Below are 144179 nucleotides of genomic sequence, written 5' to 3'. Positions count from 1 at the left end.
ACGAGGACCTCTAAGAGCGGGTCGTCTTCCCCTTCTCCCAGACAAAGGGACGCAGCTATTTCTTAAAATGTCTTAAAAAAGGCAAGCGCAAAGGGCTGTTGCTATTTTTAAACACATCTCTCGTTTGTTGGAAAATGGCACTAAAAGCATTAAACAACCTCTCCGCTCCCGGGGCCGGAATCAAACACACATGCGAGCACCGAGGGAAAGCCAAGGTTTAGGGGGAGCATCTCTTTCCCAGGTGAGTATTTAGAGCCCTGGTACACTCTTCCCACCATCAACCCACTTCACACCTTCTGTGAGTGAGAAGCAAAATGCCGGGGCAATCAAGAAGCCAGTAAGTTATTTACTGTCTAATCTGTATACACACATTCTTTATTTATTAACTCAGTTAATTATTATCAACTTCTTTTGCAGACAATGAATTTCCTAATGTCAATAAACTGCAATCAATGAGGTAACGCTGTTTCTCCCTCTCTCTCTTTTAGCCAGACAATACCATTGCCAACTACGGCTACTGATACAGCATCACTGGGGAGGGGGGAAGGAATCACACATCTGTATGAGATCACATCATAGGCACTGCCATCAGGGAGATAGATTTGGCATTTAAAATAACTGCATGCACTCTCTGTTAGGAGCGATCAGACGCATTGTCATTCACACATCTCCGCACACCCCAGCCACGATTCTGTCTCTCCAGGACTGGGAGAAATGTTACATTTCAGACCTAGAAGAGAAACCCAGCTTAACCCATGTTTTCACCATATACATATGAAAAGACGGCCTTCACAGCAGCAGTAGCCCAGAAACCAGGACACCAAGAGACACAACAACAGGGAAAGTCCTCATACTGAGGACAGATCTCATCACCTCAAGACCCCAAACAAACAGCCAGCCATAAAACATACCTTCTCCAAGGAGCTGCAACGAAGCTCATCCTGGACAAATAAAAATGTTAGGCTAAACAGGAGTTTAAGGATGAAAGTGTACACACCTAAACTATCTTTTGCCACCCAGACCAGAGAGTTTTCAGACAATCAGACTTCTGTGCATGTGAACAGAGGAAAGTGGTTCAGCTTTAGCTCCTCACTATTGCAGAGACGGGGTATCAACCTAGCCATGCACAGGGATGATCTCGGCAGCAGATCAGGAGTGGGCACACTGCCAAACCGTGCTGCTCCCGGGCCTCGGCCCTCCCTGGCAGGGGTGACATGCAAATTCCTCTCCCTGCTTCCCACCTCCTGAACATCTCTTTGCCTTGATCTGAGTGTTTTGCTTTTTAAACTCTCTCAAATTAGAGAAAGAATGAATGAACCTTCTTACCAAAGGGTTTGACATGTCCTTCTGGAAGCTATATACCATCCTTCAGCCTCTATTTCACAAAAATGGCCTTCCTCCTTTGCTCCCCTCTCTTTCTCTACCCAAATACATCATTTCCATCTCAACAGGACCATCTCCTACCTTGCCTATCTGCTGCTAAAGGCTGGATGAAAGTAAAGTCCAGTGCCCAGGGAATCTCTGGCTTAAGATGAAGTGGAAACCATCCAAACTGGAAAGAACATTTGGCAGGCAATCATGTACCAAACAGCACTTCCCACTTCTCCTGACCATTAGAAGCATTAAAAGGAAAATTTATCTTCTATCTTGATATTTTAGTTATCAGCAATCTCCTTGTTTCCAAATAATTAAGCCTCCCTACCAATGAAGTCTTAGTGAAAGCAATGGAAACTGCACTTTTTCCTCCACTTACCAAAAGTAAGTACCAGCAGTGCTGGATGAAGCAGCAGAGTGCCCATCAGCTGTGGATATGCTGCCTTTCACCTGGGCTAATGGAGATGCTAAAGGGGCCAGCCCAATCTCTAACACATACTATCTGCAAATCAGACTGTCCTCACGCTCAGAAATTTCCCTTCCACAATGTTCCCTAATGGACAATGACACACATGGGGATACTACTATTATTATTATTAGTAAAATATTAGCCTGAAAAAAAAAAAAGATGCACAAAACAGCCATGATCTGCCAATCACAGAGTAGTTTAGTAAACCTATCTTTGCGGTGTTAATTACGTGTTTGGGTATTTCTGCTGAGAGAAGAGCAGGATGGAAGAAATCCTGTCCTCTCTTGCCTTTTGATCCAGCAAGTTGAAGGCCCTATCTCTTTATTGTTTTGCAGAGGAAGGTGGTCTTCACTTTTGCTCTTCAAGACAAGGATCAGCCAGAGGGAGCACAGTAAAATGAGGGGAAAGCAGCCTAACAATTTCCTGTCATAGTTCAAGCGTTACCTCCTCAGAGCCTTGAGCTCTGCAGACCTATGAGCCAGGAATCAAATCATTAATATAATTTTAAGTATTCTCCTAACCCACACCTACTCCCACCAATAGTGGGAGTCTGTTCTTGGGTTCCACCCAGGCAGCTGAATGACATTTGATGTTTTCCCAACATAAAGACAGCATGAGATGACCAGAAATAAAGAATGAAGTGCCACAAAGATATACCAGAAGCCCACAGAGAACTCAGATTTCTGAACACAATTCACCTTGTATCAGGAAAATCAACAACTTACAGTAGTTAATTCTCACTACAAAAAAATACAGCACCCAGAAATTCCAGAGGAAAGAACAATCACATTGACACAGATCTGGATAAATTAGAGAAACAATCTATTCAATCACCTCTTGTCTATTGTAGGTGGCAAAGTGTAAGCCAGTGAAAGGACCTACAGAAGAGTAGTTACTAACTAAGGCAGGGGATTGGGATCTAGATATTCCTCTTCTAGTCACAAATTTGCTGCAAGGAGAGTTGATCTGAAATTTCTATTGGAAGGATTTTCCCAGGAATATTTCTGAGGTTCTCCTAAAACTTCAGGTGAAGAACCCATCGCTCTGTGCTTGGTTTATCCACCTATAAAACGAAGATAAGACGATACCTACTTACCTAACCAGGCTGTTCTTGAGGATATCTATAGCATTGAGATAATCAATACAGTCATCAATAAGAAGACAGCAATATTATAAATAATCAGAGAGATCAGAGCATACAAGGAAGCATGACAAGGAAAAGCGTGCTTTTCCTCCCACATTAGAATGAGAGGCTGTGCAATATGTTAGTAAAGAAAATCTCACCTGTATCAGAAGATCAAGGACTTATTAAGACTTGTGACTTCAATTTATGGAATTTTTGGAGAATCTGGATGCACAGACCAGGTAACCAACAAAATAGACAACTCACATGCTAATGTCATCTCACACAGATTGCACTAATAATCACTTTGAACAGTTTTGGACTGAAATGCCAATATAACTGAGTTGCTTTGTTATCTTTAGTTGTTCTGTTTACATTATAAATAAACACAATGGCTATAACATGGAAACAGGTAAAAACTGTATCTTCCTCCAATGGCTGCAAAATCAGACCTTAGAGACATACTTCTGTGTAACAGGGATGAAAAGAAGAAAACCATTAGCATAATGAAGCTGGTGGAAAAGAGGACAAAGGTCTCAATATTGAGAATGATATCAAAAGAAAATAACATCATTCCTTAATAAAAGCTGAGCCTATGGAAGAAATATAACGAATGGACATCATACTTCAGATACATGAAGCATAACCACTGAGGAAAACCCCTATGAATTTGATGAGCCTTTTCATTAAGATTTGACTTTCATTAGCCAATAAAATGGAACTTTTCATGAATGAGACCCACAAACTTTAACATAATGTGCACACATATCTGGCAACCATCTTAAAGAAAGAGTTATAAACAAGAACAAAAGAATAAGACAGTGATGTGAGATGCATTATATAGGATGTTGTGCTGGTAGAAAAAGGAGAAGGCAGTGATGAAGAAATGCCAAAAATCTGTGCCAATCTTTAATTCAAAGCTAGCCAGTATCATAGCCAGTGGGAGAGAATGGGATATGGAGTCAGATGGTATTAAAGTAATTTAGGAAGAATTTCTTTACTCAGATAGTTGAACATGAAGCCAAAAGATCCAGTCAAAGAAAAAAATCAAGTTCTCTCAAGGAAGAAGATAGTTGGGAGAAAAAGAAATACCTTCTTTTAGCTGAATTTCACAGATGATGAAGTAAAGGACAAAGTGAGATGCCTAGGGTTATGAAGATAGGCTTTGTCAGCTCTTATCCTGACCTATGAGGCTCCTGTAACAAGGCACACTGTTCCTAGCTGGGTTTTTTTTTGCCTCTGATTTGTTCTTCTTTGTAATCTAATGTGATCTGGCTATCAAAAATTACAACATAAAATTGCTACACAGCCAGAAAGCCCAATGTATATTCAAACCAGGACAGGATGGTGATTTTATCAGTCACTTCCCTACTTTGCTTTTCAGGTGAGAAAATTTAAAGTTTACACCACTCAGTAATCCTGGCATTGCTATCTAGATAGAGCCCAAACTTCTAGAAATCTCTATCCAGAAGGGCAGAAACGCCTGGCAAAGTGAAGCCATCCAATAACACCAGGGAGAATTAAAACATGAATGAAGCATAAGATCTAGATCACATATGACTTTTTGTCTGAACATCTATTTTTATCACCAGTTAACATTTATGCACTGCATACTAATAGCAAGTTCAGCCCTATAAATGGCACCAAGATCCGAGCTGTTTCTGCATGGATCCAAGCTGTCTCTGCAATGCACAGTTTACAAATTAAACCCCTGGTTCTCTGACTGTGACTGGCAAACCAGCAGTGTGTGCAGAACTTTTGGAAGTCCCAGAAGGACCAGCTGGCCAAACAGCAATGGCTTTTATTTTCCCAGCAGCTGAATCTTATTTGTAGAAACTTACAATGCTTCACCTTCTTTTTACTTTGCCAAATAAATGACTACTGCCATTGGTACATGGTGTTATTTGATCATGAATTGGAAGGAGGTAATTCATGTGACTGTGCATGGGAGTGGAAACATCTACAAGTTTTTACTGTTAAGACATGTTTCAGTTCTCCTAGGGAAAACTGTGACAGTTACTGGACTAAAAGGTAGCACTGAGAAGAGAGGATGTACCATGAAATTAACAGGAACAAGGAAACACTGTAATAGTCTGAAGAGTGTACTATAATAGTCTTCAGAAACGCCATTGCATTAGATACACCTGATCACACCACCACTGTCAGCCAACGTATGGCCAGACGCTCGCAGTAGAGTCACGGTGGTTTTCTCCATTTTGTCCCATCCTTGGTGGAAACACCAAAGCAAGGGATGGGCACCAGCTGAATCTTTATTCCTTGCTGTGGCTACATTTACATTTTCTTATTGTTAGGAGGTGTATATTAATACTTACCCAGCTCATCAGATGAACTGGCTGGGGAAGCTTGTATCATACACAGCTTACTGAGTATTAGTGGAATGCCTGGAGATCCATGGATGAACAATAAAGTGCAGGCTATTATCATAGTGCTATAAATGCCTGCAGCAGAGCCAGCTGATGAAATACATATACTTCTGCAAATTCCTCACAGATCATCATTTTGGTGCTGCTTTTGCAGTAATTGCAATTATTGTAGGACTATACGAACAGAGATACAAAGGCTGAATTATATTCCATATAATGATTTTCTGGGCAATTCAAGGTTTGCATATAAAATCTAACCTGAATCATTGCTCAAGACTGACAATGAGTACTTAGGTAAAATTAGTAACAAGTTAATTTGTTTTTACTTTAATATTGTATCGGTTGATTGCTCCTTACATTAGCAACACATGTCACAAGTTAAACTTTCAAACGTAAACAATGTAAGCCTTATTATTATATTCTGGCAATCACATACTAAGCTCCCATTCTGTTGGATGCTGTACAAACACAGCACCAAAAAATAACCACATGGGACATCCTAGTCAGGAGCCAACACATGAAAAAAGAAGTCTGGGTATTAAAATAGAACTTACCCTTATTTGGGGGAGGGGGAGGGGAAAATAATGATAGATTATGTCATTGTTATCTAACCACCCACAGTTTAGTGGATACTGTACAAAATACAGGACAAGACACAGTCCCCGCTCCAAATGGAAAAGCACAGAACAAAGATGGACTTCCACAAGGAACAGAGGGAAATGACTTGTGTCCCAGCACAATTTTGTATTTACAGGATACATGGCTACTTTTGCATTTCACAAGAGATCTGGATAAATGAAATGTGGTAGGATTATTTGCACAAAGGTATTCCAGCTAGGCAGCTATTTTGGGAAGATCAAAGTAAGAGACAGATACAAGTTGATGGGAAGGAGATCTTGAGCAGAGCAAAGATGAGTGGAAAGTCATGAGTGCAATGGCAAGATGGAGAGCCTCATGGCTGCTCTCACTGTGAAAGGCAACAAGAAGCCTGTGATTAAACTCCAAATCTAGAAGAAACTGAAGCCTCTGTACAATAAGAATTTGTAAGGATGTATTTTAATAATGCAGTTATTGGGGTGAGACAATCTTGTAGTCTAATTTGAGATCCTGGTGTTTCAGGTGGAAAAGTGTCAATGAAAATACTCCATGGAATATGTGGATGAGTGGAGCTACTCATCTTGTCTCAATACTGGCTTTTCAAAGTAGAAAGTAGAGGTGAGCTAACTTGGCAGTGAGACAGCAGGTAAAAGTCAATGAAGTTTGGAGTGTCTTTTGGAGAGGTCTGCCATGAAACTGGGAGAGAGCAATACCTGCCAGACAGTTTGTGGACTTGTGTCCTCTTTTCCATTTTTCTGCAGACTAGAAGTGAGTCCAGACAATAATCTGCTTTGTTCTTCCATTTATCGACTCATAAAGTACAATATTTAGTGCAAATGAAGCCTAATTTATCAATGGTCATGAAATGTCTGATGAAAGACCAAATATAGTTTGGCCAATAAGTGAAACCAATGGTCACATACTGGAGATTATTTTCTATTAATCAATGAACTATTTACAGAATTCCTACATCTATGGCATTGACTTTTTGTCCAGTCTCTTTACTACATATATATTGGAGTAGAAGAGAAAATTTTGCTTCTTATTCATACAGAATATGCAAGATAGTGTGGGGTTGCACATCCTGTCTGAAGGTTTTCATAAGGAAGTGCAACTGTAGCTGCTATTTACTACAAAGCAGATTGTGTCTAGATCTCTGATAGTACTGTGCAATTACTGTTAAGACAATCCAGAGACATACTATGAGAAGAACTGAAAAAAAAATTTATCTAAAGAGCTGTCCATCTGACAATCTTAATATTTTGCATGGTGGCATATACTATCATCATCAGAATAAAAAAAAAGTAGTTCTTCATTTTAGAATTGGTTTATGTTGCAGTCTTGAGATAAGTGAGATCATGGGGCATAGCTTGACATGAAAAAATCAGGGTGTCATGAGAACACGCAAAGCAGGAGGAACTTTACTAAGGAATATCTCTCAGCACAAACATCTCAACCTAGATAAGCACTTTCAGCAGAAGATCCTTAGTTGATGTAGTTCTGTTCATTGTTGGATGAGGTCATGCAAGCAGAGAGAAAGGAAAGGCCAGAAAAAAGAAGTAGTAGTTAGCTCTTGTAACACAGAGAAGCTTTCCAAACCCAACTTAAAAAGACATAGCACCCAGAATACTGCAGGAAGGTAGATGAGCTATATGGAACCTGCAGACTTCCCTATATTGCACAAGCTATGCAAACATAATTGTAAGCTAGAAAGCACAGCAATGGCTGGGTGAAGTGGATGTGAGAATCTGCAAATATCTGGGTTCAAGAGGATTTGCACTGAGAAAACCATGCGTGGGACCTCAGAAGTTCCAAGAGTAGGGGAAGTGAAAGGAGCTGCTGCAAACCCATTAGAAAGAATCAGACTGTCACAGACTGTGTTTCCTGGAAATGGCAAGTGAGAGCTCTTGAAGCTGTTTAAACATGGTGGCAATTCAAAACATTCACATATCAAGATCAGTCAATAGGACATCAAACTGCCTTCCCATGGAAAGATTTTTGGTGGAGGGTTATGGACCAGAGAAAAGAAAACAATCTCAGAAAATGAAGGATGGGTACACAACTTTTTTGGCAGGAGATGATATAGGTCATTGAACCAGAAATCAGAGGCACTAATGCATATTATGAGGACTCAGGTTTGACCCGAAACATCATCACCAGGTGGTGGAATCCAGCTGTTGTAGCACTATGTAGAGGAAAGAAGAGAATGGCTTTGCCTCATGGTGTTTCTCCTGCAGTTCTCACTAATCAGATGACCCAGATGACGTATGCATCAAGATTCACAGCAATAAACCACAGGCTTTCCACCTTTTCTCAGCTGGGCATCCAAATGACAGATGAGGGGTGAACAGATGGCAGCAAAGGTGGTTCAAGGCCAAACTAACTTAAGATCTTTGTGCTTCTGTAGGGGAGGTAGATTGAGGGTACAGTGGGCAGAAGGGCTAAAGATGAGGGGTTTGTAACCCCTGGCACATTCCTGACAGCTGACAAATCCAGTTCTGCACTTCATAACAATGGCAATCACTGTCACCACCTGGGTGGATATGGTGCACCAGCAAGCGAAAACTGCAAGGGCTGCCTCCTGCCTTCCTCTCCACCTCACTCTTGCCTTCCTGCACCATCTGCCATTAGCTCACGTCTTTGACTTCCAGTGTCATCTCACACATCTGAGGCATTTGGCCATCACCCTGCAGTCGCAAGCTGGGTCCCCTCTGAGGTCAAGCAGCTTCATACAGACGAAGGGATCCTGTGTCCTGTCTGCAGGGTCAGGGCCATAGATCCACTGAGTGCCCCGAGGTTCTTCAGAAGAAAAGGCATTGCACAAAGTCTGGCATATTAATTACATGATGTCCTGTATCAGTTATTCTGTATAGTATCAGAGAATATTCCTGGTATTAAACAGAAGTTGAGCAGGCTTCTCTAATGGGAAAGGATTCTCCATTGGTTACAGTAGTCAGTTCTCACAGCTACTTTGTAAACCTTTCCCTCAGACAGTAAAGACCATCCAACTTTTCCAGATTAAGAAATTAGCAATAAATCAAAGCTACTCTTCTCAGGCAAGACACCTGTTGATACCCATTTCGAGTGCAGCAGCATTAAAGGAAACCAGGATATGCACCACAGATGGCTGCAGCCAAGGTGCAAACTGAGACTTAGGGGATGCTACACTCTAGTTTTTCCCGAGCTAAGAGGCTCTGCAATTTGCAAGCCCCCAAGAACTAAGCAAGCAGCTTGCATCTCGTGTTGCACATTGCAGAGTAGCAAAGTTTGGAGCATGCAATTCTCTTCAGTTTCTCTACAGATCAGCTATCAGAAATTACTATGTATAAAGATTTCCCTCTACAGGTGGTTAGAGCTGGTAACGGCCTCTCACTTTCTTGCATCAGTTTAATTAGTATTTTGTCTCGTCATTTACTTTACTATTATTTTGCCTATTTCCCCACACCACGAGCTTTCACTCTATTCCCAGTGGTAGCAAATTCTCCATGCAAGAAATGTCAACTCTCTTCCATCCTCCTTAAGCTCTAGCGCTGCTGATTTTGAACCGTTTTGCAATTAAAATTTAATTTGCAAGATCGTTACCCGAGTGAGTCTACTCCTTCCTTCTTCCCCCCACCCCAAAATGTGATAAAGTGAAAGTTGCAGCCTCTGCAAAAAGTGTGTGTGGGGGTCTTAAATACATATCTCCCTGTCTGCAGTTTGGGCTCGCAAACTAGCATGCTCCCCTGCAGGAACATCAAATACACAGGACACACGACACAACAGTCTTAGAGAAGTCTTTGCAAGGAGGAGGAATGCAATGTTGTCCAGTCTTTTAAAAGGCAAGCAGCAGAACAAATCAGAAAAGTCTACTTCTTGCAAAAGCATCTAACAACTGAAATCAGAAAACTTTGCAAAAAGCAGAAGCAAAACATCTGCACACACATACACATGCGCACACACACACACACACACACAGAAAAACCTACCTTGCAAAATCTTCTTCACTTATTTTTGTATGCAAAGAAAAACAAAACAAAACAGTCTCCAAACAAAACAAAAAAAATAATTCCTCCCCCCCCCCACACAAAAAACGCTTTTCCCTCTTCCCCACGCCTTAGCTGGATTTCTAGGGAATTTGGGGACGGGTGGGAAGAGCAGAGGGTGGAGGGGCTATATAAATAAACTAGAGCGTTTCGAGCTGTGTATCTCGCGAAAGGCTGTGGGTTTCGCGTAATGTGTGTCTGCACTCTTCCAGGAGAAAGGCAAAAAAAAAAAAAAAGGAAAAAAAAAGGAAAAAAAAAAAAGCCAGTTCGTGTTCAGAGCCTGACTTGGAGACAGGGAGAAGCAGCCCCCCCTCCCCCTCGCCTGCCGCCCACGCACCACCCCCGCACCGCCAAGCCCGGCACCTCCTGAGTGACTGCGCGGGGCGGCGCGGCGCGGCTCAGCCCCCGCGCTGGCCCTGCGCGCCCCCGGCCGCCGAGCGCCCCCGCCGCTATTTATAGCCGCGCCAGCGCCAGCGCCAGCGCCGAGCGGCTCCCGGCTCCCGGCTCCCGGCCCCCGGCCGGGCGCGCACACGCGTGTCCCTGCCTGCTGCCGTGTGCCTGTGCGCACCGCCACGGTGCCGCTGCCTTTGGCAGGTAGCGAGGGTGGTGTTTTTTGTTTTTTTCTCCACTGCACTGCGTCTCATCACATTTTTTTTTAGGTTTTTTTTTAGTTTTTTTTTGGGGGGGGGGGGCCGGCGCGGGGAGCGGGGGCGGCGGGGCGGCGGCGGGGTGCGCAGCGGGAGCCGGGGTGCCGGAGCAGGCTCCAGCCCTTGGCTCCCGGTAGCACAGTCAGTTCCTCCAGTGTGTGCTATTGACCTGCATTGACGTCATTGCGTCATTAGGTCTCCCTTAGAAACACTGACTTTCAAAAATAGTATCAAATTAATTCAACTGGCAGAGAGAAGCCACTAGCTGGAATGAGCCATAAAACTCCAGAATCTTCAGCCCAGCTTTGCCGAGCTGGTCCCCCCCGGCCCCCTCCCGCCAGACCAAGCAGAAATCAGATTGTATGGAAAATACCACTGATGGAATAAAAAAAGAGAGAGAAAAAAAGAAAGGGGGGGGGAGAGAGAGACCAAATTAGATTGCAAACCCTAGACCAGCCTCTCTCCCTCTCTTTCCTTTCTCTCTCTCTCTCTCCCCTCCTTTCCCTTTTCTGATCTAAAAATAACCCCCCTGCTTGAGCTGACTGCGGTATCTTTTGTGTTGCATCTTTCTGTTTTTAGCCTTTGCATGAGCCATTGAAGGGTGGCCCACAAGAGATCAGAAGCACAAGATATTGATCTATCGATACCCTCCGGGGCCAAGAATTAATTTTAAATGAAAGAGCTGCACCTTGATTTTGGCAGAGGGTGGGTGGGTGGGTGGGCAGATGACAGGGGTTATTTTAGGATACCATTCACATTCTATGAAGTCGCAGCTTCCACTTTCTCCCTCTAGATTCATTTTTAAAATATCCTTCCTTCCTCACCCCACCTCTCTCACGTGGACCTGTGGGCAAGCACATGTCACCCCCATTCATACAAACACAATGCAATGGAGCAGTGGTAATTTGCAGAGATGGTACATTCACAAACAGCAACACAGTCCCTTTAATGCAGGTTGATTTCACAGAAAGGACACCGCAGCCCAGAGGAATTTGATTAGACTGGTGATTTAAATTTGCAGTCTGCTTATTGGTTTCCTTATTGTCTTCACCCTAACTTAGCAAAATTGATTTAATTTCTTTTTCATTCTTTCTTTAAAAATAAATAGAAAAAAATTCCATTTACACTGTAGATGCAAGACCTAAATCTTAGAACCAGTGGTAAAGGACAGTATATATATATAATATATATATATATATAAAGACATTCATTGACTTCCTAGTGCTTTGGATCAAAGCCTTAGTGGACACACCCCCATGTTGAGATACAGATATATCTGTCTATGACCTACACTACACGGAGCTGTGCATACTTACCATACAGCAGATCTAATCCTGCAATGTTCACATTTCAGGAGAGTGTTTAAGGCTTTTTTTTTTTTTTTTTTTTGCATCAGTGAAACTATTCAGGAACAGAGGCACTGTGCTAGACAGTAATAATTTGCAAGATCAGGCCATAAATAGGGCTCTCACCCTGCAAACATTTATTCACGTGCCAAGTGTTAAGACTGTGACTAATCTAATTTGAAATCAAGGGGATTACTCACAGTAGTAACATTAAACTCATGCATGTTTGCAGGATCAGGGCCTAAATGATTAATCACCACTGCAGCTAGGCACTATTGGGTACACCATTTATTACTTAGAATACTTCAGCACTCTATACGCTCAGATCCATCCCCAGGAGCGTGGACTGCTCTGCTACAGTGAAGAATGAGCATCAGATTCTGCTGAAAGATGAAGTATGCAACACACCTCAATATTAGTATGCTCAGTTGGATTTTTTTGATGTTGATGAGCCTCATAGAGGTGTTGGATACTACCACTTGGTGCAAATCTGGAATCATTTGAGCAAGAAGTTTGAGATACTCAGCCGCCTCAAATGAGCATTTCATGTGCCACTTTTATTCATGTAATGGACACATACATACTATGGCTGCACTCTGCAACCGTATCTGCAGATTGCTGATTATTTGAAGTTTAGCACAGATGTGTACAGAACCTCCACCTCTGAGAGGAAAATCTGAGGGAACAATCAAAGCATAGCCATTATATGAATAATTCATTCATTCATCTATGTGTTATTGTCACTGCTACTATTTTGCAAAATATGGTTTAGTTCTGTCCAGACTGGCCTATGATCTGCTTTTCTTTCTCACTGGTGTGCAGCGCCCAGTGAGGACACCCTGCTGCAAGAGTTACTGACCTTTAGGGTTGATTCCACAGATCGACTTGTGGCAAACTATTGAATCAAAAAAAGCGAAGCGCACGTGCAGCAAGACGTGAGCTGAGGCAACAAGGTTTCCAGGCAGATTGCTGGTGTAACTGGGTGATTCCAGGTGACACAGGGAGTTCACTGAACTCAAGCTGCACCCGTGCAATGCCCACTGTGTCTCAGGGAAGAGTCTGGATCCGTCTCTCTGCCCTTCTGCTATGCAACTGATCCTGCCTCTGCCCAGAGATTTGGAGCTGTGCAGGCTGTGTTTTCCTATATGGAGCATTTTCATTCAACTGAGAATGAATCTTCAAGTTTCCTGGGCTGTTGAGTCCCTTCTCAATACACCAGGACCCATCTGAGGCTGGGGTTTGGCTCTCTGTCCCTTCAGTCCGCAGTGGTACAAACATGCCTTGCGGCACTGCCGTGCTCCTACTTCCCCACAGGTCTCTAAAATTACCTCAAGTATGAGGTGAGAGGGAGAAGGGTAACGCTGAGATGTACGTGTGGGAGGATAAGAGGGAAGAGAGCTGCAAACAAGTATGCGTATGGAGAGGAAGAGGTACAGAGATACAAAGAAAACTGGGTGTAATGGAGGGAATTTCAGAGGACCTGGAATCACAGAATCACAGAATCACAGAATCGCTGAGGTTGGAAGGGACCTCTGGAGATCATCTAGTCCAACCCCCCTGCTCAAGCAGGGTCACCTAGAGCACACTGCACAGGATTGCATCCAGGCGCATTTTGAATATCTCCAGAGAAGGAGACTCCACCACCTCTCTGGGCAACCTGTGCCAGTGCTCTGTCACCCTCACAGTGAAGAGGTTTTTCCTCATGTTCAGATGGAACTGTCTGTGTTTCAGTTTGTGCCCGTTGCCTCGCGTCCTGTCGCTCGGCACCACTGAAAAGAGTCTGGCTCCATCCTCTCGACACCCTCCCTTCAGATACTTGTGCACGTTGATAAGATCTCCTCTCAGCCTTCTCTTCTCTAGGCTAAACAGGCCCAGCTCTCTCAGCCTTTCCTCATAAGAGAGATGCTCCAGTCCCCTAATCATCTTTGTAGCCCTTCGCTGGACTTGCTCCAGTAGTGCCACATCCCTCTTGTACTGGGGAGCCCAGAACTGGACGCAGTACTCCAGACGGGGCCTCACCAGGGCTGAGGAGAGGGGGAGGATCACCTCCCTCGACCTGCTGGCAACACTCTTCCTGATGCAGCCCAGGATACCATTGGCCTTCTTGGCCACAAGGGCACATTGCTGCCTCATGCTTAACTTGGTGTCCACCAGCACTCCCAGGTCCTTCTCGGCAGAGCTGCTTTCCAGCAGGTCAACCCCCAACCTGTACTGGTGCATGGGGTTATTCCTCCCCAGGTGCAGGACCCTGCACTTCCCTTTGTTGAACTTCATGAGGTTCCTCTCCGCCCACCTCTCCAGCCTGTCCAGGTCTCTCTGAATGGCAGCACAGCCCTCTGGCGTATCAGCCACTCCTCCCAGTTTTGTATTGTCGGCAAACTTGCTGAGGGTGCACTCTGTCCCTTCATCCAGGTCATTGATGAAGAAGTTGAACAAGACTGGACCCAGTACTGACCCCTGGGGGACACCGCTAGCTACAGGCCTCCAACTAGACTCTGTGCCACTGATCACAACTCTCTGAGCTCTGCCATTCAGCCAGTTCTCAATCCACCTCACTGTCCACCCATCTAGCCCACACTTCCTGAGCTTGTCTATGAGGATGTCATGGGAGACAGTGTCAAAAGCCTTGCTGAAGTCAAGGTAGACAACATCCACTGCTCTCCCCTCATCTACCCAGCCAGTCATTCCATCATAGAAGGCTATCAGATTGGTTAGGCATGATTTCCCCTTGGTGAAGCCATGCTGACTACTCCTGATCACCTTCTTTTCCTCCACATGCTTGGAGATGGCCTCCAGGATGAGCTGCTCCATCACCTTTCCAGGGATGCAGGTGAGGCTGACTGGCCTGTAGCTCCCTGGGTCCTCCTTCTTGCCCTTTTTGAAGACTGGGGTGACATTGGCTTTCTTCCAGTCCTCAGGCACCTCTCCTGTTCTCCATGACCTTTCAAAGATGATGGAGAGTGGCTTAGCAATGACATCCGCCAGCTCCCTCAGCACTCGTGGGTGCATCCCATCAAGGCCCATGGATTTGTGGGTGTCAAGTTTGCTTAAACAATCTCTAACCCGATCCTCCTCCACCAAGGGAAAGTCTTCCTTTCTCCAGACTTTCTCTCTTGCCTCCAGGGTCTGGGGTTCCTGAGGGCTGGCCTGAGCAGTAAAGACTGAAGCAAAGGCGGCATTCAGTAATTCTGCCTTCTCTGTATCCTTCGTCACCAGGGCACCCACCCCATTCAGCAAAGGGCCCACATTTTCCCTAGTCTTCCTCTTGCTGCTGATGTATTTGAAGAAGCCCTTCTTGCTGTCCTTGACATCTCTAGCCAGATTTAATTCCAAACGGGCCTTAGCCTTCCTCGTCGCATCCCTGCATACTCTGACAACGTTCCTATATTCCTCCCAAAAGGAGCACCATAGGGGAGTAAAAGAGCTGGAAAGAATATAGTGGATGAAAGCAGTGAAGAGGAATGGGAGATGCTGGGCAACTGGGCTCCACAAACTTCACAACCAACATCCATACCTCACAGGGCTTTGGAGTACTTGCTTCCAGGTCCCTGACATGCCCTCCACGTCAGTCCTCTCCACCTTTCGATGTGTGCTTGGTGGCTCCAGGCTACTCCCGAGCTCCTTCCCCAGCTGCTCTCCTGGACTGCATGCTGGTACCTGCAAACGCGGGAAGATGAAGGAGAGGGAAGTGGTGAGCAACACAGTGAACAAAATGCAGTGAGGGGAGCTGAGCTCTGGATGTGGAAAAGGTCACTTTTTTATTTTACGTTTTCGGGGGAGGAACCGAAGAAGATTGAATGCTCCAAAATTTTGCTTATAGGGAATTAAATTTGCTTAATTTCCATTCAGGAAGTTAAGAAGCTAAAAGAAGGCAAGGAAACCCAGGAGATAGAGAATTGCATTACACACTGTGTTTGCAACGCACCTTCAACTCTGCCTTTTGGGTGCTGTACCACAGCATGCCACTAACACACACCCCAGCACCCTACCTCACCCGCTCTGGCAGAGCGCCCTGGAAACGAGTGCAGATGACTCCTGGACAAAGTCTAATGTCTTCCCTTGCCACGGCAAAATGCAGAGGATGGTCACACGCAGCAAACAGGAGCAAACTAGGCTCGGCCTACATTCAAATGCTGAGCCTACTCCACACTCATCACACTGAAAGTTACCTTGACTTTTCCCTTTCTATAGAGATTCCTTTTGCAAGATGGCTTTCATCACCTCTCCCAATGGCCAGGAGATGACGGTGATGTACACCGCCAGGCTGCTGCTGATTCCTGCAGCGAGAGATTGCTATGGGCCTGTCAGGTAAACCTCTGCCGACAAACCAAATAACATATACTCCATCTCTCAACATAGACCTTGCACTGTAGCATGATATCAGCTTTTCCAGGCTGCTCCAACTGATAATCAATACAGCTACAGTCAACACAGTTAATACACTTAAAATAGATGCAGATAAATGCTGGATTTCCAATCTGTTGTCTGTGATTCTAATAACAGCACATCCAAAGACAGTGTCTCAGGTCTATTCATTAGGCTCCTTGCTTTTTGCTGTGCCGTTCCCAGGAGCTAATGCCAGCAGGACACAGTTAAGATTGTGTTGGGGAGTGAAATTTGTTTAGCATTTAATTCCTGACTTCTTAGACATTACAGTTCTGTGAACATTGGAGTTTTCTAGAAAAGCAGGGAGACACCACACTAACTGCACAGCAACAACTGTTCTGAGCACTAAATAATGGTTAAAGAAGACAGTTCAGTACACCTGGTGCTTTATGGTCAAATAGAGGAGACTATCCTGTACATGGGAAGACTACAGTCTAAATGAGATCTGATAGAGATCAGAATGACCCAGAAAGGGGAGGGAGGATGGCCAAAGCGAGTTCCCATGCTCGGTTCCACGGGGGACTTGCGTATCTTGTTATTTTCAGCTTCCTTTCTTTGGACACCACTAGGAATTACTGCAGAAGGTTCAGTCCTGGAGGAAGCCACTGCAGAAGTGAGATCTTCAGTGTGCAGAGGCTGCATGGCACCTGGATTTAGGGATGTTGTAGGCCACAGGTTATGGAGATGTCAGAGCATGAGAGGAGGTGACTGTGCCTAGCCCCAATCACAGAAAAATGGCCAGCACCATTCCCATGCAAGGGTGGGCTGCCCTCACAATTTCAAGCCCAAAGTGACATTTCTGATCTGCACAGAGGGCAAGGAGGCCGTGGGATGGTGCTTACAGTGGGATTTCACTCTCTCTGGGCAGGGTGCAAGGCCTCCTCTTAAACACAGACTGACCGTGTACGTGCAGCTGAATATTTTGCCTGCACATTTTAGCAAAAGCAAAGTCATGATCAGCTGTGGCCCTACCAAAGCGCTGGCAAACTGGTGATACAGTGGGAGGTGGCTGTCCTACATACTCGTCATCCACACACGTCCCAGAAATGAGTTGTACTTTCTGGTTTCCCACCCAAAGCTCTGATCATGCCACATGCATAATGTTGAACGGGGTGCTGCTGCTGTTAGTGCCATGAGACAGTCACACAATTTCTCACAGGACAGCCCTATGCAGCAGCCTTAGATACGATGTCCCAAGCCTGAGCTTACTTCAGGCTGCATTTATTTCTGCTGATCTCCCCAATATTTGATAATGCACACGCATCATTGTTGTGTCAGAGCATTTTTCAGGATAGAAAGCCCTTTGCAGGTTTATTTCTACCTCCACCACTTTGCAGCTCAAAGTCATGGAGAGGCCATTTTGGACAAACTCATTCAAGAAATAAATCTGTTTGGTACTGCAGGTGCAGCCTACCCTCATACCCCTCTTTCTCTTCATATAAAACCCTACGGTGCCTATAGAGAAAGAGGACAAGATTACCTTCTATTGGCCTGACCCATATAATTGGGGCTTATTATTTTTGTAGGTGAGACGAAGGGGTTTGAAGCCTGAATCTTTGAAGCTGAATAAGGATGGCTGTAGGCCTGGTCCTCCCCTGGAGGAGGGTCACTTGAGGAGGCACTCTCTGGGACGCAGGGGCAATCCAGGCAGTCCCTTCCTCACGCTGTGGGGACAGCGCTGGCAGGTTTTCCTTCTGCCTGCCTTTTTCCCTCCCCCTCCACGTCAAAGCGAGGCAAGGAGAGCGGGAATCCTTCAGGAGAGGTCGGACTCACACACTGCAGCTGCGTCCCTTCCTTTCAACGCAGCCCTCCCCGACTGGGGGAAGACCCATAAGCTGCTTATTCCAGGCAGTTGCAGCACGCCGTGGGGGAAGGCCTGCCCTGCCCTGCTCTGACATTTTGAGGAAAGGCTTGCAGCAGGCGGGCATGTGCTCTGAGGGTGGGCAGAAGGGATGGCTGCTTACACATACCTGATATCACTTAGGACCATGCTGACCACTCCTCTTTGCCAAATTCACCCTTGGCTGGACTCCACACAGTCACTGGAGTTACAGGCGATGAGCTGCACATTTTGACTCATATCCTGTGAAGTTATAAACTGACTCCCAGCACATCTGGCTCCATTTTGGATCGGCAGGACAGGACTCTTTAAAAAGCCAATAAAACAACCATTTACTGTAAGACACCCAGCGAGAAAAGGTTCTGCTCATCTCGTATTTTCTTTTACCCATCGCACTGGGAGATCTATTTGAAACCAGGGCTTCACACTGGCCGTCAGCAGCTGCTGGCATGTCACCTCTCCAGAGCACTCTGCAGGCCCCTGCGGAGGCCATGGCAGAGCCGGGCTAAAGCCCCTCCAGGGACGCGGGCTCCCTGCCCTCCCTGTCCTCTCCTCGGGGTGCCCTTTGGTGAAGCACCCATCTCCCCAGGCCCTGGTCCTGGTGCTAGGTCACGAAGACACAGCAGAGGCTGGGGAACTTACCGCCGTGAGGAAGAAGAGAAGCAGACAGGGTGCGAGAGAGAGATGATGTTCCCAGGTAGGATCCTTTAGGATGTGCAGGCAGGCTCAGTGGCCCTTTAGGAAAACTTCCAAGCCTCGTGAACTTTTATGAAACCCTATTTTAAAAAGTGGGTGGCAGCACAGGAGAGGGACTCCTGAACTTGACAACTCGCGAGGGCTCTGTTGCACCTCACTAGGAGATGGAGGAGAATGTCGCGCTTGCTTAGAAATAAATACTCTGTGTGTAAATATTCCCCTTAGCCATTCATCTCCGCTCCCATCTTCTCCAGCAGCGGAATTAAAAATGTTTGGTAGCTGAGCACATTTGCTACGAAAAAAATTTGAAAAAAACCCCAAAGCATCTCCAGAGCCAACGACGGCTCCAGTCTGTGACTGTCATTACCATCCTCTCAGCTTTGGTGCTGCTGCTGCCGTTACTTGCAGTGGAGTTTGGAGGCAGAATTAGTCTCTCTGCTCCCCCCTCTCCCCCTGAGCTCACTGGTGAAGCCAGAAGCAGCAGCGAGTGGGCACAGGTGCATTTCAGGACACCGCCGCCCTGGCATGGCTCTTTGCTTCACTCTATGTGAGCCCCACTGTCAAGTTATACTGTCACTAACAGTGTATTCTCCAGCAGCACTAACTTATGCACACACCATTCACCAATTGTTCAGCATTTTTGTCAATGAATCCACATTTTATGAATTAGAACAGAACATGCCCCCTTGTGGCTTGATTTAGCTCCCTTTTTTGCGCTGCAAGCCCCCTTAGCACCCAAGTCTGGGTGACTCTTGCAGGGAGAGATTTTGCCGAAACCTGTGTATCAGTTAAAAATATCACACAGCACAAGAAGAGATGTCCAGAGTATTTGAATGATGTAGTGAAAGGACAGCACGCAGGAAAAAAAAGCAGTTGTTTGAGGAGTAAAGGGATATTTATTTCTAAACGGTTTTAGGAGGGCTTTAGCTAATTTAATCAAATGGAAAAGCAATGTGGCTGACACGTATGCAGAACGCAGTCCCCTGTTTAACCATGCAGCAGGTACGGCAGAGCAAATGGCCTGACCCATATGTCTCAGACATCAGCTAGAGCGCATGAGTGGAGCTGATTCTTCATGGCCTGTTCTGCCCTAACCCCTTCTAGTCCCAGCAAGGGATTTTCTAGGGTCAGTGACGGTGGCAGTTTAATTACATGAACAAATTTTTACTGGGAATTGAAATGAACCCATGACTAAATCCACAGAGGCAATCCTGCGAGAGAACCTGGGTACAACACTTTGATTTTGGGAATGAAAGAACAAAGTGCACCAACCAGGGGGAAAAAGGCAAAACCGCCAATGCAGAACCTGCAGATGAAACTGATTTACAATTAGGGTCACATCCTGCAGTCATTATTCACAGTAAAAACCAAGGCAACAAAACCAAGAGCAAACCTCCCAAAGTCAGCAAGGGATCTGGCGTCAGAGTCACACGACGGTTGTCTCTGGGCTTGTGGCTGGGGCTAGGAACCAGGAATGCCTGGGCTCTCGTCTTAGCGATCACATCTCTTCTTTCCTAGGCAAGTCTCTGTAAAATGAGTAGTTAGCTCTCCACCTCCTGGGGGCTAAGTGGCTGGATTATTGATGGTAGAAGGTGAAAAGCAATAAACAAGAAATCAGCCAAATTGCTAGCATGAAGGAAGAACAGGTATTAATATAATTACAAAAAATAAAGTCTTTGTTCCTACAAATGTGGAAAGGAGTGTAGTCTAATGGTTAAAGCAGGATGCCTGGGTCCTGACTCCAGTGCGTTCAGGGCAGCTTGCTGGGGTCTGGTGAAATGATCAGAACCGTTTGGTCTTCAGCTTACCTGTTCTTGGGTCAGGGACTTCCTCGTTACTTTTCCCAGAGCACGTAGGGCCTGCAGGCAATATTATGAAGAGATATGATTCCAGACATAAAATACATCCACACACATGTGTTTGTATATATCTGTCACCTGTTGCTCATCCCTTCCCTGCACCACGCTGTGTACACATCATTAAAAGCATTTTGGGGTGGACACCTTACCCCTATGTCTGTACATGCAAGGACCTTGATCCTGACTAGGGCCTCTGAAAATGGACATAATGGGAATTAAAAATATATATATATGGTAGTAGGTGTTATAAGTAACCTTTGTTTCTTCTGCCTTAGACAGAAAGTCTTGTTTTCCGGTAAGCCTTACACAGTCTTATGTAGCTTGTGGGATTTTTTATGGCCGTTGGTTTAAAATACTTGGGTGGAATATTTAACTTGAATGGTTTCTACCTTCTTCTCTTGCTCTTTGAATGAATCAACACAGGTTTCTTCTCCTGGATGAGCAGAGTGTCTCTAATAAAAAATATGGCAGCTGATTTTTTTGAGTTCTTCTCAGGTCTTGGTTCAAAATATTCAGCCTTACTGAGAAAGCCCCATCACACACAGGGAGATCTAGAGCAGTCAGGAAACTTGATCATTTCTCTTTTCCTCTCAGAAATGCAGAAGAAAGAAAGCAGCTTCCTAAGATGTCTTTCTTGGGCTAGGAACCAGCTCTGCTTGCTCCTAGTAAGAAATGGGCAGTCAGTCCTTCAAGAAAAATTTGTAAGCACCACCTGTTCACAGGAGGGAATTACCAAGACTTCAACCCAGAGCTCCAAATTTCTCCTCTACATGTCTCAAAGGTGCAACACACAAGGCACTCTCCAGGAGGAGGGAAAGGTGGTTTTGTCCTGATGGATTCGGAGCTCCTGCTAGAGCTGTCTGGAGGGTAACTTCAGTTAACAAAAGCATCCTGAAGCCATACTATAGCCCAAAATATCTTTGGTACTCCATGCTATAGAGCTATCAGCTCTCAAAAGCCCTTTGCCTCATGCTGACTAAAGTAGTGAAGAAATTAATATAAGATGCTTCTGCTGAGATACAGTTCCTCCCTGATGTTGCTAGTACCTGTACCTGCCCTGTTTGCCTGAAGAAATGGGAGCATAGGAGAAAGGTCAAGGGATTTCCTGATGCTCACAAACATGTTTGTCCTAGAGCGCAATTTCCTACCTCTTTGGAGGAAAGAGCATCTTTTCACCTGGATTTCCCACTTTCCAGGCCTGAGCCCCCATCAGGTTGAATTGCTGCAACAGGATCTGCAGGAGGCTCAAGACTACCCCTGGAGGGCACTGGGAAGCCCCCATCAGCACTGGCTGGTTGCTTGGTGCTGTCCCTGGGCAAGGGGTTGAGCCCTAGCGCTGGTGGCCACCGGTTACTTCCAAGAGCAATTCAAAGGGTTGCTCGTTCTGGCTAACCAAGTTCATTCTGACAGCACTGCACACCAGGGCGCCCCGCTCCCTCCTTGCGCGGTTCAGCTGGGATGGCTGAGGTGAGAGTCTTTGCCTCCCTATGCTGGGGCAAAGGTGCTCTTGAAATGGCCTTTCGCTTTCCCCTGCCCAGTCCCACAGCACGTCTGGTGGTGCCTGAGGCGGTGAAGCTCTCAAGGTCTTTGCATTGATGCAGGTTTAAACCAGGGGTGAAAGGAAGCTGGCTGGCTGTGAGCTGCAGAGCTCTTTCCAGTGACGTTATTGCTGCATGATAGACATGATGAATCCAGGTGGTTCATATGTTTTGGACACAGTGTTGGAAGATCGGATGATAAGAAAGCACTGCATAAACCAGGCAAAGATACGAGGACAGAGGATAAAATTGCCGTGCCCATTGCCCTGGTGGGAACTGCAGTGAACTCGGGGCAGGCATGCTGCCCCAGCTAAGCTGCCTGTGGCCAGCTGGAGCCGTATTTCAGATTTCCCTCTCTTCCTGCCCAGCCTCTCGCCACCACAGAGCACTGACCCTGCCCGAGTCGGACACACGCAGCCGCAGCGCTCGCCCCTGCTGGCATGGGGCAGTGCCTGGGGGATTCAAGGCGTCTGGGTGGAAAACAGGAGGTAGGGCAAGCGGCCTGCGGGAGCCTGGAAACGGAGGGAGACAGGGAGAGCTAATGCTGGGGTGCTGGCGAGGGGGATCGCAGCGAGCACGGCTGCGGCAGGGAGTTTCATACCCTGGTGCTGGGCAACAACTACCTCGGGCACCACCGGGGTTTTAGCTTGGGCGTTTTGAGCTGGTTTCCCCGCCCCCCCCCCCCCCCCCCCCAGCAAGTAGCATTTCTGTGCATGTGTTTAAATACAGATCCGAGCTTGAAAAGTTCCCGGTTTTGGGGATGAGGGCCGAGGCTGCGGCAGGCGAGGGGAGGGCACCTCTGCTGCGAGCCCGTGTCCTGAGGACGGGAGCGATGTGCCGGCACCGCGCTGGGCCTGTGCTCGGGAGTCACATGTAGCCGCTCGCGCAAGGTGGTGGTGTGTGGGTGTGTGGGGGCGAGGGGAGGCGGGGGGGCCGCCGGCGAGGCCTCCCCCCTCGCCACCCGCGCGCCGGCCTGGCGCAGGGAGCGCAGAGCGGGGCTGCTGCTCTGCGGAGCTAAATTCCCTGTAAAAATCTGCAGTTCGGTGTCTTACTGGTTTTTATTTCTCTCCCCTGCTCTTCTCTCGCCCTGGAGTTGTGTAGTAGCCCTGAATTAGCATGTCACGTGTATGGCATGTGGAAATGAATCAGGGGCATGTGAGGAGGAGGAGGACGCCTGTGTCTGTGTTTGCATCCAAGGATCTCCTCTCACTCGGTGTTTGCGTAGGTGTCTAGCTCCCTTCTCCCCCCTCCCATCGCTGCCTGCCTCTCGCTCCCTGCCTCCCTCTCATCCCTCCATCTGGCCAGCCCCGCTCTCCCTGCCAGCTCCAGCAATACCTCAAGCAGAAACTGCAGCTTTTTCACTGCACCCCGTTAGGAAAACAGGGTGGCCCTAAGCTCCTGATGCTCCCGCAGGGGAGAGCATGCGCACGGGCGCTCCCAAACGCGGGCTGCCTTTCCCGTGGCCCCCCTTCCCCAGGATTTTGCTCCTTAGTCAGCACCTAAAGCCCTGCAGACTGCACCAAGGGCAAGCTGTTCACACTAACAGCAACAAACCCAGCCGCAAGGCCAGCCCCACAAGCGGCTCCCGTTACCGGGGAGGTCGCGCTCGCCCCTTTCAGGAAAGCACAAATCCGCGCGTGCAGATGGGCACGAACCAAACCCACCCACGGCCGGGAAGGGACATGTCCCCGGCGGGGAGCGGGAAGCAGCCGGGACCCCCAGGGAGAGGGGCCAGGAGCACGCGCAGCTCTGGGAGGAGCCCGGGGGCCGGGAGCAGGGGGCCCAGACCCCCTCGGGGGGCTTCTTCCCCCATGCCGCAGTTCTGCCCCTTGCTGCGCTGTTTCCCCAGCCAAGGTCAGAGCCCTGCTCCCCCAAACCGGCACGAAGCCCCTGGTCCCCGCGACAAGCGTCCGCACAAGTGCAGAGGCGCCCAGCCCGGGCAGGACTCTCCTTACACCCTGCGCCCCCCCCCCCCCCCCCAGCACTGCATTTTCTTTTTCTTTTCTTTTTTTTTTTCTTTTTCCTTCTCTTTTTAACTCTCCCTCTGCACTGGGTGAGCTGGGACACCTCTGCATCCCCCAAAGCCACGTTCACACAGGTGGGTCTCACTGATCAGCTCCCAAATGTTCCCAGCACCCGGTGAGGGCTGCCCCAAGGCGCTTTCATCCAAGTCCCCCGGCTAGCTGGGGAAGAGCTGCCTCCTCCCTCCCCAGCAACCCCTTCCCACCTCAAACACCTTCCTTCTCCTTTCCCAAGCAATTTTTGATCCTTGCAGCTTCCGCCCCCTCCCAAGCCCTCTCTGCCCCTTGGCTTGCCGGGCACTGGATGCCCTGGGCAGCCCCGTGAACTGGACCATCCCCCCGGAGGGGCCGCTGCTGCCGGCAAGGTGCAGCCGCCTGCGCCAGGAGCCTAAAAATAGCTCCGTGAGCGCCGCTCTCATTGACACCGTTTGGACAGAGCATGGAAAAATAAACAAAGGAAACTCCGTCCGAGCCCAGCTCCAAGCGGCAGCCGCATTCCTCACGCTAAATAATAACAGATTTTCCACCAAGGTGTGTGGGCAATATACAGATTGGCATATGAGAGAGAAGGAGAGAGAGAGCGCGAGCAGGAATCAAAACAAATTATACACACCCAGTGCATGTCAATATTTTGGTCGCTCTGATTCTGCCCTGTAGTAGTTAAGCACACACAGATTGACTATATTTAGAAAACGGTATATTTTTAAATACTCTGAGATGGAGATTGTTTCCATTAATAATGGTGGAACACATTCAAGACAGTGGACCTGGCTAGGAGCAGTCGGATGTTGCTTTAGTGACATATAGAGGCCTGAGAGATAAAGGACAGGGCAGGAGCAGAACAAATATTTTGAAATCGAGCAGCAATTACCCTGAAGTTTGCAGTTGTGTTGCTATTTTTACACAGGGGGCTGTTTGCACTGGGAGATTATTCACAGTTCCCTGGTGCAGAGACTCAGGCAGTGGGAAAAGCATTATATTATCAGGGGTTTATTTTATTTTGTGTTTTTCTTTTTCTAATTGAGGACAGAACACATTCTGCAGCAGAAAGGCTCAGCTCAGAATGACTGAGAACAGGGATGGACACAGGAAAAAAAAAGTAGCATTTTTTACCAAATTCTCTGATGCTAACTCAGTCCTACTTAGGAAGGGCAATGTCTGCATTTTACAAAAATTCCCCCCTTCCTTCTGTCCTTCCCAAAATAATCTCTCCCAAACTCAGTATTCCTACAGGAATTTTAATGCTGATTTTTCATTTATATTATGTGACGAGGTAAACAATTAAATAAAGATCTGCACCATAACATGCTAGGAGCTGTATATGCCCAGTATTCAAAGACTGCCACAGAAGCTTAATATCTGGGTAGAGAAGAAAGAGGGGAAAAACAAGGATAAAGAGCAGTAAAAGACTTTATGCTCCTTTGTATTTGGGTAGGTGAAAGTTAGGTGAGTCACTCAAGGCTATAGAGTGAGTCTGTGGCGTTGCCGGGAATCAAAGCCAGCTTTTCTGTCTTAGTACGATACTCTTCATAGGATCAAGAAGATGCTTATTTTTTTCCTCTCCTCAGGTGTTTCTGTTTAGAGATTTCGCAGGCAGGGTGGTTTACAGAAGCAGAAATTCCGGTAGTTTTCCCATTACCCTCCCGCGCAGGGAAAGGCACACCAGCCTTCCCGGTCGGCGCCCAGCGCACCGCGGGCGGCGCGCACAGTGGACTGCAGGGCCCAAGCAGCGCGCGGTCACGCCAAATTTAATCGAGAGTCACGGTCTGCAGCCACGGGGGCGCGCGGGCAGCACCCCACCTCGGCCCGAGGGCCCGAGGAAGCGGTGGCGCAGGCCGCTCTCGCCCGCCAGGCAGGGCAGCGGGGCCGGCGTGGGGCCGGCGGCCTCCTGGCCCCGGGCAAGCGGGAGGAGAGCTGGCGCCCAGCCTCGCTGCTCCGACGGCCCCGAAGGCGTTTTTGGCTTTTGCTCTCCCTGACCAGCCCAGGCAGGGAACCCTCTCCCCCACTGCGGCTTCCTAGGAGAGAGCCAGCCCTCAACAGCTATGATAGTTACTTAATTATCAGATTTACATATGCAAATGTACCCCTACTTCCTGGCAAAATCCATTCAGGCACCACGTTTTACTCACACTTGTGTAAATAGAGAAGAGACGTTGCCTAATAGGTAAGAAAGTCTTGGGAACCGGCACTCCTGAGGCTTTTCTGCCACAGCCTGACCTGGGTAAGTCATGCTACCTTACCCAGTAGGATAGAGCAGGAATAGCTGGGGAAGCCACAGGCTTAGATTAATTAACATCTTGTAAATGCTTTTGAACTCTGGGACAGAAGGTGCTGGAAAGTTTGGGAATGTGGGGGAGCTCCAGACCAGAGGCTTTCTGAACCTGCACTGCACGCACGCAGCCCATGCAGGCTGGCAAGTATAAAGCCATTCCCTTTCCTGAAGTTTGGCCTTATTAATATAGCAGCAAACCTCAAGATAAGAGTTCATTTGTGAGGATCTTTTTTTTTTTTTTTTTTTTTTTAACCTTGGAGTACTCAGCCCATGTATTTGAGGTTTTCCCTCACAACTTTCCTACAAACAGGCAGGGTGAGAGGCTACAGAGTACAGCTACCTCCTTTCCCAGGAGGAAAAGGGGTGGATAACGCTCGCCATCTCAGGCAAAGCCTACTACGCTTACTGAAAAATCTTTCCTTTAAATACATGTGTGTAGTTCAAATCTATCTTCAGCTAAATGTTAGAATGAAAAATAAGTCAACAGCTTCATTCGGCCCACCTGATGCACACACAGCACAGCCTGCACTCACAGGCTTGGGATTTGGGGGAGAAGCAGGCTGCAGAGCGGAGGGAAACCCCACTCACGGTCTGCTCTGGTAAAATGCGCAGGAGGGCTCCTCTTTTCAGCTCTATAAAAATAAGATCAGCTGCCTCGCAATTGCATAATTCCCTTGCTCATTTGGGAATTCATGCATTACTCCCATGCAGAGCCACCAAGAGGAGCCCCCCATCAGCTGTTGGGGGACTGCATCTCATGCGATGGGAGTGGACTTGTCTCCATACTGTCCATCTGGCGCCTCATGCAGAACGATTCTCCCTTCCACACTTTCCTTCTCAAAAGAAACGGGCTGGTTCACCTTGGATTGGAGATTGGGGTGAATTAGCACATGTGCCGTGTGAGCCACTTGTGGACTGGCACCACGAAGTGGGAATTGAATGAATTTGACCTTTTAACACAACACGGCTGCAATGTCAGCATGCTGGTAAAGAACAGCATAGAGCAGAAGACCAGCTGTGTCTGGGAAACTAATCTTGCCCTCCCAGCCTCCCACCAGTCTGCTCTTCTTCGGTGACACAGGGTGGGATTAGATGGACCTGGTCTTGGTTATGGCAGGGTACCAACTTTTGCATTTCTGCTAGAACTGTATCTACACAAACAGAGGTTTGGAAGTACACTAGTTTACTACAAGCTCTCTTCCTAAAATGCAAACAGCTCTTTCTTCCTCTTTAGGTTGTGGTTGAGATGGCTCATCCACCTAATGGTAGTGGAAACTGCTCTTAGGGAGTTGTCACAGAGCTGCAGAGCTGAGCAATACACCTGTATTGCTTATTTCATCTATCCTGCTAGCCACAGCAGGACCAACTGTAACCAGCGTCATTCCCGACAGATGTCAGCTCAACCTTTTTCTAGCTGGTCTATGTTCACACCATTTAAAAGGGAATTCTTGACCACACGTTGGATTGTTAACCTGGCAATTATCAACCAGCTCCCTTGTTAGAGTACAGTAACATAAAGCCAAGCATAGGTGGACCCTGCACCACAGAGCTGTTTGTTAGGTTTGTGGGCCATGGAACTGTAGGAGGAAGAGACCCAAGTACTTAACACGACTTTTTTCAAAAACTGTTTGGATCATGAAAGTAAAATTGGGATGGGATATAAAGGCAACAAAGAGACATAAGCTGTGGAAGAAGGTTCTGAGGAAAAGAGTTGTAATAGGAGGCTGTGGTGTAGGATGACTCTTATCTGAACACCAGGACTAAGATTTCTATTGGCCTTAATGACAATGAGCTTCTAGCTGACAATGCAGGCTGCTGTTATGCTCTGATATATCTACAGGGACAGTGGCACCAAGCCAGCTGGGTGTTTTATTCATACTTTGCTACTCTTATAAAGATAGGCTCAAGTGACTCATATGTCACTGGCCACACACCATACATTTAAACTCATTGTCATGGATTTGATTTCTGGGGGTTAGGTTGTCGTCGTTGTTTTCTTTTTTTTTTTTTTAATATTAATTCCTCTCCCTCCACTCTCCTCAATTTAATTACGATTCTGTAATCTGGAGATCTGTAAGGCTCTAGCATGAGGTCTCTGGCTATCAAGTTTCCATGTTCACAATTAGCAAAAGGAGACAACAAGAGGAGCAGCACCGGAAGAAAGCAGTTTTAACTTAAGATCCTTAAGAGAATCTGTGACGCTGTGGTCTCATCACTAACATGAGGGACACAGGTGAGGAAGCTTTTAGGTTTCAAGCCCAGGTTTGGGGCACTTAAGACAATATGAAAAACGATCTTTGCTGGACTTTCTAGAGACAGATAAATATTAAGCACTAAAGGGATTTTAAGCCTTCCTCTATACTGTTCAGGAAACATTGAACTGCACTGATGTCTGTTTGGTCTTAGCTGAAGAGTTCTCACTTCTGGTCAAACACCACTGGGCAGTGGCTTTTGAGCAACACGAGTCTGAAATTAGTTTTTATTTTCACATTCTGATTGTCAGCTGCTGCTTCCCCTGCTCTGCCATCTCATGCCGCAATAACCTCAGAGTGACTTCTCTCTAAAGCTTTGCACCATCTCCTAGACAGATCCTTGCTGAGGGCAAGGGTGGTAGGCACGGCTGAAGAACTTCAGCGTCAAGAGGAAGGTGAGAGGCTCAGAAAAGTCCAGAATGTGTACTGTGGCACTTTCCCTGACATTTCCACATTGCACTGATGCGTGGAGAGCACAAAAAGATTAAACGCAAGCCAAAGTGATTACTGAAATCAGCCAGAAACTTTCTGTCAAGCTTTTGAGTTCAATATCAGTGTGCCATACTTTTTATATGATAATGTTTTTATACCATATAATACCTTAATACCTGATATCACATCCTGCAATGCCAGTTAGATATCTTCAACCTAGTCTTGGCTTATTTTAGGATGAACTCAAGATATAGATTCAGAATTGGATCATCCCAGAATTAAGAAAAGCAGAGGCAGTGTTTTGGGGACAGATCTCAGTGAGGCGACTGGATATAGCTCATGAACATTTCTCACTTCTAGAACAGATATGCAGACATGAGGTACTCTCCATCATAACTCCCATCTTTCTAAGAACCCATTTTTTCTCTTTCTTTTGAGGGAGAAATTTAATTTCCTTTTTGTAATTTCTTTAAAAACCATTAGGGTGAAAACAGACAGATATTTTACACTTGAATTTCTCAAGGAAAATGTTGTGCCTGTTATGACCTACCTGTATCCAAGGATATCCCCTCTGCCATGGAGGTTTTGCCACCATCTCAGATGCTATGGGGCCTGTTGCTCAGGTCCTGTGCCATGCCACAGTAACCAGTGATCATGGAAAGAGATCGACGGTGTCCACCTGTCTCCCACACAGATACCAGTCAGGTGCTCCAGGATGCTAGTCCTGTCTAGGCAGAACTGAAATTTAAAAAAAAAGAGAACTCAGAACTTGCTGATTATGGTGAGAAGGAAAAGATCATTTAAGTGATGCTATGTCTTAACTGTCATGGCAATAGAAAAATTCTTCTATGCTGTTCCCAGTTTTTCTTGCTGCAGCCACAGCTGAGACCTGCTAGGGGCCATATCCCTGAGGAGGTGGTCCCGTGGTGAGAGTTTGAATTGCCCACAGATGCAGAAAAAATGGGAAAAGGACTATGTGGCACATCATGAAAATCACCAGACCTTCTCATGGTGTTTAAACATGGGACAGATGCAGGGACACAGTACCTGAAGTGAGTCCTTTCTGAATAATTTTCTCCACACCGTTGTTGCTCCATTACACAAATTAAGTATAATGCAGATAGCCAAAACCGTGAATCTTCTGGTCCAACTTATGGTAACTAAACAGCAGTCTCCTAGAAAGGCAGGTGAGGCTGGGGAGGCTTGCAAGCTACACATCCCTCCACCCGACGTGCTACCAAAGATGGCAAGAAAATGGAGGTGTCTGTTGAGCATTTGGTACTGCAGTGGTCTGGCACTGCAGGTTTATGAGAAGGATGGAGTCTGAATTGAAGGTTAAAGTCAAAACCAGAGCATCCCACCTCCTAATTTCTGTTCTAGGCATTACCTGTAGGGTGACTTTACACAAGTCTCCTCTGCGCCTCACTGCCCCTGTTTGTGTAACAGGGTTAATAACACCAGCTATCCCCAGACAGGGTGTACAGTGAGACTGAATGAAGCAATGGCCGCAAAGTGCTTTAGGAACCTCAGCTAGGGGTGAGGATAGCAAAATGTTAACTGGCTGATAGCAGACATGCAGTATCCTCCCTTCTGCATATTCAGTACAGGGAGGCAAAGGGAGAAAATGACTCCAACAGCCTCTCCTTTTCATTTTGCTTTAGACTTCTGCTGCCTATTTCTTGTGTCTGCTTCACAAGGGAAATTTCTTTGGATTTGTCATATAGGCAGAAAAATCCTAGACCAGGGGGTTCTTATGGGTGGAGGCAACTGCAGATAGGTGCTAAGCTGGTGCCTACCAATCTCTCTATCCGGCCAGATTAAATACATTTATAGCACACAAAATGTGCTGCAAAGTACAACTAGAAGGCTGGCTTTGTTGGGCAGGAGAGAGTTAATCCCTATGGGGTGCTCATGTACGTCAGAGCAGGTTCCTGTCTGTGCAGTGCTCAGCTAGGATTGAGAGCTTTTGTTCCTTGTTGTTTTTCATGATTTCTTTGCGTTTAATAGTGTTTGGATTTTTTTTTAAATACGTTTTTAAGAGCATTTCAAGCTGGCAAAGGGGGGGCAGACTGAGATCCCCATGGACTGTGATTCCCTCTTTATCCCAAGATATTTAGAGAATGTTGCAGACACAGGCAGGACAAGTCTCCCGCACGGCCCTGGCTTGCGTACTTCAGCCTCCAGTGCATGTGCCACACCCTGCAGGGGCAAAATCCCCCTTCGGCTCCTGTCACTTTTCAGGGCTCTGAGGGGGAACAAATAAAAGCTGGTGAGATTTGAGGGGTTGAGCCAGCACCATCTCTCCCTCTCTGCTCCTCTAGGTCTCCAAACAGGCAGTGGGTGGCAGCTGTTACCTCTCTCAGTGGGACAGGTGATCTGAAGATAAAAAGCCCCTACATTTTACTCCCCAGTCTTGATCCACACCCAAGCCTGAGCGTGACTCCTTCTGTGTGATTTTTAACAAAATTTAAATTGCTTTGCAAGACAGCAGTGTGACTGTTCTCCGAGCATAAATCCAGCCTGAAAGGATTGAGGCTGGCCGAGCCTGAGGTGGACTCTGCTCTGAAGCGCATGTGTTGCAGGACAGACGCAGAGCCGGAGAGCGTCTCTGCTTCTCCAGAGCTAGGAGAGGAGTGCGGGGAACTCCCTGCAGCCAGGTTCGCCCCGAGCTCTGGGGAGGCTGCTGTCAGGCACGGGAGGGCGTGCGAAGGTGAGCTGCTGATCCCATGAAGGAGCTGAGGAGGATCAGCTTAAAAGGAAAGATCATGAAAATTCATGAAATATGTATAGCTTAGCCTAGCTGAGACTACAGTTCGGGCCAAAATAGCAGCGTATACTGAGAGACAAGGGAATTGCACAACACAGCCCAAAGGGTGGGTCAGTGTGAGCTGGAACAAAGGAACATTTAGGTGGGCTGGTTGGATTAGCAGGAGAAAACTCCCAATGCGGAAAATGTGAAAAGTGCAAACCTTTCACTTGGAGAATTTAGTGCTGAACCGGGTAAAACCCAATGACATATAGTGCTGGAAACAACCTGCCTGGAAACAACCTGCCCAGAACAAGATCATTCATAACACCTAAGTGTTGTCCATGTTGCTGATGCTCTGCAGGCTGGGTCCTGCCTCTCCCTCATTAACGCACTCCAGTTTTTAGATGACCTGGGAAGTTCCTACTTCAGGACGCCCCCCCTGGAAATTTGGCTTTACTGTTCACTCCCTCCCAGGATATCTGCCCAAGGGTGAGCTTTGCCCCGCTGCAGCACCCAGCCGCTGTGGGCAAAAGGTGCCTTGCAGCTCCCACCGCTGCTTCCCAAGAGTCCCTTTCACAGGGCGCCCTCCCGTGCCCTCCACTGGCTCCTGGACACGGGGAAGGGGGGCCCCAGCCCACAGGTGCCTTTCTCGGCACTTCGCAGGGATTCATCAGTAAAAGATGGGAAAACGATTAAAATTCACAGTGATGCTTGCAAGACAGGGACACAGCAACCTGCACAGACAGAACCAGCGTAGAGAAAAGCCCAGTGATTTTCCCACAGCCAGAGAGAGCATCTCAGTTGGAACCAAAATTAAAGATTTTCCAGTCCTGCTGTCAGCTTACTGTCTGTCTTCACCTACACTTCCTCCATCCCCACAGACGGTCAAGAGTCCGAGGCAAGGACAAGCAGCTCTGTTTCGCTGAACACTAAACAAACAGCAAGGCTTACCTTAGTGAGTGGGACTGCAGAGTTTTACATACTGAACAGCTTACATGTTGATTTGGTAGTTCACATACTCTCTCATTGCAATGGAGAGTGGAGTATGTTATAAATGACACATACATGGAAGCTAATTCTGCTTCACCTGAAACACAGCTGCTTCTGGAGGGGGACAAAATCAATGCAGCACACAATAGCATGCAAAAAGGGGAAAGATTTATCTCAGAAGCACCCAGTAAAGCCTAGTTTTTCACAAGGATGCCAGGGAGTCTTTTCACAGCCAGAGGAGTTGGCAACAAACCAGAATCCCTGACCCAAACAGCCCTGAAATTCAAGGGAGCTGAACCTCAACCAAAATTGGCATGGTCTAATGTGCACACAGAGCAAACATTGTCATGTTTTTTCCAGTTTTCATGTGGAAGGCACCACCTAACAACCTGCGTGATAAGAGCAGAGCAAAGAGAGCCAGTGAAGCCAGAAAAGGCAGCAGTAGAAAATGGCTCTCTACAAAGGGCCTTTGGTGCAAGTGGCTGAGACCAGGGTCAAACTCCTTAATCAAAGGTACCTTCCCAACGCAAAACTTGGGTTTCTTTCTCTCTTTCTCTCTTCTTTTCCTCCCCCGAGCGCATGAAAACCACACACTCCGTCCTGCAGCAGAGGAGACCTCTCCCGTCCGCGAGACGCCAGGAGTGGGGGGCGCGCCAGGCTCACCTCCAGCGAGGTCGTCACCCCCTGTCGCTCGCGGGGACAGGAGCAGCGAGGGGGCTCTCCCTGCCGTCCCGCCAGCCCCGCTCGGCAAGGGCCCGTGGGGGCACCGCTGGCTTCCCACGCCCGTGCAGCGCCGAGCTCCCCTCCGGGGCCCTGGCGACGCCCCCCAGCGCGGCCCGCTCCCTCGGCCCCGTTTTGGGCAGGCGGCCCCGCGGGGAGCCGGGCGGCAGCTCCGGGCACCGCTGGCGAAAACCCGTGGGCACCGGGGTCAGCGGCACCGGGGGGAGCCAGGGCTTTGCCCCGCGTGCGTGGGGGGCCCCCCCGGCCCAGCGCGGCCCCCCCGGCCCGGCGGGCATCCCGGCGCCGCGGCAGCGCTGCAAGCTGGGCTCCAGCTGCCACCTGCAGGCCTGGCAAGGGCAAAGCCGCATCTCTTCCCTCTCGGCCCCCCCGAGCCTGCCAGGCCGCGCCGGTCGCCCCGAAAACGCCCCCTTTGCTGCAGTTGCTTTGGCCCCCTCTGCACAGGGTTTTTTGCCCCCTTCCCGAGACGGAGGCCGCGGCCCGGGCAGAGAGCGCGAGAGGCAGAACTGCAAAACGAATGTTTTTGGAGTCTGTCAGTGTCAAGCAGCTCTCCCCTCCAGCAGCACATCTGGCTACCAGGAAAATCAGGAGCTTCGTGACATGAGCCCTAGCATTAAAGGCTCCTGCCCCGGAATTTATCTCCCCAGGAGCAGGGGTGCTCGGGAATCAGCATCGCCCCCTGCATTGCCCCGGCGGCAGCTGCCCCAGCGCAGATGCCCGACTGGCAGAGCCTGGTCAGGAAAGACCCGGGGGGAAGTGCTGGGAGCTGCTGCGCGTTAGCAGCGAGGGGCACTGACAGGGCTCCATCCGGGGAGGCCTGCGTGGAAAGTGAGGGCATTTCTGGGTTTCCAGGCACCTCCAGAGCTGCAGGTGTGTCGGTGCAAAACTGTAATACTGGGGAGTCGTGAGGCCAAAGCTTGATGTGAAAAGACTGACGGCAAATACTGGGATCTGGGAGACAGAAGTCGGTGGAGACCAAGACTGAGGTGGCAGAGGTGGGGCAGAGGCAGCAAGACTGCAGGCTGCCGGTTGGAAACACAGTACCTGGAAACCTGATGCTCCCAGGCCAGCACTGATGGACACCAGAACTGCCAGGGTTCGTTTCACAAGGGTTCCTCAGGAGACATACCGGTATAGGCCACAGGATAGGATGGGTGTACTGGGATAAGACAATTCTTACCTGCTCCTGGTAGGATAGACCCTCCATCCAAATCCAAACATGTCCAGTTTGGACAGGAGACAACATAATTTTGTCCTTAGCCACTTCTCATCTATGCTTCAGCTGCCCACTCAATAACTTAGAGGTATCAGGAATAAGGCAAATGACAGGGCCGGAGTGTTTGGCATCAGTAACATCTCTTTTCCTGGCATGGAAAAAGGTAGAAACATAGTAAAGGTAAGGGAAATGGAGGGATAGCCCCACCAGCTGCTGCCTACACCACAGCCTGCTCCTCAGCCCCTTCGGCTACCAGGTGGGCAACAGCAGCACGGCTGGAGGGGGCTGCAAGCCAGAGTAGACAGCGAGGATGGCTCTCAGCCCCCAGGTGCTCTTCCCTCCTCTCCTCCCTCCCACTCCTCCCACCTCCCTCCGGCTGCTGGTGCTGCGCTTTCCTCCCACACAGCAACTCTAAGATGCTGGAGGAGACGGTGAGGAGAGGGGGAAGCGCTTAGCGGCTGACAGCTGCCGCTGCCTGGTTTCTTTCCTGAACTCCATCTTCCCTCGACCTGCCCCATCTCCTCCATTTGCCTGGAACTGGCAAGGGGGCCAGCGAGGTGGCAGGCTGCACGGCGGGCAGCAGGGGCAGCGAGGTGTGGGTGCCCATGGACCACAGCTGGTCGCTACGGCTCTGGGAAGAAGCTACTTTGCTGTGAGTAAGTGAGGATCCTAGGAGGATTAAGAGACAACAAATAAGAGTCGTTGCTAGTCCCCCCCAAAAATAAGATGCGCCACCCAGGACTCATTGCTGGAGACATCAGGAGTAATCTGCAAGATTACAAGATTACCCTTGCATGGTAATCAAGGATTGCCAGTGGAGCTTAAAAAGTGAAAGAGCCATAAGGATGAAATCATTTCCATCATGTCCCCTGTGCCCATGTGGTTTTGTTCTATTAAATATCAACTTTTTACTAATACAATAAATTCATCCACACTTCTAATTCTCTTTTCAAACTTCCTAGTGCCACACTGACAATATTAGGAAGTCTTACTCTCCTTGCTCACAACTAGAATGTTTTAAAGTCAAAGACTTGAAGGGTTGCCTGTTGAACAGACAAATCACGGTAACCTGATATGCTAGGACATGCTACCCAGACTGAAAGAGCTACAACTGCCACTCAGTTACTGCAAAAAATAATGTAAAGAGCTCAGGGCTAAGCCAATAAATAAAAAGAAAGAAAATAAAAGCCTTCTCCCTGGATTCACATAGCTAATGGGCAGGCTCTACTCCTCTGCCTACCACTGAAGAAGGCTGAAACCACAATTAGCTCGGAAAGGATTAGTCCTGGCTTCTCTCTGGAGGAGTTTCTACGGAAACTCCCATCTATTTTTTTTTCCTTGTAGGTCCTCCAGTTGCAAGAAGAACCCTGCCTATACTAAAATGCGTCCAATTGTTTGTTCCTCAGGTCAAAATGTCTTTGACACATTTTAGGGGGGAATGGTTCATAAGAAAAACACTCACAGTTTCTAAAAACACAGAATATCCTATTCATGAAAGAGGACACGGGCATCTTTCTTTGTCAGGTTGCCGGCACCAGTGCTACAGTTATCTCATCTGCTCCTGAGGAAATGCACCCCTTCCAGACTCAGCCAGTGAAGCTGGAGAGGACTTCGGTCAGGTTGTAACTGCCCCATCATGTAAGAACTTTCAATGATTTATTCAATGATTCTATTAAGAATGAATACTGCATGAGAAGGGGGTCACTACAAAAGTTTAAAGGAAGGCCCATGTAAACTTCCACAGGACTAGGCAGAACCCTTAGGAACCTTTGCAGAGCTCCTGCAACTTTATGCTGAGCTGCTCCAAATAATTAAAATTTCCCTATGATGACAACCAGGGATTAATTAATTAAGGTTTGGAAGCTCTTTCAACTCACCTCTATCCATTTATTGAAAAAGACTGTAAGGCACTACAATAATCAACAGGTGATGTATAGATTACAGAGGCTGCAGTTCCCAATTTTGTTATGGCACTCTAACACTTAATCGAACAAGCTCAGTGAACAGGCTTGTGCGATAATTTTATACCCCATGGTTACAATTAACCACAGGATTGTTTTTCATAGTAGCATCCCAATGCATTCATATGCTGAGATGCAAAGATATTGGTGTGGTAGGGCAGGAAACAGACCCTAGTACAAAGTCCTTCAAAGACATGAATTGTGATCCCACTGAGCTTATATGTATGATCAGGAACCAGGTGTCCAAGCTACATAGCCTGATAAGCTAGGGCAAATCTCATACACTTTTTGTGGTGTGAATGTGTGTGCCCCTGTATGGTTAGATACTCTCATGCCATTATGCCATCAACTTGCATAGGAAACTCTTCCTCAGATGACCCAACACACAAGTTGTGACATCCCTGTGTCACACAACTAGACACAGCCCTTCCCACATCTTCAGGGCCCCAAGAAAGGGGGTGAAAGTGAGTAGGCCAGAAAATGCATCCTGTGTATGGGCTGTCGATTGGCCATCCCCGCATTAACACCTCAGTTACCTGAGTCACGTCCTGATCTTTCTTTTCCGGCAGTAGTTGGCAATCCACATAGAGAAACAGGGGGAAAAAAAGCAGACTGCAGATGCTGTAAAGTTTCATTATAAAAAGTTAGCTTTTTACCAAGTGTTCTATATTCCCAAACAAGAGTCACTAGGCTAAAAGCCAAAACAAGTCTAGTCAGGCCTCAGCTTAGTCAACAAGGTCTTACATAAGCATGTAACGGAAAAGGTGAAGAAGGAACAACTGTTCATGGTCTCTTCTAATACAAGAACTAGGGGGCATCACATGAAACTAGCAGGTTAAAAAAAAAAAGAGATGCTTCTTCACACCACATGGAATTAAACTCTGGAACTCCTTGTCATTGGTCATTATGGACACCAAAATGTTGATAAGTTAATAAATGGACCGACCAATTCATGGGAGACAAATACACAGTGTTACACAATTGCATTTGATCAGAGATGCTGATACACCAATGTATTGGTGCTGTAGGGAAGATTAGCTGATAAACACGTCACCCCCGGCTCAGAAGTTTCCTCAGCACTAGAAGGCAGAGGGTGCTCTGGGGAACTACTGTTCAGTGGATGTTTCTGTGCTTACACTCTTCCCTAGGCATCTGCTACTGAGCTGACTAGGGATGGCAGTTCGCAACTTCCCAAGACTATGAGAACAGATGGCACATCCCAACAGGCAAATGACTATATGCCAATGCCCAGTTCCTCATCGTTCTGCAAAATCCTTGCGGCATCAGCTCACCACTTCTCAGACATCCTTCTCCTTCACCTCTGACTTCTCCAAACAACTCACTGGAAGAGACCATCTATTCCATCCGTCTTTACCTTGTTTCAGTTCTTTTTACCTCGCTTCCGACTGCAGGAGCGAACAATCCCTCCTGCTACAAAAGCAGGCCCCTTGGGTTTCTCACTTTTACGTGAAGTTTTCTCTCCCCTTCTCCATGAATGTCACCACTAAAACCCAGTTACCTTTTCCTGTTCCTGGAGAGCACCATTTCATACCTTAGCTCCTGGTGTGGCAGTTGGATAAAATTGACTTCTTCTGGACCTCTGCCATCCATTTATTTTGTCTGGAATGTTTCTGCCCACAAGTCAGTGTCTCTTAACAACTTTTAATTATCACCCCTTTGCTCCTCAGCACATGGATCACAAGGCAACGTACAGTAAAAGGTACTCATAAGACATAATGATAGCTCATGCTCTCATATTGCAATTTGTAACTCTAGCAGCTCTGGGAAATAAATAAAAAAAATAGAATTCGATAATTATAGCATGCAGACAAGGTTGAATTTAGATCAAAAAGAAGAATGGTCAAAAAGGTAGGTTGAAAGTTTTCCATTATTGTATTAGAATGATTGCTTGATTTGGCAGAGTACTGTCTTCTATTCAGATGAATGTAGATTGCTTGAATTTTAAAAATAGCAGTGATGCTAGTGTGAAAGGACTACCGCCAGAACATTTGAATAAACAGTCATTTAATCCTTGACCATGAAATGAACTCCACAGACAGAAGTCTGTAACCATTCAAAGTTTACTGTAGGCTGATGTCTGTAACTATACACTCTTCAGAACAGAGACTGTCTTTTCTATGAAACATCTGGCATGCTATGGGCACAAATAAATATAAATAGCAAAACTCTGTTGGACTGCTAATAACCTGACTTTGAAGGCCTGAACATGGAAGGAACAGTCTGCATCAAAATAATAATAATAAAAAAAATCAAAATACCAGTTTTAAAACAATCTCTCTAGATGGGAAGTACCACAAAGCTAATTCATGATCATCCTATTTGAATCTGCTCCTTTTGTAGCACTATTATTGTGCCTCCTATGGTGTTATGCAACTTAGTTACTATTATTTTTTCTCTAAAACCCATAAGCAGATAATTAAGATAAAAAGTTAAAAATCAAAAGTTTATAAAAGCATGATGGGCTGGCTCAAAAAAATTTTTAAGCAGTTGCAGTTAAGAAAATGCAATTCTAATCAGTTCCGATCCTAACAATACATAAAAATGAGAAAAGCTTTAAGCATGAGAAGCCTCTCGTTTAACTCAGCCAGACTCCTCACTTTCTTCACATTATACGCACAAAGTATAGGTTATATCAACCTTGGTCAGATTTCCTACAAAAATATGGCACTTAAGTTCACTGTCCTCTCCTGTTAGCCATTTGCAGGGATGACCCACCACCAGAGACTTCAGCCAGTGTTCATCAAACCATTTTCTCTGTTTGAATCGTAACTGGGACACCTGAACACGCTCAGAAAACGAAGAGAGAAAAATCACAAGCAACTTCTCAAGTGAGAAACCTTAACTCTTTGGGACAACTCTCTTTCAAGAGTTTCATTGACCAAAGCAAAGCATGGCCAGCTGATCTTCTAAGAAATCAAGGTAACCTGCAACACTCCAAAAGGACATCTCCAGTGATGCTTGAGACTGGAGGATCATCTTGAACCTTCCACACAACACCCAGTAGTTTTGAAAAAGAAAAAGAGCTTGCATTTTTCTGAATGCTAAGGGAAGTTCTTTTAAAGCATTTTCACACTGAGTGCTGACAGAGTGACTATTAAACTCTTCCTATTCCCTGCTTCATAGGTCTCCCCACAGTTGTTTTTAATTTGTGTTGTTACTGTTTGTATTTTCCGGCACTACAACTGTTTCTCATACAAAGACATAAACAGCAATGATTCCAGCTCCAAAAACCCCATATGTTCTACAAAGACATCAGACAACGCGTAGGAGGAAAAGAGGTACAGATAGAAGGGGAAATGCCTTCCCTGAAGTCATACAGAAAGGACAGCAACAGGGCTAGGAACGTTACTATTCATTAAACAGGTCTAAAACCAAGAGGTCCTAAATTGCTAACTTCTACAATTACATTGCAAAATCTATTGTTTGAATCCGATGTTATGGTCACAATGGGTGCCAATATGTCATTTCAGGTTTTTCTTTTTGGTATAGTATCAATGCAGTCCTGATCAGCACAACTATCTGATCAATGGCGAATCAAAACCACCATTCCTTAGACAGAAGTATCTGATTCTCTTCCTGTAAGTTTTGACTTACAGACAAAAGCCCTTCGACGTGAGGACCACAACACTACCTGAACACAAATGGAGACTTTTTCCACTTGCACTTCATTTAAGTAGCAGTATTTCTGGGTACATTCTGAGAACAGCTGAGATTTACCTCATTCTTTGGTGGCAAGGCAGAGGGAGGTAGTAGGCTATTGGCAGCTGAGGCTATAGCTTATATTTCTCTGTGAGGACAATATGCTGATCCATCTTGAAAGTCTAACTATCAAATGCTGTATCCCTGACAGTTTGCACTTTCCTTTCTTGGGGAAGACAGGATTTTGCTACAGTTTTACTTTTTTTTCCATCCCCAGATTAGACTACTTCAGTGATTAATATGAAATGAGTTACTAAGTCTCGTTATTAGAAATCACATTTGCATTTGTTGGTCCAAGGTACCTCAGCAGTCAATGGACAGGAACAGGCAGTTCCAACAGGCAATTTGTCATGTTCTGCAATAGGGAGGGTGGATTACCCTCCGGAGATATCATCTTTTCCATTTACTAAAGATGGAGCTGGACAACTAGCTTAGAAAAAATGCTTATTTTAAAATAGCTTCAATGAAAGGAAAGCTCAGCTAGCTAGCGCATCCCACAGATGCACCCTTTGCTCCATAAAATACACTGACTTCCCATTTGACATGTTGCCTAACTTCTCTTCTGCTCATAAAATCAGCATAAACACGGTCCTGTGCAACGTGCTCTAGGTGACCCTGCTTGAGCAGGGGGGTTGTACTTAGATGATCTCCAGAGGTCCCTTCCAACCTCAATCCTTCTGTGATTCTGTGATAATTTGTTGTTTTCCACCCTAACATTAGAACACAGCCAAACCACTCAAAACCATCATTCTCTACATTTACGCAAGAGGTTTTAAGACACAGCAGATGAGTATTCTATTTGCCTTCTCCAGGGCAGGAACCAATGTTTCCCAGTGAATTCATCAACAGATGAAATCTTTAGGACACAGGCTCTATTGCTGGCTTTAGGGCAAGTCGTCTTGCTAACCTGCTTTGATTTCACGCACCACTCTTTACTGTAGTAGCTGACGGAAATCACAACACTTACAGGAAGTACCTAAGATTTATGAAAAGACAGTTGAGAAGGAAGGATGGGCCATTTCAAAATTAGTTATGTGGCAGATACAGCATACAGTATCTGAACAAATGAACAACTGTACATACAAATTTGATGAGAGTACAGCAGAACAGGTTTCATTAACATACTGAATGAAGACTCAGAAAAGATTACAAGAAGCCAGACCACTGCAGAATAGTTTGGAGGGACCATTTACAAGGTATGAGTTCTCTGAAAATGCAAACAAGACTGAGAAGAGCTATAGCTCTGCTATCTGCTTGATGGTAATACCAATTTAGGGCATGCACACAGGACTTACTTTTCTAGCCTTTTGCAAGATGTCTCTATACCGTGCTGTTTGCTGCATTTCTTAAAATTAGTCATTAATACTCATGTCAGTTTACATCTTGCCTATTGCCTTTTTTTAAGTGCCCATCAATGCTGTCTATGAGCATAATACTTGGTGAACCAGAAAAGGTCTATTTTAATTCCATCTTTCATCAAAGCCAAGGATGACCATCTGTGCTCCACATATTGCTGCTTTAGGTTCTTATGGACCAGCCTTACTCTTCACTTAAACCCCGACATCCCTCATCAGCAGTGAGACAGATGCAGTAGAAAGAAGCTAACATGTGACAATCACTTCATTTGACCATATGATACACTAGGAAGCTAAGAAATAATCTGGATCTTCTATCCCAAGTAAGAGAAGTTTTTGCATATTACATTTTAGAACTAGTACATGAAACAGAAAGAGAAGATTGACCCATGTATTTAAGCAACTCCCAGGTATTTATCATCCACTATAAAGGTAAAGTAGATCAGTAACAGAAGTGACTAAAAGCAACCTCTCTGCACGGGAAGACTTTTGCTATGTTTTTCTCCAGCACAAGTGGAATCTCTTTCCATGTACTTGCACTTGCCTTACTGGTTTGCCTACCCAACCTAGACCACTATGTGAGAAGTTTCTAGAATTCATTATCCCAGTTCTTGATCTTAGTGGTGTTGTATCGGACCTTCTAGAAAGTCATCTTTTTCTCAGCTCGCAGAATACTGTTTATACAGATATAGCTATGCCTATCTTCATGTAACAACCGCCAGCTTTCAAGGAGCCTTGGGAAGAGAATAAAATTTGACATGCTGCTGGTTGACAATCAAAAATTTAAAACATTCACCCATTTTTATTAAAAAATCATCTACCCAAGAGTAGCACTTGTTCATACTTCTATCAGGCTTTCTAGATGAATAAAAATTACTTGCAGTAAAACAGAGGTAGGCATTTGCATTAGAACTGCTCATCTTCACTTCTATATAAAAGTATTCAGGGATCCTTTTATGAAGTAAAAAGTTACAGTATTTTTTAAAAAATTACGTTAATGTCATAATTTCCATCACTGCCATCCTTGCTCTTAATTTGTGTCACTGAAAGAAGGAAAAGATTAAAAGGAAAGAGATAAGTTCACAAACATTGTTAGTTCTTTAAAAAGAATTGCTAAGCAATATGTTTGACATTGGAATCTGGAGGGTAGGTTATGTGACAGTCAACTGATTTAGTTAACTTTCCCTTATTTCCTTCTGCCACAGAAATGGAGTAGGGCACAGAGGCATGGGGAGTTTTCCATGGGCATGCAGAAAATCCTTATCTAATCAGGAGTATTAAAGGCTTTCCCAGCTCCCAGCTCTGCTCCTGAGGAGGGGCTGTAGCTCCCCAAGCCCAGTCTCTTTCCAACAGCGCATGACAGAAAGATGAGATGAGAGGCTGTGTTTTGTTCATAAACAATTTATTTTGTTTCCAATATGTGCCCTTGTTGATTCAACAACGATGTCTGGAGAATCATGTCCTCCACCAGCCAAAGAGAACTGATTTGGAAATATTCCACCTAACTCATTTGCTGATGATACCTTGACACCACCTCCCTCCTCCTCCTCAGCAGCTGAAAGTCTTTATGGCTCAGAGTGAGCATAAACTTGCACCTTATTCTGAAATGGCTAGAAATACAGTGAAGAAAGAATTAGTAAAACAACGACTCAGGGAGGCAGAGGGCTATGAATAAACAGACAAATATAAAATAGCTTATTGGGACTTTTGCTTTGACTTTAGTGTCCTGCTATTCCCCTTCCTCATTTCCTCCTCATCCCCCAACAGAAATAAACAATTCCAAAAATGTGTAATGTTCCTAAAATACATTTTTATAAACACTTGAAAACCTGTCTCCCTCCTTCCAAAAAACTAACTTGGAGCAGGTAATATGTATGGACTGAACAATACTGGACAAAGCATGACTTTCTCATGGAGGAATTGCTGATTACATCTTCTTGCTATCTGGTATGGTTGTGTGCTTTGCATTTCCATTGACTTAGATTATAAAACATGAAGCAAGTTATTTTGGATGCTGATGCCAATCTGAGCATTAAGGAAAACCTAGAGGTGCCTGGGACATGGTACGGGTGGTCATGGACTCATGGAAGTTTCTTGGTTTAATATTTACAGAGATGTTTTAAAATTATGGTCTGTGAAATGTATTTCCCAAGATGCTCCTAGATCTGAGAAAAGTAAAAGAACCCTTGATCCAAATCCCATCTCTTTTTAAGAGTCTTGTTAAAAATTGATTCATCAATTTATCTTAGCACACTTAAAAGCAGAATAGCGAATAATGACTTTTTTTTAAAAAAGAGAAAGATGCTGATCTCTAAGGAGACCGTCGCTCTTTCTTCATAAGTAAATGACACTGAATGGTGCGGATTCGATTCTTTGCGGGGGCAAACTCCGGCTGAAGTTTTAATGTCGACTCATACCATTTCATGGCCTTTTCAAACTCCTCCTATAAAGAAAGAATGAAGATCACATGAAGTCAGTTTCTAAAACCACTGAACACTAACATTTTCTATTCCCTTCCTGGCCTAAGCAGTTGAGTAGTATGGTATGTACAAAAGTAACTGAACCAACCCTTATGTTTTTTTTTCTTTTCTCCCCCAAATAACTGACATTTTCTTGGGATTATGACCCAACTCTGAAGAATATATGAAAAGGAGTCAAATCATGGCTGAGCATCATTGACCAATTCCCTTGTTTTTTCCTTCTAATTAGTACATCTTAGCATTCTTGATTTAAAAATAACTTTTAAAAACTGATTTCAGTTAGAATTTACATAAATCAAAGCTTTAAAATCTTGGACAATGCAAAAACATCAACCTTGCTGAACAGCCAACACTTTTACAAACAACTTGAAATTAGTATTAAAAGTTTACTCAAAGTTAAAGGAAGTCAAAGTAGTAATACTTTTAGAGCATAGAGCAGCTAGACAATTTCGACTGACAAGCTGGACTCCAGAATGGCATAAAGAAGCATTCACATTGAAATAACATCTATTTTTATACTACTGAAATCTAAGTACCTATCCTACCCCACTTTTTATTAACTAGAATGCACACTGACATGCAATAATATATTAGAATAAAACGTGGGTATTTTTGTGATTTTCTACGCTGCTTTGTCATCTTTTTGTCTGGTATATTCTGGAATATATTCCAATATATTTTGGAATTTTGAAGGTACAATACATTTATTTTCCAAATACACTAAAAGGAACCACTAAAAGGTCTTTAAAATCTAAGGGTGGACCTAGGCACCTTTTCTCTTAAGCAGCAGCATATTCAGTGATTCCTAGGGCATGACTGTTGACGAACTATTGTTAACAATCTAACATCTTTTCATGAAAGCAGACAGCATGCTACAGTACTTCATTTCTGGACTCTTGATTTTATTTTTGAGTGAGTAAAGGAAGGCAGACTTTGGACAAACTGCTTCGTCGTACTTAAAACTCCCAGGATCTCACTCTAGCATTAGTACAGCTTAAGTTCCTTTTCTCAGTATCTTTATTTGTATAATATAGATGATATCCACTCCTACTCACACTGTAGAGACTAACTAGTTCAATGTTTGAGTCTTCAAGTCTTGAGTTTTAAAAATTACATTTGAACATAGTTCCAACAGAAATTACACAGATAATCCCACATTAGTTTGTGGGAGCAGTGACAAACAACAGTGAAAACAAGAATGATACTGTTTTTAGATATAATCATTTATATTTGCAGTGATCTGACCTTACCTTGATGTTCCTTTTGGTTTCCTCCCCACAGCAGCAGTTTCTAGAGCATCCATCCAGAGTTCTCAGCCTTATTAAAATGGCCAACTGCTTTCACTTTGTAAGGCAACTGGCTGGTAAGCCTTACAAACAAACTAATGTTGGCCTCTACAATGCTATACTATTAATTAGAATGACATCTTTTACAACTTATTGGTCAGATTGAGCTCTCAAATATAGCAGATGAAATACGAAATAAATTAGCTAGCTTTTTTTTATATTAGTATAATTTGATCCAGAAGATAAATTTTGTCCTATTGCTACAGTCATTTCATATAATGAATACGTGGCTGCCTTGAGAAATCTCTCATATCCAGGGAGAATGAAGCTATCCATAGACAATGTGCTAACTTTAAAAAAACACTGGCAACTCAACCATCAAACTTCTACTTCATTTCTTTCAAACTACTGTCACAAGAAATACCTTAATAGAACAAAGTCATGCCTTCCTTCAGTTTCCTTTGTGCATTTGACAGCACTGTGCATTTCACTCTTTTCAACCCTATCCTGATAGCCATAATACACAATTACCTGCTCAACTTCCCCTGTTATCATTGTGATCCCCTCTACAAGAGAAGCAAAACATTAAGCACAAATCTATGACAAGTGCTAAAAAACTGGCAGAGATACATAGGAACAGGTGCAACTGAAAATACTTTTGACACACAAATATATCAACTATGTCTCAGTTTAATGGTGCCTCTTTTATCCTCCAATATATTGGACCTGGCCCTGTTAATGTCAAGAATGAAACCCGCAGGGACCAGTCCAACATTAGTCAGACAAAAGGAATGAACATCTTGGGCTCAGAGTAAGTAACTGAAAACTAAACTGTAGATTAAAATACATAGACAGTATGAAGAAATTTGAATTCAATCCATAAATTATTTTGGGTGTTGATAAACCAGATATTGAAATTAACTTCCCTTGTGTTTGTCCGTGGTAATTGTGAACTGTTTTACCAATTATGCTAAACTAAGCTCTTCAGGCCAGACACTCAGTTTATCATCAGTTTTCCAGTATTATAAAAATATCCTGTGTTTAGACAGGCAGCCAACCAAATTATCACTTGTCTGCTACTGTCTCAACAAAGCTTTGCAGATGGCATTGTGAAGCCAGCTTATAAAAAATATTGGCCTTCAAGTATTAAATGAGTAATAAGGGTTTTGGCACTCTCTGAAGAGTACATTCAAAAGAAAATTCTTTCTTACTGACCTTACCTCTATTCCTTGAATGCTGCTCCTCTGAATTAGTTTATTAGATTTATATATACATTTACTGTACCTAAAGACAGGACATAACTGGGTGACAGTATACTCACCATTGCTACGTAGACATTTGCCAGCGTGAAATGATTAACCACGAAGTGCGGGGCTATTTCCACTGCCATGGTAGCCACGATGATGGCATCATTCCAAAGTTTTGCATTGTGGAAGATGTTTGCGAGGCTGATTAGTGGTACATCCTGGAAGAGAAGAGCAAGTGGTGAACAGTGTAGGTTCTTTCCATTGAAACTGTTTCATGATTAGGAAGACTGCCAGAAGACTCCACCATCTGGTCACTGTCATTTGGTTACTGGTTACTCCACTCACTCTCTGGTCACTTTGAAAGTGATGAGTCAGACTTATTTAAAAAAAAAAAAAAAAAGAAAAGAAAAAAAAAAAAAGGGCATTTGGACCCGAGTTGTAAATAAAAAATCTCCTGTACATGCATCTGCTCACAAGTGACTTCCATTACTCTTGCAGAGACAATCAGCTAAAAGCTAACTCACTCATGTCCTAGTACATACATTTATTTTTAGGTGTTATTACACTAGTTTACCTCCTTCCCCAAAGATGAGATGCATCCTAAGAAGAGACAAGACAAGCTGTTTGTATAACCCATCCTTCCTCAGCTATTGCATAGAAGTGGAAGGAATATGAATGAAAAAAAGGAGAGCAGGGAAGTGGAAAAAGAGGATCTAACCATTAGTGCAACTGATGCACTGTTTTTTATCCTGCCTCTGCCACAGAATTCCTGTATGATGCTGGACAACAGTTCTAAATCAAATTTTCACAAGTGGTCGCTGATGGTATGTTCTTTATTTTCTGGATTTCCAGATTGTGACCTTGTCTGACGGACAAAATAGTTGAGCCCTGACAGTCATAACAGAATCTCTGGGAGCTGGACTTCACACCTACAAAGAACAAAATACTGCTCAGTATCAAATCTTAGATGTCTCAAACGGGACAATTGAGAATTTTGGATGTATTTGATCCCTGCCTCCTTGACGTCTACAAGGCAAGGAGTGCCTTTGGAGTGTAAGTCATTCACGTTTACAAAGTAGATACCATGAAAGTCAGAATCACAGAAGCAGCCCACAGGAAAATTATTACCTTTTATCCAGACGAGAAAAGGCAAGAGAAAGTAGAGGGAGTGCATAAGCCATACAGGAGTATAAAACATTAATATTAAATAGCTGTTCATTCAGTGCTAACTCTCACTAAGTTCCAAGTTGCAGCTGTATCTTTACAAACAAGACCAACAGGTTTCTTTGGTGGCAGCTGCAACATGGAGGACAAAAACAAGGCACAAATTTGGAGCACAAACCAGTCCCAAGCAACACTGCACCAAATTACCAGATAATAGTCAGCACCACTACACCATCATCATTACACCATCATCATTAATAAACTGTAGTTTCCAATCCATACTGTGATGCCTACAAGTCATATAGCTAAGGGCCCCATTTATGAGGAGCCATACCCAGTTACATAAGGAAGACAGGAAAATAAGCAAGAGTTGGTTGTACTAAACCTGCATGCCTATCCTGATTCCAATCTTGCTTTAAAGGACAAAGAGACAGGATTATAGGACACAGATGCAGAGAATGTGGAGTGGGAATAGATAAACACGCCTTAGTTGAGGCACTTCTAGAGCTAATGGCTAAATCCTCCTAATAATATCCTGACAGCGTAAACTGCTTTGTCTCCCATTTTTCAGATAAGAAATTAAGACAAAGATTTGAAAAGTGGTTTACACTTTGCAATGCTGCACATTTTGGTGCTCAGGTCTCGAAGTGAAATTTGCAATGTTCAGTTAGGAGCCTATATCCCATTTACCATAAGCTGCATGGGGAAGCTTCGTGTCTATGAACAGATATTATAATGTTCAGCATACCACGTGGCAAAGTGTAGGGCACAAAGTACTTCAGTCAACTGAAACACTGAACAGAAGATTAGGTTCAAAATATTGCCTCTTTCACCAAACTGCTGCACAAAGTCAGGCACTAGTGTCCAACTGAGATTCACAGCTCAAAAACAGTTTTAAACATTTAAGTTATTCCTTTAAATATTGCCTGCTCTCCTCTTTGAGAGCACAACCAGAAGATATACTCCCCACATTTTAGACAGAAGACCTGTCCAGGTAGAGGCTGGCCAAGATTCAAAGCCCTATGTAATGAGGGGGAATTCAAGCCTGCATTATGCAGTGAGGTGTCAAACCCATGGAACTACAGGAAACACCACTGAAACTCTTTTGCAGATTTTTTAAGAAACAGCCCACACTAAACAGGTAGTGAAGATCTTCAAGTTTCACCACAATCAGCTAATATCTGGTACATTACAGACACTTGATACACATGATGGCTAGCTTTAATGATAATCTGTGCACACTGTGTACGGCTGTGTCACAAGCGAAAACACTATTTTATCTGAGTAGTGGGCAGACGTATACACACCTTCATGTGATGGGGTGCGTAGTGCAATGCTTGCCGTAGGCAGTCAATTGCCTTCTTGCCTTGGCCTTTCACCCTCCAGTAAAGAGCTGCCATGCTAGAGAGGACCCATGAAGTCTGATTCTGGCAAAAGAAGGAGAACAAGAAAATCAGTCATGCAAACCTGTCGTGAAGTCTTCCTGTCTTTCACTCTCTTTCAGCTTACTCCACAGATTGGGATAGAGGATGTTACATTTAAAAATAGCATTAGACTATTCCAAAGCAACAAAAATAGTTTCCTATCTAACAGCATATATGCAATAGCCAGCTCAATGAGATTGCCAGACGAAACACTTGCAAATTCCAAATGCGATTCTTTTGAAGAAAGGAATAGCAGCTAAAAAGCTTTAAACAGCAACGACAGTTTCAGCAGCCCCAACAGCTTCTAACCAGCTGCCAGATGCTGAGCATCTGGATGTGTATACACATTAGCCAACATAAGGCACCAAATTTAGCTAGCTAAGCTAGAAGACTGGACTCCCTAGGCTTTCTGTAGTCACTGGAAAGAGAAAGGATTCTCTGGGAGGAAGCTCAGAACAGAAGCCTGGAAAGTCTAGCTGATGAAGCTTGGTGTCTCTAGTTGGCTGACTCCCATGCCACGTGTTACATATGGTGAACAGCTGGAGCAAAATTCGAAAGGAAAATACTACATGCTTGAATTATGTGGACTCAGATAAAGTAAATGAATGTTTACACTCACATATGCAATTAGGTAAGTAGCCATCTTGATTTGTTTGATTAGCTCCTGTGACTAATAAATGAAATTGGTGTACCAAAGAACTGCATTTTATCTCCAACACATTCTCCTTACTGAGAATTCTGTTTCTGGTCTCCTTAGTACCAAATTTTCAGTTCATTTGAATAAAGCTTGCAGTCTGTCTCCAGTGGAAACCATAGCATTCAAGAGGGAAAAATTAGTATATCATCTAAAGTCAAAAGAAACTGTGAGCATAACGGTAACATCATTACTTTATGGGAATGACAAAGCTATATTGTCTTAAGTTTCAAAGCCCAGTAAGTTCCTCAGAAGGCTTTCAAAATAGGCCCATGGTACAAACTAGTTTGGTTGAGCCCTCTTTTCTCTAATAGTATGGCATATCCTCCCCACTATCTGTAAGCATATAACACACAATCCCTGCATCCTTATCTACCTAGATCTGTCCCGGGAAAGTTGTGTCCCTACCCTTCTCTCCAGCTCAAGTCCTTATGAGCCTCAATCTAGCTAGGGAGATTAGTTTTTCTCTGAGCAGAACAGGAGGTGCAGCCTTGCACATGGTGTCATACAGCTGTCCAAATGCATCTGCCCCTTCAGCTCAGCACTGCATAAGGTAAAAGGAGGTAGGTAGAAAAGAGAGGCAGCCCTCACCAATCAGCCATCCGACTGCTGCATACCAAAAACACAGCCATAGACTTGAGCCATGGCTCAACTCTGACTATCCATAAGCTCAAAATCAGTGTTATAGTCTGTCTGCTGCTTTGAGATGTAGCACAAGGAGGAGGAGGAAGGCACAAAGGTAAAATAGAAGTTAGTTTTCAAGCTTTTTTGAGAACTGTTAAATACATACATAAATACAATAGTTAAATACATATCAACAACCAACAATACTGCTCACTATAGGGGTGATGTCATAAGGCTGGAAATACCAGAAAATTTGACAAGCTCTGGTTTTAGTAGAGAGATATGCAAGAGATTTGACAGATGAGACTCCCATCCATAAGCACAGGATATAGCTCAATAAATGGCCTACAAGTACATTGCAGATGCTGAATAGACACAAATCTCTAATCCAAATACTAACACAATCCTAGACCAGTATTCAGACAGACAATTTGAGACTGGATTGACCACCAAATCAGTTATGAGCAGTAAGTTGAGATGCTATTACGCTATTCTTTTCCTCATTCACACATACCTTTTCCAAAGCTTTGGCTATTCGAGTACCAACTTGTTCTAACGACTGTGGCGAGTACTGGTCTTTGCCAAGGTTCTGCAGCACCTGGCGAAGAGAAAAAACAAGAACTTAGATGATGGAAACTAATCAGAAAAGTCATTCACTTGTTGATTGCCTTTTTCCCTAGCCTTTTACAAATACTCTGAGCTGTTTCAACCTAAACATCACTGTGTTTCTGGAGTCAGTATCATCTATATCTTCATACAACGTTATAACTCCATGTCACAGGATACTATGAATATTAAAAGTTTGTGTATGCTCAGTTGGACTTTTCTTCCACTAATTCATCCATCAAGGGCTATATCTACAAAGATGCTAACAGTGCCTTAGGATTTCCTTCAGCCAAGATCACAGAAGGCTGGAAAAACATTCTGGAAAATAGCACTTACAGCTTGAGTTGTTCTTATAGCTTTCTCTAGGCATTCACTCACTGAAGGTCACTTTTGGAGACAGGACACTGAGCTAAATGCACTTTTAATCTGCTGTGGTATGACCATTTTTGTGTGACAGCCTTTAACTGTGGCATACCTCTTTCAGTTGACTTTCTCCAGTGTAATGCAAGCTAGCCCGACTAGAGACACCTTGCAGGTGGTCCAAAGTGTGCATACTGGCTGGTAGATTGGGGTTACAAAGGGGCTCCATAGCTGGTTCTTGCAGCCGAGTGGCAAAATCAATGTGTTCTGTAATGCTAGAAAGGTAATAAAAGGAATTGAATCAGTCAGGAAAAGGAAGAGTCATTACAAAATTGTCTAGTGAGTGTATCTGTCCAGAACCTGGCAAAATCTCATTTGAGTAGCTTGAGAAACTGGACCTTCAGTCTGCAGTTGCACTCTTCTTTGCAAGTCACTTGATGAAATACCATATAATGGTTTCAAAATTCTTTAAAATCCTGGCAGAGTTCCTACCTACTTTAATAGAGTACTAAAGTTTTCAGTTTACACACACCCAGTGCCATACAACTGCCTTGCTTTTTGTGAGTGACTTAGTTAAGGTTCACATACATGATACTTACTCAATATTTTTAGCAGAAACAGCGAGCCACGTGCTGGCTACAGTTGTAAGCTCTACCCTACGGAGTTTCAGACATTCATCAGGACTAGGCCAGCCAAGGCTACGATAATCATGCCTTTTTCCTGGAGTCAAAAATAAAAGAATACAAGAAACTGTCCAGAAGCAAAAGACATTCCATTTTAGTATGATGATTTACAAAATACTTTATACCAGTAGGTACATTTCCTAGATTATAAAAGGTTCACCATCCTGCAGCTTCTTTAAGGAAAATTCTAACCTAACTGGAATGAATGGAACTTGTGGGATCCAAGGACAGAATCAGATCCTATACAAGACAGATTAGAAATTGGAGTTTTAAAACCTGTTTCATTATACTTTTTCAATATTTGAAGATTAAGAATAATCGGCACTCCTGTTTACAGGTTATGTCTCTACTTAAATATCCTTAGAGAAAGTTCATAAGTGAGTCATCATTTGTGTTCTACAACCGCTGAAAAAACTAATAAAAGTTGATTGCTGCATCTTCTGACAATCCCAGGTGAAAAATACTTCCATTTCTTCTCATTGAATATTGTTTACAACAGGCACTAGCTTCCACTACATTCTTACATTCAAGACAGCAATGCTTTTTAAACCACTGACCGATTTCAACCCTCCCATTTTGTGCAGGAGTTAACTGAGGCAGGGAGAAGTTAAATAACTCACTTTATGTTAAGATATAGATCACTAGGAGAAACAGGGATCTGATCTTCAGACTTGATCCAAAGCCTACTGAAATCTTTCCCTTACATTTGGTGGATACTGCATCAAGTCCTGGGAATCCAAACTGTTTTAACTGCTAGGAAACACTTCTCCCTCTTATCAGAAACATTTGAAATGTTTTGAATGTAAGAAAGATTCATTGTAGCACAGTGAGAGGCCAAATTTAACAATGTACAAGTCTATTGCACCAGCTATGGAGGCAGCATTCCAGTACCTATTTCTAATTATCCGAACTTTTTGTCCATTTGGATGCAAATCCTGTTTTGCATCATAATTTTGCAAAATAATGAGGAAGTCAGTAATACTATGTCCATTGTAAAGTACTCTGAGTAAAGGAAAATTAACTTTGAGAGCCACTGAGAAATCTCAGAGGTGAACTATCATTTCTCGCCATCACTAATATGCAGTATTTGGACTATGAGTTCTTATTTGCCTTTATGGCAAAAGATAGAGAGAGACAGAAATAATATTACAGAAGGACAGTTCAGTTAGTCAGAGAGGTAGCTGGACACAGGACAGCTAGCTTAATTTCCCTCTTCTACTAGCAACTCCCTGGATGATCTCTGATGAGTTACTTAAACTTTTGATGATTTAGTTCTTTAAAGAATATGTCAATAAACCCCACCTCACAGGAGTGCCATGAAGACAACTATTTTACAATTAAGGGATGCTATGTAATATAGCCACAAAAGTAGCTTAGGGAGAGAGAAGGTATATTGAGGAAAGAAGTGCACTCACAAATGATTATTTGTTTTCACACAAACCTCCATATTTAAATATTTAATCTAACAACTTACATCCCTCAGTTGCTTAAAAAAAAGAGCTTGTAAAGATTTCATATAAAAGCCTTCAAAATGTGAAGACACTTTCCAGGTCATCAAATTGTCAACTACCAAAACATACTGGGGAACAGATCTTTGCCTACAGGTATAGCATCAGTCCTACAACGCTATCTAAAGATTAGATCACCTAGATTTCACATCTGTTGAAATTAAGGCGAGATGAAATGAGAGGTATGGGGGCCAACTACTTCAGTTCTCTCCTCTGGCATCATTACATTCCAGAAGCTCTAAATTTCAGCCTAGACAATCAAGGGCTCATGATTTCTGTCCAATTGAGAAGGCACCAATGGAACTGGCCTGCACTAGCTTAATAGATTATCTTCTCTCTTCACACTCCTGCTGCTCAGCTAGCAAAATCTTCACCTCTCTCTCCAAACCTCTTCATCTATGCTGGTACAAAACTCTACTCTTCTGTAGCTCCAGTCTTTTGGAAGACAGTCTCTAAATCTTCTTTTATAATGTCACCAAATCAATTATAGCAAGATAACTGCATCATTTTTTTTTACTAGATCAAATTTGCTGCCTTTTATTTTTGAATTTTGTCTTTTGTGTTTGGTCAGTAATCAGTTCAAGCTCTCACCCTGTATTTGTCTCAAAGGTCTCCTTCTCATCTGATAAATAAACTAATTTCTCTGCCTATCCAGTTTTAAAGAAATATTCTTTAAGGAAAACTCTCTTTTACTACTTTTCCGCACAACGTCCATCTCTCTCTCTCTTTACTCTTATCACTTCATCCCCAGAAGTTCTGGGAATTAATTACAAATTCTTTATTCAGCACATAAAGTTATGTTTTCTTCATGAAGAAGGTGCTGATGGAAGAGAATCCTAGTTTTTCCACATACTCATCTAGAAGGCATATTTCATTAGGTAGTCTTTGTGATATATATGCTATAAAACAGTGTAATATAAAAGCTGCAAAGAACCTGCTTTCTCAAGAAGCAGCAGTTTACCTATTGGTCCAGGAGAAGGTATCTTTGGTCCACTGATCTCCAGAGCAGTTTGGTAAAAGTTTTCATTTTCTTCATTAGTCCCTTCTCCATTTCTCCCAACTGGCTCCTGGATATTCAAGCTTTCAGCTTTTGGTTTCTTTAAACGTTTGACCTGGAAAGTGATCTTGACAAGAACAGTAGAAGCAAGGTTAACAGTAAGAAATACCACAAGTATTATCAGTTTCAATATACTACTTGTTCTAGCCCAAAGAATCAGTCTCAGAGCTGTTACAGATCAGATCAAATCTCTCTCTCCCTTTTCCCTCCCGCCTCCATTTCAAGCCATTCTCTAAGCCTGCTCACTCTCCCTGCATCACACCACACAAACAAATTACACAACTTAATCCTCTAACATGAGAGAAAACCAATTTAACTGCTGGAGAACTGAAGTGCATTTTTCACTATATATTTTGTTGGTAACATGATGACGACAGATAATTTGCTGTTTTCTGGCTAACTAGAACTTTTGATTAAACACTTTTTTTCTCCCCTTGTAACTGCATACTACTGGGAGAAGAAAAATTCAAGGTCAGTTAAAGAAGAGTAACAATTATTTTAACTTTTTAAAAATTAAACCAACTGTTAGACGTGGAGGTCCTGAAGAACAATGCTGTACTTACACAGCATGCAAAGATTTGGAAAGCACAATGAAGTTCTGTTTTGTTTCCTAGCAGTGAAACTCAACTCATTCATTGTCAGCAAGAAGTTTGGAGGCACCCAGCATCATTCAGCACCTAAGCTCTTGCTACTAATAATCAATACTTGCGATGCAGTTTCAGTGATGTGGAAGCCTTTCCATTAGGGGAGGGACAAGCCACGACCTTGTTCTTTTAGGTCCAGAGAGGACGCCCCTATACATTTCCGCACAAAACCCATCAACTGTCCTAGTCTTTCCTTCCACAACAGTAAGTTGGTACAAGACTTAGGTAAACTGAGCCAAACTTACCCATTCAGCTTCATCATCATCATCGCCACAGTCTCCAAAACAGGAGCTAGCCAGTCCATCCGGAGATCCCTTCTTTAGGACCCGGATTCCCTGCAAGTCCATCCGACGACCTTTTACCTCCAGTGCCCCCTCGAAAGCTTCCTGAGGCCAAGAGTTTTCAAATTCATCCACCAAAGCCAACATCTCTTCAGACATCTGATTGTCTTCTAAACCCTCCGCTCCTTCTGAGCCGTTGCTTTCTGCAACAACTGTGTCTAAAAGGAAATACCATAAAAACCTCACCAAAAATTCATTTCTTGCTGCATCCAGACCATATAAAAAGGATGTTTTTTTCTGAGTCCCAAGTTTTCCACTTGCACAAACCAAATATCACCAACTACTCACTGCACACTGCAGATGGAGAGAGGGACTGGAGAGTCTTTACGAGAATGAAGAGTTTTCCACTGCAAAGAAGCATCAACTATTGGTTCAAAAAATGAACACCTCTAGACCATTTTCAAGAGTTTCCTTTCCAGAAAAGAGTTTTGCCTGTTTGAGACAGTAAACAGGTGGTGTCTTTTCTTTACATATGAGCATTAAACATGGAATAAAGCTCCCTGTACCTTAATGAGGCTGCTTTGCCTCACTTCCTCACTGTGCTGTCTGGCACAGCTGGTATAGAAATTATCAAGGTACAAACAACATGTGTTTGTAAAGTCTTGAAGGAAACTACATCCTTTAGCCTGGAAAGTGCCTTAATCTTTGCTCTCATTTTTTGATTTTATGCATTTTGGTGTTAGGTCTGAAGAACAGTGAATAGAATGCAACCAGTTTTAAGGGTTAAAACCTGCAAAATAATCGCAAGATCCCTTTTGGCACTTACCTGCCTACTATAATATTTCATTATTGTAAGAAAAGGAGGAAAACTCCTCAGTTTTCCTATTTGAAGAGTTTAAAATCTGAGGAGCATTAAGAGTTAACAGATGTAGCTCTAATACTTTTATCAACTTGCATACCATTCCGTTAAAGCCCATTTATATTATATCCCTAGCACAACTACCACAAGAGTGGCAAAACTTCTCAAAGTTTTCATTATTTTACTTTGGAGAGCAAAAGTGTTGGAAAACAAAACATTCTGTCGAGCCACATAATAATAAGTGAATAGACAAAGGGCAACCTCCCTTTCTGTCCATACAGATTAAGATATATGTTGGGCTACTGAGCCATATTAGGGCACCTTTCATTTGTCAGATATCTGAAATAAGTAGAAAAATAAAATCAAGTGGCATTAAAAGAATTAAGCTTTTCTTTCTGCCTTGTTAGAGAATTTTGTCCCCATAGCAAAACTATGAAGCATTCAGCAAGGAGGAAGACAGCTCTTCTGAAAAAATCCAGAAACCAACTCATCTGCCAGCACTGATATTGCAGGGTTGACTTACTTTCCAGCCTTGAGAAGGAAGGATCCCTCACTGAACTCTGAGTAAGGGCCTCCGGATCTTCTTCTGTACCTCCCTCAGGGTGTCCTCCCGCCACTGCTGTGACTGATTCATGGGGGTCACCAAAGTACTTCTCCTTGTCGTGACTGTCATCTGGATTCTTCTCATGACAGTGGCCTGAAAGAGAGAGATTGACTGAGATACATCATGTAAGACTGCTCCTTCTGTACACAAGACAGTCTCCTAGTTTTTCTACATACGGATTAACAGCACAATTCTGCAAGGTATCAAACACACTGTTCAGTGAAAAAAACCTGCTCAGTACCTCTTGATCTGGTAGATCACTAAAACAGTTATAGGAAACAGTCTTATTAGGTACACATTCTGAACTACTAATGAAAGAAAAATCAAACATCTTTTGAGGGAAGGTTACACAGTACCTAGGAAATCACCCTGTGCTGGTAGCAACTCCAATGAGCATTCCCAAAGCATGTTTTTAATGACACTGTACCATACTTCGGGGTTGCTTGCTAGATGAACCTCACTTAAGCACTGTGAGCATTATGTCCTCTATGTTGAAGAGATAAATGACTAAGCCATATTGATAAAAGATTGCCAGACTCTGACCTTATGTGCCAGCGATAAATGGTAAGTAGGTAAGGCTGAGTCATTAAACAGAGACAAAAGCCACTGGGAGTAACGTATGCTGAAAATCAGAAGTTGATTCAGCTGAAAATTTAACTCAACAAGAATATTTTGGTCCCAATGACCAAGTTCTACTGAACCCCAGGCTCAAATTCTACTGAACACAAAGATCTAGGAATAATGTTGGAAAAATTCAGATTTAGAGCCAGCAATGAGCAGGTACAGAAACAGATCAGACTTGCAATACAACAACATTATCCTCTGAGATCCTTCAGTGACACTCTCAAGTAAGCTTTCAGATAACAGCCAACCACCTAAATCAGCTGCAAATTTGTAACAATATTTTTGATCTCAAATACATTTTAACTGAAGATCTCAGACTTTACTAATAATTAGTTGTCAGCCTTCCACAGCAATACTTAGACGATGTTTAAATAGATGTTCCCTGCCCTCCACCCCCAAACTCTATTGGTAAAGAAACAGTCTCTATAAAGCATGTGTGAGGCTGGGAGGTGCTGTTAAGTTCATTGCACAGCTACAGAATTGAGACACAGACTGAGAACACTCCTCTAGTCACAGAGAAAGTCTGCTGTGAAGGAGAAAAATAGATACTCAGAGTACTAAGCTGCTGCTCTAAATCCCTTCCTTTTTAATCACTCATGAGTGAAAACAGCTTACATACGCAAATGAATTAAGATGCATGTAGCAAATCAAAGAAAGCTGAAATGAAATGCACGATGCTGAAGTATGCTCCCCATTCTACCCTCATGAAAGCTAATTGCATTGCTCAATGCATACAGAAAACATTTTTTCAACTGGCAGCATGAAATATGAAGAATATGAATAAAGTAAATCAGTGACTCCTTTTTTTCACCTCACAATGATCCCATGTTACAAAAAAATATTTTAAAGTTTTGCTTTCTATTAGGCCAGTAGGAAGGGAGGGTGGCTGTAATTCTCATGTAAGGATAATCTGTTCTATCACTTCTCACTGAAGTGAAACCATAGCTTTTTACTGTATATTCTGTACTTTTGCATAAGGAACACTAAGGAACACTAAGTTGAATTTTCAGCAGTGCTGAATATCTCAAGGTCCCTTAAATATGTCAACACTCAAAATAACATCTTGGGAGGAGAAACAGACCTGGGGAGTCACCAAAACCAAACAAAAACCCCTGTAGTCATAAACCCTCTACGACAACCATTTTCTGCTGCGTTTTTTGTGTGCATGTGCGTTCATGTGTGTGAAACAAACACCCCCCCCCCCCAAAAGGTGATAAGTACATAACAAAATAGGAAGAGTTAACTTCATAAACTGTTCTAACATCTGCTATACAATTATATTTAGCTTTCCCTGCTTCTTCTACCAGCCTAACTCTTTCTTTAATCTCCTCCCATCCCACCCACTGCTGACAACAAAAAATTGGTTTCAATAACCCCCTCCTCTCCTCCCCCCAAAAGCCCTTTACAAAATAAATTAAAAATAAGGATCTCCGTATAAGAAATGATGTGCACAGAACGCCAAAGCTGAAATTAGTCCCCCTGCCTGACATCAAAAGCAGCCTGATTTTGATGCAGGTCTGGTGCATCTTAAGAATGTGATGACCTTCAGCAAAGGGAATTGTGGTCAACTCATCATTAGTATAAAGAAAAAAAAAAAAGTGGCTGTAATACAGATCACTTTTTTACTTAAGTTTGAGATAAAACACCAAAAGGAGAAAAAAACCTGGAAATAAGCAGAAGAAAAGATGAAGACATTTAAAATATTACTTAAGACTAACCTTGTTAATATTAATTTACAAACATTGACAGCTAAAAACAGACTAGATGAGAGTACTGGCTTTCTTGGGAGCTGAGTGCTGCTATATATAGAAACCCGAGTGCCCTCATTTTTTTCAAATTACTGCTTCCAGTTGCCTGATGTCGCACAAGAAAAAAAAAGCTAGCTGAAAAACCAATGAAATTTTAAGATCTTTGATGAGATGATCATGAAGCTGGTAGTACTGAAACATTGTAAGTCAGAATTTACAGCTTGTAAATTGCCTGAAGAATTGCCTTTCAGCTTGCCTGAAGAACAACTGGGAAGACTACAAGGTAGGAGTGTAAGAGTAGGATGGAAACGGCATAGCCCCGAACTCCAGGAACATTCACTGCAGAACGTTACCTGTACCATTGTATCACTGCAATACTTACAATACATTATTTGTGCACAGGACAAAAGATACAGTCCCCAGACAAATGCTCAGTTATATAATATTTATTAGCTTTTCACACACCTTCTGGTTGTCCAGACCTGCATATCTGAATCTTGAGTGTAAAGTCCTGACACAATGATATTACAACTACAAAACTTGAAGTCTAAAACTACTTCATAGTACTTTTAAGAATTCAGCTTACTCCACCATGAAAACTTACTTAAGGATCAATTTATTTTCTGAGAGCAGCTGCTGCCACTTTTTCCTGTTGATTCTGCAGAGCTAGGAAAGCTCAGAGAAAAGTGAATCAGATTCTGTTCTATCTTGTGTATTATCAGACTTGGCTATCATGTTCCAGTCAGTGAAACTTAAAGATGCTACAGAGATGACACAGAATACATGCGGTCTTCTGGGCCTTTATTCAAGTGATGGAAATAAGATATGCATAAATAGTCTGACTGCACCAGATTAATGCAGAAACTGTGAGAAAAAAAAGTTCCTAACTTGCAAAGTAAATCCACTGGATAGGAAAAGCAAATACAAATTCTGTATTGAAGGATGGAGGCCTTAAAGATTAAAAGCCAAACATTACTGTATATAAGTAGTTTTTTGCAATTTCTGGGGGCCATTGTGCATGTACTTGTACGGCACTAGTGCAACATATATTTTAAATGCAGAAAAGATCTGCTAGATCATCCATTCCATCTATTATTAACTTTTTTGCTTGATATTCAGGACCCCTCTTGAACTTCCACTGGTGGTGCAGTACCTAATGTAGTCAGCAGAGTTAAAAAACAAACTTAAGTTCTTATACAGGCATCTGGAGGGTTCCAAAAATCTTAAGTTGAAAGACGATTAATAGAAGGAAAGAAATGTGCAGACTATTGACATTTGTAGTAGGTAAGGAGAAATAATAGAAAGGAAAAGTGAAGAAGAAACCAAGGTCAAAGACCTGTCCATCTATGAAGGGGTAACATATTTATTCTAAATCATACTTCATGTTGCCACATTTCTCAGAAAGGTCACACTTTGATATAATTACTATCTTCCCTTGTTACATTTAAATGTTTTTAGTATTACACAAAACTGACCAGAATGACACCTCAGTGAAGCTTTTTGGGACAGATTTGTATTTATTTAGTTATTTTTTTAAAGAGCAAACTTCTGCCAATTTATGGAAATCCACACCCATGGGCTGAAAACCACTTATCCAGGGAAGGAAAGAAATGCAAAAAGTACGGAAAAGAGGAGAAGAGAACAAACAGTGCCCCCAGGGTTTCATAGGAAAGTGCTGTGCAATGAGTAAGGTCTTGAAAGTAGTTATGTTTGGTCACTGAAGAGGAAATTGACTGTCTTAAAAATCTAAATTAGCTGCCATTGCCGTGTATTTCTTTCTTGTGGTACACCTGGTACACCTTGCTAGGCATTGCCACTGTCCGATTCTTATCTACCAACATAAGAAAAGATTCAGTGTCAACAGCAACACTGCAAATAAAAAGTAAAATTATCTTTTTCAAGTGCCTTTGGTTAGCATAGAGTTTGTACTGACTTTTATTCTTTGTCTGATTGTCAGCGCAGTGCTAAAGAAACACAGAATTCCCAACCTCTGATCTCTATCCTCTATGTTCCAACATGTTGAGTTAAAAAAAAAAATTCTTGGTTCTTAATTTCATATAATGAGACAAACGCATTTCCTTGATTTTGGGGGGGTATATATTTAGAAATCACAATGGCAGAAAAATGCTTCAGAACAAAAGTTATTTAAAATTTTAAGGTCTTATTTCTTCTCATCACTTGGAATAAGCAGAGCTGGATTATCTCTTGATTGATTACAGGAGCTTTGCTGTAGCCAGCGACTTAAATTGCATATGCAAAATGCAAGTTATCTGGAAACAAGTGTCACTTAAATGATATGCCCTGATGTTTATACAGTGTGAACAGAGCTCTACCTACTGGAACTAAAAGTCAGCCTAATACCTGAATTATCAGAGTATGGAACAAGCTGAAACCAAGCAGCTAAGGGTTAACTAACTTTTTTTTTTTTAAAATGCATTCTCAAAATCAGTATTCCTCACAGTAAAATTTAGTAAAGGCAGTTCTCACTTTTACAGCAAGAATGACATATCACAGAGCTCAATGGAAATAGTTTTATTGCCTGTTTGCAGGTGGATAGTCTCATCTGCAGAAATTTCAGCAGTGTATCAATAAAGTCATCTTTTCATCTAGCCACTGCTTATACAAAGGCAGAGACACACAAGACTCAGACAACTAAAGGACGTGGCGCATTACCACTTTACACATGAGTATAAGTAACAACTCAAACTTCTTGGATCACATGAAAGCTTTGGGGACATTTATTACTTGGGTGATACTACATATTTAAAATTACAGGCAAAAATATATATGTTACAGAAATTAAATTGAAATGCAGCATATTGTCACCTATCACTTTTATAAGGCAAGGTCATTCAGTGCTTCACAGACAATGTAATTTCAAAGAACGTACAAAAATAATTTAGAATTAATGAACTTACCAGTACTTTTATTCACATAAAATGGTTCTGGCAGAAATCTCAGTCACCAGATTTTGGGCCAAACTAACACCAGAAGAACTGTCTTGCTTTCTGCACCGTGGTGACTTCACCTCAATATCAAATCAACAGGCCAGAGTAGTGTTATGGGGAACTGCTGTCTGAAGGACCACCCCTCAAACAACATATATAAGGTGAGCTTTGACACCTTTTATGGAAATGTTAACTCTGGTGATTACACACTGCATGCCCAAATTGCCTTGATGTTTGAAGGTGGGCATGATAATTTATTTCCTAAAGATCTTGTGAACTATCAACAGCAACCACGTTATTCCAGTCACATATGAACAGATATTTGGTGGCAAAATAAATTAACACTCTTTAGAATGAGACACTGGGAAAGGAAAAAATTCAAGCCATTTATTTTAATATGAGTTTAAAAGCAATAGGATTAGCAGCAACTAGAAAAGAGACCTATCTTTAGCAGCTATTGCTGTGCTGTTCACCTTCATTATAAATTATTATGGTTCTATTAATATTTTACTCTAAAACTCATGCAGTCCTTTTAATACTATTTTCCTTTGTTTTCAATCACAGAAAAATACATATTTACACTTCAGAAAACCCCCAAACACGATTGAGCTTTGACAGCAAAAACTGCAAACCAGTTATGACTGAACAGGATCATCATAAGAAACGTTCTGGAAATGCCACAAGCTACAGCCGCTGGAACTGCAACACAGCACTATACTCCAGAAGCAGTATCAAAGTTTATTTTGCGCTTTGCACACTCAAAAGCATAAAAATATAGCTCTACAAAAAAGTATTATTTTTAGTGAAAAAACAATTAATAAAGTGGCGAAGCAAGAAAGTAAAGGAATGAGAAACAGAGGTGCTTAATTACATTTATCTGTCTGTGCAATACTGCCATGTGAATGTTTAGTAGGCCAATCTTTAACAGAAGAGAAAGCCCCAAGTCTTACATGTTCTCTGCACGCTACAGGACCAGGGAAGGTACCAAGCAGAGGGGTGACCTGCATCTGCAGAAGCATGAAATTGTTAGAAGCCCTGCGACAGACTCCGGAAGCAAAAGAGCCCCTGCGGCCGTCAGCCCTGCTCTCTCAGCCAACAAGTAGCATCTTTGGTTTCAGTAAGTCGTGACTAGGCTTCATAATAGCCATACAAGTGTACCTCCAGTATCTGTTGCAGTTGTGACCTTTTGGATAATCACTAAAAATTGTACCTACTGCCCTCATAGCATCACAGCCCCTGCTCTGCAATAGTGAAGGACAGGCAGCGTAGTACTGTTTCCTCCCTGGTCAAGTGTTTCAAGTCAAGTATCAGCAATGGTATCGGTAGAGGACGATACATGTAATGCTCAAACTTTAGACTAAGCTTTTGGCAAGTTTTCTGCCCACATGGAAACACTGTTCATTTTTCATGTTCTTCCCTTAATGTAAACCTTCCTTTGCAAAAAAAAAAAGGAAGTTACAGGACAAACATTTTCAAAAGTTTATGACAGGATGCATAGCTCACTGAAAAATAAATGCTTAAATAAACAGCACAAATAATGAAAGGTAACATCAAGTCCTTTAAAAGTTGATTTTCATAACTTCCTAGTTCTTTTCTAAATTCCTCCCCTAGATTAGCTGTCAGTGGCCCTTCTTCAGAGGTGATGAGGGGCATGCTCAAAAGTGAGTAGTTGAAAAGTGCAGGACATTACAAGCTTTGGTTTGATACAGAGCAAACACAGTAAGATGATGATTTACACTGTCTAAATTTAGACTGAAGTACACAAAATGAAGCATACCTTTTTTCTTTTTTTTCTTTCTTTTCTTTCTTTTTTTTTTTTTTTTAACTCCAACAATGGGTTTTCAATTAAGGGGATTATACAGTAAAGTGACTGTTCTCACTTGTAGGAAAATAGTTTTAAAATCCAATTTCTAGCCAAAAGATGCATCCAAAGTGGATTAACTATAGATTTAAAGGTTATCTACTTGTCTCATTACAGCATTTCTGATCAAACCTTTTAAAACACAGATGCCACCTAATATAACCAGATTTCTTGTTCATATCAAGAGACAAATACCTCACCATGGTGTAACAGACCAGTCCCTGATGAACAGACACACAAATTCTCCTTAGGAAATATAAAGTGACAAATAAAATATGAAAAAAAAAATCAAAGAGAAAGACAAAACTATATAAATTGGAATAGAATGCAGTTTAAAAAGGACAATCAGGCAAAACCTTGGAGAATGTCCAGGGAGGGGAATCAAGGAGGCTGTCTAGCTAAAGCACCCACTCTCCTTATTCCTCACCACCCAGTACCACAGAAGCTTGGGTTTTTTACCATGCAAGCCTAGAAGCCATAACTTGCTCTGTGATGCCTGGGAATAGGGGCCAAAACATAGAAGACATCTAAATTTAAACTCTCCAACCCTGCCAGCAGATAAGAGAGACTAGAAAATGTGATTAGTGACGTCTCTTTCAGAATACTCTGGTGCTACATATAGAGTAGCAAGGTAAGCAGCACTCCAGCCTGAATTTCAATGTGTGACTCAAAAATAGCCTCTCTTTTTTTTTAGTTTTAGAGAAAGAGGGAAAGCAAGCAAGAGAAACAAGCACATGGAAGTTCTAAAGACTACGAGGCTTGTCCTCAGTGACTCCTCCTATACACTTGTTTTTTTAATATGCCAGAGAAGAAAATACCTAAATATTAATTTCCTAACACTAACACTCACCTATATTGGATCACAGTAGAATATATGCTATGAAAATCTTATGGCTAATACTGGGTTCCCTGACTCTATGCAATACACTTCTGAAATCTGTTTCTGATTAAGGCATGGAATTTCTTAGTTTAATGATCACTATCATAAATGAAGGCAACAGTGCTCAGCATTTGTTTTGCTCTCCTTCTAACCTTCCTTCATCACAAGTCCCATACCTCTTCTTAAGCTAAACATTAAATATTTTGCAGTCCTGCCTGTTGGATCCTATGATGCCTACACACTCAAATTTAAAAGGGACTAAGTACAAGAGTAACCCATCCATGAGAAAGGGCATCATGTAGCTAAGCCCTAAAATAATCAACTAATCCCATGATAAGTTACTGATAGCCTTTTACTTCTCTCAACATACAGGATGGCACTGCGATGCCAAGTAATGACTGTATGTGTGCATCTTTCAACTATCACCCTACCTGTAAAGTTTGCACATACAGTGGAGTTGAAGCAGTATTCCACAGCGACCTGATTTCATACACTTTTTATTTTAAGAAAACATTTTTGACAGCCTGTATTTATGCTTACCTGTCTATAGCACTTCTCTTTGCTAGGTTACACTGTTCAATGAGAACAGATTAATAGTCACATCTGATCCACAACACTTTATAGATTTGTTTGGGATAGATATCTATAGTCTGCTTCCTAACTGAAGATCACAGCAGATCAGAGACTGACATATTCAAACAGCAAAACAATGTCTTAACTACTCAGACATATTAGACTATGACAGCTTTTACATGCTTAGCATTTTGTCTGACATATGCAAGTCCATGAAGGAGCACAGTTATCGCTGCTGGAAAAAAGCAGACAAAACCAATCCTGGTTTTGAGGGAGTGATGAACAATAAGCAGAACTTGGATTATTCTTCTCTAGAGTCCAAGAAAGGAGCCACTGCAGAAAGCAAAAGTTGATAATAATGCCAGTCACCTTAGTTCAGGATTCAAAAGGAAAACATTTTCCTCCTATTGCTATAATACCACAAAGCTATAAAACAGTACCTGCAGAAAGACTAGGGATTTTTGGAAGAATTTTCTGTTTCCCCAAAACTACTAGGTTCAAGAAGCATCAATTTCTTTCTCCAGGGAAACTTCAAATTGTCCCAGTTTTAGTCGCTAGTAGCCAGAAAGCATGATAGATTTAAAGCTTTGAGGACACTCACAACAGAACACAACAGAATCTCGCATGAACCAGTCAAGCAACCTTAAAAGGGAAAACAAATCAATAAAGTAGACAGATCAGGGGTAGTTAAGTGCCTGGCACTCCATGGCTCAGCATGCAGTGCTCATTTCAATCTGAGCACATGGCATTGCATGCTGATTTGAGACAATCTCAACATGACTCATTACAGGATGAGGCTACACACCACCACTTTACAAGTTCTCTAATTTAAGCCAAGTGAATATAGCTTACAAGATCTTGGCAAATTGTTAATGAGATTAAACTATGCATCATCAGTTCTCCCATTCATGGGGGCCACATGTTCCTTCTCTTCCAAATATGGTTTCAACAAGTCACCAATTCTGTCTGTGCAACTTTACTATGAAGTTGTTCATGCAATTACATCTTCCTGGGGATGTAGTTGGGAAACTACTATTTCCTGGAAAAAGGATGTTAAACTTATGCAGTTTTTTTGGCCTTTTTGAAAAGCTCCAGCTCTAAGCAGTGCACACTATTTGGGGTCAGGAAGAAATTTTAGCAACTTTGTGCATGAAATCACCACTGGCAAAAGCAGCCTCCTAAAAAGAGACAAAGACAAAGACAGTAGCAAGCGTGTCTCATTTTTTCTACCTTCCTATCACAGAAAGTGACAAAAAATATTGCAGAGAAATGTTAATATATCTGATAACTGAAGGTATCAGCTTTTGAAAGATTGATTCTGAAAGAAAACCTTTTCTCTTCCACTGTAACCCTCATGATCCTCCTCCTATTACACAAGCATGTATCCTGAAGTAACTGAATGCTCCAGCTAATATATCATGAGGAATCATTTGTAGTAGTTTCTGGCAGATAAACAATGGGAAATGCCTCATTATATTTATTCTAATACTGTATTACTTTTTCTTCCTTACACTAATAATTTTGCATTAGTAACCTTTCTCTGAACTCTCCTAGAATTCAGAGTTCCCTTCCTTAATGCTACCCCCAGTTCCTTCATTACCCCTGCAGCTGAGGCAATGCCCTTCTTCCGTTGCTTCTCTGCTAGCCTGTGGGCTTCTGACACTGGGAAAAGACAGAATGAATAAAGAACACTAAATATTGCAGGCATACAGTTCTTAACAAAGCACGACTGCTTTGTTATGCAGTAATGCATAACTTATGCTGTAATGCAAAGCAAGACTGAGGACCTGGGAGCAGTTAGGTACACTGCCATCCTGTAAATAAGCAGAATATGAGTATATAAGGTAGCAAGACAGACTTCACACGATGTAAAGAAATCATCTAATGTTAGCATCAGAACAGGCTGCAAACAAAATTTACTCCTGCCATTAGCATGCTCAACAAATACAAAAGATAATGCCATTTGAGCAACAGTTATTCTTAAAACAGCATGTTTTATCTGCTGGTTACAGAAATCTTTAAGAGGCATAACAGTTTTCCCAGAAGCCGCAGAAGCTTGGAAGCAATGTGTATAAGCAGTGGGTTGTACAACCTTTACAATGTTGATGTATAAGAGTAGCTAAAAATGTAGTGTTTAACATAGTGCTACACTCGTTGATTCTTAAATTTAAGCATCTCTAAATCTATACATCTCTACATAGCTTTCAGTAGAAAAATACATGTAGGGTGGAAAGGGAAGACATCTTTCAAAGTGATCTTCGAATGGCTTTTCACTTTCCTATTGGGGCAAGTTTATTTGGAAGGTTCTGCACTTTCAACTGCCTTCAGCAACACAAGAGACACTAGACAGAGACTTTTCATGGAAAGATCTGATTAGCATAGCAGGCACCAAATCAAGAGTGTCATCCTGTGACAAGAATGTATGTAGTCAACTACCCCCAAGATCACAGCACAAACTCTAGGAATACCATGACTATTGCAGCAAGCTAGATGGTAGGAACTGCTTCTTCCCTCCCTGGGCTAGTAGTGCTGACACTGCAGCACAAAACTGAAAGAGCAATCAGGTCACATCATTCCCAGAGAACAGATTCTCACACACAATTTCTCTACGATCTCCAGAGGTGTCTCTGCTGCTTTCAGACACCTCCACCTCCTAGGGAGGTCTACCTCCAATAAGAGAAAAAGCAGTCCTCATTCTCTGCATCTCCTGTCTGCCTGCATTTAATAAGATGTTTTCACTCTACGTGCGAGTACAATTTAACCTCCTCATACTCCTTTGGCACTGCAGAGCCCAACACAACTTAAAGAAGGTGACCCAGATTGTGTTTGTGCAGCATCAACAGATCTTTCAGCAGGACTGACACTGCATGATCCCTGTTGCCGGGGATGCTTGAGGGAGAGAGAATCCAGCTTGATTTTCAGATCCCAGGTGAAACTTGCAGGGTGAACAGTAGAGGGAGCAAAAATAATCAACTGAATACGTCACTTAGAATGACAACAGTGATTTTAGAGTTGCTACTGTTTAAGACAGAACCCACTTTATCCATGCTACTATCAGGTTATTAGATGACAACATGCAAAGCTTTGCCGTGACATGTTTCTGAGAGCTTTGACAAGCAGTTCACATGCTTGATACAATTCTGCTTGTTTAAAAATCCTGCTCTGGTTCACTATATCTTTTGTACAGCTTAGCTTTCCTGTAAAGCAAAGAAGAGAGAGAGGAAAAACTAACAAAAATGAATGGTCACAAACCCAATCCCTTTCATGAACGTACTCACAAATAAATAACAGCGCCAACATTCCTGATAGTCTAAGCAAGACTCGTGAGTGCTCTAGAATTCTGTCTTTACTTGAAAAGCAAGTCAAAGGAAGAAAAAGCTTAATTTTAAACATGTAGTGCTGTTCAGTTCAGAATCTCATGCAATTGATACAGATTCTGGCCTTTTGCTCCAACTAAAACAAGATTAAACTCTGAGCTAACCTCAACAGCCTCCATCCAAGAGTAAACATCCCCTCTTTCCACCCATTAACACTGTAAATGATGAGCATTCCTTAGATATGGCACCTTGAGAAGGAGGAAACTAAAATGTTAGTATGATAAAAGTGCCTAGAAGGACCTTATGCTATAGCAAATGGAAACCACATTTAGCAGCCTCTCACCAGAGACTATGCAATCAGTCATAGCTTGTAGGGATCACCGAGTAAGTGAAACATGCTTAATGTAATGAGCCCAAGTATTTCATATCTCTGTTTTAACACACATTGTAAAGAAAACATATGTTTGTTTTGGTGTATGTGGTGCTTTTGGTTAGCTATATGAAACCAGAAGAGATTGCAGCTATTAAGTTAAGCATCAGAGGTTTAACTGTGATGTTGATTTATGCAATTCATTTAATCTGTCCTTAAGCTTACTATCAGAGTTACAAGCACAGATTCTCTTTTCGGGTCAAACTCTCCTTTTCAGGTCAATTTTCTTAAAAGTCTAAGCTTACTAACTTTGTAAAAATTTAAGTGATGGGGGATGACAAAAGAAAATGCAGTCACTTCAGAGATCATATACCATTTTCCCATGTTTTATTTTAAGAGGACATAGATGAAAAACTAAGACTTGATTTCATACGTATATGGTATATTTGTACCACAAGAGGGCACTAAAAGCATTCTTAAAGTCAATCATTAAACTATATATACACATAGCAGAACAAAGTCACAATGTAAGGAAATATGCGCTGCTTTTGCAAACATGCATACTCACTATATAAAAGTGTTCAGAGATTTGGTGGTATGAACATACATTCGTAATGTACTCACACTGCCTCTACTTGCAACAGAGCAGCACAAGTTTTTCTGTAAAAGCACTATTCTGCCCAGTAACAAAAGGCAGTGAGATGAAAGATACTCAAAGCTTAAAACATGTTATGTTTCGTGTTTTGAATACCACCAGTCAATTAATTGAAGCTTGACATTTTGAATTTTCATCTTGTCTATAAGAATATGAAGGACATGAGCTCAAAGAATTAGAATTACTAGCCAGAGGGAGAGGCTTACAGTTGGAGAAAAATATTTTGGATACAAGTGAGTTCTGCATGTCCAAGCAGCAATTTCATTTACACACAGATAAGGAAAGGTCCTATGCAACAGCAGTTAACAAATTGGCACATTCCAGCAGTCAGCTGACCAGCAATCACTAAACATGTCTACTATACTGTAATTTCTTTAAATGGCAAAGAGTGCTTCACAATATCTGCATGTTCAGGTCAGCCAAAGTGCCACGGGAACAACCCTTTAGGCACTAGTTGAATATTCCTCTCCAAAGTGAACTACATGATAAAAGCCACTGACAATTATTTATGTCATAAAAATGTACAATACCAATCCTGGCAAGGTATCATTTCAATAGCAGATGAAAGTTCTGCTAGCTTTCTCTGCTGGCTTCATGAGCAGCATAAAGCCAAAGTATTTCATTTCTGCAGCTCTGAGAGTTGACCGTATTTTTCCCGTTAATTTTAACCCTGTTACATAAGGTCTCTTTACTCCTATTACTTGTGCATCAGATAAGGCTGCTTAGATATCTGTCAGGCAACATGCAGCTTCTGCTACTTAACGTGCTTCAGAAACTCACTTGTCAGCAGTATTATTATAGCTGATCGTTCAATAGCAACATATTTATCACTATTGCCAAATCACCTCTGCAAGGACCAACACAGGATTTTCCCACAGCAACAAAGTCTTCTGACTGTTTTCCCAGTTATTTGTGAATAAGGCACTTACAGTCTGTTCATGCAAGGTATGGATGCATACCTAGTACCACAGCACTGTCACTGTTGTAGCTATATTAACTACAACTGATTGAATTCCTGCAGTTGCCTTAAAATGCATTTCATATGTGATAAAGTTTTATTTAATAGTTTTTGCACCTTCCAGGTAAAACAAACAAACCTTTTACCTTCCAGGTAAAAACAAACAAACAAAAAAACCCACAAAACCCCCCACAACACCACCAAAACCCTTTGCAGATTTAGAAATTCTTTTACAATGAAAACAAGCTTTTCTATAAATCTTAAGACAGGAGCCAACTATTCATCAGTAGAAGTTAAATAATAAAGCATAGGTCTGAGGTTTCTAATTCCTCTTCTCATGTGCATGAATACTTGATATGTATTTCAAATCCATATTTAAAATATTAATCTTTATCTGAAACAGCCAAGACTAGGACCGAGACAGCTTTCTCAAACAAGGAAGTGAGCCAAGTTGAGACCATGTATGGAAAAGGAGCTCAGAGTTCATGGGAAGACACCGAGAGGCACCTCTTCAGAGACCACTAGGGAACCAGAGACCCCCATGGAAGCCGCTGGAGACTCAGACTGCATGCATAATGACTATGTAAAGTATGACAATTAGTTCCAGGAAACAGAATGAATATGTATAATCATTCCAAAAAATCTAATGCATATGTATGTAACAGAGCAATATAAGCTTTTGCTAATGCAACATTTGCGAAATGCAATGTGCATGTTGGGTGGAGCTATCCTCCATGCACCTGGCGCTGTAATAAAGAGAATGCCTGCTTCTTAATGCTACATTGGTGTTAAGGAGTTTTTCCTCCCGATTTTGGTGACATAGGTAGTTAGAAAAGAAGGACCAGGAAGCAGTATAGGAAGGTATAAGCAAGCATCCAGCAAGTCAGCATTAGTGTAGCATTAGTGTAGTATTAGTGTAGTAGTGTAGCATCCTTCCAAAGTCCTGTACCAACAGCAAATGTCCCAACGAGCTTCAGAAAATTCCTGTTTCACCTATCTGAAATGTTCATGAGATGCATGCTGTAATCAAGAGTCAGACTATAACCATAAACTCAAATTTTTGATCCCACATCCCATTCAATACACCACGCTAGCGTATAAAGACCACTGCCCATTTGCTCCATCCTGCTAATGACGCCTGGTAACAAAACAAGAAAGTTCAGCTGTCTTGCTAGTTGGGTCAGTTCACAAGAAGTGACAGGCAGAGCCGAGACACAAACACCACATGCGCACACAAGCTGAAGCACAGGCAGCCCCACTACTGCTACTTTCAGAAACACATTAAACAAGAGACCAGATTTGAATTTCCAAGTTCTAGGTTGATTTCTCAGCACATCAGGTACTACTAGATGGCTCTTTTTTAGCTCTGGCACATCTCCAATAATAATGATGTGCCATCAGGTGCATAACAGCAAGAGGACAAAGCAAGTTCAGTATCAGATGTCCCAAGCAGCAACACATGTTTCGAAAGGCTGTGAAAGGATCTCCTGAAGGAATAATCCCATGATACTGAAATGGTCAAGTATACATTTGATCCAAGTATTTCCAAATGTGCTGCATTAGCTCTATACCTCAACTCCAATTCAGAAAGATGTATGGAAGTATCATTCTGTTTGGATGCTGTCATAAAAATGTGTATTTCAGTTTGTCATGGAGTCAACCAGCAGCGATTATGTTTTTTTTTTTTTAATGAATTTTGTAAATCTACATGATATCAATATTGTAACAAATGCTATAAGGTCAACAGGTAATGTTGAATATTAGCATCTAAATAGAGTCTGTATTTTTTTTAGCTCTACACAGCAGTTAAATAATTATATATACTAATAATATTCTTGGCAAAGGCTTTGTAGTAAGTATGTAAGGTCAAAATTAAAAGTTACAATCACTTTTCCATTGTTTATTTTGGACTGAAGGATGCACAACAGACTCAACCTAACTTTTGGATAGCCTATGAAGTTTCCTCTTGAGCCAGTTGAAGTTTACAGTGGAGAAATTATTTCCTCAAAACTTATGAAAACAAGATAAGTAAGTCTGCCTTTCCATTTTTGAACTCCGAACTTTGATTTAAAGCACAAATCCTCATCAGAGTTGAATTAACCAGCATGTTTATTTTACACTCTGAAAAAGAAAGCACAAAGAACATTTACACCACTTGTCAGACTCATACTTTCAGGTTTCTTGCACTCAGACAAAAGACAACCTAAAGAATATTACAGATAGAAATGGAAAAGAAGAATATTAAGACTGGAAGAGTCTTAGAAAAAGGCAACAACATGTATATGGTAAAAATACCTAAACATTGGAGTTCCGACATTTAATGAGCAAATTAATACACTATGGTACTCAGCTTTTTGGATTACAGGCTTTATAGATTCCTAAAAAATGAAACAAAACCAAAACCCCCAACTAGATGAATATATTCATACTCACTTTAACCTGTGACCAAGCTAGCAAAAAGGGAAAGATAACACTTTTCATATGCACTTTTGACAAGGATTCCTCCTCACACTGAAGAATCACAAACTTACAACATAGCGTATGTAATAATAGTAACAGTCCTTAAAATTAAAATCCCGGATCAGGAATCAGTACAAACAGCAGCCAAGAATCAGCCAAACTACAGCAATACGATTTTAGGTATTATGATGAGTTTGAGGGGAGAGAGAGAAAAAAAAGCCACACACAAAAAAGAAAAAAACAACGCAAGAGATTGTTTTGTGGTTGAAATACAGACATTATTAGCATCTCAGTCTGTGAATATACCTTTAAATTATCCTTTCCACTGCATTTCAAAATACAGTTGCTATCATTGAAGTTTGACTGGAAAAATTTTAACCTTGTGAGTAACAGCCATTTTTGAAGAAGATCCTAGTAAAAACTACACACTGAAATTTTTCTCTAGTACAGCAAAAAAAACCCCTTGCAATGAAATGTTGAAGTACCACTCCTTCTTGGGGTATCTGTTGGGATGTTTAAGGGAAGGACAGTCCTGTATTAAAAGTTTCAATGAAAGGAACCAGTGTAAAAGTTGGTATTATAGAAGTCAGTGAGACACTCAACATTTTTGTTCTAGCACCACTTGCTACAATACTTTTAGCCAAACAGTACTCATTTCTCCGCACAACTGATGTGCTGTCAATCAGAGCAAAAACACATAAGGACTTGGGAAATCATATTATTCTAATGGCACAATCATGAAATATCGCCTACATTGGTGTGACACCTGCAATATATCAAGAGATATGACGGCCTCTGGTCTATACTTAGGATGCGTAATTCCAAATAGTAGATGAGAGAGAAGGTTTTTCCACGTTTTTCCACTGGAAGTAGAATTCAAAAAATCCTTCAGAGAAAGTCCTAGTAATACTAAAAAAATCAAAAGCACTTCTCATGTAAGGTTTTCATTTAAAAATAAAACAAAAATTAAATAGAAATATCCCTTGGTGACAGTTTGATAAAAAAGTGGAAAAGTGACTACCAAATATATTCATAAATGTTCAAGATTGCTCAGGAGCAGCATATTAGCCATATGCAAGTACAGATAAGTTGAAATGTTCAGTGGGATCCAGGGAAACAAAAGAAATTGTCTCAAAAAACTGTTTGTTTTTTATTCAAGTAGCCACCAAGGGCTACAAAATGATATATCCTAAATAATTTTAAATATTTTAGCTGGGAGAGGATGAGAGCAAAGTCATTTTCCTTATAGACTTTTAGAGAGTTAAGAGCAGTGACCACAGACCCCATATAAACAAAACAGTGTTGACACAATATAGTCTATTGCATAAAGACTGAGCACACACACACAAAAAAAAGCATTGAAATCACTGAAAGAATAAGAAATAAAACTACAGCTGATCTTTACCAAATTCTTCAGCTTTAAGAAAACAAACGCCTCCATTTGTGAAATTTGAAGGGAAGCATACAGGGGCTGGTGAGTAGCCCAGCAGTAGCAGCCGTGCACTTCCATAAAATACCAAACCCATCAGTTCTCATTTACCAGTAAGAGATATGGGTGAGGCCGTTCAGGTATTACAGACACACTCAGAAAGTAAGCTGCACTCAGTGGCAGCCCTCCAATCATTCAGAAGTTGTCCTCAAGCATTTCTTAACAGACCATAACTTCCCCCTTACGAGGGGGATTGCCTCAACCTTGGTCTTTATAGGGAGAAAGCACTATAAAGCCAGAGGGAGGATCCTTGGAAGACAAGCACAGTAATCATGAATTTCAGGTGCAATACTGAAGGCAAAGGGACATTATTTCACTTGAGGTCTGTCTCTCAGCTGTTGCTTACCACTGCATACAGAAGAGGTGATGTTGTACAGAAAAGGGTAAAACTGCAAACAGCGGATCAACTTCAGGCTGCTTTCACACTCCAGACACTTCGTAGTCAAATCCAGCGCATGTCTGAAGGCCTGCAGGGCTCCGCTAATGTTGTTCAGAGCCAGATATGCATTTCCTAGGCTCAAAAAAGTCAGAGGCTACAAAGAGAAAAGCAACACTCCTCAGCACAAGTATGTTCACAGTTTGAAACTGAAATGGAAAAAACCCTGCCAACCCACACACTCCCAGACGTGGCTGGAAGGAATTTAGAGAGCTTTTTTGATATGGCCTACCTGTTCCTCGAATGGAGGACTAACAGCTTGATGCTCTGATGCTAAAGGAAAGCTGTTTTGACACAAGGGTTATGTTTAGGATTCCAACTTTCTAAGATGAAAAACATCGCTTATATACATATGCCCAGAGATGAAGATTAAATACTTATTTATAACCCATCATGAACATAATGCTCACTGCACAGAGTAGTGAAGAACTAAAATGAAATGTTTAAGGATATTTTTAGTAAGATTGAAAATCAGCAAAAAATGTAAAAGTAGTATTAGCTTTCTGGCAGTAGAGATGCACTGAATTTGTCAACGATGTTCAGGATTTACTCTACCAGAACCAGGTTACTCAAAATGCCAATTTCACACTAAATTAGGGGTGTATATTTAAGGCTTATTTTCAGTTCTTTAAAATGTAATATTTTTGTCCACTGCTTTTGGCTAGTTTCCCCAAAATATTAAAAAGCTTTTTTAAAGAACAGATTTTAAACACCTTTTTCTTTGGGTAGAATTTAATCAGCAGTTTTATACTGGTACACAGCAAAGAATTACATTTTGTTTTCAAAACAGCCTTTCATTTATACAAAGAAATTTGCTGCATTTAACAATATAATGCTAGAATAGTGACCATAATAATGTAATTCAGCAGCCATTTTTTCCACTGAAAGAATTTTACATTCATCATCTGAAAGTCTGGAGACCAATTAATAGCTTAAGATTTTTCAGACTGATCTTAGCCTGTATTAAACATCATTCAGAAAAAGGTGCAAGCTGAGCAACTGCATGATGCCACAAAATTCACCAAATAGTAACTTCTTGTTTAAAAGGCTGCTGAATTCAGTCTGATATTACATTTAACCTTGATCAGCAGGTTTTATTTCCTTCTCATGATCTATATTCTGTTGTTTTGTTTTTTTTAAAAAGCTTTTGCTATTATAGCACATACTTCATTATCTGTAGCTGTAATTCTGTCTGATTTGTATTTACTTTCCATTACATTGCAGGAAATTCCATTTAAGCACAAATTCTCCTGCCAGATTTTTTGATACAATTGGTATTACAGGACTGGGAATGCCTGGACAAAACAGGAGCAGGCATTATTGTAACGAGGTAAGATTTGCCAATACTTTTAAAGAAAAATCCTGCTCATGCAGTCTGGTCCGAAGGATCCCAAGGAAGCCTCCAATTCTGTGCTTTCAAGTTTTCTTCTTAAGGCACATCATACAAGAACAGTTCTTTCTATAGTTCCTTTTTGTACCTGCAACCCAAACTGGCTAGATTCCTTTCCAACAACTGCAAAATTGCTCCTGGATGTTAAATTACAAAAAGCTAATTCTGTTCTTTGGTTGTTTTAGTGCTAGATGATTGGTGCCCTGGCAGTTTTAAGCCCTCTGTTTATTTAACCACAGAGGTACAAGTACAGACAAAAAGTCATTTCAGTTAAACTTTCTGAAGTGTCTTGTATGTAAGACCAAAATTACCTGCCAGAGAAAGGGTGCTGTGATATGGATATCTGTACCCCCAGCTAACTTCAGGTTCCATCGTATTTTATTCCACCCTTCCTTTCCTTTTCACAATTGTTTTGCCCAGTCCCATAATTTATATAGCTTATATAGCTACTTTCTACATGAGATAGGCAGCAATCTGCAAAATGTTTATATTTTTGTCATTCAGGGGAAAAAACAAAACAAAACACAACCTGTTTTGAATCTATGATTGGAAGTAAATTTCATCAACACATCTAGAAGACAGCTCTTCTGGATATGTAGATGAAATCTAGGGACAAATAAAACAGTACAGAAATAATCCAAGTGGCACAAAAAGATGCCTATGAAGCCAAAGACCTTACTGACACATGTGCTACTTAAAAAAAAAAGTTTTAAAAAGCCAGCTGGAATGCTGACATCACTATGGGTCTCTGTGTTAAATGACAATACCACCACAATATCATATTTGGAGTCCTTGGAGCCACTTGTTGATATACTGGCTTTGGGAGGCAAAAGTCTGTCATCTATTTTAGAAGCACTTATGTTGCAGTTTATTTTCTCAGCAACCAGCATTGCTCAATTAGCTCCAGAATTTAAGTGAAAATTACCATCCATTCCAAACCACAAACTGGAAGCTGAACTGCATGCACAAGTAACATGCAGTTAGGAACTAATGAAGTAAAGGAAAGGACATTCACTACTGAACAAATACAAAAAATAGCTTCTTACCTCAGAGGTATTGATGGCCAAAGCCTTTAGCAGGAGCCTGCTGGCATCCAAATGAAGACCGTAATGAATCAAGAGGTTAGCAAGATTGACTAGAGGGATATCCTGATATTCACGTGGAGCCAAATTAAATGCTTTTTTCAAACAGGCGATAGCAAAGGTGCTATTTCCAACTGCACGCCAATACAATCCAGCTTCATTAAGCACAAGCCATAGTGGATCTTCTGGCTATAAGAGAGTTGGGGAAAAGGATGAAAACACACACAAAGAGGTGTCTCAGGAAGACATGAATGCTCATCTCTTTGGTTTAAAAAAAAAAAAAAAAAAAAAAAAGGCATCTGCATACTATCTTATTAACTAGACATTAATTACCTTTGACTGCTAGTAGATTGCTTCATCTACCCTATCTGGGCAAAATTCAAACTAATGCAACTTACTATCTGATCTGTAATTTAGTAGGAGTTGCTGCTCACACACTTTACTCACGACTGCCTTTTATCATGACCACAAAATCCCTTAAAATACGCAAGTGATAATGGTTGGCTGGCTTCGGGAAGCAACATCTGCTAGTCGCTTCAGGCTTAAAAGTATAGCAATACAGATCTGTGCAAAAAATGTTGCCAATTTGAAGGTCAGTCAGTTTTTAATAGTAGTTAGATATGCTTCTAGGTCCTATAGCCAACATCAAGATTCCCTGTCAATTTAAGGTTTCAGAATTGCTTTTTTCTTACATTTAGTTTTCTAGTTATTTGTCTTATGGATAGATTACACATGGTAACATGTACTAGGTGCTGTTTAAAGAATATAAAATAGCAAGCAGCAAATGAGGGCACATGGAAAATGAAGAAACAGTCATATAAACTTTGAATATTCCTAACTTCTCTTTGACCTATAAAAGAGCAAGCACACACTCATTCTAGAGAGGAAATAGTAAAATTTCAAAATACTGACAGAGCTATGTAAAACATCCTCTTTCAGACGGAGCAGTTTGAAACAGTTTAAAAATACTTATGTTTCAGATGTCAATATTCTCAGCATCCCATGTTACCCAATTATATCAGGAGTTTAAAGTATATAAGCAACAACTGAAATTAATGTCCATTCCAACCTCCATGTCTGAAGCCCAATTGCATGCATGACTAAGAAACATGCAGCTAGGTTTAAAGAAGCTAGAGAAACAAGAAAGTTTACAGTAGTGTTGCATTAACAAGATACAGCTATTGTTCCAGTAACGCTGTTGAAAAAGTTAATGGGTACAATGACTTTCTTCAGTATTTTAAAAACAAGCTTACATAGAATAGTTTTACCTATACTTCAAGATGCACTGGAAGATATCACTAGGCTATACTACCTTTTTGTTTGGAGTATCTTACATAACAATCTATAATTGTAAGAATATTTAACACCTCAGTTCTGCAATGCACATACATAACATTACTCGCATGTTATCCACACTGAACTCCTCACTGAATTGCTCTCCATACACAGGTCTCCAAATGTATTCTTAAACTAAATCCTTGGCAAACTATTAACACTTTGTCTTCTTTCAAGACAAAAATGTTAACTGTGGCACTCCCACTCTAGAAAGTTCATCATTTGCAGAACAGGCATGACTTAACAGTATTCTTACACCAGCATCTAAATGACCAAGAAGTTAAGACTTTTAGCATGAAGGCAACAGAATACTATAGTTAAAATACCTGTGCACTGCAACAGTACAACATTAGATATCTATAGGATTGTTCTGAACAGCATAATAACAGGAATTAACTCCTACTATTAATTTTTCTTCTTCTGGGTAAGACAGATGCACATAGTAAATGGTACTGTTTTTAGACTAAAAACAATACATACATACACTGCCTTGACACAAGTTGTACAAGAGAGTTAATTTGAGAAACCTCAGCTTGACACGTCAAAAAGAGTCAACCTCTATCTCAATGCTTCCTGTCATTTGTCTTGGGCTGACACTGCGAGGCCCCACGCAAGATGGAGGTGGCATTCTGCAGGGTGTTACAGAGATGTACGCTCTTTGCCCCAGAGTGCTAATTATCCTGACAGAGAAGACTGACAGAGGGTTGGTTTCTTTTTTTCTTTTCTTTTTTTTTTTGGGGGGGGGGGGAGGGGAGTAGGAAGAGCAAAAGGAAGGCATGCAGGGAGAGGTGAAACATGGAAGAAAATTAAGAAACACAGAACACTGAAGTAGTTCCAAGCTATTCTGCTCAGTTAAGCAAATGGCTGTCAGGATTAGCTAATACATTGCTGCTCACAATGTCCTGCAGTCACAGTAAAAACACATAAATAACTACAGGGCTGTTTGGCCTACACTGAGCTAACTGAAAAGGATGCTTCTCTGTGTGTTTGTGCTTTTTGGTCAACCTAGATTATCAAGTTAGTTTCACCTCAGTTACAGCTACCAAGTAAGCTTATGTCTTGCACATCACTGACTGACTTCAGAAGTGTAGAAACCAGTTTCAAATACAAATTCTCCATTTACCGGATGCTACAATTTCTGACATACCTTTCTGATGGCATGATTGAGAAATGCTCCTATCTTCTCTTGTGTAATAGTTTGATTGTTGATACGAGAATGCAAGATCTGGACAACAAAGATTAAAAAAAGAAATTTTATAGCATATACCTATATGAGTCACCCAAGTCTCATTTCCCCAAGTCTTCCCTTTGGTAGAAAACCTAAAAAGCTTGTTCTAAATAGATGAAGTGAAGAGGTAACTATTAAAGCAGCCAATCTACAGAAAGCAACATGAAGGACTAATTTCAGCCTAAAGTTACCAGCCTTAGGGAATACAATAGTTACTGGAAATCCCAAGATGTATTGTGTCAAATGATAGTTAGATGTTTTAGAAGAAAGTAATTCTCATAGTAACTTAAATTTCTTATTCTGTGTGCTTTTCATCAGCATTTAAGAGAGATCAGACAATAGTTTTATGCTGGTTGACAAGCTCTCCCTTTCTCCAGCGGTGTTAAAAAGCATTTGCTTCCCTTCTTTGGGGATCAACTGATCAACTTGTGATACCAAGTCATCTTTTAAATACCAGTATTTTTCAAATCATGAGCAAGATTTCTAAGGTAGTAAAAAGGAGAAATTTAAAACAGAAGAGAACCAATGAGAAACAGTGTCTCTTACTTGTCTTGCCTGATCATCTGGCATCTTAAATTTCAAATCTAGATTACTGTCAAGTTCTTTGACCAGTAGGTAGAGAGATTCATTGTTACGAGCATCAGTAATGGAGGAACAGTCTGGTGGCTGGGTTTCTCCATGCACAACAGCTTCTCCTGGGATACTCAGGATTGAATGGATTCTAGCAATAAGGAGAGTCAAGACAAACCAATATCACATGCTGCACGTCACTGATATTTAAACATAAGAATCAGCTACATATCAACTGACAAATCTCACACTGTGGACTCCCATGAGACATAAGCTGGAAACCAAGACAGTTCAAAGACCACCCTTCCCTCAAAAGGCATTAACAGATAAGGTTTTTACTTTCTATTTTTAAGCACACAATATCTGTAAATAAAGGTCAATTCAACAGAGATAAGACATAGCAGGCTCTTATATTATGTTAATAGGGATTGTATAATGTTTAGGATTAAATGGATAAGTGAAAAAAAAAAAGCAAAAAGAGTAACTACTCTAAACTAAAATTTTAAGAACATAAGTAGACAAATTATTCGGGAAGAAAATCCTATTCGAGTTGAAAGCTGTTTTTTCTAAGGAAGTTTCAGGACATTTGCAGATGGGAACCTTTGCTTTAACACATGTTCATTACTAGAGTTATACTGACCAGGAGAAGCAGCCTTTTTTCTATCACTATTACAGTGTTAAGTGAATAGGATTATTATGAAATTACCTTGACCTATGTGAGGTAGATATTGCAGCATAGACACATTTATCTTATCCTACGTAATAACAAATACTGTTGACTATTCTACAACTAAGCTGGTTTTCTACCTCTGTCCAGAAGGAATGAGCCAAGGCTTTCCAGTCCTAACCCTTCTTCAGTATTTTCTGCTCATCACAATTTTCTGTTAACATAACTAGACCTAAGAGGAATGTATACAGCCTGCAACAGTTACTTGTATTTATTAAACTGCTACTTACCTTATTTCTCTCTATATAGGTCAATTCATCACTTTTTTTAAAACATACTCTAGAACACATTCAAGCTTACACATAAATTGTTTCTTTTTTAGTAATACTGTAGATATTTCACATAGTCACCTCGTACTAAAATCAGGGAACAATCATCATGGAATTGGGTCTTCTGATTGTTACAGTTGTAGCAAAGATGACACTAAAGGAAAACCATTCCTTCTGTTAAACTGCCAGAGAAAATGAACATATCTGTGCTGTTGATCACTAATGGCATCTGTCCTCTCCAGAAAGAAAATGCTCATCTTGCATAATTAAGACAATAGTTTGACAGTAACTACATCACTGGTGTCAAAATTTACAAATATAGATTTTTAAAATCAGCACTTGCCTGAATCCCCTATTTTCTGGAGGCAGAAAGTAAGTTGGCAGTTCTTCTGGATCAGGAATTTTGGGGAAAGATTTCATGCACTCTGATCGCTTAGGCCAAAGAATATGCTGTTTATCCTAAGGTGAAAAGGAATTATTTTTGATTACTTTCTCATCATTTTTAATCTTCTAATTATGAAGCTAATAAGAATATTAGGAATAATCTGGAGGAAAGAAGAGCAGGAATCTTTCTTTAAAACAATTATTTTCCTTCTTTTCTGGAATAAGAGCAGTTGAATTTTCTACCTTTACTCAGTTATACTTCTTTATTTGCAGATGTTTCCAAAAGTAGTTGAAGAAGAACAACCCCATCTGCACTGTAGTAGAGTTCAAAATAATGGGAAACTGGTAGGGAGAAACTACACAGGAACTTGTATGTTGAAGAAATTTAGAATACTAGATTCTTCAGTACTGTCACACACCAACACTGGGCTACCAAATACTAAGAAGTTTTACACAAACAAGGACAAGATGCACACTTTTACAACTCTTCTTTGAAAGAGGAAAGCTTATCCCGTTCACTCACTCTATCGGATTCTACGCTCCAAACTGAAACAATAGAACGAGCAACAGGGGAAGACTGCAAGGACTGGCTGTGATCACTTTGGTTTGCGTGAAGATCCAAATTCACAGATGTCATGCTAGAAGTTGAAGAATCTTCACCAAACTGGAAATAAAAGATAAGCAGAATATTTCATAAGGAAAAGAGATCGTATACCACTCGCTGAATTTCTGCATATTATTTTTTCCCCACCATTTATGTAGTTAAGCTTCACTGATAAGCTGAAATATAGGTAGCAGAAAAAAGAAAAAAAAAGGAAATTTAAGCCTCTTGATCCACTCACAGCAGGGAAAAGTAACATTTGGGTTGTAAACAAGTCAACAATGAAAATGAAAGTGTAAATCAGCAAAAAATGCTAGAAGGTATCAAACAAACATTTCTAATAGACCCAGACAAACAAAATATACGTTTCTAGACAGCATACCTCTAGTTCAAGTTAGATTTACCAACACTCATGGCTTGCAAAGTTATCTTGATAACCTGAATTTATGGTTACTACACTAGGAAGAACACCCAAGGGAAAAAAAAAAAAAAACACCACAAAGCATAATTAAAAATAATTATTCCTGCTTTCCTAAACTAGTTAACGAAAAACTCCAGAACATTTTCTGTACTACAAAATAAATCAAACCATGATTTTTATCTATAGTTCTAACACAGCAGTGGTGTGGTTCAGTTGGTTTTAGCTTTGGATTTTTAATGTTAGCATACAGATCATTTTCTAAGATTTTTCAATATCACTGTATCAGATTTTCTTGATGCACTTGCTAATTTAGTATCTTAAATTAGCAAACAATCATGAAACTGGACTAACAACTTATTTTAAGGCTGCTAAAGAACTCAATTTATCAGCAATGAGCTCTGCCCTTCTATTGGTGAATTGCTTATTGCAGTTTTGTGCTCCTTCTGGTATGAAAAAAGAGATTAAGTGTATTACCGCAAATAAGATTTAAATTGGAAGTAGTGTGCAGATGTTGTATAGCTTGAGTCATATGACAGTATGATAAACAAAAGAAATTACAATCCATTTTAAGGCTGTAGAGATGGAAAGCGATTAATACTACGTTATTTTAAACATTCTTTGAGCTATTAGATTGGAATGTTCTTTCACTACACATACCATACATACTTTAAAAAAGAAAAGTGACTCCTTAGAAATCCTTTACCTTTTCATGAACATTAGCCACCTAATGCTTTCACTGCCCTCTTTGAAGTAAACTAAATTTGAAAGTTGAACATGTTACGCTCCCAGACCATTTCATGCCTGAAATTTAGTTTACTTATATAAGAGAAGGCTGTATTCCTCAAGTCACTTGATTCTTGTATTTCCTAGAAAGAGACACTTGGCTGTTCTACACAGATTGAAAAAGCAGAGGACACAATATGGAGGTAGCTAGTATCCCATAGGAACCTAAGAACAAAGTTTTCCAATTCAAATAAGCAAAAAAACAAACAAACCCCAACAACAACACACACACAAAAAACCACCAAAGCCTTACACAGTAAGACTCAAAATTTCCATAATCCAGTGGATCTCAGCTTGTATTGCAAGCAAGAAAAGCCAAACTAGCATTAGGTACCTTAAACTCTGATAAAGGGATGATACCATTTGTCATTGTAATTACCACATCCCAAATGTGCCTCCTTTTTCAAGCTTCAAAAAGATGAACTGTTTTGCTAACTGAGACAGACAGGATGTGACTTAAAGCAGTGACATCAATTCACAGACAAACCTGAACATATTCCACATTTTCAAAAATGTCCCCACGGTGATATCGAACAGGCTGGTCCCACTGGCAGTGCAAGCTATGTTGCTGGTTGCCCAGTCTACAAATCTGATGGTTCCCTGCAGAGCACAAAACATTTCCTTCTATGATATAACTGAGGTTTCGGAGGAAACAAGAGTAGCACACAGCAAAAAAAGCCAGAATTTTGAGTGTTTTTTTTTTTTTTTTTAATATGAGCATAGAGGAAAATCTATTTTTGAAGGAATCAAAAATATTTGTTCAAGAACATATCACAATCACTTGTTTTAATAAGCAAAATGAAACTGCCATCAGGGCCATTGTAATATATTAAGAAGTTACTTCCTTACATTAATCCAAATATGTACAATTCTTCCTTCCTTTAATGAGCATGAACTCAAAAAAGTTGTACCTAATTGAGCTTCTTTTGCCATCTGTGTCTCATGAATGATGTTCCTCAAGATTTGCTCCTCCTGGATGAGCTTATACTTGTCTAAGACATCTTGTTGTCTAAGGTAATGGTCATGCTGCTTCTGATATTCCTTCAATTCATTTAACGTTCGCTGAAGTGATCTTGAAAATTGGATAGTAGAAAAAGTTTACTTTGAAAGTTTTTTTAAAATAACACCTTTTCCTATAATTTTGCACATTTTAAACTTTGCTTTGGATTTCTTACAGTATTGTTATGAATAATTTTATTACACAAAGAAATACAGAAAATTAAACATCATGATTTTATTAGAAATGTAAGCAGTTACTGAAACAAAACAAAACAAAAAAGAGATTGTATGAATTTTCACTGAGGTGCTTCTTCAGTTACCTATGCTGAGCTTCCAGTTTTTGCTCAAGCTTTTGCTGACATAGTACAGCGTGCTTCCTTTTTACAGCTTGTTCAAACCCTGGTTTGGCCTGTAAAGCATGATCGTAACACAGGACTGAATGGTTGTATTCCCCAAGCATCTGAAGAATGATAAAAAAGGAAAGAGAGAATTAGCCACAAAAATCTCTTATTTTCTTCTTTAAATCACTAACTAAAATTTTAATTTGTTATGATGAGCAGCCTGTCTTTTCTGAAATTCAGGCCACCATATCTGCTAAGGGGAGGCTGTGGGAGAATTTCTCTGGGATTTATTTCAAAGTGCCAATAAAAACTTCTGCTTGCTGGAAGACTGACTTCTTGGATGAAAATATCATGACAGAACCTAAAACATTAAGCATAAAATTCATGTGGAACACAAGATGCATCATAAAAGAGAAAAGCATTACAAGTTTAGCCAGAATGATTAAAAATTATTTGGTTTTATACAAGTCATGGAAAATAAAGACAGTATTTACCGCATATATATTTCCCAAAGTGTAATAGCTGGTAAAAAAGTCGCTGTATTCCAGAGCTGCATGGACCACAATAGCAGCATCTGCAGAGAAGTGTGCCCGGTGCAGAATATTTGCCAAATTTACCAATGCAATATCTTTATTCTGCCTAAAAGAAAAACAAAGAAAAAAAAAGAGACAATAAAAGAAGGTCTGACTGTGCAAGCATCATGCATTAGGACACACTCACTCTATATTCATACACTAAATATGTAATTTGAAAAAAAAACCCAAACAGGTGTCTAAATTATACCGACTTCACACCTTATAGCACATTCTAGCCAGACAGGAAATGCTGAGAGTAGCAGCCAAGTAGTTTGTCACACCTCACCCCCTCAAAACTGAGGGTCAAACAAAGGGAAACTAATATTCTTAAGTATTGATTCTCCTGACGCTTTGCTCTCCTGAAAAATGAACAGACATTTTCCTTACTTTAAACATACATATCTATCTTCTGCAATACTGTACTGGTGTTTTTCACTTTTGTTCACTGAACTAAGGCTATTTCAAGCTACACAACAACAACAGAAACTACCTAGGGGCATTACAGAATCTGCTACATAGTTGCCATCCAAATCTTACTTTCCTCATAATAGTGATTGGATAAAAAAATAACAAAGCAAGTCTTATTCCTATTTTCATCATGGATGATAAGCAAAAGAATAAATGCTTTTGGATCAAGAATCCATCTTCATGAATTGGAAACCAAACCTAGATGTCCCATCTTATACTAGATCTCAACTACAAGGCCATTTTTCTGGGATGATTTACTGTGAAAGCTAAATCATAAGTCATAACAAGTAGTGTTTAGATTCTTGCAGTAGTCAGGCGAATCATATTTACGTACAGTTGTGAAAAGAGCCCTTGTACTTCAGCTTCATACAGCTAATTTCCATTTGTGCTTGAGAAGGTAAAAATTAAACTGAATTTATAGCTTTTAAAGAAAACCATCATGATGCAATTATTCCACCATGGCACAGAAGAGGTTTCTTTGCTGCTGACTGTACTGCACCAAATGCAATAGGAACATTATGATTAATTACACACAGCACTAAATGCATGTTATTTACAGCTGAAAACAGCTAAATTAATATTTCAACTCTTATAAATCGATCTACTTTCTCATACTGCTGTCAGCTTAATTCTTAGTTTTACTCTTCTGAAACACAAGTGTCTTTTCAAAACTGATTTTCACAGCAACTTTGAGCCCATCTTTTGCCCTTTAGTACCAACACATTAAAAGCAGCAGGATCTACATTTCTGACCACAGGTCTTAGGGATTCACTGCACAACTTTTCTGACAGAATAGAACTGTAGTAGTTTACATTAAGCTAACAGGTTTAGCTTAAACAGCTAAACTCCCATCAACAACAGTAGCCAATGACTCCCCAAAGCTGCAATGAACCTGCCACTGCCAGTCTTAAGGCTGTTTCAAAATGTATATAGTTCATCTGCTTGACATTCATAGATAAAGGTACCAAACATTCTCCAACATATTCTGCAAGGAAGTAACATAGTAACTGGACCCCCTTTACAAAGGTCCCTAATAAGAAATGGGATCAGGCTATTATTCCCTTGTTACTTTCAGGTTCATGGATTACCCCCCAAAAAGTTCAAATGCAAATAATGATTTTTTTAAAAAATGTTCCCAAGCAGTTCTTGAAAATGCTGCTGCCTAGTACAGCACAGAAGGAGTAAGAACAAATAACAGGAATTATTTCTTAACATACAGTTTTAAAAACTAAAACCTCAGCAATTCTCACCTTGAAGAGAAATGAAGGGCACGCATGGCACATTCTACTACTTGATATGGTTCATTCTTTATTCGCCAGTAAAAAGAAGCCATATTATAGAGTACCCAGGAAGAAGAGTTCTGCAGTAAACAGAAACACATAAACTGTAGTAACAACTACGACATGAACTAAAGGGCTAACCAGGGCTTTAATTACTAATGGAGGAAAACTGAGCACTGAATTTGCTCCAAGTTATCCTCTTCACCTGGAGAGCTGCCATTTGGCAGTAGCTATGAATGTTCAGGAAGAACAAATCAGCATATAAATGCATCAAGGAGAAACTGAACTTTATTTCTGCCTTTCATACGGGGCAAATTCAAAATGAGATGAAATGAGAAGTGATACAAGTTTAAATATCTGTGGCTTAGTTTGGAAGTTAAATGAAAGTTCACATATTTTCCATAAAGGCACTCAAAAACGTATATTTTGATGCTATTGTTTCTTCTTTGCTCTTTAAGTACCTGCACTTTTGTTTAAAACCTTTTATTACCTTGAAAGAGCAATGAACATGGCTTGCCAAAACACATGAGTTATTGAAGATGACACTAGATATCCACTTACTAGTTTTGCTGGTGGCTTCTCATACCTCTGCTTGCCTAGTAGAAAGCATTTTTTGAAACTCTGCTTTTTGTAATCAAAATCTAAAAAATATATATATTTATATATATACACGTGCAGAACTAGTACTGGATCGGATTGCATGTACCAGGCACATCTAATCTTGTGAGATCTTTCTAGCATTCTTCTTGAGTGTACAGTAAGTTTACAGCTTCATACCTTCATTAGCCCGTCATAAATACGATGACCTATTTCCTCTATACTTCTTCCCAGCCTCCGGGATAAGTATGTGAAGATTGGATCTTCTTTAGGTAACAAGGGTGCGGAAAGATTAACTCTTTCTTGAACACCCTAAAATAAAAATCAAACACAGGGATTTGCTGACACTTCTACTAAAATTACAGAAGCAATGCACAAAAGAAAATGACTTCCAAGAAAGTTTGCAGTATGATTATGTTACATTCCTCTCATCCTTTCCTATCAAGATCTTAGGGACTTGACAGGATAAAGTCATCTTAGACAGATGAATAATATATATTATTACAGATAGGCAAACACTAGAAGCAGTCATTAATGTCAATACTTCTAAAAGCATCCTCTGTTTGTGAGTGCTATAGGTTAAATATTGATTTCTGGTGGCACTGAAAGTTTGGCAGCTATTGATTTCACTAAAAAGGACTGAAGCATTTAACTCACGTTAGTCAGGTTGGACACTATGAAAGCACCCCTGCATCTTTTATTCTCTCTCTTTCTTCCCCAATAAAAAAAAAAAAGGAATTCTTTTCAAAGCTACATCCAGACCCAGGAACACAGCTGAATGGCTTTGGTCCCTGTTTTGCTCACTAAAAATCCTTACTTTTAGATGAAAAAACATTTTAAAGGCTTGTAATAAAATAAATACCAAGAGGAAAGCACTAAAGCCAGGCCTGCATTAGAAAATTTGCTCATATAATATTCTTGGGGAAGACAATTTTTGCACCAAACTTCCCTTGTAACAGTGCTAGAGTAGATGAAGTTTGTATTGGTAAAGAACATTTATTTTATCTTGCAGGTTAGAACTTGGCATTTAGATATCAGAGAGACAAATATGTTACGAGCTACTGACCAGCCTGTAAACAATTTTTTGATCATGAATTTTCATGCAGCTTAATGACCCTGTTCAGCACTCTCCAATTTTGAACTGAAACAAGTTACAAAATATGAGCATTTCCCATGAAAGCTGCCATTTATACTGATGAAATGCGTGTTATGAAAAAAAAAAAAAATTCAGTTTTTCTAAAATGCCCTCTGAAGTAAGGCAAATAATAAGAAAGGACAAACAGGATCTGGGTATCTGACGGAACTGCCCTCCCACAAGCAGGTACTTTAATCAGGGCACAACCGTGTTTTTAAACAAGTCCAAAACAATCCTGAAAGATTACAATACCTTTCAACCTTAACTGAGAACTGCCAACAAGAACTTTCTGTTCCTCTTCCTGATGGGGAAAGAAGAAACATCTTGCCTTTGCTTGCTTACCCGTAAATGCTGAAAAGCATGAATGCTGTATGGAAGATCTAGAACTTTTGTACAGTCTGGCTGCTGCAGGTCTGGAGGCACAGGAGACTTTGTGTCTATATAGTCTTCAGGGCTGAGAACATAACATAGCAGAATCCAGATTAAAATACTGCTAAAGTTCATGAGAGACTATTGTAGTAGACAGGCACACAGTATTCTGGTTTGACTGACAGTTACAAAAAAAATCTTGTGTTTGAGCACATTAGAACATTTCTGATGTCTTTCCAGATTTGAGTTGTAGCAGGATGTTATCACTAAAAGATAAAGTAAATAAATTGCAATCTGCCTTAGAGAAGACATCAATGTTTGGATAGCCTCCAAAATGCATTACCATCAATCTAGTGTACTACTACTAGGTTTAACCATCTGTCTGCAAGGCAAATGACAATGCATGCAGATTAAAAGACTCTTCAATTTAAAAAAAAACCCAAATATTAGTGAGAAGCCCAAATTAAGGTAGTTGAAGACTACCTACTACTAAAACTAGTCTTTTCCGACCTCAAGTACTCATTTGATTATGTGAAGAAAAGAAAAAACAGTCAGCCCTAAAGATCAATTGCCAGTGAAACCGAATGCTGAACAGACTGCTCACACATCCTTTACTTGCTAAGCACAAGGGGTAAAATTGACCAGAAGGGTCGACATCTCAGTAAAAAAACTGAACTTTGTTCGACTTTAAATCAAGACAGTTCCCATTACAAGAAGCGCATCTCAAAAATCCCCAAACACACCAGAGTGACCAGCCCAATATTCAAGCAAATCCAACCCCCTTCCACAAGATGCACTTCAGTTTAATTCACATGTCTGCTCACATCATTACAGAGCTACATGGGAAGAGCTGTTTGGAAGCCTGGGAATAGACCAGAGGTGTTTCCTGGTAGAGCTAACATGCATTAGTTTGGGGGAGAGAGCCAGCAATATTTCCACACAGTACCCTTTCGTAATTAGTGGCAAATGCGTTGTTTCAATTTCATTCAACACTAACACACAATAAAACAGCTGTTATCTAAACAACAGTCACCTGACAGTATTTGTTTTAATCGTATTAGCAGATTTTTTTCATTCAGTAAAAATCTTAAAATATAAAGAGTCTCATTACCGGATATCTTTGCTCTCTAAGGTGATGTATGTACCATCATATAGATCCAGGTCCCCCAAGGGCACCTTTGCTTTAATGCAGTCCGGATCCTCTTTATTATGCCTTTGTTCCAGCCCTGTGTCTCTGTCCTCATTTTCCTCTATATGAATCTTTTGAGCAACTAACTGTTTCTGTAGTAATAAAAAAAAGAAAACAGAAGAACGTCTAGTGACGACAGCAAGCTGTACAGTTGCTAGGAGCTAAACAATTCAACTTTTTCCTTTATAAAATACAGTCCATTTGAAGAAAATCTGAAAAGGTTTCTTAAAACTTTGGAAGTATTTCCCTGTATTTTCTAATATCTGCAGGAGATTTTTTGATTTAGATGGAAGATAAGTACTTTCAGTAGCGATAATACTACTTGAACAGGCCCTTATTTCTCCTCCTGTCCCTAAAAAGAGGGCAAATACTACTCCAAATTCATTGTAGGCAGTTTAAAGAAGAACAGCCATTCAGCATGCTAAGTATAACTGAGGTTGTAGGCCAATGCAAGAATCAAGACTGGAAATAATTCCTGTAAATCAGCTTATGACATGCACTAGGGGCTACCCCTCACCTCATAAAGCACATGGATATTGATCACTACTAGCAGTCAACGGACGAATGATCTGCTCCAGTACAGTAAGCCATATTTAATTCTCACCTAGATCTGCAGATGGAAAAACCATTAAATATCAGAAGGATTTGTATATGTGGATATGGCCCTTTAACTTCGCTTTTTTAATAAAAAAACAAAAGCCATACACATTCTACAGCATGTTATTATGTAATACTAGAGATACATACAGTAATAGCATCTTATACAAGATCTTATAATAGATACTTCTGCTTCAAATCATTTTATGCTACAAATTGTATATTAGTCATTTATAAACCCACAGTCCATGCCCTGAAGTGCTTACAATTAATTTTCTATCTATAGCTAAGATATCTATTACCACAAAAATATGGATATAGTTCAATGAGAAAGGCTGACCTAATATCTTCATGTAAGGAGCAATTCTCCCTTCCTTATCTCCCATTTACCCAAAGCTAACTCTGGTGCTCATCTAACTTCTCAATTAGCTACTTCAGCTAATCTGACCAAAGCAAAGCTGGCACAAGAGGAGTGCATGGCCAGAAGCAAGTCTGTGAGCTATCAGCTTGCCCAGCCCATACCACAATTAAATTGCGGTTTAAAAGACAGTTATCAGTTTAAAGTTCATTAAAGCTCTTTTCAGAGGGTCAATCAAAAATAAAGGGGCTTGAAGAAAAACAAAAGCAACCTGATCCCTCATATGCCCTAGACAGAGCAATGGAAAGAACGGCCTGACAAACCCAGAGAGGCAAGCACAGGGAAATTCATCAGCTACAGGAAACACAGAAGATTTGTTTTAGGTTTGTTACATAGTGGTCTTGCTGTTACTTCAGAAGTAATTATAGAATATAGTAGTCAGCACCAGAATCAAATATCTCAGTGATTTTTCTTTGCTTAAAAATGTTAAGCTTTATGGATAGCAATAGGCAATAATGCAACTGGGGACAGTGACAGCCAGTTAAGCAAACTTGAGGCACAAAAATCCAGAGATGTGTGAAGAATTCTTTATCCTTTCACTGAAGCACAATTATGCCTGTGATGACTTCTGTTTCCTGCCTAAAGTCTGTCATTAAAGAGTTTTTTTGGGGGAAGGGGGCATTTGAATCTTCAGAAATGAATTAATACTTAACATTAGCTTTACCTCCAGTTCTTTGAGGTAGTTAACTGTTGTTTCTTGTCTCATTAGTATTACCAAATCATGTGGGTTCCTCAAGTTCATTGGTGAATCCACCTGCAAGACAATTCAACAGTCCATCAGATTAGACAATCCCCAAATTAGATCAATTTTAAAAGATAAGAACATAACATCGTTCAGCTACAGTTTGCCTGTTCAGAAGTTTTATGCCCATTCAGCATTCATAACATGCCCACATTTTTAATCTGTATTTCTAATAACATTGTGGTTGGAGAACCCAATTCAACCCATTCTTTAGTCTCAAACCTGTTCTAGTTTATTCAGGCACACAAATTTTAAGCATAACAGACAAGTAAATTCATCATTCAAAAACATTAGGAGTACTTATTAGCAAAGTACCAAGGTACTAGATACCCTAAATCAAAATTGCAAAAATCTGTTTCCCTTCATAGCTTTAAAATTCCTCTGTCAAGTCCCTCACTAGGCATAAAGCTTCAAAGCTTCAAAGGCTTCAGCTTCAAATCAGCTTCTCCATGCCACCAACTTAATGCACCAGCCTGGTGTTAAGACTTTCAGAGACCTACTGCCTTCAGGATTAAGAAGAAAGTAAATGAACAAAATCAAGAAGTAAGCAAACAAAGATTAAAAGCTCTGTTACAGAAAACCGTGCTACAGCCTCAATAGCTCATACACAGGAGTTGGCAGCTCAATAAATAGCAATGTTATGGGTAAGCCGCAGACAAGAGTGCTTATATGCCATACCTTTACTGATCCCTAAATGGATTCAGTAAGCTATGGCACTGCATTCTTAAGCTGAAAAATCCCAACCTTGCCCTAATGCCAAATTAATTCTGCTGCCTGACTGGACGGGGGAAAGTCACTACAGGCAAGAAGGTGCTCCATGAGCAGCTGAGCTGATCCAAAGGCTCTCAACAACTAAAAGGGTCTCACTCCCAGTCTTCTGAGCTGGGCAAGCAACACCAATTAGCCCCTCATGTCTGCTCTGGTGCCCACCAAGCTCTTTCGTGAGCTAATTCAAATGCACTATCTCTACAGGGCACAAACCCCTCTTAGCTGTTATAACTGAGCTAGTAAACTAAATTAGCTTATGGAGGATCTAATGAGTACTAGAACAGAAGCCAGGAAATAGGAAATAGAAGTACGTGATGACAGGGAAAGGGGAAGGACATGGGAAAGGACAGCAGGATCTCCTATTTTGACAGTACTGTAGATCAGCTCACCACATTTTATGGAATTCTATCTCAGATTGTTACAGTAGATGATTGACACCAAGATGCTCCTGGATCTGGGCTCAGTTTCTACTCAAAATTTCAGCAAACAGAACTAGCTACTATATAAAGACATCAACACTGTGTTAGCAGTGATACCTCTACAAGGGCTGTCCACCACTTTCTACCATAATCCCATTCTTATTCTTTAATTTATAAGGCTAACTGGAGTGTTCTATGCCAAAAGGAATTGCCTTGTTGCCTTTACAAAATCAGTCCAGATTAGGTCACATTATCTTTTATTGAAAAAGTCTGCTATACATACCTGTGCAACAGAACCCACTGAACTCTTGCTCTTTTTTCCGACTTTTCAAGTAACTCGGACACGTTTCTGAGACTTTCTTTTCCTGCAGAGAATTGAAATTTGCCATAGTCCTACTGGAGATGCATGTGCTGTTCATTTTAATGTGACCTGTCAACAGATTTAGTCTTGGGACAGGTTCTCTTGACTTCAAGTCAAACAAGAAGCTCAAATCTACCTTCTTCTGACTACTGACAATTAAGTCCACGTTACTCACGAGCCTCCTTACTAAGCAACAACTCTGTCCTCTACGATGAAAGCAAGTACCTGCCTGTCCTTGTTATCTGCCCACAAACCATGTCACTTTTGGCTAAACAAGTATATTTGTGTCCAAACCAAAAGCTGAATTGCTTATCTTAGGCTGGAGACATTTTGGAGAGTGGCTACATATAGAGTCCAGATATGAAAGCAAAACTCATTTTCTTCTCCAATCAATTCCCTTGTATCCCCAGATGAACAGAAAATATTAGGTGCTGTTGATGCCAGTTTATTTTTACACTATGAATTTGGAGATTACAGATTTAACTGTTGCCAGTAAAAGGTGGCATCCATGATAGTCTAGAAAAGCACAGATAATAACGTATCAGAAAAACTAATGATATTGTTAGTTGCAGTATTATAGTCTACAGCACCTTACTTACAGTCGTATTTCATATTTCCTCCTAAGGGACTCACCTCATTTAGAACAGGTTGTGCATAAAGCAGAGTTATGTAATTAATGCAGCACTTGTTCATACTTCATTTGCTAGAGAAACTACTGAGGCATGTGCAAGTGAACAAGACATGAATTTACAAGAAAAAAATACACACAGGAAAATTTGACTGTGTTTACAGCACTCAATTACACATTCCAAAATAGCACCCTTCCTCTGACTGTTAAAGGCTTCCTGCAAGATATTATGAAGTCACCGAGACCAAAATTTAAGAGTTGACTATCAGCTCCACCTTCAGTGACAAACTGCGTCTGGCGAGTGATTTTTTGCAGAACGCTATTCAGGCAATACCATTTAGAAAGTCTTATTCTGCAAGTTGAAGGGCCTCGGCTTGCAATTCATTCAGAAACAAAATGATATTCCCAGATAGACTCTGTTTACAGTTTGAGCTAAAATAATCTCATAAGAGGTAGTTCTGAATTTAGCATTTGGGTATTTGGGGTGGTATTTTACCAATCCAAAACACTTGGGTTGACAGGAAAGCAATGTGACATGTAACAGGTGGTTCCAAACTCCTATCAACTATGGTTGATAGCATGGTAGCATGAAAAGAAATCAGTGTGATGGTGGCAATCAAACAGCAATGTCCTTGAGTTTATTGATAAGGTTATGTCAATCCACTAGAAAATTGTATCAAGTTTAGTCATGAGCACCATATTTTTCCTCAGTCTTCAGTTTTTCACTTCCAGATCTGACCCGTTTGTCCCCAGCAAATGAGCACTTTCTAAAGATTACAAAAACCCTCAACCTATTAGACAGTTGATATTATTAAATAACCTTAGCAGCTATTATCTCTTTTTAAGACCAATACAGTACCTGAACAAAAAAAAAGCTCCAAAACCAAAACTTTAACAGTAAATCTGACCTTAGATTTACATTTATATTTGATCATTTCTGATATTGGAAGTTCAAGACTTCCATTTTAAGAAACTATCAAAGTAAAGACTTTATTATTAGCTGTTAGAAATAAAAATCCATTTTAGGTCCAATAATTTCTCAAAGACAGTTTGATTGGAAAAAAACAAGCATCTATGCTGGATAAATGTATGAGGTTTGTAAAGAAAACTCGATCTAGCACATCCAAAGCATTCTTTCTAGCAGCTCATAAAAGTGAGCTGAATATAACATATCCATCTCATACTCTTCAATTTATACATTTACAGTATGAAGGCATTACAAGATTATGATTGAGGAAATAAAAAGCATTCAGCTTTACAGCAAATCATTACACGACACAAAGCAAAACAGATTCTTAATTGAAAACCACAGGAGATCTTAGGGTATCAAGCATACAAATGAGAAAAATCATGTCAACCTGGCCTTCAACATACATCAGTTTGGAAGATGATGGTGCTCATGGTTTCATAGAGTTTGAAGTGCAATTTCCTGATCTGCTTTGGTTGATTCAAAATCACCCTACTGCCAAGTGGGGGAATCCTTCCTTTTCCTTCTTACTACCTGCAATCTTATAGCTCCACTGAGAATCAGACCAGCCAGCCCAGCTCCAAGATGACCGCAGAGAAAAGATTAAACAACTAAGTTTCAGCTAGATCAGCAAGCTAGTCTGATCTGACCTCAGGTGAGCATTTCATCATCTCCCTTCTCAACACCCACAATCACACGACTCAGGAACTGCCACTAGATACTCAAGTTTTCCCTCTCAGATCCAGCCAAAAAGATTATCAAGACTTCTGGTTTGTTATCCACCTTTTCACACCATCCCTCCCCAGATCAAACATATTTTCCTTTACAGTGCCAACTGTTTCTACAGCTGGGAAAACACAAAGCTGATCTACTCACCTGTACAGAACATCAATACTACCTTTGACATCAAGGGCCACAACTCCACCTCATGATGAATTTAGCACACCGAATAGGCAGTACACAAAGGTATAATTTCAGCATAATCTGCACAGCAGGTGAAACAGTAGCAACAGAGGTACAGTGGGCAAACAGCACTTGCTAAAAATGAGAACGGACACTCAGAGTCCTGCAGAGCTCGTGATCTGCCTTTTAAAACCTTACTACATCTTCACTGATGGTGTTGCCTGTGCTAGTGTCACTCATCACCTTCTCACTTTTCAGTGCAGTCACTCCCATAAAGTACAAAATTGTACAGTGAATACAAATACAAAACAGGCCAGGACTTTTCTGTGGGCTGCTACTTAGGAAAAAAAAAGAAGATATGATGATGCAAACCAAAGATATAAAAGAACCCTCAAAACTTTGCTCACCTGTCAAAGAATTCTTTAATCACAAAACATATAGCCAAAATAAAATATATATTTTATATATATACCTGGAGGACTGTTCTGGCTTATACCCCTCCTTCTTCACAAGAAAAACAAAACAAAACAAAAAAACCCCAACCTCTAAATACTACTAAAATATTGCAGAGTTTAGAAGATACCAGTTTAATTCAGTTTCATGTCATGTTTATGCTCTTACTGACACATAGGCTTCCTATTTAATAGTCAACCAGCAGACTTATCTCTGTTTGCGTTGTGGGAATAACTCCAACTTAAAATACATATATATATGTATATATCCAAAACAAGCAGAGTGGGACTGGTTCCACCAGAGACATTTTGCTTGAGGTATCAGCTGATTTCTTTTTTCATTGTGTCTGTTGCCTTTGCAAGCTTGATCTAAATCTTCATGGTACCCACTAGACAAAACACTACTTTAGACAGAAAATAGTAACACCAATAGAACTGGAACATTTTGAGGAAAGAGCACATTATATCCACGTAGGTGCGGAACCCACAGTTGCATATTATCTCATAGCACAAATGGTGTGTATTTACCAGCTGTATCCAGCCCCTCTCCTCCACAACAGCGCAAGTATTTGCAAGTAATTGTGTACTGACAACCTCTTGCTGTGAAATAAAGAGCTTATGTGGGTCCTGTCGCCTTAGCTTCACAAGACTTGCGGAAAAAGTTTTAGCACTACTGGAAGGAAGACAAGTTTGTATTTGTTCTGAGCACTGTGAAAGATGTGTGGGGTAGCTCGTATTTATGTCGGTTTTTGAACAATTGGCTAATAAGAAAAAAACCACAACTTTGCACTGGAAACTAGCCTAGGTCTACCATCAGCAGTCACAAATCTTATTACAGAGCAGCTGTTATTTCAGAAGCTGTCACGTTTTATTTAAACACCATAACAGTTGCAACCAAACACCCATGTGTTCCAAGAGGCTTTGTACCACAGGAGTCAATCTACTGTCAGCAGCACGCACAGTCTCACTTGAGCATGCCACACTCCCCTAAAGTTGCATGCACACACATACACACAGAGCAAGGTTCAAAATCACGTCACTTTTGATGTTTCCTGTGATGTGTAAGGCAAGAGCTGAGGATTTTATTATAAATCCAAATTGTGTCAGAAATGGTAGCTTTGCTTTTATGCAATATGGCGAGCAGCATGCCAATACTTCACCCTTTCATGCAAAGTCTGTTGTCTCTTACCACCTGATTACGGGAGTCAGAAGAGCAAAAGCCACAGGGGCGTTGGAATTTAGTGTGTCTTTTGGAAAGTTTTAGGAACTCTCCATAATGTTCTTCTGGGATAAAACAAAAAGGAAATTAGCTTGCAGATCATCTAGAGCCTCATGCTTAACAGAGACTTGCGAGCCAGAAAAAGATGCTTGTTCCAATTTATTTATTTTTAACTCTAAGTATTTGGCCTATGGCAGAGCACCATGCTCATTTACTCTTCCTCCAAAGTGCTGAAACAGTGACATTCAAGATGAAATGTTTGAGATGCAAGAATTTGACTTCAATTCAAACAGTAAACAGGGAAAAAAAAAAAACAGTGCTGAAAAGCCTTCATTGAAACTCAAATGGCTACTATAGCTACACTGCAGAAAGTCTGCCAGTAAACCACTTTTAGAATAAGTGTTCTCTGTTCAACTTTGCCCGAAGGTGAAAGTTTCTTTATAAAGCACAGTTCAAATTTATTCACGGTCACAAAGTACACTAAAAACCTGAGTCAGCAAGAAACACACTGAATCTGTGCAACAAAAAGCCATAGCAGATGACTCAAACCTTTTAGTCTCCTATGTTACTTGCATATCTCGAGGTCTCTGAATAACTAAACTTGAGAGACTTGTGAAACCTTCTGGTATATTTTTCCTCATAATTTAGTTATATTGTACTAGGAAGTAACTTTTAAAAATGAGGGTTAATGAATGTCCCGGTCAACTATTTTTAGGTAAGGCCTTTTGTGGAAATCTCACTGTTAACTGAGAAACAGGAACACCAAAACCAGAACAGTTGTTAGTGTCTGTGCATGTCCTAAATATTGTGTTACATGCAGAAGTAGATTATGACAGAAGGAAACTGGGAAAGACACCCCACTAATTTCTGCCGTAGTGCACAATGCGCTCCTGGCACCTGTTTTACAGACTCTAAATAGTGGATTTTTGCCACTTTACTTACAAGATTCTGACAATTCCCAGTCTAACAGACTAGAACTCTTTGCAATCTTAAGTAGGAGAAGGAACTAAAAACTATGTTTGCCTGTTAGTATATTCTGGCTATCTTGAGATAGTCTACACTCTAAATAAGTGGGATACTACCATGGCATGTCTGAAAAAGTTGCAGAAAACTCTGTTTATGTTTCAGTGCAAGACAAGCTATAAAACTGAAATGGCCCATATGCACTTTGGCTTAGCCAGATAACGAGCAGGAAGTGTCAGGAGACTCTTATTCCAAGGGGTGTCACAGAAAGATTCATCTAGAAAGACAGTGTTGAATTGATTTTTTTATAATAGATAGTCAGTCAGTTGAAGGCTTACAGCTGCAGAGTCCGTTAAAAAAAACAGCATTAGTTGTTTTGTTAAGAAGAGCTGAGCTACATGGAAAACAAATTGTGAATGCATGCAGTGCTTCAAATGTATCACTGAACAAAGTTTCAGTATTATACAGTAGGCCCGCTCAACAGAGATTACTTCAAGAGAGGGCATCAGCTATGAATCTTGTAGATAATAGAGCTAAATACATCAAAGGAAAACACCACTTGGATTGCTACACCAAATGGTTGCAGTGTATTGGTAGTCATACTTACAAATTCAAATCAAATTTCTAATGGGTACTTTCTAGATAAGGTTTATTTTCTGCAGTAGCCAAAGAGATGCCAACCATGCATACTCAGCTGAATCCAAACAAGAGACAGTGAGATCACTCATATATACCCCTAATAAGCAAGTAATTGTTTTCAGAAGAAAAGCAGTCTGGTTCCTGCTGCCTGCTCATTGCCAAATCTTAAAGATATTAAGCGCTGTCCTGTTCAGACCCCAGAAAAGGATAAAAATTAATTACTATAAGGTAACTAAAGAATTCAAACTTGGATAGTTATTTTTTCAGCAAATGATGACAAAAACAGAATGAATAGCAAATAAACCAATGGGTTTCTTGGTTAACCTTTAAAGGAACAGACTTTATGCTGTGATGTATTCTTAGAGCAGGCATTTTATAGTATGGTTCTCACTTCTCTCTCTCTTCTTCTTTTTTTTTTTTTAAACCAACAGGTAGGGATTCAGCTTGAAGCTCAAAAAAAAAAAAAATTCAGCTACTTGAAAGAACACTGGATTTTACAGGCTTGCTGACTTTGCCCTTTTGGGCTTTGATGGGCCCTTCATGCAAACATATGCTTGGGCTACTTCCAGGCTATCCTTTTGCTATGAAGCTCACAATATGGGGAAAACATGATGGACACCAAGCAGAGCCTTCACCATAGAAAAACCAGTTTTAAAAAGTTGATTTTTATCATCTTGTTAGTTTCCCCCACACTTATTTTAAAACTAACACAAAACAGGATGAGGCGCCAGGAAAAAGAGGGATAGGGATACTAAAGGAACAGGATCTGGAAACCACACTGTGGCCCAGAGGACAAAAAGCCACATGGACCCTCACCAGAAGTCAAAGAGAAGCCTGTGCCTACAAACAGCAAGGAGCACAGCTGGCGCCTTCTGAATTTACAAACTGAACCATCTTGGTGTATATTGTTTGGATTTGGCCCAGACAGAGCATGTTTGTATTAAAGATTTGTTGTTAGCAGTCAGAATTTGGCATAGGCTTACCTGGTAGACAGTGACATGTGTGGGGGGCATGAGTAATAACCACACTTCAACGGCCCTCCAGATCCGCTTCGTACCTTCTCTACCTCAGATACAAATCTTTCCACAGCTGAGCTCAAAACAGCAAAAGCTACTTATGCTACACCACTGCCCCAGCACAGAGGAATAACTCTGCTTGTCTGACTGCATCTCACTTAGACTGACACAAGGGCTATTTCTACCAAGCTTTTCATCTAGCCATGACCTTCCTAGTGGTACATAAAAAATCCATGCTTTGCTCCCCAACAAGCACACAGTGCTGGTAAAACACAGTGCTCGGTCAGAAGCATCTGATCTAGGACCGTGATGCAAGTGTCTCTGCCATTCAGTATACAAAAAGGGTCAGGTTCAAGCTTTTCAGATGTACTTATGAAAAGGAAGAGAACTTGAAGTGAAGAGTTTTTTAGTTTTTGCACTAAAGAAAGGCCAAAACCCCACAGTCTTGCAGTGACCAGGAAAGAATTTTTAAAATAAAATCAGTTGCCCTCTCTTAGAGGATAAGCTAGGACCCTGACCTACACTTCAAAAACTTCATGCTTCAGCTTCTCATCCTGAGGTTGGATGACTTGAGAGCAAACAGTGGTAGATTCATACCAATCTCCAGCCTAGGCCTACTTGCACACACTCAACTAGAAGCATTTTTACAGAAGACTGTTTTGGAAAGACATCCTATGCTATCCATTTCAATAAGAATTTTTTTTTTTTTGACATACAACAGACTTTTCATTTGCCTGCACTAGATTTTCCACATTCCCTTGATCTTGGATTGCAGCTTTTTCTCTAGTCTGAGTATATGGACCATGTCTTCAATTCAACCTGTTAATGCACATGTGCACTCAGATGTTAGTCAGGCATCAGTAATGCATTACCCAGCTCTAAAGCCATCCACGAATCATCCTGCCTTGCCTTGTTGCAACTAGGGGCACGCTTGCATTCAAAACCTTAACCAAATGAACAACTTCCATGTAATGTTTCTTTTCTTTACTTGTACCAAACAAGGATTAAACTCTTGCTATTTCATGCTCTTTTCCAGATCACCTCTACCAAATTTCAAAACAAACAGCATATGAGAAACAAAACAACTTCTTGCCAACTCAGATTCCTTGCCAGAGCCTCTCTGCTCCTGGCAACACCTCCTCAGTCCTTCTTTAGTCATCAGTCTGGGAGGTTTTTTCGCTTCTTGTAGTTTAGTTCCTCAGAACTAGCTTTTTCAGCATTTCTAGTAGTCCGGCATGCATATGGCAATCCTTTGACTCCTCCCAGCTTGCTTGGCTTTAATTTTCTCCATCAAGTCCCAACATGTGATCTTTAGAAAGGCTCAACCTCAGCTCTGATAAGTCAGATCCCTCCACTACATTACAGCAGCTGGCCCTCACCGGTAAAGCCATAAATGACCACAGAAATTGTTCACTTCATTATATGTAATCTGTGTCACTTGTTTGTCGTCCTCTTATCCCAAGCTTTCTCTTGCAGTGCACTGGCACTTCAGTAGAGTAATTAGGCCCCCTACTATCACACAAGGACAGTGTGAAATCAATGATGTATTAGTCTGAACCAGGGTTTATACCAGGGGTTGTGAAATAAAGAGGTTTATAAATGTTCACTGAGCAAATATGATCTCCTTAGAGAAACGCAAGTACTCTGACCCTAGCGCTGCAGGAAATCACATTTGAAGGTGGACTGAAACCAAAAGAAGATACATTAACTGATTCAGAGAGTGATGAATCTGACCTGGAAGCAGCTACCAAAATAGACAAAGTCTGGTGGCTTTCTCATTACTGAGACAATGAAATGCTACATGCACAGCTGGGAATTAATTAGTTTCATCATTCAGAAATGCTTACTAGCAACTGGAACAGCAGGGCCTACTTAGCAAGCACTCCCTTTTACTAGATGAGATCTTGGTGATATACTTAAAATTGTTAGGTTTGCTTTGGTTTTGCCACCTCTGTCAGGGTGTTATAACAGTGGGAACTCCAGGTGAAATCTTAGTCAGGGAACTGCTGTCTTATGCCACAGGAAATCGATCTTACATGAGCGTAGTCTCATGTTAGAGGCTTACACCTTGTTGCACTCTAAGGACAAAACGGCTAGTGGACATTTTAGTGTACGAATACAAACTCCTCTCCTTCCCTCCATCAGATTCAGGCTGTTGCATTTGGTATAGAGGCCAGGGTCTACCACTTCTGCTTTCAGCTCCTGATCCATAGCGCACTTTGGAAACACGGAAAACAGTTCACAGTAGTGAACTTCAAGTTGAAGGAAGCCACTTGCTTATCTGGACATCCACAGTTAGTGACTCATTTAGCACAGGGAATGTCTGGCTCTTACTATCACTTAAGCTTTACCTGCATCTTAATCATCTGGGCTTCTTTCAAATAAACTGAGGTAGTCCAAGCGAAGACTAAATCCTTCCTTCTATAAAACAGGGGCAATCCTTTTTTATGCATTTCAGACTGAGAAGGCTAATATTTCTAAAATTAAATAAGTGCTAATTAATACACCACTCTTAGTCACTAGGTAGTGTTAGCCACTTCTGGTTTGAGACTGCTGGGCTGGAAGGGTTGTGATTAGCCGTACAGAGTCCAAACAGTGGCTGGTTACCAGCTGCGTCCCTCAGAGATCAATACTGGGGCCAAAACTGTTTAATGTACTTATTAATGATCTAGGCAACAGGGAAAAAAGACTTCAGCAAGCCTGCTGTCCTCTGCAGACTGGGGGAAGGGGTGCATAAGCTGGAAGACAGGGCTGCTGTTAGAGACACCGCTGAAGAAATGCGCTGACAGGAACCTCATTAAGTTCAGCAAAGGCAAGAGCAAATTCCAGCATCTGGGATGGAATAACCCCGCGCACCAGCAAAGGTTGGGGCTGACTGAACAGAAACCAGCTTTGCAGAAAAGGGCCTGGGGGTTCTGGTAGAGAAGTAGTTAACGATGAGTCAGAAGCAAAGGTGGCCAACTGCATAGCGGGCTGAAGCACTAAAATTCAAACGTGGGCTGCCATTGAAGCAACAGTAACTAGTACAATGGATTGTCATTTTTAAGTTCAAAGGAGGAGTCTAAAGTACTACGGAAAAAAATGATGCAACAACATTGCTCCACAAAACAGCAGCAGATTATAACTGGTAAAGAAACTGCTAAGGTGACAGGCAGCGCTCTGAGCATATTGAGAAGCTGAAACGCCGGACACTGCAGGCAAGCACAAAAAGCTGCATAGCCAAAGGGTTTGCAAGATGAATGTAGAAGAAAGCTCCACTGAAAATGCACAGAGCAAAAGCAGCTGGAAAGAATGACTGAATGGCTAACAGTATTGGTAAAAAGACAAGCCCTCATGATAAATATCAGCTTCATGAAGAATATTCTGAAAAATTAAGGCAAAGGGATGCGCTGCAGGAAAATTTTAGGTTTATGTTCTGTTAACAAGTAGTTATGCCTTGGTATTAAGAGAAGGACAGCTCAAATACTTTGGAACACTGGTTTGTTATCAGTTCAATGGTTTGCAATTATCAACCATCCCATTACCAATGAACAGATGATAATTCTTTCTGTTGCTGTACAACAGAGGTTATCTGCTGCGATTTTAAGAGTTAACAGTAAAAACAACCATACTTTGGCATTTAAAACAATATTGAAGTTCATCCTGGAAAACGCCCACTCTTCTCACTCCCAAAATTTCCAATAAGTGAACAAATGAACTTCAGAGGTGCTCTATAGGGATGATAATGGCCAATAGCCACAAATTTAAGCTTCAATTTCTCAAGAGCCACAGAAAGAAGAAGAATAGGTGCTGAAACAGATCTTATTATGAAAAACTCACTGGACAATTAACAGCACTTCCTGAAAAAGCATTAGATCGCAGTCCCTGACCAAGACTCTAGCTCCTCATATACCAAGTAACACCAAGTTTAGAACCTGAGTCAATTTCCTAGCTGGGAATGGATGAATTCATTTTGACAATGTGGGTAAGGGAAGTTACCTTATTCCACAGACATCATTTTATCACCTTAGCTACAGTTTGACTACTTGACACATGGGAATGCCCCTACTTAGAAAGGGTATTTAATCATAATTGTGTAGCTTACTGCACAGCAGTGGTACAGCGGAAGCATCTACACGTACCGTCAGTTAACTGACATCATGAAAAGCCATTTCTTAAGATGAGTGCTGGATTTAGCCAATCAGATTTTGAAGTCATTTTAGCTAATTAGATTTTTTTCAAGTCACAGCTGCTTTTCATGCAATAATCAACACTTCATCCAGATTTGATAATATATAATTAATATACTCACACAGATGCTTCCAGACCATTATCATATGCTCTCACCACTTCCCCACCAAATAAAGTGGGAAAAGGAGGAGAGATTACACTGGAAGTGTTATTCTTCATTAATTTTTCATTAAGTAGGGTGAGAGAGTGCTTGGATCCTTAAAGGCAGTTTAAGAGCCATAAGACAGTGCTTGAGATTCATAAAACAGCAGAGATCCATAAGACAGTGCTTGAAATCTGTAAGACAGCAGGATTCACTTCACAGAAAGTCAGTTTGCCCTGACAGAGGGCCATGATGCTTTCTGATTGGAGATCCCACCACAGATTCTCAAAAAAAGAGAAAACGGATGTTAACAGACACCCATCGCTCCATATTCTCCTGTTTTTGATCAAAATTGAGACAGGGGAGGCCACTTAGCTTTCTACATGGATTGCCTCTTCAGCTCCTGCTGAAAACAGATTGGGTAGCACTGCTTAAGATTCAAGCACGCCTGATATAAAAGTGGATTTCTGATACCGCTCCCCCGACAACAAAGGGGGAGCCAAACAAGCAGAGAAAGCCCCGACATCGCACACGCGTCAGTGACCGCGGGGGCCGCGGCGGGACGCGAGGCGCAGCCCCGGAGCGGGGCCGGCACCTCGGCACAGCGCGGGCAGGGCGGGCAAGCGGGCGCCGCGCCGCGCCGCTCCCCCCGGCTGCCGGCAGGAGCCAAAAGCAGCCGCGATAGGGCCGAGGGACGCGAAAACCGCACACTCACCGAGGCGGCAGCCTACAGCAGCCACCTCGCGGGAGGCCAGCGCCAGCTCCAGCGCCAGAGCGAGCCGCGGGGACGGGGGCGACCGCCGCCGCGGGGACGCCCGGGCCCGGCCGCGCCCGGCCCCGGCGCCGCGGGATGGCCGAGCCCGGCGGGGGCTCTCCGGGGCGGCGGGCGCCAGCCCCGCGGGGACCCGGCCGCCCTCACCTGCTGCTGGATCTTCCCGTCCTCCGTGACCACCCAGTGGGTGGTAGCAGCGGCGGGCCGCGGCCCTAGGGCCAGCAGCGAGCACAGGCCCAGAGCCCAGCGCCAGGGGACCCACGCCCGCCCCGGCCCGCCCCGCCCGGACGCTCCTGCCGCCGCCATCTTCCCAATCCCGGCCTGCCCGCACCACCCGGAACCGGAAGCGCGCGAGCCGCCATTTTGAGAGGGGGGGAGGAGGGAGCGGGGAGGCGCCTCCGGCTGCGGGGCGACGCCGCAGCCTCCCGGGCGGGACGGGCCCGACCCGCCGGGAGACCGGAAGGCCGCTCGGGGCCGGTAGCGCGGCCGGGGAGTCGGGAACCACGAGCCGACGGAGACACAGCAGCGCAGGTGAGCGCGGGCAGCGGCGACGTGAAACGGCCGCGGGGCGCGTCCACAGCGGAGCGTTACGGAGCCGCTGGGGCCGAGCGTCGGCCCCCGCCCCGGGGCAGGGCCCGGCTGCTGGCCTTGTCCTGCTGCTGCGCTTTGCTTCTCTGAGTAAAGTACTCCACCGAGGCCCCGTTATCCACACTCTCAGCCTTCCTCACGGCTGATTTCAGATGGCAACGAGCAGCCGTTGGTGGCAGGCCGTGCTGGAAGCTTTCCGTTAAAAGTTAACTGTTTTGTCTGGTATACGCTGAAGAGTTTGTCAGCACAGCCTGGAAAATGGACTGCTGTTTAAATCAAATCAAACCACACCCTACCGCTAACCACAGTTAATGCCAGTTTGATAAACAGCCGGTTGAAGATAGCTTCAGAAAAATACATGATACTTCTCTTTCTTTCAGATACTTCTGAATTGCATAGGAAAATCTACTCGTTCTCTCTCCTGTTCCAGCTGATTGGATCGACACCTGTTATATTTGACACCAACTCAGCAGGGGCAGCATGCTTCACCCCTCCTGACTAATAGTTGCTAAATTCAGCCTTCTGTCTTTTCTAGCTTTTTGCTAAGTTTGCAAGAGTTAACACTTCTGCTTCTTACACACTTGCAAACAGATTTTCTCATAACCTTTTTAACAATAAAACTTATCTATAAACCCAAACCAAGTAAACAGAAATGAGAAGGAAGTTCATAAATGTTCTTACAGTGGTTAACTAATGCAAAGGATTCATTCTTTATAAGGATAGAGAATATACTACCTGAAGTTCAACACTTCCGTACTGTTATCATGCTTTGCACATAAAGCATATTACAAATTTCACCAAATAAAACAGGCTCTTACTCCAAACCACTGTAGCTCTATTTCAAACAGATCTTTAAAATCATAAGATACTAACACATTTTAGTGCTCTATGGATTACATCTAGGAGGTTGGATAACATGGTAGACTATCTTTTCATGTGATATGTTCCCAATTAAAACATAACGGATCTATTTCACACAAATTTTCTGCAGGATATTTACATTTCTACCCCAAATTTTGTATTTAAAAGTTGAATTATCTAAGAGTTGAAACGGTTAATCCAGTCTGTGTAACAACTGTTTCTTAGTGGCAAACAACTCATAATACATCTAAAGCAATCTAAGGAGTAAGTCACTAAAACAAAAGGTACTGTAGTAACCTTTTACTGACATCACAAAAGGTTGTAGAGTAACTGTGAAACAATGAACCAAACAAAATTACAAAATGAATTTATTCCAAAAGCATAAGGGAACATTTACAATTCAACAGGATGGTAAACAGGTGTCTCCACAAGAACTCACTGCATTAAAATTAAGTTTGAAAGAAGTGGGGAAAAAAAACCTAACTACTTCTGAGGCCACAAGTACTTTGCACATCACTTCTGAAAAACAGGAGTCTCGTAAAGCAAACTTACTCAAAATTCCGTGAGAAAAGCTGCTAGTACCTAGTTATTAATCTAAATATAGCTACATTTGGGCTTTGAGATTAAATTTTAAAATTCCCTCAAAACACAAAATATAGCCACAAGTGCAAAACGCCAGTTTTTCCATGGAAGTTTATTACCTATCTAGTGCCTATTTTCAGAGTGACATTTTGATCACATCAATTTGTACTTGAAAGCTCTAAGTTTGTTGATTTCAGTGACAAATCTGAGTATAGCAGCTGGCCTGTAATCAGAAATAAAAAGTCAGCTCAAATGCCCTGGAATGTCCAAAGTTTGCTGCTGCCTATTGCTCCAGAATTCAGCAAAAACTGAGTTCTAATTTAGAGTCAACAACTTCTCTAACTTTGACATAGTTTTGGTATTCTGTCTTTCTGATGATAGACATCAGAGTGTTAATGAAGACACCCGAGTCAGAGTCACAACCTGTTCTTCACAAATACAATGAAACTAGTTGGGGAAACATCACTTTCAGGCATTTGTCTTTGCGTGTGGATATCAAATGGCTGGAGAAAAAAAGGATAAGAAAAATCTTCAATCCTGTAAAGCCTAAGCTATTTTACATCAGCGCATCCTGGAACACTTATTGAAATTTTTTTCCTCTGCCCCCACTTCTTCTATCAGCTAACTCTTTACAATGTTCAATGACCTGAGAAGTAAAAATTTTAAGTGGTGAGAATACATATAAAAAAAAAAAAAAGGCAAAGCATTGTGCTCTTACATTGTATTTTCTGGGTGTACACCAGTAAATAAGAATCCCTCCCAAGTTGCTATGAAAAAAAATAGCATGGAATCTTTAATTTTTCACCAGAATTAAACTACATAGCTGGATTTTTTCAATGTTACCCAAAATACAATTTTATTTATATATTTTTAAAATGCAATTGTATTGTTTAAAAAAAAAAGAAAAAAAGCCTCTAGTGCCAACAAACCCAGAAATCGGCAATACACAGGAAAGAGCCAGGTACTGCTATGGTCCAGCTCCGGCTTATGAAGCTTAATCACTGCATCAGTCTTTTCCCATTTCTGGAATAATTCTAGTCATTTATTGTTTTGTTTTTCCTGTTCATTTACTGAAATTTCACGGCATAAGTATATGCACATATTCATATTAAACATTAAAAATTCATTTGCAAAACATCACTTTTGCATTACAATGCACGGAGAAGAGTAAGATGTGCAAAACAAAAAACACCACATTCTCCACATCTCTAAGTAAAAGGACTGCTTCATGCTACAAGCAAAAAAATTTCCACCCATGTTGCAAACTTTAGAAATCCAGCACTTGTCTCAGTCAATTCCATTATAAAAAGTAAATAAAAGCTAATTTAACAATGATACTCTTCTCCACATATTGCAAAATATGGTTACAGATGAGGAAAAGATTACTTCAGCTGCTAAGCTTATCTGACATGTATCTCTGTTATCATGCCTTTCCTGTCCATTATTTAATACATAAACTCAGTTACATAGTTTCAGTTATGCAGTAGCTGATTTTTAGGTTAATATACAAACTGTCAAGATGCAGCTTTTGATAAAACATCTATGCTGTTTTCCAATTTTGAGTAAATCCTGAAGACACTTCAAAAATAAGAACCCAAAACTGCTGACTGTAAGCATCCAAAAATACAGTTGTAGTTTCACTATGGACAAGTTGTAGTCCGTTAGAAAAGTAGATCATACATACAAAGGTATAAAGAACATTTAAGTCAGTCTTAGTGGAAGGCAGTCCTTGAAGGGAACAACACTCCAGGCAATCTTTTGCTGAGTAGTACTTTCACTTTAGCCCATCAGGGCCACCGAAGATGTAATGGTCTATTCAGTAGATTCTTCCTCTACTACGATTGCCACGTCCTCCCCAGCCTCTTCCTCGTCCACCTCGGAAACCACCTCTTTGCTCTGAAAATAAAAGCCAAAACATTTATTTCATATAGACTTTATGTTGCATACAGATTAAAACTAAATTACAGTAACTGGAGGTATTGAAGGCTGACTTAATTCTCTGAGGCTGATACTGCTTACTTACCATGAGAGATCTCTGACTTACACTTTAATGAATAATAGACCCCACTGACTGCAGGTCAGGAAAGTTAGTGTCTCTAAACTAAACTTAGTCTTCCTGAGTACTAATGCTATCTTAACTGACAGTCCCATTATTTTAAAACTGTATCTGGGCTAGTGCATTGTGACAGAATTGAAAATTGGGCTGGAAAGGACTTTGTTAGGCTATCTAGATCATCCTTTTGTCTGGTAATACAATAGACCATATTTACCTCACTCTTGACATGCTTGTCTGAATTGCTCCTAATGAATTTTAAAGTGATGGAAAACCACAACTTCATCAGTCTATCTGTCCTTTACTATCCTTACCATTAAGTTATCCCTAGCATACTTACGGTTTTTCTTCTGGACTAGTATTTTACTGTATCCAAATTGAGGATCCTACACATAGCAGGATACCACACAAAGTATTTGTATACTGTAGAAAGTTTTCCATTTCCTTCCATTAAGAACAAATCCGATCACAGTGGAAGAAATGAGAAATATTTTGTTAAAAGTTCCTTTAGATTTTTTTGAAAATACATCAAACTGCCTTGTTCCTCTTCCATGCTTTCTCTTCACATATACTTTTAAAATACAGGTTACATTTATCTACAAAGAAAGCCTTGTACATATTTTAAAAAATATAGAAATCAAGAGTTGATCAGTGGACAACACTCCTCACTAACAAGGAACAGTAGCAAGCAGTAAGACTTTTCTAGTTGAAAACTTTCTAATTTTTAGAATTATAGAGCTACAAGCTTATCTTAAACAACATAGCTGTATCATCTGAAGTCTGCAATAAGAAATTCACAGAAGATTTTCTCTTTTTCTTTTATTTATATATAAGACAGTGCTTTATATAAGAGGCTTTCTACCTGTGGGCATGGGCAATAATTTATCAGAGCAGGCCACTTACTTGACAGAGGTAGGACACTAATGAACCTAAAGGGAAGATAACAAGACGGGTTGCTGCCATTGTTGGGCCTATTCATCTAGCCTGCAACTGCTTTCACATTTTGGCCAGAAATATGACTTGCTGAGAGAGGCAGAATCAGTCTGACTGGGAGCATATAAGGACATAACTGTGTGCATGCACAGTAAATCTGGCAGTTCCCAGAAGTTCTGGAATAGATCTGCACATAAGCATTAACTGTAACAGGAATTCACAACAGGACCAGTCATATGGCAGGAGGTGCCACTCTGCCACTTGAAGAAACTGGTCTGTCCAGTGAGAAATTTGAGGGGTCAGTTCTTTCAAATGTAGTATGGGAACACAATAGTGTTCCCAAAATACTGCTAAAACTAACTTGCAAATGACATACAGTTTACAGGCTGGCACGCTTACTCAAATGTGGTAATAGATCAGCAACTATAAAGAGGTCATTACATGCAAAAATTATGACAGTACAGTTTGATCTTTGGAGAATCTGACAATAAGATTGACTAATTTGCTTCTTTCCAAAGGCTCATTTGTCACTGGACAAAACTTTTCCAAGCAGCCTTACTTACCGTAAGAAAAACTACCCAGGTTGCTACTGTATTTTCCACTGGGAGGGTTGTATATTTGCCTGGCATCCCTTTTTGGTCCTGCTGGAGCTTTCTTCGGGGGTGAACTTGAGGTTGTATCTTCACTTGTTCTTTTTTGACTGACAGAAGAAAACAAAAAGATCATTTCATCCTTGCAGTGACAAGTACAGGAACAGCAGTTCAGCCTCAAAGATTAACAGTTATAAGCTAGCAGCAGCTAATAAAGATGCCCTGAATGATACTTCAAAAGAGGAAGTAAGCTGGTCTCCAGTTGATTCCATCTATTGTATCCCCAAAGCAAGACTAAGATTATGACTCCACAGCCTTAACTCCTTTCAGGATAGGTGTTACCTTTGCTTGTGAAACTCATGTGCTGTGTGTATTATATATATACAGTTTGGGATCTTAATTTTGTAAAGAGCAAATGTTGAAAGATACCAGTTTTCTTTTTTTATGGAAAACTCTTACCCTGCATCTGCCTTCTGTACCGGTTTCCAGGACAGCGTAACTGTACTTTTATAGGAAGGAGGAATGTGGAAGAGATCCTACAGAGACAAAAATCAGACAGTTTATTCTACAATTAAATCCATGTCAATTACACTTCAAAATTTTTGCTACCTACCGAGTCTCCAGAATAATAGTTATCTTCTGCCAGTTTTAAACCCCATACTTTTTAAGCCCCATTGGCAGAGGGAGAAGAGGGCAGCAGATAACTTAGTCCATATACTTTACTTGGAAATTAAAATGAGATTTATATTAACAGAATAGTGTCTCATACTAAAATAATACACTTTCTCTCACATTTATGCACACAGAACACCTTTTAATGAACTACAGTGGCTCCTGCATAGGTTTGATATGCCTGCTACAATGGTAGAAGATAGGCTTCTCAGAAGCGTAGGCAAAATTTAGTTTATGGTGGTGGACTGAGGGTGGGAGATAGGAAGTGAGGAAAGAGAGGCCTGCTGGGGAAGTCAGCAGAATCTTAGAAAGGCTGTTAAAAGCAATCAGAGTGGTTTCAAGGGCTCTGGATGGAAGTCTCTCTTCCCCCTAAGGAGGAAGAGGTCCTGGACAGCAAGCAGCTTGCTTTGCCTCCTCCTTTCTTTACCTTTCCTTGCACCTCTTCAAACTTTTCCTTACCCCTCCTACCCCTGCAGAAAAGGGCAACAAGAAGGGGACAAGGCTCGTCCAGAATCCACAGACCCTTAAACAACAGGATTTCCTGATAGCGTTGGAAATAGAAGGCTGGGCAACTGCTGCTGCTGCTGGAAAGGGCCTCAACACCCCACCCAAGCAGCAGCAGCTAAGGCAGCAATCAACAACTTGCAGAAACAGCAAATCCATCTCTCTTCAGAAACAGTAAAACAGGCAGCAACCCTGAATTGACTGACAATGACTAACTCAATAATACAATACATCTTGGTTCACATCTATTCACTCCTGTTTTCTCCACAGATTACCCTATTGTGTGGATTTACACTCCTTCACAGTGTTAAGACTTACCTTGATTAAAACATTAATGTTATTGGTTATTTTCAAGGCAACCACTTTAATCTTGTTCTGTAAAAGAGAAGAAACATCACTGAATGCCAGCCATTCTAGTAGCCTAAAATTACATCAGCTGCATTTGATGAAGTCACAATATTAAACTGACTGCTCTTCCTAGTAAATTGCTGTGGCAACAGCGAAAGGTGTGCAGCACTGCTGAGATTTCATTACAATTTTTAGGCTTTAGCAGTTTTACACATACTGAAACAACCAGCTAATTGTAACATTCCCATGTACTTCCCACCTAAAGTTTCTTTTTCATAACATAATGCAGAGCACAGTTAAGCCAAATAGATGGGCACACACACAGCAGCTTAACAAAATTACCAGAAACTAAAAGACCCTCTTAGATTGTAAGACCCAGCATCAGGTATGATGTGGTTACACATTAAGAATTTTCCCTGTTCCCTCCTCCAGAAGTGGCACATGGAGAATGACATTACTAGTGATGGGTCCACAGCACGCACAGCTTGACACCCACTCAAGTCTGTAAAACAACTGACAGCCAATAGATACAATGAGCAGAAACACAGTATTAGCAGCCCAAAGAACATCTTCTGTAGGTGAATTTATTATTTTGTAGTTTGAATACACAGGGCCCAGTCTGGCAACACTACAGCATCTTGTACAGGAGGCTAACACCGAGTCTGTTTCAGTTCAACACTGGTTCAGAAATCTGCAGCTGACACCACAACTTTCCTACTTAGAGATCTGAAAGACTGTCATATGAAATCAGGAATAACAAGTGCATTCTTCTGTTGTCAGACTGTAGTTACCTCTTTATGCATTGTTTTAAAATAATGCAGGAGTAACGCTCTGGAATGTACTGACCGCAGAGGATAAGCAGTAATCCAGCCAGGTACTCAATTAGCTTCTCAACTGCAGCTTTAATAGAGCTTCCGTATTATTTATAGCATTTTTGATGATCTTGAACCTGGCCAATCTGCTGTACCCCCATTAAGCCTACTGATGAGATATTAATTTTTTATCACAATCCCCCAAACCTACCAACTTTTTCCAGCTTCTTTGAATAATAACCTATAGTGTTATCTTTTATTTCAGATCTGATAGCACTCAACAACACAAAGTTTAGTAGTTTTGTACTAAAGACAATCAAGTATTAATACTTAACCACAAACCCACTTGCAGAAAAATACAATCGTCTTTATGAAGTAAGACTGGTGCACAAGCTTAAAAGGCCAACTAACACCACTGTCATTTTCCACATCTGCCTAACAGTAACTTTTCTATCCTCTGAAGTACTAGCTGTCAGTTGAGTTCATACCAATCATTTAAAATATACAGACAATTTAAACGTGTTTAAAAGGAAAATGGCAATAGTTGTTAGGATTATTTTTCCCTTATCTATTCACACTGTTAAAATAGATAGCACACCATTAATATGTGTTTTGATGGTTATTTCAGTAGGCTCGGTTAGAAAAATCAGAATTCCTAAAAAATTCTTACCTCCTCCGTTTTCAAGGCTTCTCCAGTTTTTCCTTGGAGTGCTAGACGAAGCTGTCGAATGTATACCTGCAATCCTCGAGCAAAATACTGTAGCCTAAAAAGTTTAAAAAGCAAGTGCTTAATTCATTTTACACATTTCTATAAAATAAAAGCATAAGCAAAAGGAATTTGTAATTTGATTTTTTTTTCCTTTAAGAAAAAATGCTCAAAATAATTCTTTCACAAATCTGACCTGCAGTTGTCCACCATCCTAACAGTAATTCTTTCACACTGGCCTTTCTAACAGAACTCCAACACCTGCACCTAAATGATTACCTGATTTTAAAATCTTTCAATTTCTCCGCATTCAGCTTGGCTGTGAGGAAGTCTGGAAGTTTACGCCCCAGCTGATGGAAGCTATACAACAAACACTCCACATAACTGAACTGCAACTTGGGTTCTTCATTGCCAGCATTCTCCCCATTCTCTGCTTCCTCTGGAGGAAGTGGCATGTACTCCTAATGAAGAAAAAACAAAAATAGATATATAAGACACTTTTACATAGCCTGGCAGTTCTCTTCCAGCCTTTGTGCTGGAGGCTTTATTTATGCTGCTGGCTTAACAATTATTCCCCATTCCTATACTGACACAATGAGCTGCTGCACAGAGTCCTGGTGCAGGTGGTTTGCCTACACTTAAGTTACTTGACACCTTTGGATCAGAGGAGATAGTATAGTAGCACAACTACCACCAAGAACAACAATGCACTGCACCAGTGCTGCTGAATCAGTGATGAATTTGCTTAAAGTTATCAGCACAGATACAGCCTTGGATGCTATTCAACAGGAGTCAATCATGACTAAAACTTAAAAAGAACAAGCCATTAATCCAGTTTACTGGATTAAAAACATCGTGCAGCTAACATCTCTCTAGATCAAGAAAGGCTTTGAACTGCAAAATAATGTTTGCCTTTATGTCATGGATAGAGCTATTTCTGAAATAGCTTCTAGGTTTAGAAAAAGAAAGGATAAAGGACCCTCCACTGGAGAAGAAGATTAATGGCTAAAAAACCCACTTATTTTGATGAAAGGCTTTTTTTTTTAGTGTTTTATATGAGTAAAAATTGAATTAGTCTTACCAGTAATTTATCAAACAGTTTCTTCAAGTTCGATTCAAGCTTTTCCATATCACCACAAAATGAACTCATTTCAGCAAGAAGCTTCAAAACCTAAACATAAGGATAGCTGGGTTTTTGTGTGTTAACTGAGAAGTACAAAGTCTTAACTTTCAAATCAAAAGAGATTATCACATCATCATGGTTTGCTCAGTAGAGGTCAACCATTGCAATTAAAAAACCCCAGAACATCAGGAAGAAATGCGAGGAGGAGCATGCCTGGTCTGTTCTTTAGGTCCTCAAACAGAAACATGGATTTCTGTGCCTACCCCAACAGGCATCATCAGTCAACAACTAAACAAAAACCCTGTCTTCCATTCTTGCAGTACAGCTCATCTTCAAAGTGAGATTCACAAAAATCTAACTGAAGCTGCAGCACTGATTAATGTAAGCAAAATTACACAGACATTAAACCACTCCCTTAGGAGACTAAATTAGCACAAGCCATGCAATAATCATTTCAGTAAATGCTATGTGCTTAAAAAAATTAACAGCAATATACAAATGATTACACTGATCTAGTTATTCTATCCTTGCCTCAAAAGCCCAGGACAAATGACACATGCTTTAAAAGGCAACATTCAGTCATCTCTCAATACAGTAAATATTTTTTCTAGGTGTAGCTAGTTTGCCTTCAACCCAAGAACTAAAAACTACTGAAGAAAGAAGAATTCATTTTTTAAAATAGCTGTCTCTTTCTAAGATGCATATTTTTAGGATTTATAAGACATTAGAGCTTTGGCTTACCTCTAACTGGATATCAAGACCCTCCACTGGTGTAGTCAAAGAACTGAGGTTCGGCAGCACATGCTCACAGAAGTAAGTAACAAATTTTGTGGAATGAACATTTTTCTGCAAAACACCCACACATTATTCAGGCTACTCTTTGAGTTTGAATGAGTTAAATGTTTTTCCCACCCCCTCTGCCTCCCTTACAAGTGCCTATCACACAGCTACACCTTAATGCTTCATTTAACTTTAACTTCTACAGTGCAGACACCCTTTCAGGTAGCTTAAACTCAAAGGCAGTCTGTAACATCCACTGAGATTGCCCTATAAGCTGAAAATAGGCCTTTAAGTGTTGCAATTGCCTGGCACAAGACTTGAGTTAATCAAGCCACATACATACATGAACCTAATTTGAGAATCTTGTCATTACTCTTACATTTAAAATAAAATGTCGAAGAACAGAGACTATGCAAAAGCTCTTTGTATTTAGAGGCTACATGGATTTCTCCAACATTCTAGTACATCAGAAGCTAAAGGTGGAGAAGCATCGCTGTGCAGTCATGCTCGTGTAATCACTCAGAACACCAAACAGAGGCTGCAGCTATTAACTTTCCGTGATATTCCTCATATAAAGCAAATAAATACATACCGAGAAGAGCGGCACTGCCTGCCGAGTACACTGCAGAAGTCTGTCCACACAGTCTGGATCAGATGGATTGAATGTTTGCTCCAGGTCAGCTTGTTCAGCTACCAGTTCCACTAGCTGTTGCCTCCCACTTACTGTCTGTAAGCTTTTTAATCCGGATAGTATTTTCATGAATAGAACAAACTCCTCGCCTGTTACATCTTCCAGGACCTTAATAAAACACCAGAAATTGTATTTCCATTGTGGTAATTTGCAAATCTCCAAGTCAAACCCACTTCATAGGAAAAGATAAACTGCTGAACTATCTAAACATTTAAATTTAGCTTCTAGTGTTTAAAAACACAAGTTTAAAGGCACAAAAGAAAAAAATGCAGTGCAGCTATATGCACTTCCAGATTAAAATAACTGCCATCAAGCTAAGCATAGGAAACATTTTTCTTGAACAATAATCTTAAAATCAAATTTCTTATCTAACAAAATTGTATGTTTCAGGCAGAATAAATGTTCAATGAGTATCTATTTATTATCGATTGTTTAATACTTTTTGTATCTGCCTCAGCTGGAGGATGCACAGAAATCACATGAAATTCAAAAAGGACAAATGCAAAATCCTACACCTGGGATAAAATAACCCCCCTCCCCGCATCAGCGCGTGCTGGGGACTGACTGGCTGGGGAGCTGCTCTGCTGAAAAGGCCCTGAAGTCCTGGGGGACAGCAGGCTAAACATGAGTCAGCAGCATGCCTTGGGTGACGAAGGCTAACAGCGTCCTGGGCTGTGTCAACAGGTGCACACCCAGTAGATCGAGGGAGGGAACTGTTTCCCTTTACTAGGCCACATCTGGAATACTACATCTAGTTCTGGGCACTCCCTCCCATACAAGGAAGTTGCTGGGAAGCTTCAGAGAGTCCAGGCACCAAGATCAGGGCCTGGAACACATGACCTATGAGGAGAGGCTATGGGAACTGAGCTTTTTCAGCCTAAAGGAGAAAGTCTTTAAGGAGGGGAGGGGGAACCTAACCACAATCTTCCAATACTTAAGAGCAGGTCACCAGGGATATGGAACCATGCTCTTTACTGAGGTGCATGGGGCAAGAACGACAGGCAACAATACAAAACTGAAATGAGATTCCTACTGGAAAAAGAAGAAAATTCTCATTCTGAGAATAAGTAAACATTGGAACAGGTTGCCCAGGGAGGCTGGGAGATCTCCAGCCTCAGAGGTTTCTAAAACCCAAATGGACAAAGCCCTTAGAAATCTGAGCTGAATTCAACTGAGCAGAAAGATGGATTAGGTGATCTCCCAAATTCCCTTTCCAAATGGAATGATTCTATCATTCTAGTAAAAGTATTTCTCACAAATGAAAAAAAAACCACCTATTGTTATTTTAACATTCTCACAAACAATGCTGCAAATTTTAGATTGTAGCAGAGTAGGGTAACTAGAAGATTGTAATTCTTACAATGTTTAATTCTATATGAGATTTTAAATACACAGACCTCCAAAACAATGCCAGTAATAAAGGATGGTTTAATAATACTTAGGTTTGGAGTGAAATATTACACTCACCTTCTTTGATTCAGTTAATATGAACTCTTCTACCTCCTTTGTCATCACCTCCTCAGGCAGGGTTTTAAGTTTTGTAGAGAGGAACTTGATGGCTCTTTCTCTCACAATATCCTCTCCTTGAAGAATCTGACTGAATAAGCCTCCCAAAGTCCCTGAATGGAGAATAAATCAGGTAACGCAAATCATGCGAAAATTTAGGAGCTAAAACTTCTATGTAAAAGAGAGAAGTTTCATGCTGTAAGACTCCATGTCATATTTTAAAACTACTTTATTAACTTGTTTAAGAAGAATACAACTTTCATGTAGCTTGGTGTACGAAACAGCATTCTTTTATTGGTCTGTATAAATTCAGATCCACAGTTAATGAACAGCTCAGTATCGTTTGCAACACAAAACAGTGTCTTCAACTTCTGCACTGTACTAAGATGATATCAGTTCAGATCCTGTTCTCATCCTACTAGGGACTGGGAAATATTAATAAAAGACATTTATAGAAAAATGGGTCCTTTACCTTTAGCATCCATCTTAAATATACTAAGCAAAGCATTGTTCACCAGATTGAATTCTGCAGAATCATCTGTGAAGAAAAAAAAACTTATATGCATATCCTTGAAATGAAAGCATAAGCGCAGAAAAACAAAGAAAGAAGTCCAATATCATAAAAGCAGGACTCTATTCCTGGCATTTAATTATAAACAACAGCACAACTTGCATTTTTAACACCTGTTAGACCAAGGAAGTAGAAAGCCATGATTATGATAGCTGGAGGTACCAAACAAAGCTATCATCCCCTCTCCCTCCCCCCATAAAAGCTTTAACATTACAAACTTGATACAAGGAAAGTTGTAACTCAGTAATTGAGTCATTTTAAGGAGCAACTGAGTAGACAAGTTGACCTTTACTAAATGAAGGTAAAATAAATAGTTAATTTCTTTTAAAGCTTAAGTGATCTACAATATTTCTAGATGGGGAAAAAAAGTTATTTTCCTCTTGAACTAAATAGAGAAATATGTATGCCCCTGAAAATTACATGTCTCTTCTCAGAAGCAAGCCTGGCAAGACTCAAGCATGCGTTTATAATACAACTTTGAACATCTAATATTTAGCACTCTATAAACCTTCTGAAAATTTTTTTTAAAATTATACATTTAATATAATTCAGAATTTAATATACAATATATTTTGAACAAAAAATACATTGTATCAAAGAAAATGCTTTCAGATGTTTTTTTAAAGTTCCAGAGCACCAAAATTATAAATTTGATAGCTCTTGTTCAGAAGGCAATCAGCTGCAGGCTGTAACTGGAGGGTTTTTTTTTGTTTTGTTTTTCTACAGATGCTTTCAGAGAAGTTGAAATGAAATTTCTGTGATATGCAAAAAAGATTTTCAGTTTAGATTAGGATAATTAGCAACCTTTCAAGACAAGTAGCAGCATACCTGTACAGCAAATATGAAAGGGGAAAAAGAAGAGTTTAAAGCAGGACACGAATGCCACTGGGACAGACTGCTCTGTAACAAACTAATGAAAACATTTTACAGAACAGTCTCTCTCATCTAACAGACCTGCCATCACGCACATGTTCAGGTGCGCCACAAGATCAGCAAAGGAACTACCAACACCACCTACCTGACTGTAGAAGCTGGGTCAGTATGTCTGCTACCCGCGGAAGATTATCTCCAGTGGCAAACTGAGGCAATTCCTTGATTGCTTGGCGTCGGATCTGTCAAAATTGTCATTATCGTGAGAAGAAAACTTTTTAAAAAAAATTACAAAAAACTCAGGCAGTTCAGCTACTAAACGAAGTTTGGCAGAAAAATCACACAAATTTGAGAAAAAAATGACCATATCTTTTTTTCAACACGAGTGTCATACTTAGAAAGCTATATTCAACTGTCAGACATTAATGGCAGCTCAAACATTGTATTTACTATGGGACTACTATGATGTACCATGTAAAAAAAGTATTTTTGTCTTTAGATCTAAGCAGCATTGGAGGAAAGCCAATTCAACAGCATCTCCATTCACAAAATCATTCACTTAATAAGCATTCCAAATAACAAACAAGAAGTGCTGGAATTTATTATATGGAATATTATTTGCTAACAGGAAGAATAATTTTACAGGAGTTCATATGGCAGAAATAAATTCTAGGTTTTGTTCCCAGCCTTGCCAAGACTCTTTGAATAACCTCTGCAAATCGTTAAGATCTGACCACCAGGGGTACAGCTTCTTTCAAAGCAAAAGAAGCCGCATGAAGCATCTCAAGACCTCTACAGGAACAATACATTCAGAATCAAATCCTCATGGTTCTCAAGTGTGAATGAAATTTTCTTGCCTTCCAGCAGAATTTATTAGAATCAATTCCCATGAAGTGCTTTGAAAGTAAAAATGTAATAGATATTCAAAGAAACTGTATCTAAGCTTCTTGCTAGAGAGCTATTCTTTTGATCAATGAGGGGAGTGAAAAGACAAATGAAAACTAATTTATCTTCCCATACCATCTCACAGTAGAATTTTCTACTGCAGGAATATAATTACGCACTCTTTAGGTCTTCCAAAAACCAATCCTCCTCTTCCCTCCCAGAAGATATAGCCTATAAGAAGGGGAAAATACATAAATCAACATATCAGCTCGCTACTACAAGGTTCCAGTCTCATCCTTACAGAAACATCTTCATCCTCACAGAGGTCCAACTGGGCATTGATAGCTGAGTCAGCCAGCTCAGGAAAATGCTTGAAGAATTTAGGAATAAACTGGGCTGCAAGTCTCTTCTCCTTGGCACCTCCCTTCACACCATCCAAGATCGCCTGGTAAGCATCCTTATGCTAAAAGAGGAAAGATAAACAACAAACAGAAAAATCTTGGGGTATTCCCAAGACAAAAAAGAAATTTTTCTCTCCCATACATTATTGGTTACAAACAGAATGAAATACCTGTAAAAATACTCATACGCGAGGATGACATAGTCAGCAAGCAGTCTCTCCATTCTCTAATTTTACATTTGGTGAAAAGTTCACAAATGACACACTATGCTCTTACTTCAGCATGGCATTACCATCTATTTAAGTGAACTATATTATATAAGCTTTAAATCAAGAAGCAAAATTTTCTCTTAAGCCAAAATAACCTCACTAATTTAGCAATATTTGCCTCTATTGACTGTACTATTATTTTGTTTCCTCTATTTGTTCAAGTGCTTACAGTTCAAGTAGTCAGCCATAAGGCTAACAGCTCTTGTGCACTCCTTGCAATTAGATTTAGCACAGACTCAGAGAGCTACATGATCACCTTCACTGAACTGAGGCAGTTTTTTCAAGGAGTTTCTGCCTTCTGGCTGTCTCTCAAGTAGAGGTTACCTATCCCAACAACTGTGCCACTGCAATGGATCACGAGTGCTTTTTAACTCACATTGCTGTAAAGCATCTTTGGCAGCTATTCAAGCAGTTGACTTGATAGTGAGGTAAATGAGAGCTCTTAAGTGATTTGTTAACAGAGACTGGATGAAAAGAAATTAATTTCCAGATGAAATACAGAAACAAACACTTCAGGGACAGAGTATGAATTTCTCTACCTGCTCCAGCTAGAATCACACAGGCATTTCTGATTTTGTGCCCGCAGGACTGAAACTTTAGAACAAACACAAGTCTTTGCTGTGGTTAGCTATGTGTTTGGGAAATAAAAGGTAGCATTCTGAAGATGCTAGCAGAAATCAGAATCTTGTATCATTTATTTTCTTTACATATCCTACTTTGAACAGTAACATCAACAGCACAGAACACTTTGCTTTACAGCTTGCACTAAATTTCCCAGAGCCGCGAGCATCATCACCCCCACTCCACAAAAAAGTACATCCACAGTGAAAGGGGATAGGAATTTATGAAATAGTATTCTGTATTAAATCCCTCTAAAGTAAGTTGTGTTTAAACAATCAGTACCAGTGCTGCTTACACAATCCCTACACCATGCTGGTAATTGTCTATGTGGCCAGATTCTGAACTGGACTGGGAAACTGATCTGGAAGAAAAGTAACCCCAAAAAGCAAAATGATTGCTTTTCAGCTGATCAACACCCCCATTCAGTTTGTTCTACAGTCGCACCAACACAGTTTAACAGCACAGGCAGAAATAAGCCAGCACAAACTATCATAGAAATACATATATTTATATAGTTTTGATTTTCAGACTGCACATTAAGAATGACTTTTTGTGGAACACCTTATATATATTTTAAAAGTGTTCATACAGCAACTGAAATAGAGTAACTTGTGTTCCATGCATTCATACATTACTGCATGCTATCTACCCACAATCATTTAAGCTAGAACAGTCTCATGCACTTCAACCAGGTTTGTTTTACCCTGAAACTGACAGCAGTAAATGATAAAGAGAAAAGCAGAAAATGCATATAAAGAATAATCCTGCTTTTTCACACATCTCCTCATAATCTGTAACACAGGAATGTTCTAAGCCAGAGACAGTGCACCAACCACCGTTTAATATGACTAATCAACCATTAATTTGTCCAAGTGACTTCTTGAACTGATTTATATGCTATAACATCCTGTGACAAGTTTCACAATGTGTTATGGAGAAAAGTACTTCTTCCTCTTTATTTTAAACCTGTTTCCTGCTAATTTCTTTAAGCTCTCACCTGCACTCCACTCATGAGATAGACTTATACCCTACTGCCTTTCTTCAACTGACACATTCTTTTTTGCAAGCTGAATACTTCTGGTCTTTTTAATTATTTCTCTCAGTGTCATACTTTTGGTTGTCCCCATTGCTTTTCCCCTCCTGTTCAAAGTTTACTTTCTGAGACAGAGTGACTATAACTTTTTATAGTGAGAGATCCCTTTTGTAAGGATATTATAGAGATAATAAAATTGTAAATGGTATAAAACTGACAAATAAAGAACAATTACTCACGGTTTCTCAGAATGCAAAAATTAGGAATATCAAATAACATTATAAAGTGGCAAGTTCAAAGGAGATGCATCTTCACAAAGGTTAATGAAGTTATGGAACGTTTTGTTACAGAATATTTGGAAGTCAGAAACATAATCAGTTAAAAAAAGCACCAGAGAAGTTCACTGAAGAACAATCCAGCAAGATATACTAATTACAAGGATGCTCTCTCTGTCTCAGGAAGCTCCTACGCTGCACACAGGCAAAGCTAGGAGAGTGCACCTGGAACCCTCATTCTGTCCTCGCTCTGCTCATACGCTCTTTCCCAGGTAGCTGTCATTGATCACTGTCACAGGCAGCATGCACAACTACATGGGCATTTTTCTAACTAACACAGTCATCCCTATATTTCGGAGCTACCCACAATTGTCAGAACGATGACAGACTACACGTTTGTATAATGGCACACTGACACCATCTATTTTATTCTACATTTCTACCAAAAGTTCTTAAAATTTTAGTTGCCGTTTTTGGCTACCACTGAGCTGATGTTTTCACTGGAGTATCTGCAATGGTGCTTTCTTTCATGAAGGCATACTTACACAAGCACCGTGAGAAGATCTGAAATAAAAATAAACCCAGCTTTTTTAACCATTATCAGTTGTCTTAAAGAACTGTCCAAATAACCTTGTACAGAAGTATCTAGTCGAAAATCCACTGCTAGGTAGGTATGCGTAGCAATTTTCCTACTTAGGTTCATTATGGCACACACAAAGTGTTTGTGCTTTTTTTTCAGACAACCATGATAACACGAGAGCCTCATACCATTCTAAAACTTCAGCTTTAATTAACTGTAATGTTTTGTATTAGTAATATACTAAGTCCTCCTCCTTTTTCAAAAATTAAGTAACGGTACAAAAAATGCAAGACCTTGCCAGGATTTTACTGGTAAAAACTTCTTTTGTTGTGAAAATCTACCTTTCATTCGTATCTTAAAAAAACCCAACAACCACCACTTTTAGCCAGTTATCAAGCCACAGTAGGGTTTACCTTCCCCAACAGTTCAGTTTTTTTAAGAGCCCTTAGAAAGAGATTTTGCCAAAAGCTCTTCGGAAACTCAAGTGCGCCGCACCAGAGCCATCGACGGCTTCCGCGAGGCCTGAACCCGCCAGGCCGAACCTCCCCCTGCCCCTGCAGCCACCGCGCCGGCTCCTGCTGGTGACTCCTGGCTAACGGCCGCGGCGCCGCGCCAGTAAGAGCCGCACGCCGGCCGGCGAGAGGGGCAGGCCGCAAGGGCGCCGCGGGCTCCCGCCGCCCCGCGGGCGCCGCGCTCGCCCGACACCCAGGCCCGGCCCGGCCCGGCCCGGCCCCGCGCAACGCAGAGCAGCCGGCCCGGCCGCCGGCGAGGAGGCGCCGCCGGCTCCCCAGCGCCCCGCAGGGGCCCGGCCCGGCCCGGCCCGGCCCGGCCCGGCCCGCGGCGCCGCCGTGCTACTCGAGCCCGAGGCCTGGCGAGGCTTCGCAGGCCGCAGCCACGCCGCACCTGGCCCACCGTCTCGGTGGCGTCCGCCAGGATCCCGTAGTTGCGGTAGAGCTCCTCGACGGTGGGCATGGTGCGGCGGGGGCCGGGGCGCGGAGCCGCCGCTGCAACCGGGGCCGCTGCCGTCCTCGGGCCGCTGCCGCCGCCGCTCGGGCCGCCGCTGCCGTCAGCACCAGCAAGGCGGAAGTCCCAGAGCGGCCGCGGGCCGGCGCTGCCGGCTGGGCGCAGCGCCCCCGCCCGGGCGGGCGGGCGGGCGGGCAGGGGGGCGGGGCAGGCGGGGGCGGGGCGGGCTGCGCCCCTGCCCCCGGGCGCGGGGAGCCCCGCGGCGCCGCCGGGCCGGGGCGGGCGGGGCGCGGCGGCCCTCCCACCTCGGGAGAGCAGCGAAATGGCTGTCGCTTTCCTCCGTTAACGTTTTATAACTGTTTGCGTTCCTCCTCTCGTCTTTCCCCCTTTCTCTTCGTTAAACCCGGCTTTTCAAACCGGCCGTTCCAAGGGGGAAAACGCACTAAAAATAAAAATACAAAACGAAAACACAAAGCCCATTCTTCAGCGGCGCCGCATAGCACTGAGCACCCCGGCTCTGCCGCCTCGGCCTCAGCCTCGGCCGCACGGCGCCATCGACGCCCCGGGCTGCCCCGGCTTCGGGGGCGCCGGCGCCTCCAGCAGAGGGCGACTAACGGGGCGCAGGGCAGCGAGCAGCGTGTTTGCGCAGGAGGCCTTCGCCCCTCTCGCCGCCTCCGTGAGGGCCGGCACCGACGGGTGCGCGGCGCATTGACGCCTCTGCGAATGGGTCAGCCTTGTGAAAGCAGTTTGCGTTCATAAATTGTTTGAAAATAAAATCCACTTTCGCTGGAACTTGGGTGATATTAAAAGGCAATTTGATTCAAACCAAAATGCCCTGACTTGTGTCTAGTATCTCGTTTCTTGATTTTCCTGAGAATGCCTTTCAGCCTCCCTCAGCTCCTGTTTCATGCTGTTGCTGCTATTCATTATTTATTTTTATTCCACCTTGCTCTTTGCTCTCCATATTTATCCTTTTTATTAACTTGTTCCTTTCTTTTCTTTGTGCTCCATTTCTTTCTCAGTTTCTCTGACTCAGAGCACAAAACATAACTCATCCTCTGAACTGTGTAGCACTGAAATATTTCAAAATTAGGTGGTGTTTGCCTGTCCCTGGTCCCATCTACAGGCGCAGAACTTGGTTGCTTTTCCCTGTTTATGGGAGTGGCAAGGGATTATGCGTTTGCTCACGAATGTGTAATGTCATGTACCTTCTGATACCTTTCTTTTTTTCTGTACTATGCCACTTCCCACTTCTCCTTGTTTTCCCGATTTCTCTCTTCCCTCAGTTGCTCTTTTCTCACTACCTCTTTTTTCTACATCTCTTTCTCTCTCTCTGAGCTCTCATATGTTGAATACCACAAATGACTTTTGGGAAGTGTCTGTATTGTACGCGGAGTTACTGGTGCGAGAAGGAGACTGATTTCCCCTGATTTGGTCAGCTGCATCTTTTACTTCAGAGAAAAGCTGCCTCCTAATTTTCCAACATACAGTAGCTGCAACTAATGTCTTTGTAGGCAATGGAGGGAGCATGCACACAGTAGGCTCAAAGGCGCTATAAATTGCAGCAAGAGGTGAAAGGCTGTAGCAGCAACTTCCCCTGATCTCAGGATGCTTTGACACCCTGATGATTTCCCAGGCACTTAAAATGAAAGAGGGTTCCCCTCACACTGCCGGCCTGAGGCTGAGCTAGGCAAAGCACTGGACATTCCCTTCACATCCTTTCCAGTTGGATGAAGCCTGCTTTCTGAGGAGTTTGAAGTGCTGGTGTCTTTCCAGAGCTTACGAAGGTTGAATGCACACAGCAGGAGTGTGCAACAGCGTAAATCATTTAGCTTAATTTTGTTGTTCGTGTGCTCTTGCAATGTTTTAGTAAGCAGCAGCAATGACTACACCACTTACTTTTCTCTAGGTTTTCCATTTCCTAATTCTCTTTGAATTGAGGACTGGTGCCTGTACATGTCCTCAGAGGGAGTAATGTGGGGCAGAACCTTGTAGGTGCTGTCAGGTCAGGGAGTGCACCAGCTGTGGTGTGACCCTATGTGTGTTGGTGACCATCCTATTAATCCAAAGAAGTCTTCTTAAAAGAATATGTCTTAAAAGAATATGTTAATCTTAGCAGTGGGAACAAAATGGAGCACAAGAGAAAAATATTTTTAAAACATCAAAAGAGCTACACGCATGACAAGCTTACCTGAGCCTTTCGTTTTCTAAGAAGGGGCAGCTTCCTCAGGCAGCCTGGCGGATATTAAGAGATATCAATCTCTTGCCCTCAAACATCTTCCAGACAGCATGTTCTCTGAATGTAGATTCTTAAACTCTTTATAGTCATCTTTATCTGCACTGCCATAACAAGCTTTACAGCTTGGTTGGAAAGGAAGGAAGAGAAACCTATTTGCTTCTTAACCCCTCTGAAATGTTTACCTAGATGGAGGTGCCCTATTTGAAGCCATTATCTCCTCCTCTTGCTCGTTTCCTCAACTGTATGCTATTAAACTGTGATTATATTCTGTAGTAAACGTATTGATAATCAGATCAATATGTAGCATTTATACATTATTCCATGAGAGCCGTGGAGAAAAAAATGGAGAAAAAAGAGAACAAGTTGGCATAAATGAAAGTGGATATGAAAGCTGTTGTGTGCATTCCGGGAAAGAGTGACATGCTATAGCAAAACATTAAGAAAATGTTTTCTCTGGGGCTCATACTGTTTCTGTCCTTTGTCCTTTCTGTCCTCCATGCTTCTTGTATTTTTTTTTCCAGCCTAGTTCCTTGTTGCTTTACATCATTCTTTTCTTCTGTTTTTCTCGCCTTATAACAATTTCCATTTTCAAGTCTCCAGTTTTTACCTCACTCATATTCAAAATATTTTTTAAAATGAAACAATGTTTAAAATTAATCCCCACTCATCTTTAGCATTAGTATGGATTCTTCAAAGGAAAAATAATTAACTTGTGAAAACATGGAATTTTGCTTTTGCCGCAGAGGAAGAAATTAGTATTCTTAGCCCCTCAATTACCCTGGTCATTGGTGGAGGACAAACGTCAGATAAAGCTGTACACAGTGCCAGTTAGACACTTACATTATGACCATGTGGGGAGAGGAAAAGAAGACATCCTAACTAAGATTTCACATGGGAATAGTGGCTAGATCATAGGGATCCTGAGCTATTCAAACCTGAAACTCAACATTCACATGGAAAAGCTGTTTTCCATCATTTTAGGTTGTGACTAGACCACAATATAGGTGCATAATACATCTCACCCGCAGTTTCCAATTCCCTAGTCTTTGCTATGAAGGACATGAGAGCATGCCATAGCTCCTTCCCAGCAGTCTTGCCTTGCCTGGCTTGAGTGAGGCTCAGGAAATGGCACTTGTGTGTGTGCAGGTGTCCCTGCGTTAGGAGCCTGGTGCGCAGCGATGCACTGAATGCACCTCTCTCTGAAAGGCATGAAATTCTCCTGAGTCCCCCAGTTTGGACACAGTCCCGGAGGTTTCTGGGGGCCAGATCCCCAGTGGATATAAACTAGCTAAAATCGAGTCTATTTGTCAGCTTATGTCAGAGGAGCAACTGGTCCTGAATTCTTTAAATTTTCTGTTCCCTCCTCACTCTGTAGAATTGGGCTCAGGCCACTTTGTTTAACAAACTAAGGGATATAGCAATAATCAATAGCAATCAATCAGTCTTTTTAAAATGTCTAGGCTTCTCGGAAAAAGGTCCCCAGCTATCAGGGCATATAAGGAATGCACAAAATTGTCCAGAGAGGTAAGCTTTTTATTGGCACACATTAAAGGTATCTTGCATGATTATAACCATCTGTTACCTTGAACTGCTGTCTTCTGCCATACACATAGCCCTTATCTGCTTCTTTATTATTTATATTGTCTTTCTCAATGTAATGTGGCCAACAGTGCATGCATTATTCAGCATGAAGCTGTATCATGTAAAGGCATTTTTATCTTCTGTTCACTTTTCCTGTATTCCTTCTAGTATAACCTGATTTGTCTTGCATGAGGAGCAAAATTCCTCCCTGAGAAGGATGCCCAATTCTTTTTTTTTCTAGATGTATGGCAGCCTCTCGGATAGGTCTGTATTTGGTGCGTGCATGTGCATTGCAGTCCATGAACCGCAGCTTTCCAATCCGGCAGGTGGCACTCTGAAACCACCGTTTGAGTTGGGGCTGGCCCCTCTCGTCCTGCCAGGAATAAATCAGCTACAGAGACTCAGCATTCCAGTTTGGAAAGAAAAGTTATTTAATCAAGTTATATGTGCTTTCATAAATAAAACAACACTATGTCTTTATTAAATGATTTCTCTGCAGTATTGAGAATCATGTCTCATTTTTGTCTGAAAAAAACGTTACACCTAGGCTGTTTCAAGTGACATCTCCAAATTCAGCAGTTCAAAGAGATTAGAGGAAGAAAATCTTTATTTCTGTTTTCTCAGGTTGCTGCCTTTGTACATATAATAGCAGTCTGATTTTATCAGTCTGACTGTTTACCCTGCAATGGTGTGTGGGAATTGTGGAGTATCCTTTCAAATGATTTGTGAGCCTGTTAGTAATCCTCACTGTTTTTGTATTCGAGAAGCTACCAGAGCCCTGACAAAGCATCTGTGCCTTGCATGTTAACTATAGTTAATTGGCACTATTACTTGGAGCCCATAATGTTGTGTGCCTTCCTGTACAGACAAGGTTGTGTAAAGATTGAAAACTCAACCCTTGCCAGAGTCAATTAGATTCTCTTGTTTGTGTGGAACATTAACACAGCAATAAGAGAGAGGAAACATCTCAAAGAGTAGAAAAATGTGACTGTAAAATATAATATTTGGCAAGAAGATTTAAGAATGGAGGTAACATCAATAAATTGTTCAACTGAAAGGGCATCTATGGAAGGAGACAGATGATTTATACTGAGTTTGTTTTATCTTTGTTGAAAAGATCCAGATGTATACAGCACTGTGGTTAGGGCAAATTAATGGGCCAGATAATGAGTACTCCATCCTCCTTTTGAAAGGGTATAAAATTACTACTATGTTAATTTTCTGCAAGCTAAAGTCTGTTCGTATGCACTGCTCCTCTCTGTTAGTGTGGTAGTTATCCAGTTGCCATATCATGAGCCTTTCTGCCTACTGGGCCTACCTGGTGCCCTTCACTCCTCTGGGGTCATTCAGGGCAGGTGTCATCTTGTCGCTTGAATTCTGCCTCCAAGTATTTGCCTTTTCATGCTGATAGTTCAGGGGCAGTGTGCTGGGGCAGGCCAGCAGTAGCCCAGCTGCTCGCTCCGTTGCCTTGCTGGGGCCATGGCAAGTTTCAGGACTCCCAGCCCTCGGGGGAGAGGAGGAGGTTCAGAAGGCCCTGGAGAAGGGAGCCTGGAGGAGATGTTTAGAAAGTGCTAAATGAGTGACCAGGTTAACTTTTTATTCCTGTAAAAAAATCCTTTCACTTCTACACAATCATTAAAGAACAAAGTTACTGCTTTTGATAATTTTTTACATTAAACATTAGCACAGTTGAAAAGTGACAGGTTTTTAGGAAAGTTTCAAAGGAAAGTTCCATAAAAATATACATTCCAAAGTTACAGTGTGGCTAGACATGAAACTTTTCATGCAATTTCATATGAAGATTTATAAAATATTTCATGAAATATTCCCTGCCATTCTAACAAAATATTTCCACAACTTGAATAAAATAGGACTCTGGAACCACACACATCAGACCATATAAAATGCTCATCATGAAACTTCATAAAATTTGTGCTACCCTCTGTGAAGTATTCTCTCTCCATACCTTGTTAAATTCTTGAAATTTTGTAGCAGTATTCATGAACTGTTACACAAAGCAAAAAGAAAACATCACAGCTACAAGTTTAATTAGACATAAGTATAAAATCACTAAAATCAGCTCATGTCCTCAAAGCAGGAACATAAGACATGCTTGAGTGTATGTCCCAAGCAACTGTCAGTTTGGAGAAGGAAGGACTTTGTGTTGCTTCCTCCCAGCACTGAGGCTTTCCGTCTTGTTCTCACAAGCATTGGGCAAAACTCAGCGCTTACAACAGCAGCACATAGTGCTCCATGGCCTTTACACTTACTGTGAGGCGGTGACATTTCTCCTTTTGACCCTCAGAAATGCTTTCTAATGTCATCCTATGGCTAGTAATAATTAAACAATTTTTTTCTAGCATCAGTGTTATCAAGTGAAAGATTTAATCACACGTACAGGATGAGCAGGGTCTCCAGAATTACAGGGAGAGTAACCAACAGTGTTAATCAATGGGAAGAAATCACCTCTTTTTGTTGAATGCGACCTTGTGAGTGCCCAGCAATACGAGAATCACAACTTCCTAGACCATCTGCATTCATATTAGTAAGTCTGTCATTGTGCCCAACCAGGTATTGCAGCCCAGTGCGATAGTACTCATTTCTACTAATCTGACACCTTGACTCTAAAACCACTAAGACTCTACTAAGACTGACACCTTGTGCAGAGGATAGAGAATAAAAGTCCAACATTTCTCTTTTCCGACTCTGAACCTCGTGTGTACAAAGCCATGAATAAGCTGTGAACTTCGGCGAGCCTTATGATTCCTGCTGGCACTCTCTCTTTCATGTTACTCTCCCCTTGTGGCACGGAAGCCCAGTATACAACCTGTCTGCACCAAAGGAGCTCATCACTGAGCTGGGGCCATTGACGACAGCATGCATCCACACAGGAACACTGGAGCTGGGGGAAGGAACGGCGACTTCGAAGGAATCCTGCACAGACGTCCAGAAATTTGGCCTGTCTCACCCAGAAATTCAGTTCACCTTAGGACTTTCCCCACTGCTTGACTCTTGTTTCCTGACTTCAGAAGCAGCTCTGCAGCCAGGGGAGCTGAGCCCAGCAAAGTGCTCCCATGATGAGCTGCCTGATGTCCTTTGCCTCCTCCTTCTCCCGAGGCTGCCGGTGGTGAGGCAGCTGTTGCTGCTGCTTCCAAAACTGTTGTGAGAGCTGCTCCTCAGCACGGTGGCAGATTGGCAGTGCTAAGGCCACATGACAGCAAGCTGTGAAAATATCTCCACAGCTTCTGTGTATTTGCAGTGGCATTTGCAATGGCATGAAGTGCTGTTTTCATCTCTGCTGGCTGATAGAGTGTGAAAATGGCTGCACAAAAGGAGATAGATGGTGATAAAAGAGAGAGAAGACTCATAAGGATTTGAGATTTGCTTCTAGCTGGCTTGGGCAATGTTTCCCAGAGAAACTTCAGAAAAATCCCAGCAGTGGGGGTGGAATACCTGGAATACATGGAATATCTGTTCAAAATTATTCTTAAAACTTAATAAAAGATCCCTGCCACCTGGATGAAATACTTTTTGACAACAGCAGGCTGTGTAAACATGGCTATGGAAACCACAAGCTGCAGCAGTTATTGTGCCCCAAATCATAGTTTGAAATAGGATCTCTGAGTAGCCAAGTCCCTTCTGGTTTAATCTTGACTGGATTTGAATTGAATAATATCCCTTTAACACTCTGAGCCACTCTAATCAGAAAAATCTTCCTAAATAGATTCAGGCCCTTATTACATTGGAGGAAGTTTGATGGCATAGCTGTTCTGTTATAGCTACACTGGCAGACATTGGAGATAAAAATTACCCTAAAAAAGAAGGAAAATATTATTTTCCTTTTTCTCTTTTCCTGAACTAGAGAATTAAACTGCCAAAGAGGTTTTTTTTTTGCTGGCATAGCTCTCAGACTTTTGTTGTCATGGGGATGTCAATTAATGGAGTAGTTTGTTACGTTCTTAACCTAGCTAAACTTTTGCATAAAAGTGAAACTTTTGTATGCAGACTATGTTGTACACCAGTTTGAAAACTCATAAAAATAGGAACTGGGTTTTTTGTTTAATAAGTTATCTTTTGAAGACTTCACTGTACTCCTCTTTATAATGTTTTCTTTTCCTCAATATCATACTGTATTAAGTAAATGAATGCACATGCAAGTATCGCACAGGTACAGACTGGAAGATACAGTAAAACACACAGGTTTTGTTAATGCATATGGGTCTAAGTGATTTGAACTTTATTGGTGTGGCTGGCTGTGTGCAGATCCTGCAGGTGTATGTTGCAAGGTGCAGGCTGTTCATGAGCCTTGTGTGATCTGCGCAGTCACTCATGTATAATGCAGCGTGCACATATGTGCAAACACAAAATGTCTGGCGTGCAGTGTGTGTAATACATGTCTGAGTGCATGATTTCATACTCTTTTGGATAAATACAAAGTGCTTTATACTTTGTATGCTTTTTTGTCGGACTCTGCAGAAGTGTATATAATTCTGTGCAAAGATTTTAGCATATGCAACATGATGCATAGACGTGACTTAAAGTCCAGAAAGCATTTGTGTGAGCATAACTAACTATATTGCATTGGCAATCCTACCTTTTCCATTAAAAACATTTTTAATGTACTCAGTAGAGTTCTCCAGTGCCTACCAGGGAAGTTAGGATTCCTCAGGGAGTGCGAAACACCCTGGAGAGGAACAGATTTTACAGCATTTTCCTAGATGTTTTGTGCTGGAGCTCTCAGCTCTTTACTCTATCCCCAAGAATCTCTGCTCCTTAAAGCACATGAATATTCTGTGCTGAGCAGAAACCCTTGTTGTCTGCCAGCAAAATGTTGACAGTGCCCTTTGCTGGCTTCCCCAAGGAGTTCATGCAAAGCACTTCAGCAATACAACAAACCATAGGATCCCTAAATGCTTCTAAACAAGACCAAATTAGAAAAAGGCTTCACATTGAAAACATAATTTTCAATTAGTGTCTATTCAGTGGGAATGGGAATGGGAATGGGGCGGGGGAGAGCTGGCATGTGAGATAAGCTGGATTTGTTAACATGCTTTGAAAATGCTTGCTGGCTAGCATGCCTTTTTTCCCTTGTAAATGCTCACCTTGCTGTAATTTGGTGACATTTCCACAGTCGCAATATGCTCCGTTCTTGTACTTCAGCTACAAAGGAGCTCTGCCCAGCAGGAGGTAGGCTTGAGACAGTCATTGGCAGGCTGCATGTGTGTCACGCACACAGGTGAGCATTGCTGCAAAGGATGAAAGCTGGGAAAGAAACGACTCATTTCTTTCCTCAGTCCATCCCCATTAGTATCAACGAGGGCATTTATGAGAACACTGAACGGGAAGGCTGATGACTGAATGGGCCAGAGACCAAAGTGACAGCTCATTCCCCCCAGAACAGCACAGCGTGTCGTTGCTATGACTGATGTGGGATGTGTTTTGTTGTGGATAGAGGATGCCAGTCTGCGAGAAAGGCACCAGGGACCCTTCACTACCTGAGTGCTTTTTGTCAGGATTCCTCTCTGCTGGCAGAGGAAGAGGAAAGAGTTAGTTGCTGCTCCATCTGTAACTGTTGGAAGGGGAGGCATGAAGTATATCCCTTCATGATGAGCTACTATTTATTTTACCCCTTACTCTTTTACTCTCTTTTCTCCCCAAATGTGGCAGCATCGAGCATTTGCCCTGATTTTATGAACAGGTGTGAATGCATTTGATCCTTTTCTCTCTGCTTTGATTTGTTTACTTACATTACTCCAGCTTGAACCTTCTTTCAGGCACCTCCTTGCCTTATCTCTTATTGTCCCTTTCGTTCCTCACTTTGTTTTGTTTTGTTTCATGTTGTTGCTGTGGTTAGAAATTATCTTTCCCCAGCCTTAAATCTAAGGAAGTATCATCAGCCTTGGCTTCAAGAAACAGCAGCCTTGCCATCCCTTGGCAGAGCTATGCCATGATGCTTGCCCAATGTATGGAGTGGCCCATCCTTGTGTCCCCTCCTAATGCTGCGTAGGTTATCTGCCCTCTCTCTTGTATTTCAAAGTACCCTGCTTGAGATGTTCCTTCACATCTCTCTGCATATCCCTGGGACCTTGGGACTCCTCAGGGCAGTGCCTCGCAGCTCATCACCTGGCCAGCCTGCTCAGTCCCTGTTCGCCTCACCACCGGGTCCCTGAACATCCCTGAGGTGATGAGTCCTCCCTCACAGCCCCTATCACCGATTTCCTTGCTTTCACTTTCTGTTCTGACATCAGGCAGTGAGACAGTAAGGGCATTTGTAATGACCAGGAGAATCAGCACATCACTACTGGAATAAGAAATCTAAAAAAATCCTGTGTTAAAGATAAGGCCAGTTAGCATCTAGACAGGTATCTCCAGGGTATTTCTGTAAAGACGTAGCTGTTACAGGACACTCACATATTAGTTATACCCATTGTGGTATATGTGAGGATTTTGTGATACTGTTATGAACACTGTACATACTTGAATTTTCCTGCTTTTTAAAAGGGAAGGAAATAATTAAAATATGGACTTCGTCAAGTGACAGGGAAATGTAGGGAATATACATACAATGTTTATCTGGGAGTGAAAGGACTTTTGTGGGCTGTCTGATGAATACATCTTGGTGCAGAAAAGGGGATGCCTTAACTTTTAATAGCAAACTTTTGGAAGTGAGAACAAAAGTCTTTATACTGAAAACATTTTAAGAGGAAACTCTTCATGGATTTCTTAAAGAAATGTGACTATTTAATAGGTTTGCCTGCTGACAAAGCCTTTCCTAAGTTTTCCCTGTGCATTTGCACTCAGGAATTTTCTTTCTGCAATCACTTTGACAAAAACATGCTATTTTGTTTTAGAAATACTTGCCAGAGTGTGTTTCACCTCAGCATTTCTTGACCTCCCTTGAAAGAGTATATTTGTGCATGTATGATTCGGGTCTGTTTTGTGTGGGCCATGGAAGCATGCACAGTAACTGTTACCTATCAGTCCAGTTCACCCCCTGGAGAAAATACACTAAAATTTAGCATTCCGAAGTAGTCAGGGATGTTGCAGAAAGGTTAGTCTACTGAGTATAAATATCAACAAATGACTGTGACACTCATACACAGAGATACCAGCATTCTTTAAAGAAATATCAACATTCTGTAAATTGATCAAGATGAATACGAGGGCTTTTCCTCATAGGTCATGCCATTACTGGAGCACTCCAGATAAGTTTAGCAGTAAATTTCACTTTCCTTACTTCTTTTATGCCCTTAGATTTCCAGTTCCATCATTTTGCTTGGCATATCTGCCTTGTAAAAGCTGCTGAAACCAGGCTTGAAGTCGTTCAGTTACCAAAGCTTTAACTGTTAATTTACTCCTCACATTCCTGCTTTGTTTCCCACGCCTCTTTTCTGTAGCTTAGAGGCTCGAGGAGCTCATTTTTATAAATCCTTTTCTTATCTTTAGCATCCCTCACAGAATGGTACCTCAACACTATAAACTGACAATTTGCTCTCTTTCCCCTGACATCTCATCTGTAACATATTCCAAACCAGCAGCAGCTCCTTGATGTAATGCCTCTTTTCTCTCTTCATCCTTTAGGGAATCCCAAGCAACTGGCTGTGTAATTTAATTATATCCTTTCATAACAGAAATCTGCAATTATGATATAATCTTACATACAATATAGAAAACTGACTATAATATACAGTAAAAGTACAATATTTACTTTAGAACAACATTACAGGCATCCTGTTATCTCCCAGCAGTTTGGAACAGGCTCAGAGGATTAGCCTCCATCACTCTACATGCTTTAAAGAAGGTACTAACCAGGGACTAGTGTACAGAAATCTGAGAGCGAGCATTTCACTGGCATAGTTTGTGGACTGACTAAACTTTTCTCCTTACCTACTCACTCGTCTTTCCACAATGACTGTGACAATGTGAGGCCACCAAAACACCTCCTCAGCTTTTACCTGGTGCCGACCACAGCCATTTCTCAGTCCAGGCTGAACAAGCTCGATGAGAAGATCCTCTGTGACTGTGGGTTTCCTTTTCTCCCCTTGGTCGTTCAATACGGCACTGAGAATCACCTCCCTGAGGGAGCGAGCAGGGTGCAGCTCTCCTTAGCTCAGGGAACAATATGAGCTTCTGCTTCTGGCAGGGGTTCAAATGTCTTGATTATTTACTGCTTGCATTTCAGCTAATAATACATCCTGGAGCATGAAGAGCTCTGAAAGAGAGACCTATTCTTCCCCTATTAAGATACAGATGCAAATATCAGCTACTGGCAAGGAACAGCAAAAGGTTAAACTGCTTAACATGCGCTCTATAGACGCGAACAATACAGACTCTTTCCTCATTAGTCTTACTGGTCCCAGCGAGCTGTTCCAGCTAATCTCTTTCCTTTGCCATTGAATTTGGCCCTTCTAGCACTGGATTATTTATAAGTAAGCAAGACAAAAGTAAACGTCTGAATCGTGACTACAACTGAAACTTCCAAGTTTCTGGGAAAGACCTGTGGTTTTCTCAGGACTCTGCATGCCACAGATGAATGCTCTGATAACCCACACAAACAGGAATTAAAGACCTGGCCTGTTCTCCCTTCTGGATTTATTTAACCTTTCCTGAAGCCAACAGGCAACCTAGTCAAATGTCATGTTGAATATATGCCTCAAGTGATGTATGAAGTGGAATTTTCAACCAGTCCTGATCATTCAAGATCCAGTGGCACTTTTTGACAATCCTAGTGCTCAAATTAATCTCAGTTCTCATATTCCCTCTTTAACAGTGAAACAGGGAATCCCTTGTATCAGAAATTCACATGTAATCCTTTCCCCCCTGGAAAGCCAGAAAAGTTTGGAGTCAGAGATGAATACAAACCAAACTTTTTAGTTCATCCCAATTAAACCACTGTACAACATCAATTGAATATTTTATTGTAAACAGGCTGTGGGTTTTTCTGTGCTCTTCTGAACAGCTGCAGTGGTCTCCCCAGTGTTTGCTGCATTTCATTGGCAAGTCAAAGGATTTATGAGAGAGATTATATGACACGGTTGCCTGGGATAGCAGGGGACTGGACTTAATGACCTAGGCAGTCCCTGCCAATCCTACGTCCCTATTTTCCTATGATTCCTGTAGAGTATGTAAATTATATTAGGATTGCTGGCATGAAAAACACACTGCTAATCTCTTTTATTATTGCTTTATCCACTTTGAGCTGGCATTTCTGTACCATAGTGCCTGATTCTCTGTTGTCTTGCTGCTTATGCTGTCATTTAAACTAACCCATAAAGGGTGTCAAACTCAACTGGATCAGAATGGAAAGCTTGAAGTTCATTCTTCAGATGTAAAATGATTACCCAGGCAGGGGGCAATCCCTGACAAAATATCCCCAATGGATATTTTGATACACCAAAGCTGCAAAGCGATTTTTGGGCTGGTAGTCTGTAAAGTGTCTTCTTTCAAAGGTTTCATGCTTCAAAGTATAGACATCCTTTTGACAAACCGAGTATTAGGATGTTCCAAGCAGATGATCATGACTGCAGGAGAACTTTAATGCAATGAAGAGCTTCTTTGCAAGAGAATTACCATAGTAAATAAACAAGTAGTTCTGAGAGCAAAGGAACTAATGAAGTCTGGCTTCCTATGGATTTGTGCATTGTGGTTGGATTTTCTAGTATCTAGTGACGTACAAGTTGCAGGTGAGGCTTTTCTGACAGCTTTCTTCCATGTGGCTTATCTAATGTTCAGTGAGGATGATTATATCTCAAAAATTCTCATTTTCTCAGAAGGGTAAAGTACCATTTTAGAGTAAAATTTACTTCCCAGCATTGCCCCCAGGGCAGACTTGCCAGCAGAAATAAGCTGTAACCTTTCCTCCTACCTGTCCATTAGAATTGCCTGGTGCACTGCATAATCATACAATCTGTGAATAAGCGTGCTGCTGTGCACTCCATGTATCCTTATCACAACCACAATCAGTTTTGCAGCTGTTTAGCTGGGAGGGGAATTTAGAGACAGGACTGCACCTACTTTCTATGAGGTGTTGCCTGCTTTTATAACTGCTTTATAAAGCATGCTCTGGTTGCTTTCTGTAACCCTGAAACTCATCTGGCCTTACAGAATAAGTATTTTTTGCAAGGATGAGGGTGTAATAAAGCACCCATGACCCACTCAAACACTCAGCATAAATAACTCTTCAGCTCTTTCATTATATCAAGGCCCCACAGTGGGCATTCTGTTGGCCTCCGTGGGGTAGAGAAAATTAGATTGCTTCAGACTGCCTGGCTATTTTATTATAAAAATGAATTGGAGATTGAGCTCTTTAATTAATATCTGGAACAGAAAGAGAAGGATCTACTACTGAAGCCCTTGGGCCATTTCAAGGAGAGAGTGAGAGTTAGAATGAGTTGGAGAAAAAGAAATAAAGCAGCTTCTTGAAAGACTTCCTCCTTAATACACATCTTACGTCTAAGCACCGTGAAGAGCAAGATGTTTTTTCAGTGGAAAACACATCCCAGGACCACCTGAGAGAGAAAACAATGGTGCTATTGCAGTCATCATCATCTTTTGCCTTTCTTGAGCCCCCTTCTCTGAAGGTTCCCAAAGCACCTGACAAAGGTCAGCTTAGCCTTCCTGCCCTCTGTGAATCTAGGAAAATGTTGTGGGCTCCTTTTTCTATGTGGCAAAGTGAAGCACTGCAAGGTGACAGAGCCAAGTGGCAGCAAGGAGGTCAACAGCCTCTGAAAACTATGTTCTGGTGCCCTCTCTGCTTCCTTCTCTGAGGTAAAAGCAGCTTGCCAGTTAGTTGTATTTGTAGGTTTAGAAAAAAACTGGAGGACCAGAAAGGTGAACTGGCAGCTTTCACAGATTCAAACTGAAAGGCTGGGAGGTGTTACACTTCTAAAACGTATAGCCTTTCTCCCAAGCTGGGTAGTCAGTACTAGTCTAGGTCTCTTACAGTTATAACAGAAAATTGGCTCAAACACACAGAAAACTACTGCTGCTACTGCTACCGCAGTCTTAATGGATTTAGCTATTATCGATTCACTGGACTGGAAGAACCCACCTCCGCATCACTGTCTCTGTAAGTGTCTCCACACCAGCTCAAGAGATGTTTCACCTACCCTAATTCTTAGTGGTTTCAGCTCCAGTGACTACTGGATGGTACTGTGAAAAGTAGTGGTGGGGACAAGAATCCTACAGACTTTTCATGCTTGTATATGCTTGATTTTTAGCCTGTGCCAATCAGACAGAACAGCTATTGCGCTTCTGGTTGTGCTGGCAGCTATGCTGGAGTAAGTGGTGGTCACTGCACAAAACTGCATTGGGCATTGCAGAGATACTTCCGTCATTCTCATTCCTAACATCTGTGGGCTCTGAAGGAGCTGTTTCAGTCTGGCTGCGTTCAATCAATCAAAAATGTTCATGCTACAAAGCTAGGTGAAGTTGAAAGGGCTATGGTCCAGCCCCACAAATTTAATTCAGATGAGCAGTCCCAAGGACTCATGCACCCTTGGGAGCATCGGCTTGCACCTCCACCATGGATACTGCAGTAAAATGGCACAACTGCTGCTACCTGTCTTTTTCCCAAACATGCTCCAGAGAGGCTTGAGAAGGCTCAGGATTCTCGAAGTAGCATCTTTTGGTAATTAAGATCTTACTGGCTGAATGACTATTCAGGATTTCTGAAATGTTGAACTGAAAAACCAGGAGCAGCTTCTCTTTTGGCATGCTAATACAAGGCTGTGCTGTGAATGGCTCCAAAGAACCATGTAAATGCAAATGAAGCCAGAAGATGAGTTTATGGAACAACTACCAAGTTTGTCTCTCATTCTCTTTGCTTTGATCTCTGCTACCAATTAAAAGATAAAAACTTTTACAGCACATATAAGTCCAATTAGATCCTGTAATGAAATCCTCAAGTGCTACTGAGGTGGAACTTGCAATAATTAGTTTTGATACATAAATAAAATTTCCAGATGCAATTTGTTCTTTTAAGCCCATGTTCCTCTTTCAGTTCATAGTGTTTTATTATTTCACTGAGGTGTGAGGAGAAGCGGCTTCCAATGTTTCTGTTCCCTTGGTTCTCACAGACTCTATGCTAATGAATTAAAAAGAACTAGAACTAATGACAAATCTAATAAGTAATTATTCTAGTGGTAATGCTATGGACTGTATTTCTAACTGCAGGAAAATATATACGTGTAGCCTCTTAGTTCCACATCTTCATCTGTCCAGGGGAGGGCAAAGAAGCTACTGATCACTGAGGCACTGAAGGCGTGACATATAAATTACAAGTGAACAGACAGAAGCCAAGGCCAGCTAAAATGCTCTGCTTATTATGGGAGTGTTACAAACTGCTAGTAATTTCATGAGGTTATTCCTATAAAAACACAAATGTCAGTCCTGCATCACCTTTTTGGGAAAAGATGTAATGATCTTATGCAGGTGGAGCTTAAGCCAGACTAGCTAAGTGGAACTTTTTCACTTGCTGCTTGTGATGCTCTTTTAAGATTTATTTCCATTTAAACAAAATAAGATACTGTTTCTTAGTTTGCACTGGAACCAAAACAGAGAAAGGATGGTCTTTTGGCTAAGATATGGCACAAGAAGGTGAGATTGTGCAAGCCTCCTTTTTCATACTGCACATTAACTTAGACCATAATTTAGGCTGAGATTTTTGGACACTAACCTCTCTCTTCACAGGGGTAATACTCTGTGCTTGCAGTTTAGGTCATTCAGGTGCTTAAATCCCTGTTTTGAAGAAGCAATATGGGATTTAGACAGCTGTGTGATTTAAGCTGCAGGCATAAAAATTGCATCTACTGAAAGGCTTCTTATTCATAGCATGGGAATAATAATACTTATGTACCTTATAACTGTGCTGTGAAACTAAATACATGAATATTTATAGGGAACTTATGGAAATCCAAATAAGAGCTGATTTAGTCATTGTTAAATAGTAATGTTTTATTACAACTGTAATGTTGTATGTACCATGGTATTGGGAACTACATACAAAAGCGAGAGAGATGCTAATTACCACTGCTCATGTCCTGCTTATCCCCAGCATTCACAGGCATTCAAAGGGCAGGGGTGCTCAGAGTCTTGCAGGATTCAATGCACAGTATAGCAAATGTTACCTGGCCTTCCTTTTCCAAAAAGCTCTCTGCCCAGGCTGCTGCTTTTCCACCTCAAAAGATGCTTCTCTGTACTCCAACCTTGGCTGTCTTATCAGTGTACTTCTCATGCTGTCTTCTTGCCTGCTCCTGGATGATATTCTGGGCAAGTAATCTTAGCTCTGCCAAAATAATTTAATGCAGTGTCCTTGCTGCATGTCTCAGGTTTTATCTTTGCTACTGTAAGGGAAACTCAGGTTAGGTTTGGGCATGTACATTTCAGACCTAAGTCGGTGTAGACAACAGGAGAGGGAAAGGCCAGGCTTATCAGCCCACAGCACTGCCTATGGCCACCAACACCATTTCGAGAAGCAATCTGTCACCTGCAAGGGGCTGGGAGTTGGTGGAGATGATACAACAATGTGGCACATTTTCCACGATAACCTCTGTTGATTAAAACACCTTCCTGCCCCAAATACCACAAGTCAATACAAAGGACCACTCACTGGATTTGCTTCCTACGTTTAAAGATAATATAGGAGAGTCAAGCCACTTTTGGCCCAGCAATAGTGTTTGTTCCCAAAGGAACATTTTCAGCTTCCCAAGTTGTGGATCCAGCATGATATACACTGCCTGCTTTAGGAATCATACTAAAAAATGGCATAGTCTTAATCTCTTTGATTGCCTCAGGGTACCAGCAACTTCCACAGCTCTCAATAGCGAATGGGGATGCACACAATTGGCTTCATTCCATCCAGTCCAGGATGTTTAAGTCAGGTTCTTCCATGAGGGATCAAGATATATTAAGACATCTATAATCAATGGAAAGAAAGTGAGGCACCTCCAGAGGACAACTCAGACCTAGCTAGTGAGAGGAGGTTTTGTAGGAACATCCCTTAGATAAATGGAACATAGCAGCTAACTGAACTAACACCTGTAGTGCAGAAGCCATACAGCTCTATTACCATGGCTCTATATCCCAGATTTCCAGCAAAAGCATATTGCTGAAATTTGGTGTGTTTGAATGGGTTGCACTGTTGATACGCTCCTTCCAAAGTAGAGCTGGAACCAAGCCAATTTTCAGTGCTGTTTCAGTACCTTGCAAATAACTGGCAGTGAATTCCCAGCTCAGAATACAGTTGATAGCAGCATGGCTACAAAAGTCTGCCTTTCCTCACAGCTGGCAAACAAGTACTTTTCATCGCAGTGCTGTTTAGGCATTGAAAATATTGGCTCTTCAATGAGATGCTCCTTAGTGTAACTTGCGATCAATTAGAGAAAACAAAAAAA

General features: G+C 41.5%; 2 protein-coding genes and 1 long non-coding RNA gene across 5 annotated transcripts; 1 reads left to right on the top strand and 2 right to left on the bottom strand.

Annotated features, from left to right (window-relative positions):
• Nucleotides 1–43375: 43375 nt before the first annotated feature.
• TTC17 (tetratricopeptide repeat domain 17) lies at nt 43376–107120 on the bottom strand. Its single transcript, XM_067296313.1, is given in 26 exon segments — nt 43376–44433; nt 47078–47221; nt 49475–49594; nt 51424–51507; nt 51991–52150; nt 52475–52595; nt 55028–55190; nt 56013–56266; nt 57431–57604; nt 75741–75927; nt 78267–78491; nt 80785–80862; nt 81412–81586; nt 82775–82890; nt 83339–83479; nt 85108–85220; nt 85532–85692; nt 85940–86079; nt 86455–86599; nt 88254–88363; nt 89061–89192; nt 90358–90469; nt 91496–91665; nt 93253–93342; nt 106897–107063; nt 107066–107120. Coding segments are annotated over 26 exon segments (3660 nt in total). The 5' UTR covers nt 107112–107120; the 3' UTR covers nt 43376–44301.
• A 15-nt stretch (nt 107121–107135) lies between these two features.
• Nucleotides 107136–108676, top strand: LOC136992081 (uncharacterized). Its single transcript, XR_010884141.1, has 2 exons — nt 107136–107280; nt 107718–108676. It is a non-coding gene; the product is annotated as an uncharacterized lncRNA (long non-coding RNA).
• On the bottom strand, nt 108550–126070 carry API5 (apoptosis inhibitor 5). 3 transcript variants are annotated; one of them, XM_067296310.1, is made up of 14 exons: nt 125907–126070; nt 122126–122287; nt 121088–121181; nt 119971–120036; nt 119460–119611; nt 117894–118100; nt 117263–117367; nt 116480–116569; nt 115678–115859; nt 115363–115456; nt 113851–113907; nt 112816–112892; nt 112330–112466; nt 108550–110676 (listed from the first exon to the last, which is right to left on the bottom strand). In XM_067296310.1, the coding sequence occupies exons 1-14, from the start codon at nt 125973–125975 to the stop codon at nt 110597–110599; spliced, it is 1572 nt and encodes a 523-aa protein (XP_067152411.1). In that variant the 5' UTR covers nt 125976–126070; the 3' UTR covers nt 108550–110596. The 3 variants fall into 3 exon arrangements, with proteins under 3 accessions (XP_067152411.1, XP_067152412.1, XP_067152413.1); XM_067296311.1 differs by having other exon boundaries at nt 125916–126070; XM_067296312.1 differs by lacking the exons at nt 122126–122287; nt 125907–126070 and adding an exon at nt 121960–121996.
• Nucleotides 126071–144179: the final 18109 nt, after the last annotated feature.

This window comes from Apteryx mantelli, chromosome 4, assembly GCF_036417845.1.
Source record: "Apteryx mantelli isolate bAptMan1 chromosome 4, bAptMan1.hap1, whole genome shotgun sequence".
Taxonomy (NCBI): domain Eukaryota; kingdom Metazoa; phylum Chordata; class Aves; order Apterygiformes; family Apterygidae; genus Apteryx; species Apteryx mantelli.
The sequence above is the reverse complement of the archived record's forward strand: the minus strand, read 5'-3'. Positions and strand labels throughout refer to the sequence as shown.

Bases quoted from the DNA above. Each gene is read 5' to 3' on its own strand.
- API5 (XM_067296310.1), bottom strand. From the start codon at position 125,975: ATGCCCACCGTCGAGGAGCTCTACCGCAACTACGGGATCCTGGCGGAC. The intron at 121,182-122,125 runs GTAAGGATGAGA...CAATTTTGACAG, and splicing joins GTGAGGATGAAGATGTTTCT to ATCCGACGCCAAGCAATCAA. The intron at 112,467-112,815 runs GTAAGAGTTTTC...TTCTTCTGTCAG, and splicing joins GTACAGAAGGCAGATGCAGG to TCAAAAAAGAACAAGTGAAG.